Raw genomic sequence first — 144,179 nt, forward strand, 5'->3', positions numbered from 1 at the left:
TGACTTATAAAAAACATTTCTACATATTAAAACTTATAAGGTAACACCATAGTGAAAAATGTTGTTCTACATATTAGAAGATATTCCCAACTTTTTTAGTGTTCATTTGTCATTCCTTTGTTTAGAAGTATGTATACATCAATCACATGTTTTTCAGGAGAGGAGCAGGAATTTACATGGCGCCAGGGGATTAAGCGCCTGCAAATGACCCATTATAAAAGAAAGAAAGAGGAAAGTGGCTTGCCTTATCTCTCCCCAGCCTCCCCCACACCTAGCTAGGTGTTTCCCCAGTCTTCTCACAGGGGTGGGAGAAGGGGAATCTAAGTCTCCCCAGCACAAAATCTCTTTACAACACATGTTGTTGTTTATCCTGTCTTGGTGCAAATCACACACAAGTATAAAATCATATTCACAAAATCTCTCTGTATGCTTAGCCCAAATTATAAAATTCCCTTTGAGCTTCCTAGTAAAAGGGGTTTTCCTATATCGTATGTTTCTGCAAGCTAGGGCATTTTCACATTCCTTTCTTTTTATTCTCTACAGGAAGGAGAGGGCAAGAAACCTAACTATTTTATTAAAATATTAATATTAATTTTCTATTCTTTGGTACCTTACCACGACGATATCCACATGTATCTTGACCCTAGGCCTTGTGTGTGCTACATTCCCTTGAACCAGTTTCAACAGCTGGCAACTCTATGAATAAGTGATGTCCACAATGTTCTGTCCTCAGCAGCCCTGGTCAGCTCCTATAGACTTGTGCCTATGGCTTGCCTTATGGAGTTGATTCAACTCATGTTTGGTCTTTGTCTTTCCCTGTTGCCTTCTATTTTTTCTGGCATAATTATATTTTTCAAATAACCCTGCTATCACATGATGTGTTTAAGGTAGGACACAGTTTTAGTTTTATTATTTTTGCCTCCAGTGATGTTTCAGAATTCATTTGCTCTAGGACCCACTTGTTCATCTTTCTGGCAGTTCAGGGTATTCGTAGAGTTCTCCTCCAGTATCATATTTTAAATGAATAAATTTTTTCTCTATCTTCTTTGTCCAACATTCACATTCATAGAAATTGGGAATATTAGGGTGTGTGTCATGGAGACAATAATTACTTAGTGACCACATGGTGTACACCAAGGAACCTAGAGGAGACCACCTCACAATCCCCTATACAGGTTTCACAAGACGGCCCTGACCTGCAGTCCTTACAGGAATTTATTGATACACACAAAATAGAAGCAGAGACAAGATTGAGGAAGTCAGCCTGACCAGGCGGTGGCACAGTGGATAGAGCGTCAGACTGGGATGCGGAGGACCGAGGTTTGAGACCTCCAGGTTGCCAGCTTGAGCGCGGGCTCATCTGGTTTGAGCAAAGCTCACCAGCTTGGACCCAAGGTTACTGGCTTGAGCAAGGGGTTACTTGGTCTGCTGAAGGCCCCTGGTCAAGGCACATATGAGAAAGCAATCAATGAACAACTAAGATGTCGCATTGAAAACTAATGATTGATGCTTCTCATCTCTCTCCATCCCTGTCTGTCTGTCCCTATCTATCCCTCTCTCTGACTCTCTCTCTCTGTCTCTGTCAAAAAAAAAAAAAAAAAAAAAAAAAAAAAAAGAATGAGGAAGTCAGGAAGCAGAGAATGAGAAGAAAAGAATGAGGAAGCCAGGAAAGGGAACCTCTTTAGAGCAGATTAAAGGGCAAGCAAATAGTTTAAATGTCCCTACCTACTGATTAATCAGAATTGCTCATTCTATCCCTACTGTGCTGTGGTCAGTACTTTTGTTAGTAAAGTCGCTGTGGCCTTTGCCTTAGGGCACTGAACTCTGTCCCTGTTTTATTTTCCTATTCAGGGCCTCTACAGATATGGATATTTTACCCTTGGTCTCTAATCTCTCTCATCCCAATCTAACCCCTATTTCTACTCTAATTCCTGCCTCATACCATAGGTTAAAAAACTAATTCCAGATGGACTGCAGATATACAAGATAAAGATAAACTAAAAATATGTTAGAGAACAGCTAGGAAAAATTTTAGGACACTGGAATAACCAAAAATTTCTTAAATAGCATACATGGAGCACTATCCTTAAAAGAAAATAAATTGATACACTGACCACATGTAAATTATGAATTTATGGTCATTAAAAGACACCATTAAAAGAATGAAAAGCCAACCAACAGAATGGAAAAAATATAAACAAACACCTGATAATGGTATCACATGGAGAATATAAGAACTCCTGAAAATAAATAATAAAAAGAGACTACTCAATAGAACAGCAGGAAGACTTGAGCATACACTTGACAAATGCATCAACGTGGTTGGGGTGGCCAACTGCATTCACCATCAGTAAAATGCAAGTTAAAACCTCAATCCAATTCTACTACATACTTTCCAAAATGGATAAAGTGTTTTTTAATTGCAAAAGCATAATGATAAAAATATAGAGCAAATAAGACTGTTGATAAAATATAAACTAATACAACCTCTTTTAAAACTAATAAAGATGAACATTATGACCCAGCAATCCCTATATACTAATTCTCACTGGTATATAGCCAAAATAAATGCATACATATTGCATATATATGAATATACATATTCACCATAAGATACAAAGTAGAATGTTCACATTAACCAGAAACTAGAAACTCAATTGTCCATCAATTGGTGAATAGGCAAATTGTTGTATTTCTGCACAATAAAAAGAATCAAAATCTGATTTGCACAACATGGATGAATCTCAAAAATAGGATAAGCAGAGAATTCAGACCCAAAAAATGCATACATATGACTCAATTTATATCAGGGGTAGTCAACCTTTTTATACCTACCACCCACTTTTGTATCTCTGTTAGTAGTAAAATTTTCTAACCGCCCACTGGTTCCACAGTAATGGTGATTTATAAAGTAGGGAAGTAACTTTACTTTATAAAATTTATAAAGCAGAGTTATAGCAAGTTAAAGCATATAATAATAATTACTTACCAAGTATTTTATGTTGGATTTTTGCTGTTTGGCAGAATAAATCTTTATAAAACAACTTACTATAGTTAAATCTATCTTTTTATTTATACTTTGGTTGCTCCGCTACCACCCACCATGAAAGCTGGAATGCCCACTCATGGGTGTTAGGGACCAGGTTGACTACCACTGATTTATATTAAGTACAAAAACAGGCAAAAATGGATGATTCTCATAATATGACGTAGAGCAAAAGAAGCCCAACACAGGAGTATATACATATGATTCTATTTCCATAAAGTATAATGAGGCAAAACTAATTTATGCTGTTAGAAGTTACCCTTTGGGAAATAATATTTATTACAAAAGAACACAAAGGTGGCTTCTGTGGTATTAGTAACATTCTGTTTGCTGATCAGATAAAAGTTGATTGAACTGTACACTTATGTGCATATGAATGTATGTGTTATATACTTTGGTAAAAATGTAAACTATTTTTAAAAATCAAAAGAAAATGCATGAATAGAAACCAATAATAAACATTTGGCAAAAACACACATAATGAAAAGACAGTAATAGAGTGTGGAGAGACTAACGGGAAACAAAATAAAGAACCCCTTCTCTTGCTCCCATGCCTGGGTCACTCCAGTCAGCACACAGGGCAGCTCTGAATGAGAGCTGGCCTCCAGCCTGGAGATGGGAAGAGAGGCAGCCTAGCCCTCTCATTTGTGGGCCCAGGAAAAACAGTTCAAAAAGAGGGCCACAGACTATATATATCTTAAAAATTAAATGTTATAAATAAAGCTAGAAAACTGTTCAATAAAATATGTTCTATCTGCCTACTTTGACATATTTAGATACACTACATACCCCTTCATAATGATCAGGAATGCCAGGTTTAAATTTAGAATCCTCAGAAGCCCCAGCTCCCTTCTTCCCAATCCAGCTAAGTCCCCACATTGCAAGAAGTCTCATAATTGCATGTGTGGGCATCCCAGGACTTCTAAATTTCATCCAAATTCCCACAAGGAGCCATTCCTTATTTGAGGGGTGCACACCAGCATCAAGATCTGCCCCTGGGAGGATGCACCTAAGGAAAAGGAAGGCCTGGACAGACCCTGGAAACAGGCTGAGGCCATGTGGCATGGAAATAAAGCATCCCAGCAGCCAGAAGCGTAGCCTAGAACGGGCAATAGACTCTGAATAGGTATATTCCCTTGGCCCCATGGACTCCTTGCCTTGTGGGAAGGCCATAGCCAAAGGGGACCAGTGTGAAGGCCAAGGTCAGGGCCTCTCAGGGCAGATGCCCTATGTCCCACTGACCCAACCCCATCAAATGGAAATAAGAGTTGACATTTCTCCTACACTTTACAGTTTAAAAAATACCTTCACACATAATACTTTAATCATTCCTCTCAATCTTGTAAGATTATAACATAATGCCATTTGATAGATGAGAATACTGAGCCAAAGTGGCTTTCAGAAGTCACACAACAATGAATTCATGTTAACACAATAAATTAAAATTAATAAAAAAATTTTTTAAAAGTCACACAACAACAAAAAGTACTCCTAGGTCTCCAGTGGAAGGTTTTTCTTTCCAAATTTCAAATGTCGTGTTCTTTCCACTATTTAACACTACCACCCATCCCTCAGTTTTCTAAAGAACGAAGGGGGTTAAAAAAATTGTAAGTATATGGCAATTGTAAATATGAGGCAGGGAAGGAAATTTAACACCAAATATAGAATCATTTCTTAGAGAGCCTGAACCTAAAGCAAATCTCATTACTGGGACAAAGAATACTATGGAGGAGTAACAATCCTAGCTGAGTCTTGGGGTCCCCATCCCTACCTCAAACCACAAAATGAGGACTTCCAACACATTTAAGCAATCTCCACCCAAACTCCACACCAATTACATGGGGGGCATGGCTCCATAGCCTGCCTTCTCTCCACCACCCACCAAAAATACTTTATTAATAAGAGGGCAGCGTAAAGCCACGGACCTCCATCTATTCAAGGACAATCCAGAGAGCAGCCTGGCACCAGTCCCAGTTGATACCCCACCCTCCTCTAGTGAGGACCAAGTAAGCTATGCCTCCCTCTAATTACCAGGTGTTTGGTTCAGGGCCTGGCCAGTTATTTAGAAAGCCAGCGCCTGTTCCTGGCATAGATGTCCGCGAGGCTATGGTTGCAGGCACTATCTGTTCAAAGCCAGCTGCTTGAAGCCACCATCTCCTCACTCTACTATCCTGGGACCCCTCCTGCCACATCTGCACCCCAAAGCTCAGGAGCATGTCACTCGCACACACTGCTGCAGAATACATGCTGTCAGATGCCCTGCTGCCTGACCGCAGGGGCCCCCACCTCAAAGGACTGCGACTGGAACTGCCCCTGGATCGCATGGTCAAGTTCACAGCTGTGGGCTTCCCCTTGCTGTTGATGTCCCTGGCGTTTGCCCAGGAGTTCTCCTCCGGTAAGTGGCTTCCAAGACCCAGTGCCTAGGGGCCTCTACTTTGTTTCAACTCTTTAATGGGTTCTGAAGTTAGGCAGCTCCCACACTGTCTAGGTGTTATAACTAGCCTGGGCATTACCCAAAAGACTGACTATGCATGAGTTTAGAGGACCAGCAAAGCAGAGGCACCAACATTTTTGGAAAGTTATTTCTAAAAAATTGCAATAAAATATATTTAGTTTAAATTTCAGTATTCATGTACTTCATGCCACTGCAATAATTAAACTTTTAAAATTTTTATATGGATGAGGGAGATTGGGGACCCTATCATCTTTTTGGGACCTAGGACTTGTAAAGGTCTTGGTCATCCATGTTTTTGATGAGTCTCTTATCTTCTTACAGCCTTCTCCTTACTCCCCATCTCCAGGGTTACTGACTTAAGAACATATGTTAACTGTCTGACAGCCCTTGGCATGTCATAGGTTAATAAATCCATTTCCTCTCTACACACACACAAACATTAACAAACACATGTATGTAGTGTTATAGGTGATAGCTTAACTCAGAAAATCTGCCACCTCTATGAAAGAAGAGATGGACTTCCCAATAATTGGGATTTCTGTCTTTCTGACTCACTACATTTCCCAAGGAAGTGTGTCAACCTCCCACTGCTTCTTCATTTACCCTCAGATGGGGAGTACTGGTTCCCACTTCTGACTCTTTCTAGAGAATGTTGGGAAAACCAAAAACGAGAGATCTCCTTCTAAGCTCACTTTCCTTCTAGCACCAGTCGTCCACCTTTCTTCTTGATTTGAATGCAGAGGTCCAGGCAATGAATCCTCTAAATTTTGGAACCCAAGAGGTGTCAGCTCGCCCAGAAAGGAGACATCACTATGAAACTGCAAGCCTGGTGTCAAACTGCAAGAGTGCAGGAAGCGCCCCCAATGTCCCCATCCACACCCCTATCTCCCACCCTTTGACCCTCTGCTGCCTGCCTGTCTGGGAGTCCAGGGGGCGTTCAGAGACAAAACAAACAAACAAAACAAAACTGGCAGACATCAAAGGCAAGTCAGTGTATGGGCAGGCCTGAGTCAAAGAATAAAGGGCTGTCCTGTTATGTCTGTCCTACAGTGACATGGGCTTACCAAACCCAGAAACTGGGGCATGGTACAAAAATTAGAGGTGCCTCCTAGAAAGCCTGCAGCTGAATGTCCCCTGGATTCCCATTCCTCACTCCAGATCAGGGCTTTCTCAAGGCTGTATTTCTGCTCCAGGGTCTCCCATCAGCTGCTTCTCTCCCAGTAACTTCAGCGTCCGACAGGCTGCTTATGTGGACAGCTCCTGTTGGGACTCATTGGTTCACCATGAACAGGATGAGCCTGGCCAGTCCAAGACGAAATCACTCTGGCCTCACAAGGTAAGTGGGCTGGAACTCAATCAGGACAGTTGTGTGGCTGAGTGGGGTGGGACTGGATTGCATCATTACATTCTCTCTTGCCTCTTCGCCATTCCTCTCCTTTCATGTGTTGGTCATTGATTTTCACATTTCAGGCGCTCTTCAAATGTCTGGTAATCTTTGGTTTCCCACTTTTATCTGATTGGAAATTTTGTGCTGATTGATGAAGCTTGATGACTAGCAGTCTTCAGCTTAAGGCAATCCCTTGGGCCACTTCACTGGGAAAACTTCAAATATACGCCTCTGCAATCCTTATGCTTAGCTGGTCAGTTTTCTCAAGGGAATGATTGATCCTTAATTTGTGTAGAGGAGGCAGGGTGGAGCTGATGTCCACTCAGATGCAGGTCTCAGTATTCATTTAACTTCCTCCCTATTCTCAGTATGGTGTCCCTGCCCTCAATGGACCCAAGTGCAGAATCTCTCTGGTTTAATGTTTCTGAGGAGTACACCACAGCCTTCTGCCAGGGGAAGAACAGAGTAGTCACTGAGTCCATCATGTTACAGAATCTGCAGGGCTGGGTTTTCAATATTCCTGTTTCCAACTCCACCTGTACCTCCACTTTCAGATGTACATGGCATCTCTAATTCCTGAGTCTCTGGTTCTGGGGTGCAAAACACCGTGCTTGCTCTATTGTGTTCAACTCCTCACCCACCCACAGGCTGGCATCTTTTGTCACTCAACTGCTTTTGTTTTCAATAGTTTGTTACTCTTGTCTCCTCTCCTGTTTTATTTGTCCTTATAGGACAGTCTATTTTTATCCCTTTATTGTTGTTCCAATGTGGCTTTGTGAGGGAGCAAAAGTCATATACATGTCCAATTCACAATATTTAATCAGAAGTCACTCATAAACATTTTGTAGTTACGACAATTTATATGGCCTCAAAACACCGCAGTTCTAGGACTCAGACAATACCAGAGACTTAATGCAGAGTTCATAAGGTCTCTGTCACTCAAGCAGGATCTGGAAGGCAACAACTTCAAGATAGTACAGAGGGAATTCATGTCAGAAAAGAGTCAAAATCTCTAGGGGTGAAGAGTTTGTTTTAAAGAAATGTCATTTTTTTAAATAGGCATAAAAGGGCTCTAGTTTTTTCTTATAGTCTAATATACCTTTCCCAACGTGTTTCTCTTGTTTAGTTCAGGGACACACACATACACCTTTCTCCTCCTTTTAGATGTAACCAAATGTGTCCTCCCTCTTTTTTTTTACTCTCCTCTAAAATACAAATCACCCCTAGTCCAGAGAAGCTGAAGTCAAGCAGTTAATAAGCTCCAAACAGACTGCCAAGTTCCAAGTCCCGCTCACTCATCTACTAGATGTAAAACCTTGTACAGCCTGACCAGGCGGTGGCACAGTGGATAGAGTGTCGGACTAGGATGCGGAAGGACCTAGGTTTGAGACCCCGAGGTTGCCAGCTTGAGCGCGGGCTCATTTGGTTTGAGCAAAGCTCACCAGCTTGGAACCAAGGTCACTGGCTAGAGCAAGGCGTTCCTGGGTCTGCTGAAGGCCCACGGTCAAGGCACATATGAGAAAGCAATCAATGAACAACTAAGGTGTCGCCATGAAAAACTGATGATTGGTGCTTCTCATCTCTTTCTGTTCCTGTCTGTCTGTCCCTATCTATCCTTCTCTCTGACTCTCTCTCTGTCTCTGTTAAAACAACAACAACAACAAAAAAAAAACCTAAAAAACAAAAAACAAACAAACAAAAACCTTGTATAGGTTACTTAATATTTTCATGCTTCGGTTTCTTTGCCTGTAAAACAGATAATAGTAGTACCTACCTGATAGTACCCTGTGAAGATCAAATGAAGCAATGCATGTTAAGCATAGAGCACAAATATAGCTTTAAATGCCTTTACAGGTAGTTTTTATTGTGGGCAGAATAGTGGTCCCAGCCTGGTTAGGTGTGGTAAGTATAATAAGGAACATAAGGAAAAGTCCCTTACCTCAGGTAGCACATGAGAGGGGGAAGAAGAGGAAATGAGATTTGACTTCTCCTCTAGAGGATCTAAGTGAAAGTCAGCAATGTTGGGGCTCCTGGCTGGACCATAAAAGCTATGGACTCTAGATGTGTGGTGATGAGAAAGAATCTGGAACAAAGAAATGTGAAAAACTGAAAATAAAGACATTCTCCCCTGGGATGCCATGACCACTGTTGGCCATGATTTCTGGTTAGCTACTCAGGCTAACATGCATGGGAAATGGGAGCCCTCCCACTCTCTCTACCCACCCACTCCTCTGTCCTATCCACCCCCTTACCCCCTTCCTTCCTTTCTCTCTCCCCACAACTCTCCCTCTTTCTGCCTCTGCCTCTCTCCTTCCTGGGATCCTACACAGACCCCAGATCAGAAAAGCCAAGCTGGGGAGCACAGAGAGCCACCAGCCCTTCTCTCCTGGGTCTCACTATATTCAGCCAGGTCAACAGAGCCTTAGGTGCTAGGCCTGTGATAGCTCATTCCCCTTCTCAGGCAGAAGTCCCCCAATTCAGAGCTCTCTCCACTAGGTCCCAACACCCTGGACCCCCCTCCTCAGCTTATTCTCACCCTACAGGCCCTCCCCTACTCCCTCCTGGCCCTGGCCATGGTCATGTATCTGCCAGTTCTGCTGTGGCAGTATGCAGCTGTGCCGGCCCTCAGCTCAGATCTGCTGTTCATCATCAGCGAACTGGACAAATCCTATAACCGCTCCATCCGCCTGGTGCAGCACATGATGAAGATCCGGCACAAGAGCTCAGACCCCCATGTTTTCTGGGATGAGCTGGAAAAGTGAGTTGTCTCTTTCACTCCTTTTTGAAGGAATCCATCAAGCATTAAAGTGATATCCATGCAGAGTAATGCTTAAACTATCCTTCCATCCTTCTCAAGAGTGCAAAGTGGTTAACATTCTCTCATGACCTTTCTATCATTTTTTTTTGTTTTGTATTTTTCTTAAGTTGGAAATGGGGAGGCAGTCAGACAGACTCCCGCATGCGCCCGACCAGGATCCACCCAGCACACCCACCAGGGGGCGATGCTCTTCCCATCTGGGGCCTCGCTCTTCCGCAATCAGAGCCGTTCTAGCGCCTGAGGCAGAGGTCACAGAGCCATCCTCAGCGCCTGGGCAAACTTTGCTCCAATGGAGCCTCAGCTGCAGGAGGGAAAGAGAGAGACAGAGAGGAAGGAGAGGGGGAGGGGTGGAGAAGCAGATGGGTGCTTCTCCTGTGTGCCCTGGCCGAGAATCGAACCCAGGACTCCTGCACGCCAGGCCAACGCTCTACCACTGAGCCAACCAGCCAGGGCCTCTATCATTTTTGTACAGGGAGAGGAGACTCTGCCTCTGGTTTACAGATGTACAGTCACAAAGGGGTTAATCTCTCTAAAATACTACTTTCAATACCACTCCTCTGCTCAAAAACTTCCAATAGCTCACCTCATGCATACAGAAAAATATCTATACTCCTCCCAAGTGACAGTAAATTTCCATTCTACCCAGGCAGTCTCCTTCTTTTTTCCTAAATAAGTCATCCATCATTTATGAGTACCACAAACTGTTTTGGGTGCTTCAGTGATGTCTGTGTGTCTGTTGGGGGCAGTGGTGGGGAGGAGACAAAGTTGTACCACCCATATTTACCAGAGGGAAAATAGACAACGAATAATCATAACATGTAAGTAAATTATATGGGAGAAAGTAAATGGTATGAAGAAAAATAAGTAAAGCAGGATAAGGGTGGGGGTGGTCAGGAAAGCTGGAAGGTTGTGGAATGTTTTAAATAGACTAGCCAGGGTGGGCCCCACCAAGAGGATAGTTGAGCTAAGATTTGAAACCATATTCTGTCTCATATTTGTGCACACACAGTCTTTCTGAACCCTATATACCTTTGAAGGCCATCTCTAAGACAATATTCTCTATAAAGGTTTCTGACCACTCCAGGTCACATTGTTATCCTCTCTCTTCTAATTTACAATTACCATGGTTTGTATTCATCATTTTAACAACAAATTAAATGCTATTTTTATTTTAAGTTTGCATATTTTAACTGTCCCTTCACCACAAGCCAGAATGTAAGCTTCTTCAGAAGAGAGACTGGCTTACATGTACATGCACCTGAATACATGAATTGGGCCCTGACCAGGTGGCTCAGTAGACGGAGCATTATCCCAGCGCAGGGGCACATGTGAGAGGCAATCAGTGAGTGTACATCCAGGTGGTACAACTGGGTTGATGCTTTCTCTCTCTCTCACAATAATAAATTTTAAAAAATAATAATAAAATAAATGAATTGGCCTAAAAACATACAGAGTATACAGACCAAGAACTAAAATATGTTTCAACTCCCAGTCCGGTGCTAACTTAATCTGCCTTACTGCTTCCTACGCATCCTACTTCTTCTGCTGAGATGTTTATCTGCCTTGCTGAACAGAAATCCAGTGTGATCATTTATTATTCATTGATAATTCCCTAGGTTTACTGCATTGCACTCATTACCTGGAGAATTAGGATATACTTACCTCCTTTTGGGGTGAGGGGTGATTAAGCTCAGAGAAGGCAGATTTTCATGAGTTTAGGATGCCATGTTGGATACACAGATTCTGTTACTTTCCCATATGGTTCTAAATGTTCCCTTCTAACCTTGCCTCCTTTCTCCCCCTGCACAGGGCTCGAAAAGAACGATACTTTGAATTCCCCTTACTAGAGCGGTATCTGGCATGTAAGCAGCGCTCACATTCATTAGTGGCTACCTATCTCCTGAGGAACTCCCTCTTGCTCCTCTTCACCTCAGCCACCTATCTATACCTTGGCCACTTCCACCTGGATGTCTTCTTCCAAAAGGAATTCAGTTGTTCTGTCAAGACAGGGCTGATAAGTGATGAGACCCACATCCCTGATCTCATCACATGCAGATTGACCTCCCTGTCTGTTTTCCAGATTGTTAGTCTCTCCACTGTAGCAATATATACTCTACTGGTTCCAGTGATAATCTACAATCTTACACGGCTATGTCAGTGGGACAAACGACTCCTATCCATCTATGAGATGCTTCCAGCGTTTGACCTCCTCAGCAAAAAGATGTTGGGGTGCCCCATCAATGACCTCAACGTGATCCTTCTTTTCCTCCGAGCTAACATCTCTGAGCTCATCTCTTTTAGCTGGTTGAGTGTCTTATGTGTGCTGAAAGACACGACCACCCAGAAGCACAACATTGACACTGTGGTTGATTTCATGACTTTATTAGCTGGCTTAGAACCTTCAAAACCTAAACACCTCACTCACCAGATACATGATGAAAACCCATAGTTAAGAAACCATGGAGAGCCTGACCAGGCGGTGGCGCAGTAGATAGAGCGTCAGACTGGGATGCAGAAGGACCCAGGTTCGAGACCCCAAGGTGCCAGCTTGAGCGCGGGCTCATCTGGTTTGAGCAAAAAGCTCACCGGCTTGGACCCAAGGTTGCTGGCTCCAGCAATGGGTTACTCGGTCTGCTGAAGGCCCACGGTCAAGGCACATATGAGAAAGCAATCTCAATGAACAACTAAGAAGTCGTAATGCGCAAAGAGAAACTAATGATTGATGCTTCTCATCTCTCTCCATTCCTGTCTGTCTGTCCCTGTCAATCTCTGCCTCTATTAAAAAAAAAAAAAGAAACTATGGAGCAAGAAATTTTATGGGTAAAAGACTTTCTCCTTCCTCACAAGCCTTACACACTAATATACAAAAATATCCACTTTAGAAATTTTGGATTCTAAGTTTGGATTCAGCTGAATTATATAATTTGTATCATGTTATCCTAAAGGTGAGAAAATATAATCAACATATGGAAATAAATCTAAAATTTAAAAGTTGAGGAGTCAAAGGACTAAAAAATTAGATCTAGAGCATAATATGAAAGAAAAAAAACCCAACTAAAATGAAAGTCTGGATGTTTAACAAGGAAAGAAAGTTCTAAGGCTATTTATGGAGGCAGGTTTTTCTCTCTATATTTACTCTATGGCCTTTCTAGGATACATACTTCACTTACCCCAAAGAACAAGTGGATTAATCTGGTAAGAAAATAAATATATGAAATCTCTGGAAACCCTTTGGTGTGGCCTGAAATCCTAGGAATATGCCAGCTTGCTTTGTGGAAGTCATCAACCTTGCCCAGACCCTCTGTAACCTGTAGAGTGGGCAGGAAATAATGACAGGAATTTGGAATATGCTCTTGGGGTTTAAGGACAGTGTAGAACAAGGCTAGGACCACACATCAGCTATGGCTGGAGCCAAGAGGTGTGCAGATAAACCTTTCCATCATTTAAATCAGGGACTCACTTAACCAAGGGCTGGAATTATGGGCTATGGATTCCTTCACTACTCTTAATGGGCCCAGGTGTGCTTTTAATAGCCCAGGAGAGGCTATACATCCACTTTCAGTTAATCATGGAAGAGTGACCACTTAAGTAAAATGCTGGTGAACTCCTTTTCTCTCTTCTCTGACTCATCACCCCATCTTATCTGATAACTTCCTTTCCTATACCTGTAGTTAATAAAACTTTCATCTGACTCCAAAGGCCATTCTCAGCCCACAATACAACCTTTTCCTCATTCAATATTTCTTTTTAAAGGTGTACATTATTATACCCTTTTTCATATAGGTATGTAGGAAAATTATGTTGTTACTGACAAATTTGGATAAGTTTTTCTAAAACAAGCAAAGGGGATGATAAATAATCATTCATTAAAAGCTTCCTATTGTAGACAGAGGCAGAATCAAAGGGTCCAGAGGAAAAGCGGGCATAAGGAAAGGGGATGATAGGAAGGGATCAGAAAAGGGAAAGAGATTGGTGAAATTATACACACATAACACAACATTATAGAGAGCAGAAAAGCAAATCCTGGAGGAAAAGGGGAAGGGTGTTGCGGGGAGGAGGGAAAGGAAAAAAAAATCTTCCTATTGTCACTGGTAAAAGTCTAACTCTTCATATTGGTACACAAGACCCTTCGCTATCCAAATACTGCCTACTACTTTTGTCCTCTTGCCCCTCTCCACATATATCTTTCATACTTTTTTTAAAACGAGGAAGAGAAAGAGAGGGATAGACAGGGAGAGCAAGAGATGAAAATCATCAACTCATAGTTGCGGCACCTTATTGTTCGTTAATTGCATTCTCATATGTGCCTTGACTAGGGAGGTTCCAGCCAAGCCAGTGACCTTTAGGCTCAAGCCAGCGATCATGAGTCATGTCTATGATCCCACGCTCAAGACAGCAACCCCGCACTCAAGCTGGTGATCCTGTGCTCAAGCCGGATGAGCCTTCGCTCAAACCAGCAACGTTGGGGTTTCGAACCTGGATCCTCAGTGTTCCAGGCTGACACTTTATCCACTGTGCCACTATCTGGTCAATCCATCTTTCATTCTAATCGACTACTTGCAGTGATGATAAGCCTTTGCATGTGCTGTCCCAACTGTCCAAGATGCCCCCCTGTTCTTCCCTGGGATGACTACAAGCTCTCCTTCAGAGTGAGCCCACACATTCCCTTCAAGAAGCTTTTTCCTCCTCCCTCTTCCCTAAGTAGGTGCTGCCATTTCATACAATACATACCTCTAAGATGAACCTTCCTACACTGTATTAATATTGCCCCTTTACTTGTCTGGCTTGCTCTCTTAAGTAAGATTCCTAAACATTCTGCAATTATGAGCACTAAATATTAAATATTTTTCTGAATAAATAAGTGACTGAATGAGTTGCTCAGAATATCACAGTTTGGCCCTGGCCAGCTGGCTCAGTGGTAGAGCATCGGCCCAGTGTGTGGAAGTCCTGGGTTTGATTCCCTGCCAGGGCACATAGGAGAAGCGTCCATCTGCTTCTTAACCCTCCCCCCTCTACTTTCTCTCTATCTCTTCCCCTCCCACAGTCAAGACTCCATTGGGACAAAGTTGGCCTGGGCACTGAGGATGGCTCCATGGCCTCTGCCTCAGGTGCTAGAAGGCTACAGTTGCAATGGAGAAATGGCCCAGATGGGCAGAGCATCGCCCTCTAGTGGGCATGCCAGGTGGATCCTGGTCGGGCGCATGCAGGAGTCTGTCTCTCTGCCTCTCCACTTCTCACTTCAAAAAAAAAGAGAATATTGCCCTGGCCAGTTGGCTCAGTGGTACAGCATCGGCCTGGCGTGCAGGAGTCCCGGGTTCAATTCCCAGCCAGGGCACACAGGAGAAGCGCCAATCTGCTTCTCCACCCCTCCCCCTCTCCTTCCTCTCTGTCTCTCTCTTCCCCTCCTGCAGCCAAGGCTCCATTGGAGCAAAGTTGGCCCGGGCGCTGGGGATGGCTCCATGGCCTCTGCCTCAGGAGCTAGAGTGGCTCTGGTTGCAACAGAGCAACCCCTAGATGGGCAGAGCATCACCCCCTGGTGGGCATGCCAGGTGGATCCCAGTTGGGCACATGCGGGAGTCTGTCTGACTGCCTTCCCGTCCAACTTCAGAAAAAATACAAAAAAATAAGAATAATAAAAAAAAGAGAACATCACACTGTTTGGAGCACACAGACCCAGCCTCTAAATAATCCTGTATGGAGAAAGCTTTGGGCACAAAGATGTATTTTGCAGCAATTGATGACCAAAAATCCAAACAACGTAAAAACAATTATGTAAAATTATTATGCTATAACTGGAATATTAAGTAGACACTCAAAATTATGTTTATAAAGAAATCATAACATTGCAAAATGATGAGAACAATGGTAAGTGAAAAAGAAAACATTTAGTATGAGCTAACCTGAAGGTGCATAAAAATATTCAGTATTATATAATCTATATAAATATTCATGAACACACACATACCAACATGTTAAAAATGATGCACTCTGTTAAGCCAAATTCGGAGGGACCCAAAACATGAAAGACAGGAACAAGGTCCGTCATTTACACATCAAAGCTTTATTGTCTAGCTTGGCCAAGCAGCAGGAACTCCCACAGAAATCTGACGGAGAGCATGCCGGCCCTTTGTTCTACTTAGTTTTTATAGTTTTATAAGTGGGAAGTACAGAAGCAAAAATTGCAATTAGGAGCCCCTTACCGCTATTGGTTATAGTCATATGTCCTTTAACATAATAGGACCACGTTCAATTTGCAAGCCATACATCATTTTGGAGAAAACAAAATTTACAAGCCAACACAATGGTAGAAAGATGTCTCTTTACATATTAAAGGCATTCTTATATTATCTAGTGTTTATCTGCCATCTCTGTCCAGTCACACATGCATTTACATAGGAGAGGTAGTTTCGTGTGGGGACAAATGCCCGCGAATGGCTCATTGCTATAAGAAAAGGTTTATTTTGGCTTTTCTCTCCCTGTACCTGGCTAGCCATTCACCCTTTTCCCCACAGGCATGGTGGAATGTCTGGGAATCCATGTTTTCCTCCCCTTTGCATTTACAATACAATGCCAAGGGCCATCCTGGTTATGCCAATCACACAGTGCAGAGACTATTCTCACAATTTCTCTGCACACCTTAACCCAAATTAATAAAATGTTCTCCAAGCCTCCTAAAATATTAATATTAATTCTGTAGCCTTTGGTACTACTTTACAACACCTGCGGGTGAAATGGCTCAGTGGCTCCTCACACTCCATGTGGCAGCATTACAGATTCTTAAACTTTTTGTACTATATTTTCTAAATTTCTAAAATTTGTATGAAATGTTTTATATACTGTTAGGAAATTTTGTGTGTGTGTGTGACAGAGACAGAGAGAGGGACAGACAGACAGGAACAGAGAGAGATGAGAAACATCAATTCTTCATTGCAGCACCTTAGTTGTTCATTGACTGCTTTCTCATATGTGCCTTGACTGCTGGCCTTCAGCAGACCGAGTAACCCCTTGCTCGAGTCAGCGACCTTGGGTTCAAGCTGGTGAGCTTTGCTCAAACTAGATGAGCCCACGCTCAAGCTGGCTTACTTGGGGTCTTGAACCTGGGTCCTTCGCATCCCAGTCCGAAGCTCTATCCACCGCGCCACTACCTGGTCAGGCAGGAAATGTTTTTAATGCAGAACAAACAATAAACATTTTAATGAAAATTCCACTGAAATCCATTGGAATTCAGAGCAGCTTGCAAACTAAGGCAAATGATAACACATTCCCTCCCACTAGTCATGAAAAGGAATAACGGAAACATAGCCAGATTACAGAGCCTGCAATGATGAAATACAGCTGGACAGCAAGTTAACAGGCAATTAGGAAATAGGGGATTTAAAAGAGAAAAAAAAAATCTCTTCCTATCAATCAGAACTATCTATTTTCAGGTTCCAAGGTACAGTGCCAATCTAGAGTATCAAAGGCATGAGTGTGGATATTGTGTAGACTTCAAATATTGCTGGCAGTTTCCAAAAATAAATCTATGTGGCTGCCTTGAGTATGTTTGTATACTGGCTCCATAAAGAGTTGCTCTGTTAAAATCCAGTCAGATCCAACAAAGGGTAGCTTACAATATGGACAGACATGAAAGAACTTTCCTTAAAACCATTTTTGTCAAGACCCTGTCACTATTTTTACAATTTTAAGAAAGGAATGTTGTAAGGTACCAAAAGCTGAAAATTGATATTAATATTCTGGGAGGAAAGGTCAGGCTTTCCTGTCCCGTCCCTCCTTTGGGGAGGGGAGGGAGAAGAATGTAGAAGTTTCTGGCTTATAAGAACAATGGGTCATTCAGTTTTAAATCTAAAATAAAGGTTAACCTAGAAACTTCTTCTCTTTCAATAGGAGGAATCATTTACATACCACCTTGCATTGATTGTAGCTCCTCCCCCTTCCTGGAATCTTGAGGGTAAAATACCTCTAGGCTAGTGAGGGAAGAAGAACCCTGAAAGATTTGTAAACATCTTTGATTGTGTTACCTTGAGTCTTAATGTTTCTGTGTATCCCCTAAACAAATGTTGCCAGCTCATACCAAGATGTCATGCTCTCCCCCTACCCGTAAGCAGCCCCTGAACTATTTTTGGGACTGCATGGTTTGGGCTTGCAGGTTCCTCGTGTCAGCTATATGCAGCAGGCATATTAATAAATCTCCTCCTCTAATAAAACTCTTCAAAATTCATCTGGACTGGGTGTCTCTATGTGAACTCGATGAAATGAGGTACAGTGCCTTTCAGAATCTGGGCTGCGGTACTTTATAACAGGAAAACCTGGGTCAAGTCTAAACATTTTTTTTTAAACTCTCATTGTAAGTTACATTAGCATTAGATTTTTTCTAGTAATTCAATAAATTTACTATGTATATATATTCCATATACCACTCTAGAAGTCTAAATTTTTAATATATAACAGTAATTATGTTTTATATCATAATAGTAGTGTCTAACACTGATATAAACTCCATTTACCTCCATTATTCTACAGTATATTCAGTTTTCAGAGGAAAAACCTGTGGCCCAGAGATTCACTCAGCAAGCGATATTGTTGTTAAAAGAATGGATACAAGATTCTGCCTTCCAGACCCATGTATTTACCAGTATTGCATCTTAAAGAATTTTCTAGCCTCCTAATTTTATGATTATGAAGTTAGAGCCACATAAATAGATGTATAAGAACAAACATACTTTTGGTACTATCAGGCAAACTATGACTGAGGGCCTTATTTGTGCTTGCATATTATTAAAGCTGCTTGTTAAATCTTCCATCTTTCCTGCTAGAGTCTTAACCTGAGAGAAGAGGCTTTTCTTCTATTTAGCACTGTAGTCCTCACTCTTACCAAAAAAATAATAAAATTAAAAAAAAAAAATCACACAGCCTGACCAGGCGGTGGCGCAGTGGATAGAGCGTCGGAGTGGGATGCGGAAGAACCAGGTTCAAGACCCCAAGGTCGCCAGCTTGAGCGTGGGCTCATCTGGTTTGAGCAAAGCTCACCAGCTTGGACCCAAGGTCGCTGGCTCAAGCAAGCGGTTACTCGGTCTGCTGAAGGCCCATGGTCAAGGCACATATGAGAAAGCAATCAATGAACAACTAAGGTGTCGCAATGCGCAAGGAAAAACTAATGATTGATGCTTCTCATCTCTCCATTCCGGTCTGTCTGCCCCTGTCTACCACTCACTCTGACTCTCTCTCTGTCTCTGTAAAATAATAAAATAAAATAAAAATTAAAAAAAAACAAAACCATAGCAGCCTGACCAGACCGTGGCACAGTGGATAGAGGTCAGCCTAGGACCCTGAGGACCAAGGTTCAAAACCCCAAGTCACCTGCGTGAGCAAGGAGTAACTGGCTCGCTGGAGAGCCGCCTTTCCCCCCACCCCTACCCCCACCTCCTCAAGGCCCATATTAGAAAGCAATCAATGAACAACTAAGGTGTTGCAACTATGCGTTGATACTTCTCATCTATCCCCCTTTCTGTCTGTCCCTGTCTGTCTCTAAAAAAATATATGGAAACACTTGTGCGGACTGCGTAGGGTAAGGAAGCCAGGAAAGCAGCAGCAGCCCCACAGTTCCCGGAGGCCTAGGGGACCTGGGTGAAGAGCGGTGCTGACCGCGGAGGGCCCGGGAGCGTGGGAGACTCCCACTGGGGCGGTCTCTGCCGGTTGCCCAACAATCACACTCCTCCACTCAGCACTCAATAGCAGTCACTGAAGGTCACAAAAGTAGCGACTGTCACCGCGCGGCCCATCTCCCTGCTCTTGACCGCCAGGACGAAACGAGGATATGCTCACCACCCAGAAGTCACGCCAGTCGCCGCCGTGACGTAATTCCCCGCAGTGTCACTTCCTAGGTAAACGCGGAAGTACGGGGAGGTCCCGGGCTTCCGATCCACTGCGGCCCTTCTGGCCCAGCCAGGTGCGCCTTGGGAGCGTCCTGGACAGGTCGGTTCCTCAGGGCCCGGCTCCGCCAGCGCAGGCCCGCCGACACCCGGGCGCCGATGTCCGCCGCGCCCGGGAGGCCCCGCAGCGGGGCCAGGCCATGAGCCTGCTGGGCGGCCTGGACTCCTCGCCGCGGGCCGCGCCGGAGCCTACCAAGGGCAGGATGAAAAAGCTCCCGAAGCGGAGCCAGAACGAGAAATACCGGCTCAAGTACCTGCGCCTGCGCAAAGCCGCCAAAGCCACGGTGTTCGTGAGTCTGTCGCCGCTTGGCCTTTCTCCTCCTGGACACTCTGAATTCGCGAAATCCTCCCCCAACCCGCCCCCCTCCCCGGAGTGGCCGTAGTAATGTAGTGGTAGCTTTTCCAGTATACACCGCCCTCGGCAGCCTCGGACAGTTTGTCATTTCTGTAATCCGCTTTCTTATCTGTGAGTTACTAACTACCTTGCAGTTGTGAAAATTAAATTAGGAAAGTAAAGTGTTTGGTATCTAGATGTGCCAGTAAGTTTTAGTCATTCTCGTTATTACCGCAGAACTTTTGGAAATGCGTTTGCTTCTCAAGAGAACCCCGAGAATGAGACGCTGTTTTGAAAATAACACCAGAGACCATTTGCTTAAGGACACTGTGTCAGAGCCCCGCGCCAACTTCTTAGATATCCTGATTCTAGTTTCTTTATTGCTTCCACTACCCAGCCTATTTCTTAAGTACTCCGTGTACCCCTTTCTCAGATAGACATGTACATGAAACTTCCAATAATGTACCCCCTTCTGGGCCTGACCTGTGGTGGCGCAGTGGATAAAGCGTCGACCTGGAAATGCTGAGGTCGCCGGTTCAAAACCCTGGGCTTGCCTGGTCAGGCACATATGGGAGCTGATGCTCCCAGCTCCTCCCCCCTGTCTCTCTCTCTCTCTCTCTCTCTCTCCCCTCTCTAAAATGAATAAAAAAAAAAAAGAAAAAAATAATGTACCCCCTTCTAACCTCTTTTGTAGACACACTGGATTTATTTAATGAGTGAAATGGTTTGCCAGGCACACACCACCTTAACCTCTCCTTTCTACCAAAAACTTGAACATCTCTTAGCTTTTTGGAGGCATAAGGAAAGGTTTGGAAATTAGTGCATTCATTCCAAAAACATTTAGCATTTGCTGTATGCACTGGAGAGAAATACGAAGAGTAGAAGAGATTTGATACTTTTCTTTCATTCCCTACATGTCAAAGGTACATAAAGCTTGGAGCCTATGTTATTAGAAGGTTTGATTCCATTAAATACTGTACTACATAAAGGTTTTGTGAAGAAAAGAGCTATTGTTTTGAACATTAAGAGTTTGAGTCTCCACCTATGGAACATCTAGGGCAGGGGTCCCCATACTACGGACCGCGGGCAGCATGAGGCCCCCGCTGCACTTCCAGAAGGGGTACCTCTTTCATTGGTGGTCAGTGAGAGGAGCATAGTTCCCATTGAAATACTGGTCAGTTTGTTGATTTAAATTTACTTGTTCTTTACTTTAAATATTGTATTTGGTCCTGTTTTGTTTTTTTACTTTAAAATAAGGTATGTGCAGTGTGCATAGGGATTTGTTCATAGTTTTTTTGTTTGTTTATTTGTTTTGTATTTTTCTGAAGTTGGAAACGGGGAGGCAGTCAGACTCCCGCATGGGCCGGACCGGGATCCACCCGGCACGCCCACCAGGGAGCGATGCTCTGCCCATCTGGGGCGTCGCTCTGTTGCAACCAGAGCCATTATAGCACCTGAGGCAGAGGCCACAGAGCCATCCCCAGCACCGGAGCCAACTTTGCTCCAATGGAGCCCCAGCTGCTGGAGGGGAAGAGAGAGACAGAGAGGAAGGAGAGGGGGAGGGGTGGGGAAGCAGATGGGTGCTTCTCCTGTGTGCCCTGGCCAGGAATCGAACCTGGGACTCCTGCACGTCAGGCCGACGCTCTACCACTGAGCCAACCGGCCAGGGCCCATAGTTTTTTTTTATAGTCCGGCCCTCCAACAGTCTGAGGGACAGTGAACTGGCCTCCTGTGTAAAATGTTTGGGGACTCCTGATCTAGGTTAATGCTTGGGAAATGGATTACCGTATTTCCCCATGTATAAGACACCTTCATTTTAGGGCCCGAAATTTGAAAAAGAAATGAGTTACATAAAGTTATTGAACTCAAGTTTTATTCATCATAAAATTCATACAACTCATCACTATCAAAACTCCCATCCATTAGGTTGGTCTCATCTGTGTCTGATGATGAATCACTGTCTGCAACAATGAACGCACAAACAAGCAGGAAACGCAAGTAAAAAATATCTATAACCACTGTATAAGACGCACTGTTTTTAGACTCCAAATTTTTTGAAAAAAGGTGCATCTTATATACGGGGAAATATGATAAGTCATCAGGAAAGAAAAATAGTATTTGAATAAGTAGAATATGAAGTTAAAAATTTTACATAGCCCTGGCTGGTTGCTCAGATGGTAGAGCATCTGCCCAGTGTATGGACGTACTGGGTTTGATTCCCAGTCAAGATACACAGAAGCGGCCATCTGCTTCTCTCCCCCTTCTCTCCCTCTCCCTTTTCCTCTTCTGCAGCCAGTGGATCAATTGGTTTGAGTGTGCCCGCCCCCCCTCCGCGTTGATAGCTGGGTTGGTCTCAAGCGAGGTCAGCCTCAAGTGCCAAAAATAGCTCAGTACTCTTGAGCATGGGCCCCAGACCCTATTGCCAGGTGGATCCCAGTCAGAGCACATGTGGGAGTCTGTTTCACAATCTCCTCTCCTCTCACTTAACAAAAGAAAAAAGAATTTTACATACTAGAGTTGATTTTGTTCCATCCAGTTTTTCTCTTTAAGGTTCATATTGTACAGGATACTTTGGGTTAGGTTAGTTTTGTAAGCTCTTCAAGAGTCAAGGTACTTGGGAATGGATAGTCCTCATATTTATAAGGTTTGAATTTAACCATCTGCATTTAAGCAGTATACCTTTTCTCTGCCAAAGGCTATCTTAATTACGAGGACTGTGCATATTGATTTGCCTAAAACAGCCCTAGCTTACCTGATGTTCTGGTGTAATCGTTAATAGTGCCCCCTTTTTCGTCACAGGTACATCAGTTTTGATAATTCTGTAATTACCCTGCCCTTAGTAGTGTCACCCATAGGTTCTTTTATAGTTTGCAAGGTAGCCTAGTTTTTCCTTCTTATCTAGCCACAAAGATGTCTTTGGTGTGAAATATAATTCTTCCCAGCATAATACTTTGATCTTCTATTCATTTTATATGATTATATTCAAATTTTTTCTTAAAGGAAAATGCTGCTATTTGCGATGAAATTGCCCGTCTTGAGGAAAAATTTCTTAAAGCAAAAGAAGAAAGACGGTGAGCTGACTTTATTTTGTGTTCAGAATAACAGTTTGGTGATTGGTATATATATGTTATGGCTCTGGAGATTTTTCTCCAGAGGGATTTTTGTGCATTGCACAGCCCGTTGGCCACTGATTAAGTACAGAGAAACTCACAACCTGTGTAGCCGTTCCTGTTTACTCAAGTCATGTTAGACCACAGTGATGAGATAGCTCCTCTATTCATCTTTCTGATAAAGCCCTCTTGCCATAACTAATAAGTAATCTAATTACAATTCCCCAATTATAAAAGAAACTCATTTCCACAAGCATTTATTTAGTATGTATGTACTACTCTGCAAAGCACAGTGGGTATATATACATATGCAATTCAACCCTCCAGATGCAAAGAGATATGTTATCATTCTTTATCTTTGGCTTCTTGAGTATTATCCTCTGGAGATTCATTATTCTCACGGTCCAGTAAGAGTATCATTTTTTTTTTCTTTATTTTTCTGAAGTTGGAAACGGGGAGGCAGTCAGACAGACTCCCGCATGTGCCTGACAGGAATCCACCCGGCATGCCCACCAGGGGGCAATGCTCCGCCCATCTTGGGGTGTCGCTCTGTTGCAGCCAGAGCCATTCCAGCGCCTGAGGCAGAGGCCACAGAGCCATCCTCAGCACCGGGGCAAAGTTTGCCCCAATGGAGCCTTGGCTGAGGGAAGAGACAGACAGAGAGAAAGGAGAGGGGGAGGGGTAGAGAAGCAGTTGGGCGCTTCTCCTGTGTGCCCTGGCCAGGAATCGAACCTGTGACTCCTGCACGCCAGGCCGACGCTCTACCACTGAGCCAACCAGCCAGGACAAGAGTATCGTTTTTCTTTTCTTTTCTTTTTCCCTCCGAAGCTGGAAATGGGGAGAGACAGTCAGACAGACTCCCGCATGCGCCCGACCGGGATCCACCCGGCACGCCCACCAGGGGGCGACGCTCTGCCCACCAGGGGGCGATGCTCTGCCCCTCCGGGGCGTCGCTCTGCTGTGACCAGAGCCACTCCAGCACCTGGGGCAGAGGCCAAGGAGCCATCCCCAGCGCCCGGGCCATCTTTGCTCCAATGGAGCCTTGCTGCGGGAGGGGAAGAGAGAGAGAGAGAGAGAGGAAGGAGAGGGGGAGGGGTGGAGAAGCAGACGGGCGCCTCCCCCCGTGTGCCCTGGCCGGGAATCGAACCCGGGACCCCTTGCACGCCAGGCCGACGCTCTACCACTGAGCCAACCGGCCAGGGCCAAGAGTATCATTTTTATGAGTATAATCTTTGTGTACAGGTCTGACTTTTCCCAGTACTGAAGTAAAATATTGACTTGAGATAAGACGGAAGTTCATACTTCTGCTTCCTTACCTTCCCAACCTCAGGTACTTGCTAAAGAAGCTCCTCCAGCTTCAGGCTCTAACTGAAGGGGAAGTGCCGTCTGCAGCTCCTTCCCACAGCTCCAGTTTGCCCCTGACTTACAGTGTGTCCAGCTCCGTGGGAGCTCTACAGGGAGCTGGGCCCACTTCTGGGCCTAGCACTGGGGCTGAGGAACCATTTGGGAAGAAATCCAAGAAGGAGAAAAAAGAAAAAGGCAAAGAGAACAGCAAACTGGAAGGTACCTTGGAGGGGATATCAGTTGTGCCACTGGCTCAACAACTGTTGACAAAGATCTGGTACTAACTGGTAGACACACACGGCCACAGATATACTTAAACTCTTATCTAATCCTTGAGCAGGCCTAATAGCCCTTGAAAAGCAAGTGTATCAGAGCCACTTTGAATGGAGAGTTTTCAGTCAGACCTGATTAAAGACAAAGGGAGCAGGCTAAGGTTTCCATCTTCTTCCCTATCCCCAACTCTGGGTTGCCTTCAATTCAGTCTTTCCTAGAGGCAGGGAAATGAGGTAGGTGGCCTTTTGAGTGCACTGCTAGCTTGGGGAATTTCTGGTTTTAAATTTAAAAGCCTTAAAAGGCTTTTAGGTCCTTAGCAGTAATTACTAAAATTGGTTACTGCCAGGTGGGTGGGTTAGAAAGATACTCAAGGCTTTGGGGGACAGTCCCATGTGCCCATTCAGTGAGAGTGTAGAACCAGGACTGGCTTATTCTGAATATTTACATGTAAGTTTTTCCCTTCCCCTTAGCATTGGGAGGGGCCTAAAGTGGGTGACCCTAGATTTGCGTTTCAGTTCTGAAGAAAACATCCAAGAAAAAGAAAATGGAGGGAGGTGCACGCAAGCTGGTTCAGCCCATTGCCCTGGATCCCTCAGGACGGCCTGTGTTCCCCATCGGACTGGGGGGTCTAACAGTATATAGCCTGGGGGAGGTGAGTGAGACCAGCTATATATAGAGTGAGGAGAATCAGAGATATGGGAATGGGGTTGAGCCTTCCCATCCTGTTTCCATTAGCAGCAGCCCCTTCCGATCCAGACAAACCCCAGAATATCTCCAGCCCCTAGGAACCAGGTTGGTTTTTCTTGTTACACAGCCTATACTCTTACTGTGTGATTTGAGTCATTTTTTGCAGCCCCAGAGTGGTACCAAAGGCTACCTGTGGCACATGGGACTCCTAATTTCTCCAGTGACCTCATTTGCAGGTTGGTGGAATCTTTTTTATAGATTATCACCGACCGACCTGGCTTTCATGACGAGAGCACCATCTACCCTGTGGGATACTGCAGTACTCGAATATATGCCAGCATGAAGTGCCCAGACCAGAAGTGTCTATATACCTGTCAGATCAAGGATGGTGGTGTGCAACCTCAGGTATTTTACTTTGCAAAAATTTATTGAACTTTATAGAAAACTGGTCAAGGAATTAAGTTGGCTAGGTAGCACTTACTACAAAAATACTTTCTTGGCAAAAATTCCTTGGAATCAATATAATATTGATTTAACAGTTTTTTCTTTAGAAATAGTAAAGGCATTTTTCAATTCACAAAATACAGAAAATAAATTAAAATGGCAGCTTGCAATCAAAATGGCCTATACTCCTTAGACACCTAAGAATACATGGAGAATGATCTCATTTGTTTTTAAAATACTATTTGCATTTGTACTTATAAGTAAGTGGGTAGAAAGTGGTCTGGAAAGGCATGTAACCAATTATGTTTTGACCTTTGGGGAGCAGTCAAACCGGGAGTATAGAATTGAAGCAGTCAAAGGACTATTTTCTTGTATTTGTTTGACTTTCTAATGACACTGTAGGAACTTGTACCCAGTGTGGTATACATCAGCTTCAAGTTCAGAGTGAAGAACAGTTACAGGAGTAGTATGACTTTCTCCCTACTACTTCTTCCTTGAAAATTACTCTCATGGCTCCTTTATCTTTGTCAGTTTGAAATTGTTCCTGAAGATGAACCTCAGAATGCCATTGTCAGTTCTTCTGCAAATGCCTGTCATGCAGAACTGCTCAAGGCCATAAGTGCTGCTATGTAAGTTAACCAACAGCTTGAAAACAAAAAAGATCACTTTTGGTACAGTGAGATATTTTCTCTTGCTTTCAACGAGCAAAGATCCCTTATTTTATAGAATGCTTTCTTTCATCCTTCAGATGTCATAGCAACTAGAGTCTCCAGAGTATGCAAATCAAGAAAGCTTACTTTGTGTTCATACCTACATTCCATCCCTAAACCCATTCTCGTCTCCCTCTAAGCTCTCTAATTAAAATAATCCCTCTCCTATTTAGGGGGAAACTAATGTCTAACCTGCTTCCATCTGGAGCTGACTTTTTTGGGTTTTCTCATCCAACCATCCACAATCTGATCCAGAGTTGTCCAGGAGCTCGAAAATGTGTCAAGTAAGTGTGGTCAAATCCATTCCGTTGAGAGAAGCTCTGTGATCAGTGGGCCAGGAACTTAATCTGTTTTATTTATTTGTACACCTACGGAGCTGCTCCTGTGAATAAAGCACATTTGCTCCTTGACTGCTGTGCCTCAGTACTGTCTTAGCCTCTGGACAGGTGAGGAGGAGCAGTTCCCACTGTATTGTAACTGTGTCTGTGTACCCTAACAGCTAAAGGAAGTCCTGCAGGATAATGGGTCACTAAAGCCTATCTTTTTAAAGTTTTTATAAATATGTTTTTAGATATATATTGGAGAAATCTAAAGAAAATAAATACCTGATTGCTTTGGAGGTAAGAATGGAGGTAAGAGACAGCTCTCGATCATAATTCCCTTTGATCCGGCAGTTACCAGTGGGTGAAATTTGATGTGTGCAAACCTGGAGACGGGCATCTACCCCAAGGACTCCTGGAGAATGATGCAGCTGTAAGCTTTGAAGCCTTTCAGAGACAGACCTTTGATGAAGATCATAATGATTCCATTCTACAAGGTATCTTTTAATTTTACCTTTTAGGTTTGAAAATGGACTATTGTTAGGCTACTCTCCCCCTCTTCATTCATAACTCAGTACCCCAAATGTCTGGGCAGTAAGTTCCATAAGCTTTCACTGCTCCAGTCATGGAGAGTTCTGAGCCAGCAGGACCTGCTGCCCTGCACAGCTCTCAGGCAGTCTTCACGGAAGCCACAGCGCAGGGCTGTGATCCTAGGCAGGGCCCACCAAGAAACGGGGGTTTCTCCTTGCAACTGAAGTTAAGACCTAAGCAGAATTCCAGGGGACAGTTTACTGTGCAGGACTAAGATTCCAAGTGGGGTGAAGGGGATCAGGCCATGGCCTTGGTCCTGATTCTGTTCCATGGATTCCCTATCATGGATGGATGGAGCAGCCAGGGTATCAGCACTGGGGTTATTTAGGGGGAGCTCTGAACTGAAAATAAGAAAATAGAATTAAAATAATCACTCTTTGCCTGATATACTACATAACCCTAGGCAATCACTTAATCTATGTCAGTCATAGTAAAAGTAAATATCTTCATTGTAAAAGTAAATATCTGTCCTATCTTACCAAACAAGGTAAGTGAAATTGGGTTGACAGATGCAAGAGGTATAAGGATTTGAAAGAATGTACCGTATATGTATCTGATCAGTCTCCCAAGATTCCCAGGCAACACTGGAACTTTTGGAATTTTTTCCCCAGGATCCTTGGATCTCCCGGAACTTCAGCGTACAGCTTTGGTGTCCTCTTTCCAACCCATGTTCCTGACACATGAACCCTTGGTAGATGATCACCTACCGCACTTGAAGTCTCCTTCGCAGTGTAGCCCAACGCAGTCTTTAGATTGAACAAGAAGGAATCAGATACCACATCATTTTCATCATGATTATATTTTTCAATTAGCAATAATCGCGCCTCGGATAAACCTCATTGGCTACGATACTGCCACTGCGCAAAGCTATGATTATATTTTTAACTTAAACTAAAACTTAAAATATATGGAAGGAGGCATCAATTCAGAAGTGAAGAAGATATTTAATTATCACATTTTGTTGTGGTGTTTCCCATGGTGACAGTTTTCTCTGAGAAAATCTTCACCTGCTTTTATTTTTAGTAATAAATTTCTCTTGACAATTCTGCTTATTTTCATCTTATCATCAGGATATAATCTGTTTAGCTTAGCTCTACTTCAGGTAGAATAAACTTAAGTCATTCATTAACCAGACAGATGGCCACTGACTCCTGAAGTTAGTAAGATTCTGACAACCTTCTACCCTTGTGATCCTAGTTCAAGGAATATTAAGTCCCAGCCCCTGCACCCCAAGTGGCTATTTTATTTTTGTGTCAGGATCATCAAAATCAAATCCTGCTCATCCCAAAGCTGGGGAGTCCAGCCCAAGGCATATTCTGTTTCTTCACATTTCACATAGCCTTCAAGGGGATCAAAAGGTCATCTTAATACTTTCTACATCATCTTTGTGGTTTCTTACTGGAGAAGGTGCTTAACTAAGTATGTTGAAACTGCATAACAAATTTGGTGACTGGCTTCCAGCCTTCTTAAGACTCACCTGTCATTTCATTAACCATGTAATAACATAACTGCACTCAGTGCAACTGAATTGTCTGGACCCTGCTTATGGCATTAAGGTGGAAGCTTACCACATCACCTAATCACCACCACTCCATAGCAGCTGCTTGGATGGGCAGCAAGGGCATCCCAGCAAGATCCATCCAAGTATCAGGGTGGCTGGAATGGGAAAGGACAGAAGGACCTCACGAAGTAGAATATTTGGGAAGGAATGGTGAGCTAGATTGTTGCTATTCAATTCATAACTGCTAATGGGACCACACAGATGGGATTAGCAATGTATAGGAATGAATCTGGCCAGCAGAGGGAGGGGCTCAGACAGCAGCATAGAGCATGCCACACTGGTTACTATAAAAGCATCAGGAGGTAAATTAACAGTAATTTTGTGACTTTTAAGTACAAACTTTTCATAAGTTTGTATAGCTTTTACAGTACAAAAAATAATTATAATTTGAATTATGGCAGATCAAGGGTGAAAAGAATATTACTCAAAGCTGTTAAAGTTTTAGTATATTTTTATTTTCTCTTTGTAAGTTCTTAAGCAAAACACATTAAAAGAGCTTCGTTTTAAGAGAGACATTTAAAAAAATTTTAAGTAGTGTGCTGTTTACTTTTATTAAAGAGTATTTACTTTGTAGTTTTGCTTCAAAAAGCACCCATTTGCTTTTAAACTTAGGAAGTCAAGATATAAATCTTTTTAAATTAAATAATTGAATGTACTGGAATGTATTGCATGTGAAAAGGTTGAAACCTTTGTATTAACCATAGTGTGTACACATGCATTCACATATGGGGACGCATGGAATGTCAGATGTTCTTCCTATGGACCATCATTTTTAAAAACTTGAAAAATACTGCCATATTAACTGGATTGTTAAAGGTGTTTTTTTTATTATTTGACTATACAATGGGAAACAGATAAAAATAGGACTATATCTTGGTGGAAGTGTAAACTGTTGAATCCTTGGAAGGGGTAAAACCAGGCGTGGCCAACAGTTTTTGCCCCTGGGCCAGATTAGAAAGAAAACATTTTTCATGAGCCAGACAAAATATTAAAATTAAAAAATGTTAAATACAAAAACAATTCGTAAAACAAAATTTTATTATGTAATTTGTTTATGAATAAATGTAAGTAATTTAGTATGACAAATTAACAAAAAAAACTAATGTGACATGTTGAGGCGCTTTGCATTGCCTATTATTTTTTTAATATCTGGCTCTATACTTGTAGTAGCTGTTTTTAACGCAGCCTCCAAATGTAAATCATTCACTCTTGATCTTGTACTTTTATTTAGATTCATTAAAGAAAAAGTTTATTCACACATACAAGTTGAGCTGAAGATGACTAAATATTCCTTGGCAAGTTTTTTTAAATTTCCACATTTTCCAATATTCAATTGCTTATAAAAATTGCACAGATGAGTACAAAAGTTGTAAATCTTTATAATGGAATTTTTTTTAAAAATAAAGAAGTATTGCGAATCCATTTGACCAATTATTGGAAGTTAACCCTAGATTAGTCGCACGCAGGATTCTTTTCCGCATATCAGTATCTTCTTAAATATCTCGATTCCAATAATCAAAGACACTTCCGCTTCTGAGTAGCTGAGATTTTAACTTTCATTGTTGTACAATGGTTAGATATCATAGTTTATGTATAACGATTTAAAAGTACCACTTATTTCATTTCTACAGTGCGTCGTGCAGAGAATATTAAAAATTTAATCGCAGGCCACATACCTGTATGTTGGCCATGCCTGGGTAAACTATAGGTATCAAAATTTTTAACATATTTGTACTTAAATCTGTTATTCTACATTAAGAACCCTAAGGAAATTAACTGTGATATTTATAAGTAAGAGTTATCACACTATTAGTTTAATAGTGAAAAATTGGCAAAAACCTATGTCCACTAATGGGAAATTGGTTAAAAAATAGGGCTCCCACAAAATGAAATACTAAGTCTATATATATTCAACTTACATAGAAAAATTATTTTGCTAGAATAAGTGAAAAACACAAATTATAAAATAATATACAGCCTGACCAGGCAGTGGCACAGTGGATAGAGCGTCGGACCCCGAGGTTATCAGCTTGAGCATGGGCTCATCTGGTTTGAGCAAAAGCTCACCAGCTTCAACCCAATGTCGCTGGCTCAAGCAAGGGGTTAAACTCAGTCTGCTAAAGACCCGCGGTCAAGGCACATTTGAGAAAGCAATCAATGAATAACTAAGGTGTTGCAACGCGCAACGAAAAACTAATGATTGATGCTTCTCATCTCTCCATTCCTGTCTGTCCCTGTCTATCTCTCTGGCTCTCTGTGTCTCTGTAAAAAAAAACCCACAACAAAAAGAAAATTATAAAATAATATACAATGTAGTGTGCAAAGTACACCTAAACAAATCAAATGACTGTTCAACAAACTTTAAGTGATGAGTTTTGGGGTGATTTTTACTTGCTTACACCTTTTGTTTTGTTTTGTTTTGTTTTTTTATTTTTTATTCATTTTAGAAAGGAGAGAGAGAGAGAGAGAAGGGGGGAGGAGCAGGAAGCATCAACTCCCATATGTGCCTTGACCAGGCAAGCCCAGGGTTTCGAACCGGCGACCTCAGCATTTCTAGGTCGACGCTTTATCCACTGCGCCACCACAGGTCAGGCCTGCTTACACCTTTTGTTAGTGTCCAAATTATCTAGAGCAGTGGTTTTCAACCACTGGTACTCAGACCAGTCCACAGAAATTTCGTGCTGGCCCATGTAAGTTAACCACCCTGACATACAAAGATTGCAGACCCAATGATCTCAGTCGAATTTGCTTACGTTCAGGTTAATTTCTGCCTTAGCGGTCCCCAAAATAATTTTTTGTTTTCACTGGTTCCCAAGTGTAAAAATATTAAAAACCACGGATCTACAGAGTTTATAAATTTCATTTGGGAAGTAAGCTGAGTTCCCACAAAATGTTTTAAATTATTCAACCATTAAAAATAAATTAAGTTTTACAAGAATTTTTATTAATGTAGCCACTCCCTACACCTCATTTTGCATACTGTGTGCACGAGGTTAATGGGGATGAAAGGAACCTGAACTTCTTAGCTATCTCTAATTTATAAAGTAAAAAAGTCACAGAAAGCAGAGTTTTATTTATTTACTTATTTATTTTTTGTAAATGAGATGAAGGGAGATAGATTCCCACATGTGCCCTGACCGGGATTCACCAGCAACCCCTGTCTAGGGCTGATGCTTGAATCAGTATAGCTATTTTTAGTCTACGACCATACCACCCTGAACGTGCACGATCTTGTCTGATCTCAGAAGCTAAGCAAGGTCGGGCCTGGTTAGTACTTGGATGGGAGTATAGCTATTTTTAGTGCCTGAGGCTGATGCACTCAACCCAATCAAGCTATCCTCAGTGCCTGGGGCCAACACTCGAACCAATCAAGCCACTGGCTATGGGAGAGGAAGAAGGAGATAGAGGGGGATAGGAGGGGGAGAGAAGCAGATGGTCACTTCTTTTGTGTGCCCTGAGTGGGAATTGAACCCAGACATCCATACACCAGGCCAATGCTCTACCACTGAGCAAACCAGCCAGGGCTTTAACTTATTATTAAAGAAAAATATCAATATTTTTATATGAATTTATAGAGTACCCAAGTATACAGTGTTTATAAAGCCTATAGTTGTACAGTAATATCCCAGGCCTTCACATTAACTCACCATTTACTTCACTGATTCACCCAGAGCAACTTCCAATCCCGCAAGCTCCACTCATGGTAAGTGCGCTGGTACAAATGGACCATTTTTTTATCTTTTATATCATATTTTTACTGTACCTCTTGTATGTTTAGATATAGTTAGATACACAAATAACACTGTGTTATGATGTAAAGCCAGGAGCCAAGGCCAGGGCCACTATCACAGCAGCCTTCTGGCCCATGCAGGTTCGCATTGGATTCGGACAGTCGGTAAAGAAACAACGGAGCCACAAACTGGTGGGCCATAGTCTTTAATCCTAGCTTGCACCCGGCAGGCAAGTAAAAACACACACTGGGCTCCAAAACCCAATCACATTCAGTGCTCACAAAGCCATTGACTTATCTGAGTTTCTTAGAATCAAAGGTTTCTAGCTCACCAGCCTTATTCTCCTCAGTTCCCCATCTTCCTTATTCCAGATACAAACTCTCCACAAACTGGCATCTCACTCAGCACTCCACCATCTTGGCTGCTTTTCCTGGCCTCCACGTGGCCTCCTTCCGCTGCTGGCTCTACTCTCTCTTCTAAATCATCCCAGGAACCAAGAGGGTAAACTCTCGTTCCGTCCCCATTTTATAGTGTAGAAATCCAAACCCTTAATCCAATATACAAAATAGGAAAGTCTCTAATACAAAGTCACTTTCTGAGGCATGATTGGATTGTACCACCCCACATCAAAAAAGGGTAGGAAAGGCTTAATCCCAAAACCAAGCCCCAGGCTACAAGGATTCTGCCTGCCTTTTAGCCCACCCCAACACACATTAATATCACCTGGGCTACGGCCTCCTCGTGTTATCTTTAACAAAGTGAGCATAATACATTTTATCTGCCCAACATATGATAACATGCTATATGGGCTTGTAGCTCAGGTGCCATAGATTATACCATCTAGGTTTGTGTAAGTGCACTCTGTGATGTTCACGTGATGAAATAATCTAATGACGCATTTCTTACACTATCCCTGTCAAGAAATGAATAACTGTATACTTTTATTTCTAACTTCTAATAGACAACACACAATTATCAAGTGCCATTAGCTGGTTTTAACCAAAAACCATGATTTTTTTTTCTAAAACCATGATTTTTAATAGTATACACAAAAGCCCTCTTTGACATTTGTCTCATAAGGATTATTTTTCTAAATGCTTATCATGTAGCTTTACTTTTAGCTTTTTTTTTTCTCCTACCTGGGTTATTCTTTTTATAGTTAAAACTCTTACCTTTATAGAGCCTAATATTTATATTTAACTCTAATGGCCTGTTTGCCTCTCAGTGACCTCCAGTATCACATTTTTCTAAGCTTGTGATCCCCTGGACATCTTGTCACTGGCAACCTGAGTGACTTCTTTACCACCACCTTGCCTTTCCTATTCACTCCTAAGCTGGCACTTCGGGCCTCCCCAAATGCCTGCACATGGGTTGGTTTTGTTAGCTTTCAACATTCACATTATCATTATTTAAAATGAAAGAGTAGAATTGTTTTTGGATTAGAGCAGAGGTCCCCAAACTACGGCCCACGGGCCACACGCGCCCCCCCCCCCAGACCATTTATCTGGCCCCTGCCACACTTCCGGAAGGGGCACCTCTTTCATTGGTGGTCAGTGAGAGGAGAATAGTTCCCATTGAAATACTGGTCAATTTTGTTGATTTAAATTTACTTGTTCTTTATTTTAAATATTGTATTTGTTTCCATTTTGGGTTTTTTTACTTTAAGATATGTGCAGTGTGCATAGGGATTTGTTCATAGTTGTTTTTTTTTTCTAGTCCAGCCCTCCAACGGTCTGAGGGACAGTGAACTGGCCCCCTGTGTAAAAAGTTTGGGGACCCCTGGATTAGAGTAAACATCTAACGCAGTCCCCTTACACTAGAATTGTGGAATCTAGGAATGGAACAACTTTCAAGGCCATGTGACCAGCTAGATGCTTCACTCCCAAATATGAGGAAGTAAATGACATTGAGGTTTAATTTGCTTATAGTTTGGCATGAGATCAAAAAAGACACCAGCCTACCTATAAGACAAAAGGCAGGCATTTCACTGTCTACCAGCCTGGCTCATCTGAGAATATAGCTGGGAACTGTCTAATGAGGTTTTTCTGTTAATTTCCTTTAAAAGCAACAGTTGTCATTTAAACTCTTAAATACCCAAATCTAAGGAATCCACACTTAACGTCTTAAAGTATGATCATACTGCAACTAAGTCATTTAGCAACCCTGTTTTGATATCCAGGCATCTGGTTTGCAATGACGGCAGTGAAGGGAGGAGCTGGCAGGGTACTGCTGGGGTGGTATAGAGGACACTGTTTATATTCACAAGGCCATGTGGTCCAGGCATAGCGGAGAGCAACTAAAGCACCATAACAAGAACTGATATTCAGGGCCAGAGTCTGCGTGGAGAAAGTGCTCATGGGAGCTGGAAGCCACTTGCACCGATGGTCACCACAGCATGAGATCTAATAAGAGAGTCATAAATAGGAAGGGTCAGGTCAGGTAGAAGGATATTCCTGCAGGTTAGAAACTGCCCTTTCAGACAGACTATAAGGGAGAGATAGAGCTACTTTTAGCCAAGAATCCACTTCTTACAGTAACCAGAGCCACCTGAGTCTGGGTCTCGCCAACACAGCCACAGGTGGATAGTAAGTGTTCATGCAATGAAATAAATAAATCAGTAAAGCATAAATTACTGAGGGAAATCAGGAAGCACAATCACGTCGAGCATGTGGGAAGGTTCCACCAACATCCATGCTGTCAATGTCACAACAGATGGCAAAGTAGGAATCTGAGTGAGCAGAGCAGTCCAGCTGCTGGTCCCCTTCGGCATTCCCAAGGAGTTGAGGAATGAAAAAGGGGAATAAAGAAACATTGGATAATAAGCCCTTCTAAAGTCAGAAAATAATCCAGGGAAGGGAACATAAATGATCCAGTACCCCCAGGTTAAGTTCTGACCTGATCGCAACTGTGATTCTGGGTCCAGCTGATGGACAGACTGCCAGCAATTGACTAAAATGGAGAACACAGAATGCAGTAACTTCTTGGAGGCTAGAATTCATCTAAAACCCAGTGTCCAGAAGCTAAATGGCATAACTGCTGACCAAACACCTGAGGCAAGTAAAAACTGTAGTCAGGATTCCAGAGGAGAAGCTGCCTTAGATAAACTCCTGTATGATTCAAGTTTTGTTTTAAATGTTTTTTCTTCTCCAGTGCCCCTTTTCACACTAATGGCCAGTCCCATACTAATGGCTTCTTGATTTCCAGACACTCATGTAAATGGTTCATCTAGGAATTCCTCCACCCTCAACTATAGAAGACCCTTAAAAGAACCTCTTTAATCAATAGCCCCAGCTCCACAGTGGAATATAAAAAAACAGTAGTTTCATTATATAAATTCACACTAAGCTACAAATAAATCGCCAAAGCTTAAGTCTCTTAAAGGAGACACAAAACTCAAAAGAATATCAGAATTTAGGATAAAAGAGTGAAATATTCTAGAATATAAAGTAACCTACAAATAAAACCTGCAGACCCTGCCTAGAGCAAATATGGTTGCTTTGGAAGGGAAAATACAAAAGGAATATTTTAATATGGACGCATTTTATCTTCCTTTGATTGTCCTATCAAAATCGCTTGTAAGCCAGCAATTTTCAACCAGTGTGCCACAAAAATTTTTTAAATGTGCAATACCTATTTTAGTCAGGGGCACTGAACTCTTTTCCCTTAGATTGTCAAATAAAATGACAACAGCCAATACAACAATAGCTGTCCAGTGTGACGGGATCAATATTATACCTATTGGGTTTTAGAGGGGTTTTTTTTTGGTCATATGGGCAAAAATATTTTTTGGTGTGTCACAGAATTTTAGTAATTTATGTGCATCATGTGATGAAAAATGCAAATCGCTGCTCTAAGCAAATGAATTAACAGAGGGGTCTATTTGCCCCTCTGAGACAAACTCAGCCCCCCACCAATCAAGTCCTGCTTCATAGTTATGTTAAAGAGATGGGCCTCACTGTTAAGGAAATGCTGACTCCCAAAACATGAGGAACCACTATTCTCACCTCAAATATCTTGTCATCCTGCCTCTGTACCAGGATTTGCTGAGAATATGTCAGGTTGAGCAGCCCCTTGTCAGCCAAGAGTACCATCTTCTCAGGCAGTGGTCCTTGAAAGATCAGCTTCTCACCATAAGCCACAGCACGGGCCCCCAAGTGCAGCCGGTAGGCCACAGTCTGTTTATCTCGAGGGTGAATGCTACAGGATAAGCAACAAAAAGAGAATTTTGGCTTTAAGCTAAATAATAACCATATTAAAAAATAATAATAATATACAAAACACCCTTTAAGAAGGTGAGAATAAAGTTGACTGAATCTAATCAAGTGATCACTGGCTAGTCAGCTTAAGAGAAAAGGTGAATGATAATCATAGATGGTGCTCTAGGCCTTCTATGGGTTGGAAACCTTGAAATAATAGGTGATTTGGAAGGAAGAAACAAAGGGAGGGGGGAGAGAAGGAGGAAGAGAGGAGGGAGAATGGGTATTAGAACTAACCTAGGAGAGCTAACTCATAAGACTGTTCCAACCAACATATCCCGTGTTTCACCTGAATCAGCTGTTCATTACTTGGTCCCCTCTAGGTTTTATTTGTTCATTCAGTAAATATTCATTCATTCCAAACTAAGTAAATATTAGGTTCAAGCTCCTACTATAATCCAGATACTGTGTATTGGGTTGCATTGAAACCCCCTCGTGTCCTACAGCTAGCATGTAGTCAGGGGCCACTCACAAATACTCCATTGCTCCTCCTCTGAGTCCATGGTAGAATCACCTTACCAGCTCTCCCCTGAAGCTGGGCTTGGCCACATGACTGCTTTGGCCAATGCTATGTGGGCAGAAGTAACTGATGTTACTTCCAAGTTAATTGCCAGTGTGGGACTTTAAGGTGACTGGAAGTGCAGATCAACTCGGTGCCTCTATCTCTCTGGATCTGTGAATGACTATGATGCAAAGACTCTCTGTTGACCTTTGGGTACATAGTGTAAACAAGAAATAAATTTCTGTTGTGTCAAAGCACTGAGATGTTGAGGGTTCTCTTTTATTTCTATAGCACACCCCAGTGTAAATGGTTGTAGATAATGCTTCTAAGGTCCAATCCTTAGACCATCTGCTCTCTCCCCATCACAACGAACAGTGAAGACCACAGGCAAGGAACATATATTATTATTCAAACAAAGCCCAAGAAGCACCCATACCTGCCAAAAGGTGAGTTCCTGTCACAGAGATCCATAGCTACAGCCATGAAAGTGTTAGGCATCCTTAGGTTGGGGACATGTCCAAAGTCAGCTGTTTGATGCCAGCGGATCTGGGTAAATCCATCATCTGAGGTTGCACCAGACAAAACTGAAGACAACTAGAAAGTAGATACGGTTGCATCAGGATTTTATTTATTTATTTATTCATTCATTCATTTTAGAGAGGAGAGAGAGAGGGAGGGAGGGAGAGAGAGAGAGAGAAGAGAGAGACGGGGGGAGGAGCTGGAAGCATCAACTCCCATATGTGCCTTGACCAGGCAAGCTCAGGGTTTCGAACCAGCGACTCAGCATTTCCAGGTCGACGCTTTATCCACTGCACCACCACAGGTCAGGCTGCATCAGGATTTTATTGCATCACAATCTTATATTGGAGTCTTTCTCACAAGCAAACCCTGGTTCTGCTTCACTCATTTGTTCAAATGTTCATTCAATAAGTATCTATTTACTGAGCTCACTGTTGTAGCAGAATCCTTCTCATCCCACCTGCAATAAAGTAATTCTGCCACCCCTCTCATCATGTGGTGGAGTCTATGTCTCCTCCCATGGAATCAAGGATACATTTGTGATGTTCTCTGACCAACAATACTCAGAAGTGATGTGCAGCTTCCAAGGTTTTGCCTCAAGATCCCCTGCTTTCTGATTTCACTCTCCTAGAACCCTGAGATGACCAGGTAAAAAGTGTCCAGCCAGCCTGCTGGAGGAATGATACAGAGAAGGGGGCCTTGGAAAGTGGAGTATCTTGAAGAAGATAGGCATTCATGTCCCAGCAATCTCAACAGAAGGGCCAGTCGTGTGAATTCTAGATCCTTCAGTTCAAACTGCAGCCACATGAGCAAGCCCACTGATATCACACAGAGCAGAAAGCCATTCCAGTTGAGACTACCTGGCCAACATATGGAATCATGAACAAAAACAATGGTTGATATTTTAAGACACTTAAGTTTTGGGGTAGTTTGTTGGAAAGCAATAGGCAAAGGACACATCTATATACAACACAGGGCTAGGCACTGTATGTAGGAAAGCAAAAACAAATTTGCCCTTGAGCATGTGGGCAAATTGCACCCAATACTTTACACCTTCCTATATCCACACCCTTTTGTCATGTGGCTTTATGGTTTCTTCTATTAAGAGACACCACTTAGGCGTGACTGGGCAGTGGTGCAGTGTATAGAGCGTCAGACTGGTCACACAGGACCCAGGTTCAAAACTCCGAGGTCGCTGGCTTGAGTGCAGGCTCATCTGGTTTGAGCAAGGCTCACCAGCTTGAGCCCAAGGTCGCTGGCTTGAGCAAGGGGTCACTTGGTCTGCTGTAGTCCCCTAGTCAAGGCACATATGAGAAAGCAATCAATGAACAACTAAGGTGCTGCAATGAAGAACTGATGCTTCTCATCTCTCTCCCTTCCTTGCTGTCTGTCCCTATCTGTCTCTCTCTCTGTCTCTGTCACAAAAAATAAAAAAAATAAGAGACACCACTTAATTCTGAGCTCAGCTGTGTGGTTTCCTTTGGCCAGTTTGGGAGGATGAAACAAAAGTAATAGTGTGTGTCAATTTCTAGCATAGGCCTCAAGAGACCTTGCATGATTCCAGTCACTCTCTTGCATTTCTGCTATCACCATGAGCATAATATGCCTGGGCCAGCTCACTACTCTTGAGAGAAGGATGACAGCTGTGGAACTGAGCTGCCTCACCTAATTCAGTTCAGCCAAGTCTGGTCTGGAGCAGAGCCGCTCAGCTGACCCACAGATAATATGAAAGTACCCAGTAAAGCTCAGTCAAGATCAATCAATCCCCAGCTACCCAGACAGGAGAGCTATAATAATAAGTGTTATTTTTTTTTAATTTTTTTAATTTTTATTTATTTATTCATTTTAGAAAAGAGAGGCAGAGAGAGAGAGAGAGAGAGAGAGAGAGAGAGAGAAGGGGGGAGGAGCAGGAAGCATCAACTCCCAAATGTGCCTTGACCGGGCATGCCCAGGGTTTTGAACTGGCGACCTCAGCATTCCAGGTCGACGCTTGATTCACTGCGCCACCACAGGTCAGGCAATAAGTGTTATTTTAAGTCATGGAGTTTTGAGGTGGTTTCTTGCCTAGCAGTAGCTCACTAGTATAAGTACTTCACAGTTTTGTGGAGGGGGGGCAGACCTGCACATAAGAAATGTTAATAAGCCTGACCACTGGTGGCACAGGGATGAAGTGTCAACCTGGGACACTGATCTCATGTTCAAACCCCGGGGTCACTGTCTTGAGCATGGGCACATCCAGCTTGAGCCCAAAGGTCACTCGCTTGAGCAAGGGGTCACAGGCTCAGCTAGAGCCCCCTGATCAAGGAACACATGAGAAGCAATCAATGTACAACTAAAAAGTGCCGCGACTTTGAGTTGATACTTCTCATCTCTCCCTTTTTCTGTCTCTCTCACTAAAAAAATAAATAAAAATAAAAAAAGTCTATAAAATAGAATGGATTAAATGTTATATTCATAGCACAAACAGCAAGTGCTCTACATTTAGAACAGTTTACTATTATAAGAAACCATAAACTCAGAATTGATAGATAAAATGGCTACTCAGCCACAACCTTTCTTTTTTTTTTTTTTCTGAAGCTAGAAACGGGGAGAGACGGTCAGACAGACTCCCGCATGCGCCCGACCGGGATCCACCTGGCATGCCCACCAGGGGGCGACTCTCTGCCCCTCTGGGGCGTCGCTCTGTTGTGACCAGAGCCACTCTAATGCCTGGGGCAGAGGCCAAAGAGCTATCCCCAGCGCCCGGGCCATCATTGCTCCAATGGAGCCTCGGCTGCGGGAGGAGAAGAGAGAGACAAAGAGGAAGAGAGAGACAGAGAGGAAGGAGAGGGGGAGGGGTGGAGAAGCAGATGGGCGCTTCTCCTGTGTGCCCTGGCCAGGAATCAAACCCGGGACTTCTGCACGCCAGGCCGACGCTCTACCACTGAGCCAGCTGGCCAGGGCCCTTTCTTAAGAACAATGCAGGCCTGAAGCAGGAAGAAGGACTTGCCTGCTCAGTAACCCAGCTCAGGCCTCCCTTGCAGCTGGATGCTGGTAAGGGAGGATTGGATTAGGGTGCAGACAATTTTGAGGAACTGTGGTACCACTCCCAACCACAAACAAGACATTATCTTTTTTTTTTTTTTTTTTTTTTAGATTTTATTTATTCATTTTTATAGAGAGGAGAGAGAGAGAGAGAAAGAAAGAGAGTGGAGGGGGGAGGAGCAGGAAGCATCAACTCCCATATGTGCCTTGACCAGGCAAGCCCAGGGTTTTGAACTGGCGACCTCAGCATTCCAGGTCGAAGCTTTATCCACTGCGCCACCACAGGTCAGGCCTCAAGACATTATCTTGCGGCTGCCTTTGCCCAAGGCCCTTTGATGAATCTATATAACTCCTGCCCCATCCCTCCCTTGGGGCTGACACCCTTTGCTGGTCTCAGCCCACCTGCACCCAGGCGTTTTTAAAATAAATTTTCCCTTTTGCCTGACCAGGTGGTGGCACAGTGGATAGAGCGTCGGACTGGGATGCAGAGGACCCAGGTTCGAGACCCCAAGGTTGCCAGCTTGAGTGCGGGCTCATCTGGTTTGAGCAAAAGCCCACCAGCTTGAACCCAAGGTCACTAGTTCCAGCAAGGGGTTACTCGGTCTGCTGAAGGCCCACGGTCAAGGCACATATGAGAAAGCAATCAATGAACAACTAAGGTGTTGCAATGTGCAACGAAAAACTAATGACTGATGCTTCTCATCTCTCTCCGTTCCTGTCTGTCTGTCCCTGTCTATCCCTCTCTCTGACTCACTGTCTCTGTAAAAAATAAATAAATAAATAAATAAAATTTAAAAAATAAATAAATGAAATAAATCTTCCCTTTGGAACACACATACTAGCCTTATGTTTTTGGTTCGGCCCATAGTTTCTGCATGCACCTGACCAGGATCCACCCAGCATGCCCACCAGGGGGCGATGCTCTCCCCATCTGGGGTGTTGCTCTGTTGCGGTCAGAACCATTCTAGTGCCTGAGGCGGAGGCCATGAAACCATCCTCAGCACCTGGGCCAACTTTGCTCCAATGGAGCCTTGGCTGTGGGAGGGGAAGAGAGAGGAAGAGAGGAAAGGGAAAAGGGTGGAGAAGCAGATGAGCATTTCTCCTGTGTGCCCTGGCTGCAAATCAAACCCAGGACCTCCACACGCTGGTATGATAATCTACTGCTTAGCTAGCTGGCCAGGGCCAGTTTCTGCCTTTCAAGAACATGCGGAAGTCTGTCTCTCTGCCTCCCCACTTCTCACTTCAGAAAAAATAATAAATAAATAAATAAGTTTAAAAAACTGAATGAGCACAGAAAATATGAGAAGTCACTATAGTTAAGAATGCTCATAAGTCACATGTTAGAAAACCTTATCAGATACAGAAGTAGAAGTATAAATGCAGTGTTGAGAGAGCAATCAATTGGAGTGGAGAATGTATGTGGGGAAGACAAGTTTGGAAAGACAGTAAGGCAAGTATTTGGATAGAGTTTATATTTTATTCTATAAACAACAGGGAACCACTGTAGAGATGATGGTTGCAGAACACTGTGCATATACTAAATGTCCCTGAACTGAACACTTTCAAATGGTTATGTGAATTTCACAATTTAATAATTAAAGAGCCACTGAAATAATATGATAAAAAGACTATTTCAAAAGATTAATCTAGTGATCATACAAATGATCTGTGAAGAAAAACAAAGCAGAGAGATTGATTAGTTCAGAAGCTACTGTAATATTCTAGACCCAAAAGAGAAAAGCCTAGCCAAGAAGGGTAGTAGTGGCCATGGGATTGTTAGAAATAAGGCAATCTAAAAGACAAACAGGACCAGGCATCGAATTAAATACAGGGGCACAAGAGAAAGGGTATCCATCAGGCAGAGTTTGTAACATCTGAATAATCTGCTCAGGATTTTGCAAATATAAGTAAGGTCCCTTATCAGTTGACTTCAGATAATCAAAAGGAAGAGTATTGTGGCTAAGCCAACCCAGTCAGGCTAGAGGGCCTAGGAGTCAGAGATTCTCTCCTACTGACCTTCAAGACATTAGCTGCCATGTCTTCTACAGCTAATTCATTTCCAGAATTCTTCAAGGAAATAAATTCTGCCACATGAGCTTGGAAGAAAACTCTAGGTCTGAGATGAGACCCCAGTTCCATTCAACACCTTCACTGCAGCCCTGAACAAAGGACTCAGCTAAGCTACGCATATCCAGACACCTCACCCATGGAAACTGTGAGATAGTAAGTGTGTGTGGCCTTGTTTTAAGCTGCTAAGTGTGCAATAATTTGTTACGCAGCAATGGAAAACTAATATACTGGGGAATTACATACTGTCTAGGCAGAAAAAGGAAAATGGTTGACCCTGGGGTGGGAGTATACTTAGTGTGATTAAAGGCAGTAAGGCAGCCAGTATGGCTAAAGTGGCATAAGCGAGGCAAAGAAAATAAGGAAATCCAATCAGAAGGTAATGGAAGTAGGAGCAGATCATGTATGGTTGGTTGACCTCAGTCATATGAAGGACTCAATGGAGACTTCTGGTATGACATACATTTCAAAGGATCACTTTAACTGATATATTGAGAACATCCTAACAGGGCAGAAAAGGTAGAAGCAGGAAGACCAATAAGGAGCAATATTCAAGGAAGAGATGATGGTGACTTGGCATAATTCAGGGATAGTCAGGTTCTAAATATATACATGCTGATTACATAGGATTTGCTTCTATTTAGATTAAAAGTTGATAGACTCTAGTCCTGCAAAGGACAGAGGCTCCCAAAAAGTTCTTTAATATTACTATGATGCACGTGGTCCCACTATTGTGGTAAGGTACCAAAAAATTGCAAAACTTAATATTAATATTTTAGGAGGAAAAGTCAGGCTTCTTGCCCGTCCTTTCTTTAGAGAATGGAGGGAGAAGAATGCAGAAGCTTTCTGGCTTGCAAGGATGATTGGGTCATTTAGTTTAACTATAGAATAAAGATTATCTGAAGAACTTCCTTTCCCTTTCAATAAGAAACAATATTTACATACCCTGCACTGATTTTAACTCTCCCTCCCTTCCTGGAATCCTGAGAGTAACATATACTCTAGGCCAGGGGTCTCAAACTCACGGCCCGCCCACCAATTTTGTGCGATCCGCAGACTGGCCCGCAGATTAATCCACGAAGTTTGATTAGTCTGCGGGACGCACAAAATTGGTGGGCGGGCCGCACAGCCGCGAGTTTGAGACCCCTGCTCTAGGCAAAGGAGGGGAGATAGACACTAAAAGATTTGTGAATGTCTTTGATATGTAAAACAACATCACTATTGTGTTACCTTGAAAGTTTGAATGTTTTTTATAGATCTTCTAGACAAATGTTAATAAGCTTGTTAATGACTGTGTCATGCTCCCCCTCCTTTATATAACCAGCCTCAGAGCTATATTCAACACTGCACAATTTGGGACACAGCTATACCCTGTGTACGTATATGCAGCCGGCTTAATCAATAAATCTCCTCAAAAATTCATTTGGACTTGGTGTCTCTATGTAACCCATGGATTAAGGTACGGTACTTTACAACACTATTTCTTCCTTCCTACTTCTTTGATGTTTGTATCATTCTGTTCTCTGCTTTAGATAGCACCTTATGCTTTTTTTTTTTTTTTAACAGAGACAGAGAGTCAGAGATTGGGATAGATAGGGATAGACAGACAGGAACAGAGAGAGATGAGAAGCATCAATCATCAGTTTTTTGTTGCCACACCTTAGTTGTTCATTGACTGCTTTCTCACACGTGCCTTGACCATGGCCCTTCAGCAAACTGAGTAACCCCTTGCTCAAGCCAGCAACCTTGGGTCCAAGCTGGTGAGCTTTGGCTCAAACCAGATGATCCCACACTCAAGCTGGCAACCTCGGAGTCTTGAACCTGGGTCCTCCGCATCCCAGTCCGACACTCTATCCACTGTGCCACAGCCTGGTCAGGCAGCACCTTATTCTTAACCCTAGTTTCAGCCAATGAGAGGCATCAAACTATTACTCTCTTCACAAATCCTGATCTAACAGTAGGTCAAACCACATACTGGCAAACAATCTGGGTTAGCAACCATATTGTCTTTGGATTCCACTATAAAATGTCTGTCCCCATCAGAGGACCTGCATTAGTACTAGATTATTCCTCCTAGTCTTGTTCCTCACATAGTTTAGGAAATTCCTGAGATCATCCCTACAAATGTAGCCAAATGAAGCTTTGAATAGAGGACATTATCCTGCTCCTTGAGTTGTTACAGAATGACCAGAAAATCATCAGCAAAATCCTGGAGGGCTACAACAGTAGCAGAAAGGATATGGAATGAAGGGTCCGTAGTCATAAAAGGGTCACATACTAAACCTGACAAGCCTAGGGAGGCCAGGATGGAGGGGCCTATGAACCTAAGAATTCAGACTGAAAGTAACCACACAGGATGGTCTGAACATAAAATTCCTAATTAAATGCAGGTAGTGGTGGATGGTCTAGCTTCCTTGACAAAGGCTAATCTTTACCTGAAGTGAGCCTATTTTCTTTTTGCATATAAGATAACAGATCTGAAATGTTGGGAGTACTCTCCCTTTTCCAGACCTCTCAGGGCACAAGTGCTGCACCAGAGCAGGAGACTACAGAACCCCTTATTGTTTTGTTTGTTTTCTTTTTGTGACAAAGACAGAGAGAGAGGGACAGATAGGGACAGACAGACAGGAAGGGAGAGAGATGAGAAGCATCAATTCTTTGTTGCGGCACCTTAGTTGTTCATTGATTGCTTTCTCATACGTGCCTTGACTAGGGGGCTACAGCAGACCGAGTGACCCCTTGGTTGAGCCAGAGACCTTGGGCTTCAAGCTGGTGAGCCTTGCTCAAACCAGATAAGCCTGCGCTCAAGCCAGTGACCTCGAGGTCCTCCGCGTCCCAGTCCGATGCTTTATCCACTGTGCCACGTCCTGGTCAGGCCAGAACCCCTTATTGTTATTTTGTTCCCCAAATACCATCTCTCTGTGCTCTTAATGTTAATTATTAACGATCCTGTACCCACCAAGGTAAAAGAAGTATGTATCTTTCTATTTTACTCATTATCTAATCCCAGAAATTTCCTGCTTTTCTTTCTCCCACTCCCTTAATCATGTAACTCCCCTTAAATCTCCTCTTTTGATTCTAATGTATAAAACAAACTGCAAAACTGCCATTCTATGACACAAATCTTGATCTGTTGAGATTTTGCTTCCCCGCAATTGTCTTCAGTTTTGCTCAAATAAACTTATAAAATTCTCTACAGGTTTGTATGCTTCTTACATTAACAGGTATAATATAGAATGTAGGGGATATTTCCAATTCTCTTATATCTTACGCAACTTGACTTTAATCTATGAAATGATAAAAGGTGCTGAAGCTTCACAATGGAATCTCATAACACTAGAAAATGGGATACAGCCTGACCAGGTGCTGGCACAGTGGATAAAGCGTCGACCTGAGACAGAGGACCCAGGTTCGAAACCCCGAGGTCGCTGGCTTGCATGGGACTATAGACATGACTCCATGGGCCGCTGGCTTGAGCCAAAGGTTGCTGGCTTGAGCCCAAGGTTGCTGGCTTGAGCAAGGGGTCACTGGCTCAGCTGGCACATATGAGAAGCAGTCAATGAACAACTAAAAGTGCCACAACTATGAGCTGATGCTTCTCATCTCTCTCCCTTCCCGTCTCTACCGTGTGCACTAAAATAAAATGGGGTAGAAAGATCCATGCGTCACCCAACTTCTTTCCACATGACACTCAGAAGACTGAAAGTGGAACCATGTCCATTAGTCAGTGTCATGATGGGGATCACAGTAAGGTCTAGGGTAAGTCCAGCTGGAAGCACAACAGGGAGAAATGCTAACTACAGTCACTCATGTCAAGGAAGTTTTCTCAAAATGGCAGTTTTGCTGAGAATCCCTGCAGCAATTCTCCACTCGTTTCATTGACTGCACTAGTACATACTGGCCACATGGGGACACCAGCATACTCCACAACCAAACTCTTTACTAATCTGAGATATAGCAGGATGCTTGCTGTTCATTCTCACTTGGTGATTGATAAAAATACTGCTGCTTACAAAGGCATGTAATAGCCAAAGAATACAAAGGCATTAACATTCAGAGGACTTTACAACAATATACTGTATTTTGCAGTCTGTTCTTGTTCTCCAAACCCCTTTTAAGAAAGCAGAGTCCGAGGGTCTCTAGTCACTAGCCTATTGTTCTCTCTCCCTCCCTTGCTTCAGGTCCCCGCTCTATGAATAACTGACACATGGGTCTGGCCCTGGCCTATCCACTGACCTTGAGTCCTTCATCTCTAACCGTGCTCCAGTTACTGCAGCCATCATCTAAACTCAACACTTCATCATCTTTCCTTACAGACCAACTCTCTCTCCAGATTTTGAGTTCTCTCATTACTAAAAACAAACACTAACATTATCTGGCATGTGTCAGGCTTTACACGGGTCAACTCATTACTTAAAATAACAAAGAAGTTTGATATATTGTTCAAAATCACATAGCTAAAGAAGTATCAGAGCTGGGACTGGGACTTGAATCCAGGCAGACTAACTTCTAGAATCTAGACCGGGGGTAGTCAACCTTTTTATACCTACCACCCACTTTTGTATCTCTCTTAGTGGTAAAATGTTCTAACCGCCCACCGGTTCCACAGTAATGGTGATTTATAAAGTAGGGAAGTAACTTTACTTTATAAAATTTATAAAGCAAGTTAAAGCATATAATAAGAATTGCTTACCAAGTACTTTATGTCGGATTTTCACTAAGTTTGGCAGAATAAATCTTTAGAAAACAACTTACTATAGTTAAATCTATCTTTTTATTTATACTTTGGTTGCTCCGCTACCGCCCACCATGAAAGCTGGAATGCCCACTAGTGGGCGGTAGGGACCAGGTTGACTGCCACTGGTCTAGACCATCATATAGCCATGTTTGAGATTTTCCTTTGCAGGTATATGTTTATAGACTCAGTTTTCCACAAGTAATGGACATTATTTTTGTTCATGATGTAAAGTGAAAGCCCAAACGCTAAGGGAATTCTACTAAACTGTAAGGCCTAAGTGCAAGGACAGAGGTTCTCCAGTTCACACCGTTTATAGCACCTTACACAGTTCAAAGCATATCATAAGCATTCAACATAAACTTTTGATTTGAATTGGCTGAAGTCACATTTAAATCATCGTCTACACAGGCTAAGAGACACGGTACTTCAATATCCAAGTGTAGTTTCCACCAACAGTATCACAGAGCTGGTGACAGGAATTGCTATTTTGATAATAATGAGCAGAATAATGTTTCAAAGTAAAAATATATGTAAGAAAGAAAATGATTGTAGAGTAATTATACGAACAGAGTGTCTATAATAAGCGTCTACGGCCATACCACCCTGAACGCGCCCGATCTCGTCAGAGTGTCTATAAAAATCTTTATCCAAAAAAGTATACTGAAGTAGGACAAGGTAGAGGAGGTTGACAGATGGCTAGAAGAAGGAATCTGTGGAAATATAGAGGCAGCTCTCTGAAAGTATTCTGTCCAATTCAAATATCTAACCCAGTCCATCATTTATGTTGTGAATTGGGCCTTGCTTTTATAACATCTTACTTGTTTAATTTCCTATGTTCCAGCAAAGTCACAATTACCACGCTACTAAAAGTCTAGGTCTTAGAGGGGTCATATGAGCAAGTGAGGCAAAGCAATTATGAATTTTGTTAAATATGTTTATTGCTTTAGGACAGGCTGAGACCATTTTGGCTGAGACTCTTTTTGATTAGTTACCACTAATTAAAAGTATGTTTTCTCTTTATGTATTTTTTTATTCATGTGTTAGGCCATATTTACTTTTTTTTTTTTTTTGTATTTTTCTGAAGTTGGAAACGGGGAGGCAGTCAGACAGACTCCCGCATGCGCCCAACCAGGATCCACCCAGCATGCCCCCCAGGGGGCGGTGCTCTGCCCATCTTGGGGCATCGCTCTGCCACAATCAGAGTCATTCTAGCGCCTGAGGCAGAGGCCACAGAGCCATCCTCAGCGCCAGGGCAAACTCCGCTCCAATGGAGCCTCGGCTGCAGGAGGGGAAGAGAGAGACAGAGAGGAAGGAGAGGGAGAGGGGTGGAGAAGCAGATGGGCACTTCTCCTGTGTGCCCTGGCTGGGAATCGAACCTGGGACTCCTGCACACCAGGCCAACGCTCTAACATTGAGCCAACCGGCCAGGGCCTGTGTTAGGCCATATTTAGTAAGTGTCAACCAATTAGGTAGTGGGGATATAAAAGTGATCCACAAAAATATGGTCATGTTTATAATACACATGTAAGTAAAAAGGGAAGTGGTGAGTGCTACAAAATCACCTATTTGGGGAAAGGGAGTATCTAACCCAGACTTTGGATGGTCAGAGAAGGCTTCCTAATATCCAGGCTGAGACCTTTGGGATAATCAAAAGTTAGCTAGAAAAGTATGGGAGAGAAAGATTATTTCAGACAAAGAGCATGTGCAATGAACTGGGAGTGAAAAAAAAAGGTTCATTCTTAGGAGTGGCAGGGATAACACCAACTTAGGGAGGGCGTGAGGAAGTGAACATTATCACACATTGTTGCTAAGGGTATATATTTATACAAATTCATAAATTTTTACAGAGAAATTTGTAAACATGTTTAAAGCCTTAAAAGTATTCAATTTAACCTAGCAATTTCATTTCTGGGAATTTATCTTATGGAAATAATTAAGCCTGTATATAAGGATTTAGCTACAAGAAATATAAACATGCTGTTTATAAAAGCAAAATGTTTAAAGACACCTAAGTGCCCTTCTATTGAGGACTAGGAAAATAAAGTATAAAGCAACCATATTTTAGAATACTCTGTAATAATTATAAATTGTACCAAAATTAACATTTATTGACAAGAAAAAATATTTGCAATATGACATTATGAGAAAGAAAAAGCAAGATATAGTACAGTATTATAGTATGGATCCTATTTTTAAAATGATGAGTAAAAAAGTCTGCTTATTTCTGAACTGTGGAATTATAAATGTTTTTAGTATTTCTTTAACAAACAAGTAATGATTTTTTTGTTGTTGTTGTTGCGCATTGCAACACCTTAGTTGTTCATTGATTGCTTTCTCATATGTGCCTTGACCGTGGGCCTTCAGTAGACAGAGTAACCCCTTGCTCAAGCCAGCAACTTTAGGTCCAAGCTAGTGAGCTTTTGCTCAAACCAGATGAGCTCACGCTCAAGCTGGCAACCTCGGGGTCTTGAACCTGGGTCCTCAGCATCACAGTCTGACGCTCCATCCACTGCGCCACCACCTGGTCAGGTCATGTAATGATTTTTAATAGGAAGAAATATTAGTTACTTATTAACTTTTTAAAAAAAGATTTAATGGTCAAATCAGTGAACAGAGATGAATTAAGTCATACATTAATTATAATACACATGTAAGTGTATTGACCAGTGGCCATGAGGTTGAAAAAAGAAATATGGATTCCAGAAAAGAAATTTCAACCACACATCCCCACAGCAAGGCCTATAAACCCTCCTCCCTCAACACGCACCTGAACAAATCCAAATGGAAAGAGACGATCTGTCTGCCCCTGAGAGCCACGGTGGAAGGTTTGGCGCCAGTCTTCAATGAGTGCAGGGAATGTGCAATTGTACAGGTCCCTGTTAAAATTTACATTGGCCTCCCCTAAAAACAGTCCAAGTTGTGAGAGCAGTTTGGGGTAGATGCAAAAATGGCCACACAATTACTCCCCAACCTCTATCCATGCCCTTAGGAAGTGGGCCTTCCTGCAGTCTCTCTGGACTGGCCTTGTGACTTGCTCAGGTCAACAGGGCACCAGTAAATATGATGCAAGGAGAGACTTTAAAAGTGCTCAATTTGAGGGTTTGTTCTCTTTTGATATTTTTGATATTTTGAGACTGCTATGTAAACAATAAATAAATCTGAGCTAGCTTTCTGAAGGATGGGAGATCATATGAGAACCACACGGCCCAGCAGACAGTACCCAATCAACTCACACGAGGGACAGGCCATTCCAAGTCACCCAGCCATCAGACTACCTGTCAGGTGGCCAAAGACACATAAAAGATCCCAGCAGCCCAGACAGAAAAACTACCCTGCTAGCCCATAGAATAGTGAGCTAAATAAAATTATTTTTGTTCTAAGTCACTAAATTCTAGGATGGTTTGGTATGCAGCAAAACTAACTGATACAATGGAGAAATAGCAAACTGAACACTCACCCTGGTACCATATCACACCTTTCAGAGTCATATTATGTAGTGGATGGATCATGGCATTCCAGAGAACAGAGTATTCACTGGGACCAGTTACAGAATCAGATGGAATAAACCTGAAATCAGTAAGATGCACAAGTGTCATGAGAGAACTGGGCTTTCACTTCTGATGAAAGCAACACAGAATTAAAATGAACCACTCTGTTTGATGTGTAAACATGTGAACAGTCTCTGAATTTCACCTCCAGGTTTCTCCCAGGATAAGTGTGTCAAACAGTTTTTTTTGAGTTTCATTCGAGTAATCAGATAAGGTCATTAAAAACAGAGAGAAGAAATGGTATATTATGAGTCTCACACACATGCAATACATTTATTTAACTAGTACTCAGTAAATAAGACACTTAGATTGTTTTAAGCTTTTTGCTTTTGTACATGATGCCATAATTCTTTCTTATAGTTTAATCATTGCATCCAGACATAAGTATTTGCTTAAGGTAATTTCCCAGAAATAAAGTTACTGGGTCAAAAGGCACATTTTTTTAAGGCTTTCAACATGTTCCTAAATTTCTCTGTGAAATAACTGAATGAATTTACACTTGCAGCAGCTGCATATGAGAATGCCCACTTCCCCACACCCTTGGGATTGCCCCTTCCATGTCCTCAGAGCACTGGGAAGCCTGGCTTCAGATTCCTTTTACTTTACCACAGGTAATTCTTTCTGCTCCAAAACTGAATGTCTTTACTCCCTGATAGGTATGCCTTTACCAAAGCTATACCAAGAGCTCAAGTCCACCCTCTTTCTAGAGGCCTTTCCAGAATTGATGAGACAATGTCTGTAAAAGCAGTTCATGTATTGTTAATCTCTAGTTTAGTATGAGTATCAAGATTTTATTAACTAGCCCATTCTCCAACCCCCCACCCCCGTCACCAAGTGATCTTCCTGATCCAGCTTTTCCTAAGTATGCTTTCATAATCAGTATACATTTCTTTGATTACATTTATATTTGTTCTTCCAGTTACACTGTTTATTCTGATAGGCAATATAGCACAGTGGTTAGGAGCACAGACACTGAAGCCAGACTTTGACATTTGGTTATTTTGTTCATGAGCAAGTTACTAAAGCCCTTTCAGACTTAGTATCTTTATCCACAATATATATGTTAATAGTATCTACATTTCAAGAGGCTGTTGTATTAAATGTGTTACTATATATATAAACTATAACAATTTGAGCATAGTTTTCAGTACCTATTAGCTATAGTTAAGAAAAAGAGGCCCTGGCCAGTTGGCTCAGCAGTAGAGCATTGGCCTGGCATGTGGAAGTCCCTGGTTCAATTCCCAGCCAGGGCACATAGGAGAAGCGCCCATCTACTTCTCCATCCTTTCCCCTCACCTTTCTCTCGGTCTCTCTTCCCCTCTCGCACCCAAGGCTCCACTGGAGTAAAGCTGGCCTGGGCTCTAAGGATGGCTCCATGGCCTCCGCCTCAGGCGCTAGAATGGCTCCAGGTTGCAACGGAGCAACGGCCCAGATGGGCAGAGCATCGCCCCCTGGCGGGCATGCCTGGTGGATCCTGGTCAGGCACATGCAGGGGTCTGTCTCTCTGCCTCCCTCTGTTTTAGGGGTTTTTTTTTGTGGCAGAGGCAGAGAGAATCAGAGAGAGGGACAGATAGGGACAGACAGGAAGGGAGAGAGATGAGAAAAATCAATTTTTTGTTGCGGCTCCTTAGTTGTTCATTGCTTGATTTCTCATATGTGCCTTGACCGGGGGGCTACAGCAGACCGAGTGACCCCTTGCTCGAGCCAGTGACCTTGGGCTTCAAGCTGGTGAGCCTTGCTCAAACCAGATGAGCCCGCACTCAAGCTGGCGACCTCAGGGTCTTGACCCTGAGTCCTTCACAGCCCAGTCCAATGCTCTATCCACTGCGCTACTGCCTGGTCAGGCCCCCCGCTTCTCACTTCAGAAAAATACTAATAATATAATAATTAATATAATAAAAAAATATAATAATATAATAAAAAATACTAAGAAATAATAATAATTAAGAAAAAGAATCATAATTGCTTTCTGTCATAATCTCAGATGACTGTGGTTGTGATGACAGTAAAAATAATACCTTACCTGTGCATGGAATAAGTTAACACATACTGGACATTCAACACATACCTGACTTCCCAAAGGAAACCATGATCCTTTCCCTTATATAATCTCCTGGTAGGTTCTTTCCAAGACTGAAGGATGATTTCTTACCTTTGCTTAGGGACCCCACAGGCTTTCAGTGACCTTCCAGACGACCAGGCTTCAATGGGTGTCCCACCCCATGAGGAGGCTATCAGTCCGATAGGATACTGCAGAGTGTCATACAGGTAACGCCCAAAGAGCCAGCACACTGCTGACATGTACTTGAAATTTCCATGGCCTAGGTTTTCTGTTCAGAGAAACAGTTAAAGAGTCAGGGAATAAGTAGATGGATACAAACTGCAGGTACAAGATGGGTCTAGGTGAGAAGAATGAGTGTGGGTCAGCCCTTGCATTCCTTTCTAAGAATTTACAAAAGGTAGGTACGATTAAAAGGCAATTAGCTCATTAGTAGAGAGCAAAACTTCCTAGCCAGGCAAGCAAACCCCCCTCCATGCTCCCCTATCACTTACAGGTTCCGAGAACCCAGGAACACTAACAGTCCTCCCATTAGTATCAGTGAGGGAAGAACCCAGGAACACTAATAGTCCTCCCATTAGTATCAGTGACGGAAGAACCCAGGAACACTAACAGTCCTCCCATTAGTATCAGCGAGGGAAGAACCCAGGAATACTAACAGTCCTCCCATTAGTATCAGCGAGGGGAAGAACCCAGGAATACTAACAGTCCTCCCATTAGTATCAGTGAGGGAAGAACCCAGGAATACTAATAGTCCTCCCATTAGTATCAGTGAGGGGAAGAACCCAGGAATACTAACAGTCCTCCCATTAGTATCAGTGAGGGAAGAACCCAGGAATACTAATAGTCCTCCCATTAGTATTAGTGAGGGGAAGAACCCAGGAATACTAACAGTCCTCCCATTAGTATCAGCGAGGGAAGAACCCAGGAATACTAACAGTCCTCCCATTAGTATCAGCGAGGGGAAGAACCCAGGAATACTAACAGTCCTCCCATTAGTATCAGTGAGGGAAGAACCCAGGAATACTAATAGTCCTCCCATTAGTATCAGTGAGGGGAAGAACCCAGGAATACTAATAGTCCTCCCATTAGTATCAGCAAGGGAAGAACCCAGGAATACTAATAGTCCTCCCATTAGTATCAGTGAGGGAAGAACCCAGGAATACTAATAGTCCTCCCATTAGTATTAGTGAGGGGAAGAACCCAGGAATACTAACAGTCCTCCCATTAGTATCAGTGAGGGAAGAACCCAGGAATACTAATAGTCCTCCCATTAGTATCAGCGAGGGGAAGAACCCAGGAATACTAACAGTCCTCCCATTAGTATCAGTGAGGGAAGAACCCAGGAATACTAATAGTCCTCCCATTAGTATCAGCGAGGGGAAGAACCCAGGAATACTAACAGTCCTCCCATTAGTATCAGCGAGGGAAGAACCCAGGAATACTAACAGTCCTCCCATTAGTATCAGCAAGGGGAAGAAAGGCACTGGGCCCCTCTACTGCCTACCTCACCATTTGTTCTCACTTCGCCCTATGGAAGGGAATAAGCAAGCAGGGAGCATATCAAGAAGAAATATTTTTTTCTGGGTAGTTTTATACCCAATTTTATAGTTATGGTAATAAAAACATGAAGTAAATGATGATAAGTTTGGCTAAAAGGGAAAGCAACAAAAAACAAAACTGGTATATAAATTTTCAGCATAGTCTAGCTCATGTGTCCATACAGCCCAGTAACCAACACACACCAGGGCAGTACATTTCCATGTTAGAAGAAAGCGGATGAAGAGGGGAACATGCTCACATTGGGTGGAGTGCAGAGCACATTCCTAGCAGCTGTGGCTGATGCAATGCTGTGAGAATACTCCGGCTCCCAGAAGCCTCCTGGGCACACCCAGGAAGGAAGCTCACCCACTATAAGGAAGTGACTTAGCGCCAACCACGCAGCTCCCTGATCTTTTCAGCCATTAGCTATGAAGGACACGTTGTAACACCCTATAGGCTGAACCCATGTGTATAAGCTAGCTTACTTCCTGAATAAAGTGGTTCTGCGTCACTGATCCTGGTCCCCAGAGTCGGGTCTTTGCGTCTCCGTCGTCCTCACCCCCGGCAGGACTTGTTCACACACACATAAACTAAACTGTCAGGATCATTCAACCTAATAAATGTATTATACATTATATTATACTCATTATTATTATTTTTTGTTTATTTTTTTAAATTTATTTATTCATTTTAGAGAAGAGATAGAGAGTGAGAGAGGGAAGGAGCAGAAAGCATCAACTCCCATATGTGCCTTGACCCGACAAGTGCAGGGTTTTAAACTGGCGATCTCAGCATTCCAGGTCGATGCTTTATCCACTGCAAAACCACAGGTCAGGCTATTATTATTATTTTTAGAGAGAGAGGCAGGGAGAGAGAGAGCGACAGAACCTTGAGCTGTTCATATATGTGCCCTGACCAGGTATTGAACAAGCAACCTCTGTGCTTCGGGATGATGCTCCAACCAACTGAGCTGTATGGCCAGGGCTTCAACCTAATAGTTATTGAAGAACCACTATGTATAAGTCACTGGTTTGGAACTATTAAAGATCCAAATTCAGTATAGTTCTGGTACTCAAAAAGTTGATAGTGTGATAGTGGGAATTCAAATCAATTTCCAGTCAATTAAAACTGATAGAGCCTGACCAGGTGGTGGCGCAGTGGATAGAGCATTGGACTGGGACGTGGAAGGACCCAGGTTCGAGACCCCGAGGTCGCCAGCTTGAGTGCGGGCTCATCTGGCTTCAGCAAAAAGCCCACCAGCTTGGACCCAGGGTCACTGGCTCCAGCAAGGGGTTACTCAGTCTGCTGAAGGCTCGCGGTCAAGGCACATATGAGAAAGCAATCAATGAACAACTAAGAAGTCGCAACGCGCAATGAAAAACTAATGATTGATGCTTCTCGTCTCTCCGTTCCTGTCTGTCTATCCCTCTCTCTGACTCTCTCTGTCTCTAAAAAAAATAATAAATAAATAAAATAATAAAATAATAATAAAAAAACCAAAAAACAAAAGAAAAAAAACTGATAGAGCACCTACTAGGTGCCAGGCATTTCTAGATGGTGGGAGTACTATAAATAAAAAGAAAGACAGAAACATGGAACCTCTCCTCTTACATTCTACAAAATAAAACATCTATTCAGCTTAATAAAATATAAGACAAAATATGGTTATGTGCCTCAAGAGCTATTAACATATATACTAAGGGGTTTTAACAGAAAAATAACAAATATGAAATGAAAGGTAGTGGCACAGTGGATAGAGTGTCGACCTGGGATGCTGAAGACCTAGGTTCAAAACCCCAAGGTAGTTGGCGTGATCACAGGCTCATCCAACTTGAGTGCGGGGTCACCATCTTGAGCATGGGATCATAGATATGGCCCATGGTCGCTGGCTTGAGCCCAAAATCACTGGTTTGAGACCAGGGTCACTGGCCTTAGCAAGGGGTTACTGGTTTAGCTGGAGCCCCCTGTCAAGGCACATATGAGAAAGCAATCAATGAACAACTGAGGTGATGCAACTCTGAGTTTATGCTTCTCTCTCTCTTCCTGTCTGCTTGTCCCTGTCTGTTCCTTTTCCTCTCTCTCCAAAAAAAAAAAATATATATATGAAAGAAAGAAAGAAAGAAAGAGAGAGAGAGAGAGAGGGGAAGGGAGGGAGGGGGGAAGGAGGGAGGGAGGGAGGGAGGGAGGGAGGGAGGGAGAGAGGGAGGGAGAGAGGGAGGAAAGGAAGGAAAGGAAAGGAAAGGGAAGGGAAGGGAAGGAAAGAGAAGAGAAGAAAAGAGAAAAGAAGAGAAGAGAAGAGAAGAGAAGAGAAGAGAAGAGAAGAGAAGAGAAGAGAAGGGAAGGGAAGGAAGAAATGAAAGGCATAAAAAGTCTAATAAAGACTGACCTCCTCTTGGTGTTTCCATAATACTCTAAACCAGTGGTCCCCAACCCCCAGGCCACAGACTGGTACCGGTCCGTGGGCCATTTGGTACCGGTCTGCAGAGAAAGAATAAATAACTTACATTATTTCCGTTTTATTTATATTTAAGTCTGAACGATGTTTTATTTTTAAAAATGACCAGATTCTCTCTGTTATATCCGTCTAAGACTCACTCTTGACGCTTGTGTCGGTCACGTGATACATTTATCCGTCCCACCCTAAAGGCCGGTCGGTGAAAATATTTTGACATTAAATCGGTTCGTGGCCCAAAAAAGGTTGGGGACCACTGCTCTAAACTATAAGTTTAGTTCACCCTATTCGGTGTCTGGACCTAACAAAATGTCAGAGATGTTTGTTGGCTGGTGCTGGGTGCCTATGGGTGGCTGGTATAAACCTGGACGCACTGATGCACAAGTCGAGTGGAAGGTAATTAAGAGGGATGGGGAGAGAGGTGGGGAATCCTTGAAGGATAGACAGAAGTTTAATAAGCAGAGTTGGCATTCTAGGCAGAAAACAATATATAAGCCAAATAAAACAGGAAAAATTTTTGAAAGTGTTTGGAACACAGGTTACAAAAGGAAAATAAGACTGCAGGGAAAGGTGGAGTCATATCCAAGAGTAAAAAAGATAAAAAGCTACTTGAAAACATTTGAAAATGAGATTGTGGACAGGCAGAATAGTCCCCCAAAGATATCCACACGCTAATGCCAATAATCTGTTACCTTTTGTGGCTAAAGGGACTTTGTAAATATGATTGGGGTTAAGGGCCTTGAGATGGGAGATGGTCCTGAATTACACTCTAATTACATGAGTCCTTAAAGTCAGGAAACCTTCCCCACTACAGACAGAGACATGTGACAACGGAAGAGGCAGGAGAGACTTGATATGTGAGAAGGACTTGGCCTACTGTGCTCTCCCTGAGGTATCGGCATTGCTCACCTCTTTCAGGTTATTACTGAGATGTGGCCTTTCTCATTGGGACTTCCATGGCCATTCTAAACTAGAAACCACTACCCGTCCTAGCCCCAAGAGTCCCTATTGCTCCCCGCTTCCTTGATGTATTTTATTTATTTTGTCTCACTAGCACACATCACCATTAACCTATCCCTGATACCCCAGAATTTATCTGGTTCTGAGTTCAGAGAGTGAAAGGGAAGTGACAGCAAGGTATAAACACATTATCCAAATCTAAGTGATAGCTCAATTAGTGCGAGTTCACAGACCAAAAGATTCATCCAAAAATTTACCAAAATAAATTTAGTTCCTAAATTCATATAGGGAGAGTTCAGATAGTGTCATACTGAATAATGTCAGATACTTCCTGTAAAATGTATTAATTTTGTCACTCATTTTCTATATTCTCTTGCTCCAGAATGCAAGCTCCATGAGGCCAACTGTTCTTGCCTGTTTTATTCACTGCTATACCCCCAGCACCAAGGCCATGCTTCAAACATCGTGGGCACTCAAATATGTATTAAATTAATTAATACTTGAACATGTAGGAGCATTCAAGTCTACCAAGGCAAAGCATGTACAGACAAAAAAAGGGGGGACTAGAAAGAGCACAGGGGACCACATTTTGCGGAAGGCATTGAAGAAAGCAAAGACAGGCAGGGAGAAGACAGAGGAGACGACTAGGGAAAGGAAGTAAGTAGCATGCAAGCTAAGAGAAATGTGCTGTTCCTAAAGGGGGTGGTATGCAGTGTCAAATGCTGCAGAGGTATCCAGAGTGTATAATTAGAAGAACAGCAGTCACTTTGAGGTGAATAAGCTGTTGAGATGGAAGCAGAAGACAGATTATAAAGGGTTAAAGAGTGAATACATGGAAAGGCAACGAAAAGGAAGAAAAAGTAAAAGATGTTCTAAAAAGGTTTAACAAAGAGGCAAGGCATTGTGTGAGGGTGTTTGTTACATTCAGTTTTGATTCGTTTTGTTATAATAAAAGCTAAGCTTTGAGAATAGGGGCTGTGTCTGTCTTGCTCACTGCTTCCGCCTTGTGGCCTAGCACAGAGCCACAGGGAGTAGTAGGAAATAAAGATTTCCTGCTGCAGGGACAATGGTGTGAAACAACAGAGCCTGATGGGTAAAGAAGGCCCTGAAGATGTAAGAGCCCACATCAGAGGTGGCCATGGGAGGACACCAATCAGTTGTGTTCAGACCCAGAAACAAAGGAAGAAAAAAAAGAAGAGAACAGAGCATTAAAGCTGTATGTCCTGGCTGGTTGGCTCAGTGGTAGAGCGTCGGCCCGCATGTGGAAGTTCGGGGTTCGATTCCCAGCCAGGGCATACAGGAGAAGCACCCATCTGCTTCTCCACCCCTCCCCCTCTCCTTTCTCTCTGTCTCTCTCTTCCCCTTCCACAGCCAAGGCTCCATGGGAGCAAGGTTGGCCCAGGCACTGAGGATGGCTCCATGGCCTCTGCCTCAGCAGAGCAACACCCCAGATAGGCCAAACATCGTCCCCTGGTGGGCATGCCAGGTGGGTCCCAGTTGGGCACATGCAGGAGTCTGTCTGTCTGCCGCCCCCCACTTCTCACTTTGGAAAAATACACACACAAAAAAAGGCTGTGAAGAGAGATGCTGGTAGAGGTCATACTGAATGGCCTCAATGTATTCAGCAAAGCTGCAAGTAGTCATCTGCTTATAGGAAGGACGAAGACTCACCGGTGGTCTTGGGAGTAAACTTACAGAATGGCTACCATCAGGAACAGGTGGAGAATCAATAAGAAATGAAGAAAGGATAGTTGAATCATAATAAATAGAAAACCAAATAATAAGTAGATAAGAACCAAATTCAGGATTACAGATTCTACCCAGGGCACTGACTTTCTATATAAGAGATGGCACAATTCTAGCAGTCACTTACCTGAGGTGGGCTGAGACCACTGCAAGTCAACCTCAGCAAGATCCTCTAGCTCCTGCTCTGCCTGAGTGAGCGACACGGAGAGAAGGCGGACAGACTGATAGGCAGCAGTGTTAGATAGCTCTCTTGTAGCATTAAATATCTAGAAAAGAAATAGGAACATCATTTCTTATACCAGCCTACTTACCGGGTGGTCACCTATTCAATTGCCTCTTAAATACTACCAACTATGGACAAAAAAGGGGTCACAAATAAAACCTGACAAGCTCAGCAGCAGAAGCCAGCATGAAGGGCCCTACAAACTCAGAGACAAAAAGTAATGACACAGATGGTCTGAACATAAAAAATCCCTAACAAAAGCAAGTCAAGGCAGGTAGTCTAGTCCTGACCTGCAGCTTCTTGACAAAAGTCAATCTTTACCTGAAGTGAGCCTGTCTGTTGTGTTTGTGCATCTAAGATAACAGACCTTTGAAATATCAGCATAATCTCCTTTTCCAGACACCTCTGTACCATAGCAGGAGACTACAGAACCCCCTCATTGTTATCTTTTTTCCCCTCATACTATATCTCTGTGCTATAACTGTTAATTATTAACTATCCTGTTCCCATAGATGTAAAAAAAAGCATGTGTCTTTTCTTTTTTGTTGTTATCCAACTCCAGGTATTTCCTCACTATGCTTTCTCTTGCCCCCTTAGTCTACCATCAGTGGATTTCACATATCTTCATTACATCTCCTTCAATTCTAATGTACAAAACAAACTAAAACTGCCATTCTCCAGAGCATTTTCTCAATCTATTGAAATTTTGCTTCCTGACAATTGTTCTGAGTTTGGCTCAAATAAATTCATAAAAATTCTCTATGCTCTGGCCGGTTGGCTCAGTGGTAGAGCATCGGCCTAGCGTGCAGGAGTCCTGGGTTCAATTCCCGGCCAGGGCACACAGGAGAAGCGCCCATCTGCTTCTCCACCCCTCCCCCTCTCCTTCCTCTCTGTTTCTCTCTTTCCCTCCTGCAGCCAAGGCTCCATTGGAGCAAAGTTGGCTCGGGCGCTGAGGATGGCTCTGTGGCCTCTGCCTCAGGCGCTAGAATGGCTCAGGTTGCAGCAGAGCGACACCCCAGATGGGCAGAGCATCACCCCCTGGTGGGCATGCCTGGTGGATCCCAGTTGGGTGCATGCGGGAGTCTGTCTGACTGCCTCCCCATTTCCAGCTTCAGAAAAATACAACAACAAAAAAAATTCTCTATAGGTTTGGATGTTTCTTATGTCAACACAGCCCTTTGAGCTCTTTCTGAGCCCTCAATTTATCAGATGATTTGCTAGTGTGTCACCTTGATCCACGTTGACCAAAAGAAATCATGAGGAATCATGTCCCCAAAGAGGGTAGGGAGGCAATAAAACCTGAAATCTCAAGGAATAAGTACATATTAGATAAGAGGAAAAATGGAGCCTGGTCTGCGGTGGTGCAGTGGATAAAGGGTCGATCTGGAATGCTGAGGTTGCCGGTTCAAAGCCCTGGGCTTGTCCGGTCAAGGCACATACGGGAAGCAACTATGAGTTGATGCTTCCCTCACCTCTCTTCCCCTCCTTTCTCTCTTTCTAAAATCAATAAATAAAATCTTAAAAAATAAATAAAAGTGGCCCTGGCCAGTTGGCTCAGTGGTAGAGCGTTGGCCTGGCATGCAGAAGTCCCGGGTTCGATTCCCGGCCAGGGCACACAGGAGAAGTGCCCATCTGCTTCTCCACCCCTCCCCCTCTCCTTCCTCTCTGTCTCTCTCTTCCCCTTCCTCAGCCAAGACTCCATTGGAGCAGGGGTGGCCCGGGCGCTGGGGATGGCTCCTTGGCCTCTGCCCCAGGCGCTAGAGTGGCTCTGGTCGCAACAGAGCGACCCCCCGGAGGGGCAGAGCATCGCCTCCTGGTGGGCGTGCCGGGTGGATCCCGGTCAGGCGCATGCAGGAGTCTGTCTGACTGTCTCTCCCCGTTTCTAGCTTCAGAAAAATACAAAAAAAAAAAAAAATTAAAAGTAAAAATAGAGCCAAAAAGGCCTTGAGGAGGTAGAATTGTGTGACCCATACCATATAAGAGATGTGTTTTCAAAAGATATACAGGCTTTGGCCAGTTGGCTTAGAGGTGGAGCATCCGCCCGGCATGTGGAAGTCCAGGGTTCGATTGCCACCCAGGGCACACAGGAGAAGCGTCCATCTGCTCCTCCACCCTTCCCCCTCTCCTTCCTCTCTATCTCTCTTCCCCTCCGGCAGCCAAAGTTCCATTGGAGCAAAGTTGGCCCAGGCGCTGAGGATGGCTCCATGGCCTTTGCCTCAGGTGCTAGAATAGCTCCGACTGCAGTGGAGCAACACCCCAGAGGGTCAGAGCATCACCCCCTGGTGGCATGCCAGATCCAGTTGGCGCATGCGGGAGTCTGCCTCCTTCCCCTTCTCACTTTGGAAAAGTACAAAAACAAACAAACAAATAAATAAATAAACACACAAAGTGATCATTGAACTACTGAAACATACTGAAATCAGTCTCAAAATGCTTGTTCCCATCTGGATCTCAGCAAATCACCAAAGAAATGTTTAGGAGACATGGCAATTTGCACAGTAGTATTCAGAGTGACTGCTGAGAACAGTCCAAAGAAACTAAACAAAGACAAGCATCCATCCACAGGCATATCTGTTTCCCAAGTCACTTTTGTGAACCCTCACTCACAGGAAAGTCTTGGGGTGTTTCTGGACAAGAATGTGTATGGTCTGTACTGTGTAAATTCATTGTTGATCCTATTGGGCATCATTCCTGTATAAGCTTATGCATATGTGCTTTTCCTCTAATCCTATTTTTTTTTAGCTTTTTAAATTTTTAAATAAATACATTATTTTGCTCTATTTGTGTTTGTTCTTTTTTATCTGCTCTCTATCCCCCTGGACTAGTCTGGTTTTCCCAAAACAAAGAGCTAACAGGAATGTCAGGAGGCCCAGTTATCACTGGCCTCAGGGAGCAAGTGCTCCAGCTGAGCAGGGCTGCACAGCGAGCTGCACAGGGGGCTGGGTACCTTCCATTGGCTGCTAGCCGCAGAGAGCGCAGCTGGCTGCTTTCGCTCCCGCCCACCGCAGAGAATACAGCTGGCCCTCCAGCCCACACCGTAAGAGAAATGATAGAGCTGCCAGATTGCCCCCACAGAGCATTTCACTGAAATATGCTGCCCCCTGAATCGCCTCCTGACTTGCCACTGAGCCTGCTGTGGCCAATATGGCCAGACACAAATGGCTCTTTCAGACATGATGGACGCCACAGCCTGAAATGCTCCCTGGGCAGCAGCAGTCCTCGCCTGTCAGGGTTACTGGTCTTCCCACTATCAGATCACAGATTACATACAGTCTCAGGAAAATTCCACAGGCAATCCAGATCTGTTTGTTCAGGATCTTGCCTGGCAAGTTAATGTAAAATAAACGTTAAAGAGTGAGGACAGGCTAATGCACTCACAGTATATTCTGGCAGGGAAATTATTTTTCAGCAGCAAGTACCTGTAAAGAGTCACCTCCCTTGAAATCCTGTTCTTCACTAAGTGCTAAGGATCTTCTGTTGCTTCCATGGAAACAGTGGATGGAACTGCTTCCATTCTCTCCACCCACGCTAGCTTCGGCAGAAACTCAAGTGCCTCATCAGCTTAGGGAGGCAGCCTGGTGAACATGCTACTACTTGTCCTTTAGACCCCTTGCTAAAGCTGTGGCGTAGTACAAGGCCAAAAAAGTCAGGATGGTTGGCATTCTGTATTATTACCAGCACACAGAACTGGATCTAAAACATTGGCTGAAACACTTCCATTTCCAAACTCACATTTGTGTATTACTTCAAGTCAAAACTTAAAAGCCACAGAAAATGGTAACAAAAATGGGGGTGGGAGAAAAATTCTTGCTGTTCCTGATGACAATTAATTCTGCAATTGGTATCCTTTCCCAGTATCACCATGCCTGCCTTTTTTATGGATGCACTTCCTTAGAGATACCAGCAACAAACAGAAATAAAGAGATTTCAGAAGATTTTCATTTAAATGACACTTGGTTTCCCTGCTGATGAAAGGGGAAGCCTTCCTCCATCTGCTGAGATCAAATTTCATCTCATCAAACACCTCGGTGTAATTATTTTTTTTACCAAGTATTTAAATAAGGATGTAAATGAAAACCAAGGTATCTGAAGTCATTAAGGCTCATGTGGCTGAGAGGGAGCAACACTGCCTCTCTAGGGACCAGCAGTTCACCATCAAAGCAGCTGCTCACGGGTGTTCAATTTGTGACCTTTCCACCGCATTCTTGAATTAATGAAGAAACGTCAAGAATCTATTTCCCAGAGACTCTCGGCACGGGATCTGCATGGGGAGCAAGGCATATGTGCAGATGGGTCTGTGTGTGTGAGAGAGAGCATGTGAGTGCATGCTGCATCTCACCTTCTACTATAGTATAATACAGCAGTTTTAAAGTTGAGGGAATAACTACAAATAAGCCATCCATCATTACTTCTGTGAATCTTTTATTGTGATGTGCTATTAAACCTTCTCTTCTGGATTTTAATTTCTCTATTTGTAAAGTAAAAATGCGGGGATTGCCAAGATATTGAAAAATGGATTTCCTGTCTAATATTGGCCATCTTCTTCTGAGCTTAACTAGAAATACTCAAATCTTAAGACCTACCCTGTTTTAGTAGGCAACAGATGAACATTTAGACTTTTCTCCATTTATAAACATCACACTCAGTGTTATAAATAACATTCAATGTAAAAATTCACTTTACCCTAAAACAAGATGAGCACACAATCTGCCATGTCCTTCATTTAAATATGAAGAGTGGTAGGTTAGAGTAGAAATCTTACCTCCTCAGAAAAGTCACAGGGAGGAGGGAAGGAAAAGGAAAGAGACAGACACCCTGTTTTTGTGGGAGGTAAGGTTGGGGGGAGACCCTGGAGAGAATAGAGCAAAAGGAATAAAGAAAGACTACAGATACAGTATCCTTTTGATCAAAAACAAAGTCCTACAGAATGTTAAGAGACTAGAAAACTTGGCTTTCGGTACTGTTAGCACATACAATGTTGCCATGCAAATAAAGTGCATAATTTAAAACCAAAAAATAAAAAATGAACACTTGGCTGTGTCAGGTGGAATCTTTTATCAAGTTTTGTACATCTCAGAGCTTGTAGCCTTCATTTAATACAGAAGAGGCTAAAGAGTCAATTCTAGGCAGAAAAAAAGATGTTCATTCTTACCAATCAAAATCTCATTTAGCTCACCAGAAAATGGATGAGATCCCCTGGCATTGACTGTTATTGAGAACTCAACTGTATAAATAAAAATACATCTGGTCCATGCCTTTCTTTGCAAACAGAGAACTGCAATTAAAAGCATTAGAAAAGTACTGTTTTCCTTAACGAGTTAGCAGCAATTCTACTTCTATATAAAATCCTGCTTTCTATCAAGAGTTAAAACTTCAATTTTGCTTCCATTCACTTATGTTAAAAGGGAGTCCAGTTAAAGTTCATTTTAATAAACATTTACATTCAAAGGGTTCCAAATATTTAAGTAGGACAGGAAGCAGGAGGAAATAAAATACTGGTTAGGAAGACATAAATGCAAGAATTTAGATTCTGAATTAGAACACTAATAATGAAATAATGAAGTAGAGAGGTCTAGAGTAGAATCTTTTTAGTAGCATTATTTAGTAACTCATCAAAAAAAAAAGAAAAAGAGAGAGAGAGAGAGAGGAAGGAAGGAAGGAAGGAAGGAAGAGAGAGGAAAGGAGGGAGGAAGGAAGGAACTACAAGGGGTAGAAACAACAGAAGCAAAATAAGAAATCATAAAGTATGTGAAAACTCAATTTTATAATTTTTTTATAAAATAAATTAATTGAGATCATGGTCTCATTGTAGAGATTTTTTTTTTTATAAATTTTATTTATTTATTTATTTTTTAGAGACAGAGAGTGAGTCAGAGAGAGGGATAGACAGGGACAGACAGACAAGAACGGAGAGAGATGAGAAGCATCAATCATTAGTTTTTCATTGCACGTTGCAACACCTCAGTTGTTCATTGATTGCTTTCTCACATGTGCCTTGACCACGGGCCTTCAGCAGACCAAGCAACCCCTTGCTGGAGCCAGCGACCTTGGGTCCAAGCTGGTGAGCTTTGCCCAAACCAGATGAGCCCGCACTCAAGCTGGTGACCTCGGGGTCTCAAACCTGGGTCCTTCCGTATCCCAGTCCGACGCTCTATCCACTGCGCCACTGCCTGGTCAGGCAGAGATTTTTAAATCTCAAAGTTAAGTATTTCTCAAAGGTAAAAATAGATAATAAAAGGCAGGAAAATAAAAATCAACTTGAGAAGAAACTGAGTTTTAGAGAAACGCTAGGGAAGACAATAACCTTTTTAAATTCTTAATCTATTAATAAGGAAACAAGAATACAGAACATATTAATGACAATCAATAATGCAAATTTTTATTTCTAAGATTATTTTTGTAACATTCCTCTTTATTGTAAACTAAGCCTTTTTAAAATTTTTTTTACTTATTTACTTTTTTTAGATTTTATTTATTTACTTTTATTAGAGAGAGAGGGGAGAGAGAGAGAGAAAGGGGGAGGAGCAGGAAGCATCAACTCCCATATGTGCCTTGACCAGGCAAGCCCAGGGCTTTGAACCGACAACCTCAGCATTTCCAGGTCGACGCTTTATCCACTGCGCCACCACAGGTCAGGCCGTAAACTGAGCCTTTAATAGATATTTAAGAGATTAGTTAAGTCAATACCAATTTGTTTTTTCTTTTCCTTTCTTTTTTTTTTTTTTTTTTTGCAGAGACAGAGAGACAGAAAGGGAGAGAGATGAGAAGTATCAACTTACAGTTGTGTCACGTTAATTGTTCATTGATTGCTTCTCATATGTGACTTGACGGGGGACAGGGGTTACTCAAGCCAAGCCAGCAACCTTGGGATCATGTTGATGATCCCATACTCAAGGTGGCAACCCCACACTCAAGCTGGTGAGCCTGTGCTCAAGCCAGATGAGCCCACACTCAAGCACATGTCATCGGGTTTTGAACCTGGGACCTCAGCATCAATGCTCTATCTTCTGTGCCACCACCAGTCAGGCAATACCAACTTCTTATTTTTAAAACTTTCTTTTGAAACTATTGTCATTTCATGCTTGTTTTTTTAAAAATCAGAAAATAAAGATAAGCAAAATAAAAAAATCACAATTTCAAATGTGTCAAAGAACTTAACTCATGCTAATTTCTCTGGAGTGCTGATACTGAGTAAAAAATATTTATTACTCTTTCACCAATATTTTAAGCTGATACAGTTTTAATATACTGTATTTATTATAAACCTGTTATTACACTGTCTATTCCAGATCCTAATTTAAATGAAAAAACAATGGTCTTCCTTATTTATTTATTGAGACAGGAAGGGAGAGAAAGAGAGAGAGAGAAACATCAACTCACCGTTCCACTTAGTTGAGCATCCACTGGTTGCTTCTCATACATGCCCTTACTGTGGCTCGAACTGGTGATTTTAGGGTTGAGTCAGTCACCCCAAGATCCAGCCAGCAGCCTTGGCACTCCAGGACAAAGCTCTATCCTCTGAGTTGCCACTGGTCAGGGCCTTACTTTTATTTTTAAATCAGATAGCTACCACTAAATAAATAAAGCAATGACAATTGATGCTCAAAGCACTAACACCATCACACCCTAAGCAGAAATCCATTCTCTTTATTCTAGACTGTTTTTGTGTTTAATTAGAAAGTAGAGTTGATCCCAAAAAAGAAATCTGAGTACTAAAGACATACATTGCTAAGACTTTTGTTCTACTATGGCTGCCTTGCTAAAAACCAGTAAAACTATTAAGAGGCTTGATTCCCTTGATAACTTTTTCAATGTCCTATTTTTCCAGCTTTACTTGAGACCTTACTCATAATTTACCAGAGGGTCCCTATTCTCTAATAGCAATGGAAATAGGAACACTTCAAGGTGAGTTTCATCACTGACCAACATATTGGCAAGTCAGCATTCTCCTGATAGGTCCCACCTGACCCTTCATGTACTCTGTATGTACCATCCCTACTTGGGAGTCTACACAGGGCTCTTGCTCCCAACACTCTAGCAGGGTACAATGAGTCCAGTGATGCCTCTGTACATTTATAATTAAGGAGGAAAAATACTAGGTCTCAAAACATAAGAATAGTTCATCTTCAAAGGTAGTAACTGAAACAGAGAAAAAATAGTTTATACTAACAAAAGAATCATAGGCTATGAAAGAGTTAATCAAAAAAGTCATCACTGGTCTATTATTACTTATTTCTGTGTAAAGAAATATTAATATATATGTATATAAACAAATTAATTTTATATATGAATATATATATCAATTTGATATATGACATCTAATTGAAGTATTAAGATGTCTGCAACTTTACTTTGAAACTGTTCACCAAAGGAAAAGAAAAAGATAGATAAACCAAATATGGAAAAATATTTACTGTCAATCCAGATAAATGGGAATATAGATTTTTATAAGTCTCTTAATTTTTGTGTGTTTAAAACTTTACAATTAAAAGTTAAAAAATAATGACATCTTATATTTAGATAGCAGTATTCAATTTATAAAGGCCTTTTAGAGACAAACATAATTAACTCTTTCATAAAGATCCTGTGAATTGATTAGGTCAAACATAATCACTGTGTCATAAAAACTAAGCCTCAGGTATTTAACAAAATTCAACATACTTGCATGATAAAACCTCTCAGACAACTAGGACTAGAGGGAAAATCCCTCAACATGATAAAGGACAATTATGAAAAGCCCACTGAGATACTCAGTGGTAAGGAACTGAAAGCTTTCCCCCTAAGACCAGGAACATGACAAGAATCTCTACTCTCACTACGGCCATTTAACATCACACTGCAAGTTCAAGCCAGAGCTATTAGATTTTTAAAAAAAGAAGAAGCATTTAATTTGGAAAGGAAAAAAAGATAAAACTATATCTGTAGATGATATACTTCTTCTATACATTGGGAAAATCCCAGAGTCTACAAAAAACAACAACAACAAAAAAAAACCCTACTAGAGCTAATAAGTAAATTCAGCAAAGTTTCAGGATACAGGGTCAACATGCAAAAAATCATTTGTTTCTATAAACCAACTAGTAAGGAACAATCCTAAAAAGAAATTAAGAAAGAAATTCAAGTTATAAAAGCAGCTAAAGAATTAAATACTTGGGAATAAATCTAGTCAAGGAGGTAGAAGATACCAAAAACTATAAAACATTGCTTAAAATAATTAAAAACATTAATAGAAATATATCCCATGTTTATAACAGAAGTTAAAATGCCAGTATTACCCAAAGAAATCTACAAATTCAAACACAATACCTATCAAAATTCAATGGCCTTTTTTTTTCAGAAATGGGAAAGCACATCCTCACAGTCATATGGAACTGCATGAGACCACGACTAACCAAAACAATCTTGAAAAAGAAGGCAGCAGTCAGAAGACTCGCACTTCCCAACTTTGAAATTTACTACAAAGCTACAATAATTAAAACCATATAGTCCTGGGATAAGGAGGGATCTATATACCAATGGAATAAGAAAGAAAGCTAAGAAATAAACCATCATATATATTGTTAATTATTGGCAAGCATGCCAAGATCACTCAATGGGGAAAGGTCAGTCTTTCAACAAATGGTGCTGGGAGAACTGGATATCTACCTGCAAAAGAATGAAGTTAAACATTCACCTTACACCCTATAGGAAAACTGACTCAAAAAGAAAGACCTAAACCTAATAGCTAAAACAATACAACTCTTAGAGAACATTGGAGAAAATGTCCATAACGTTGGATTTGGCAACAATTTAATGAATATGACACCAAAAACTTATACAACAAAAGAAAAAGAAAAAAAAAACAGTCCTAGCTAAGTATCTCAATTGGTTACAGCATTGTCCCAAATACACCAAGGTTGCGGGACTTATCAACCAATGGATGTATAAGTAAGTAGAACAACAAATCAATGTTTCTCTCTCCCTTCCTTTCTCTCTAAAATCATTAAGTAAAAAAATTTTTAAAACATAAATTGAACTTTACCAAAATAAAGAATGTTTGGCCTGACCAGGCGGTGGTGCAGTGGATAGAGCATTGGACTGGGATGTGGAGGACCCAGGTTCAAGACCTCAAGGTCGCCAGCTTGAATGCCCGGGCCAACTTTGCTCCAATGGAGCCTTGGCTGTGGGAGGGGAAGAGAGAGACAGAGAGGAAGGAGAGGGGGAGGGGTGGAGAAGCAGATGGGCGCTTCTCCTGTGTGCCCTGGCTGGGAATCGAACCAGGGACTCCTGCATGCCAGGCCGACGCTCCACCACTGAGCCAACCGGCTAGGGCCAAAAACTGATGATTGGTGCTTCTCATCTCTCTCTGTTCCTATCTGTCTGTCTCTATCTATCCCTCTCTCTGACTCTCTCTCTGTCCCTGTAAAAAAAAGTTAAAAAAAAGAATGTTTGTATATCAAAGGACACCCTCAAGAAAGTGAGATAACAACCTTAAGAATGGATAAAATATTTTCAAGTCATATGCCTGACATTTAGGCATATTAATACCTAGCATATAAAGAATTCCTACAATTCAACAAACAACACAATTCAAAAATGAACAAAGGACTTGAACAAACATTTCTCCAAAGAAGTTTTACAAATGGCCAATAAGTACTCAATATCATTAGTCACTAGGGAAATGTAAATCAAAACCACAGTGTGATAGGCCTTGGCCGGTTGGCTCAGTGGTAGAGCGTTGGCCTGGCGTGCAGGAGTCCCGGGTTCGATTCCCAGCCAAGGCACACAGGAGAAGCACCCATCTGCTTCTCCACCCTTCCCCCTCTTCTTCCTCTCTGTCTCTCTCTTCCCCTCCCGCAGTCGAGGCTCCATTGGAGCGGAGTTTGCCCGGGCGCTGAGGATCGCTCTGTGGCCTCTGCCTCAGGTGCTAGAATGGCTCTGATTGCGGCAGAGCGATGCCCCAAGATGGGCAGAGCACCGCTCCCTGGTGGGCATGCCGGGTGGATCCCGGTTGGGGGCATGCAGGAGTCTGTCTGACTGCCTCCCCGTTTCCAGCTTCGGAAAGATACAAAAAAAACAAAAACAAAAAAAAAAACCCCACAGTGTGATACCACTGCACATCTACTAATATGGCTATATAAAAAAAAGAGGTAAGTAGCACGTGTTAGAGAGGATGTAGAGACACTGGAACCTTTGCATATTGCTGGTAAGAATGTTAAATGGTATAGCTACTGTGGAAAATGGTTTGGTGGTTTCTCAAAAGTTAAATGTTGAACTGACAGATGACTCAGCAATTCTATTCACAGGTATATATCTAAAAGAATTGAAAGCAGGGACTGGATAGATATCTGCACAGCAATGTTCATAACAGCACTACTCACAATAGCCAAGAGGTAAAAACCCAGGTGGCCATCAACAGACGAATGGATAAACAAAAGGTGGCATATACATTAGAATATAATTCAGCCATAAAAAGGGATAAAATTTTGATTTATGCTACAACATGGATGGACCATGAAAACTTTATGCTTAATGAGTCAGACACAGGTCAACTATTATATGATTCTACTTATACAAGGTAACTAGAATAGGCAAATTCATAGAAAGTAGAACAGAGATGACCAGGGCTTGGAGGAAGGAGAAAAGAAGGAATTATTGCTTATCAGGTACAAAGTTTATGCTGAGCATGATAAAATCGTTTTGTGCATAGATAGGGTAATGGGTACACATAGCATTGTGAATACAAGATGGGAAAAAGTAGGTTTACAGTTGTTTGCATGGAAAATAATATAATAAATAACAATACAAGAATAAATTGTGTTTCGCATACTCACAACTGTAAATCTACTTTTGCCCCACCCTATATACTTAATGCTACTGAATTATATACTTACCAATGGTCAAAAGGGTGTAATATTCATTGAAGCACATTTTTTTTAATGTTTATTGATTTTATAGAGAGAGGAACAGGAGAGAGAGAGAGAGAGGAATATCAATCTGTTCCTGTGTGTGCACTGACTGGGGATCAAACAGGCAACCCCTGCACTTTGCGATGATGCTAACCAACCAAGCTATCCGGCCTGGGCTCAGTTAGGGATATTTTTTGAAAGTATGTTTTAAAAAGAAGTCTCAAAAATACCAAGTGAACTGCTCTAAGCCATTCCCTAGTAAAAGGCAAAGCCAACATTCAATCTTAATTTTTCAATCTCCATGACAACGAAAGATACATATTATATTAGCTGCTCAGCATTAAAACAAAATCTAATTGTTTTGATTTCCTAGGTTTTCTCCAGAAGCTCATCTTCTAAGACCAATCAAAAAGAAAAATAGCCTGACCTGTGGTGGCGCAGTGGATAAAGCGTCGACCTGGAAATGCTGAGGTCGCTGGTTCGAAACCCTGGGCTTGCCTGGTCAAGGCACATATGGGAGTTGATGCTTCCAGCTCCTCCCCCCTGTCTCTCTCTCTCTCTCTCTCTCTCTCTCTCTCTCTCTCTCTCCCCCTCTCTCTCCTCTTTAAAATGAATAAATAATAATAATAAAAAAAAGAAAAATAACTTATTTTGTCTTCAATTTGTTATGAAATCTCCATTACCTTCAGATACAGTCTAGCTTCTCTCTGCCTTTAGCCCAGCAAGGTGGGAAAAGAGTGCCTGGCACACTGACCGAACACTTGCTGTGACTAAGAAAGCCAGCTCTGAAGTTGCATTACCCCCTCATATTCTGGCTCCACTATTAACTGTGACCTTAGGCAGGTAATTTACCCTCAGTGGTCCATTTTCCTAGTCTGTGAGAACTGAATAAAGTACTTACCTCCTAAAATCAAACGTGGAAAACACTTAGAATAGATCTTGGCACATGCTAAAAGAGGTCTCGACCCCTTTCTCCTTCTTGCCCCTTCCGTCTCCTTCTTTTTTCTTTAACATCAACATTATTTATTATCACTGACTGCAAATTACCTGTGAAACGGTCATCTGCATGTTACTTTGCCCACTGCAAAGCCAGACATCTCCAAATAAGACATCATGAACTCTCAGGGTTAAGTTCTTTCCCCCAAAAGTTTGCTGTGCCATCACTTCATAAGGTCCACCAGGCTTCAAAGGATCCAGTACCACCAACCAGCTATTAGAGTGTGCTGAAATAACAAGAGTCCAAGGAATAATCAATCAATTAATTAAAATAAAATTGTAACCCAATCCTGTCATGCATTATACTCATTTGTGGCCATTCCCAGCCAGCTTCAGCAATCAAATAAATTGAAAGTTATGAAAATTGGCCAAATTTAAGATAAAAGCAAATACAAATAACAACAGTGGCATTTCTATCCTTAACCTGGGCCAATCCCTCCTTAGTTTTAACTGAAGCATTTACAAGAGAAATAAATTAGCCAGTTATAATCCTAAATGAGGAGAGGCAAAAATATACAGAAAATTAAAAATCAAGGGAGTTTAATGAAAACAGAAATTCCAACTGTCAATATTAAGATAATCATAATCTGCCCTGGCCGGTTGGCTCAGCAGTAGAGCATCGACCCGGTGTGTGTAAGTCCTGGGTTTGATTCCCGGCCAGAGCACACAGGAAAAGTGCCCATCTGCTTCTCCACCCCTCCCCCTCTCCTTTCTTTCCTTCTCTTTCTCTTTCTCTCTCTCCCTCTTTTCCCCTCCCACAGCGAAGGTTCCACTGCAGCAAAGTTGGCCCAGGCGCTGAGGATGGCTCCATGGCCTCCGCCCCAGGCACTAGAATGGCTCTGGTTGCAACCAAGCAACAGTCCAGATGGGTGGAGCATTGCCCCCTGGTGGGCATGCTGGGTAGATCCTGGTTGGGCGCTTATGGGAGTCTGTCTTTCTGCCTCCCTGCTTCTCACTTCAGAAAAATACAAAAAAAAAAAAACCAACGATAATCATAACCTACTATATTTACACAGTGCCACAAATGTGAGCACAGGTAATTAGAGAAAATTATTTTTAATCTGAAACTTTCCCTTGCCTGATGGTATCATCTTTGTCATCAATCTCACACCTCCTCCCCATGTTGCCACCTGGGATTAATACTAGCAGTAGTTCTGGGTTCTCCTTCAACAGTTAAACAGGTGAGTGGAGAACATGTCACATGAAGTAGTAGGAGGCATATAATTTAACCTCTCTGTGAATAAGGTATCACTGCTATTAATTTGATATTTACACTTCACCTCAATTCAGGCAATGTGGCTGGCCTGAATTAATTATTTTCACAGAGTTATTTACCAGACTTACGGTTTTCAGACTCAATTAAGGAGATGAAAAGCTATCCAAGGCCCTATTTCAGAAATTCATAGCATATTCCTTAGGAACCTCCTCCCTACCATCTTCCTACCTCTCACCCACTCACACCACCACCCCTGAAACCATCATACTGAGAAACTTAAGAAGAATGTCTTCAAAGTGGCAAGAGTATACCTATGAAATCCAAACATGAGCAAGGTTGATAAAATGAGAGTGAGAAAATAGATGAATAATTATTTTAAAAGAAATAGTCTTAGAATGCAGAAGAATAGGAACTAATTTATAATTTGTGCCCATCAAATTAATGTAAATTCAAAGGAAAAGAATGGTAAAACCTGGGCCCTGGTCGGTTGGCTCAGCAGTAGAGCGTCGGCCCAGCCTGTGAAAGTCCCAGGTTCGATTTCCAGTCAGGGCACACAGGAGAAGTGCCCATGTACTTCTCCATCCTTCCCCATCTACTATCTCTCTCTCTCTCTTTTCCCCTCCTGCAACCAAGGCTCCATTGAAGCAAAGTTGGCCTGGGCCCTGAGGACTTCACCTCATGTGCTAGAATGGCTCCAGCCACAACAGAGCAACAGCCCAGATGGGCAGAGCATCACCCCCTGGTGAGCACGCCGGGTCAATCCCGGTCGGGCACATGCAAGAGTCTGTCTTATTGCCTCCCCGCTTCTAACTTCAGAAAAATACAAAAAGTAAAGAATGGTAAAATCTGGAAATGAAATTTTTATACCAACGTGTAAAAAATAATAATAATAATTATGAAAATACTACCCAGTGACTATTGTGTGCTAGACAGTGTGATAAGTTCTTTCTAATCAGCAAAGGCTTGGCAGAAGCATGAGAAATCTGGATGTATGACAGGAGATTAGTAAAAGTTCAAACCGTAAAGTACTGCTCAGTTTTAGGGAAAATGTCCAAAACCCACAAGGCATCAGTGAACAGGTACATGTTTGCTCCTCTAAAAAGCACAACTAGGCCCTGGCTGGTTGTCTCAGTGGTAGAGTGTTGGAATGGCAGGTGGATGTCCCAGGTTCAATTCTCAGTCAGGGCACACAAGAGAAGCGCCCATCTGCTTCTCTATCCCTCCCCCTCTTGATTCTCTCTCTTTTCTCCAGGTGCTGAGGATGGCTCCAGGCCTCTGCCTCAGGCACTAAGAAAGCTTGGTTGCTGAGCAACAGAGCAAGCCCCAGATGTGCAGAGCATCACCCTGTAGTGGGCTTGCCAGTCGGGCGCAAGCGGAAGTCTGGCTCGGCCTCCCCTCCTCTCACTGAATAAAAAATAAAATAAAAAGTAAAAAGCTCAGCTGACTTAGTTTGCTCCTCCCAGCCCTAAGAGGTCAATTAAGCCCAGGACCAAATGTCCGCTACTGTTTTCATACCACTGATAGCCAGACATCAACATATTAAATGTATAATTCACGTAAAGAAGAAACATCACTGTTTTGGAAACAGTGGGCAGCCAGTACAGATTGTATCCCACAGGTGCATGTGCTCCATGTGGCTCACACTTCTGAACAGGCAGACAATCCAATCTGCCCCAGCGCAGTGTTGCCAAGGTCCTTCCAGGCTTCTTGCACTGACATGTCTTACTGCAGCTCTGTCCTTCTGCCACCAGCTTGACTCATTTATAATGATAAGGTCAACCCCCAGAAAATCTAGCACAGGGCTATTTTTTAGCTTTCTATGCCTGTATGATTCATTCTTCATCACTGCTGTTAATCTGATATTTACACTTCACCTCAATTTAGGCAATGCGGCTGGTGAAGAAAAATGCCTTCAACAGAGCTTCTGAAAGTTCTGCTTCCCAGCAATAAAAAAATAAGAGAAGGGGGACATTAAGGCAAAACAAACACCACCATCCTACTTCAGCCACAAGATGAGCCCTCCCCAGGAATGAAGAGAACTACAAATCAAGGCCTAAGCCCTATTCCCAAGAACTGTTGAGGAAACCTCAACTCACTTGAAGATCTCAGAGAAATTCCTTCTGTTCTAGTCCTCAAGTTCCTTTAGTTTCTAACTTTTCCCCTCTCCCACATGATAGAAAAATAAACTCTGATATGGTGATGAGTGTTAAGTACAGTTAACTACTAGGTAAGGCAGGGGAAATCAGATCTACTGAAGACAGGTTACTAATGGCTGAAGTAACTCAAAAACAATTCATTTAAAACAATGAGGATTTACTCCCATGTAAGTATATACAAAGAAGAGCAGCCCCTGTGTAGACTGTTAGATTAAAAGCAAGGGTGGATTATAAAGGCAGAGCATCCGAATTTCACAAGGATGATTGATTAGTCCTTGGCCTGTTGGTTTAGGACTAAAGTGGAGCTCACCACAGGATGATGAAGTCCAGTTATAGTTTTTAGAAACTACCGTATTTTGCCATGTATAAGATGTACCCTTTTCCAAAAATTTGGGGTCTAAGAACTGGGTGAGTCTTATACAGTGATTGTGGATTTTTTTACTTGCATATCCCGCTTTTTTGCACTTGTTTTTGTGCTCATTGTTGAAGACAGTGATTCGTCATCAGACACAGATGAGGACAAGCTAATGGATGGGAGTTTTGACAGTGATGAGGAGTTGTATGAATTTTATGATGAATAAAACTTGAGTTCAATAACTTTATGTAATACATTTTCTTTTCAAATTTCGGGCCCCAAAATTAAGGTGCGTATTATACATGGGAGCGTGTTATACATGGGGAAATATGATATGTTAACCCATTAAGTTCAATAGGTTCCGTCCAAATAATAAAACTGAGTTCACCATCCAACTGGCTTCCTACTGATTCTGATGGGTTTTCAGGGCCACAGTGGCTCTGGTTCCTTCTTCTGGGCTCTAATCACTTGCTATTTTGTAACCTCTTTTCCCAGTCAGTTTCACATTCAAATCTCTGCTTCCTCATATTTTCTTCTCCCATCTAGAAAGATTATCCTCCTTCCTTCATAATACAGCTACTGACAGTGTGCCAGGCACTCCATCATGTAAATGACAAATAAACTCCCACCCTGGGTTATACTGACAAGAAAGCCTTGCAAATTAACTAGGGCTTTGTGTTGTCATGTCTAAGAGTTAGCATCTCTGGTGGCCTATTTACTGTTTCTATTTTCTTCACCTTCCAAAGATGTATGTGAAGAACTCTCTCCATTTCCTCTTCATCTCCCTGACCAACCCCATCTAAAACTGGCAAGAACAATCAAAGGGAAAAAATTAAAATAATTTGTCTAAACACATGATTAGTCATAAAGTGCTTTCTTTTTTCTTTCTTCTATTCACATTAGACTGTTAATTAGTTTTCAGGTTGTTGTGCCAAGTCTCAGATGCCAAGAACAGAAAAAGGAAAATTATCAACAACCTTTCCCTTCCCACAAGGAAAAACCTAGAGCTGGAAGAAACCATCCTATTCACTTCTTCCCACACAGAACCCTGGCACTTCACCAGCTGCAAATTGGTTCAGTGATTTGTAGAAGTTACTTGGAGGTAAAGAAAGTTTTACAGGCCAAACTGCTCATTTCTGACATGAACTTATTCTGTATAAAGTCCATCTCCACTACCACCAAATATAAATGTAAAAAAAAAAGCTTAAGGTGTTTTTTTTTAGTTTTTTTTTCTTTACAGAGAGAGAGAGAGAGAGAGAGAGGGATAGATAGGGACAGACAGACAGGAACGGAGAGAGATGAGAAGCATCAATTCTATTTATTCATTTTATTTTATTATTATTTTTTTATTACTTATTCATTTTAGAGGAGAGAGAGAAAAGGGGGGAGGAGCAGGAAGCTTCAACTCCCATATGTGCCTTTACCGGGTAAGCCCAGGGTTTTGAACCAGCAATCTCAGCATCCCAGGTCGATGCTTTATCCACTGCACCACCACAGGTCAGGTGTGAGAAGCATCAATTCTTTGTTGTGGCACCTTAGTTGTTCATTGATTGCTTTCTCATATGTGCCTTGACTGCAGGCCTTCAGCAGATCAAGTAACCCCTTGCTTGAGCCAGTGACCTTGGGTCTAAGCTGGTGAGCATTTTTTATTTTGCTCATGCCAGATGAGCCCGCGCTCAAGCTGGCGACCTCGGGTCTCGAACCTGGGTCCTCGGCATCCCAGTCCAACACTCTATCCACTGCACCACCACCTGGTCAGGCTGAAGCTTAAGTTTTTATTAGTCAATAAGACTGTTTCAGTAAGTAACTGCTATGGCAGACACACCCTGAGGTGACTCCCGATAAGTCACACCGTTAAATAATTTCCTCCCCATCAAGTGCAGGCAGAATCTGTGATTTGCTTCCAGCCAACAGAAAATGGTAAAGGGGATCAGATGTCATTCTCATGGTTAGGTTACATTATATGGAAAAGATAAAGGGGGTTTTGCAGCTGTGATTAAAGTCTCGAATAAGTTGACTTTAAGTTGATAAAAAGGGATATTATCCTGTGTGGGCCTAACCTAATAAGATAAGCCCTTTAAAAGAGTGTGTAGAGGTCAGAGGTGGGAAAACCCAAGATGCAACTATGAATCCCAAAGGCAAAGGAAATGAATCTGCCAGCAGCCTGAGGGAGCTTAGAAATGGATCATTCCCCAGATGAGCCTCTGGATGAGAACACAGCCTTGCTGATGCCTGTATTTCATTAAGCTTGTGACACCCTAAGAAGAGCATCCAGCTAAACAATAGTCAGGCTTTAGATCTACAGGAATTGTAAAATAGTAAAAATGAGTCATTTTAAGCTCCTAAATTTGTGGTAATTTATTATGTAGCATAGAAAACTAGCATGCATGCTAACATTGCAATTGTGAACTTTTAATTTTCTAAATTAGAAATAATACATGTTTATGTCAATCATGATGACAAATTAGGCAAATACACCCTCATTTTATCATCCACATATGCATCCCCATTTGTGTCACAGTGAGAGGATATACGCTATTCTCCTTCATTTTATTCTTTGTGTCTGAACTACCACGCATCATCTGACAACCTGGTTTGAACAGGCCCAGTACCTGCCATATTCCCAACCATCCATCAGGTTTTAATTTTCCCAATACTTAAGTGTCAGTCTGCCAGACAAAAATCTTTATGTTGTTAAATTCCACTCTGTTGCGGGCACCTAGGGAATTACAGGTAAACAAGTTAAATATCAATATTAACAAAGATAGAGTGGTGAACTAAGGTAGTCTGTCTGGCTGAAAAATCCCAGAGTTTTCAATGATATTTAAATAGAAATCAACCCTTAAAATATACCCTGTAGTGTCTCCTTTGAGAAACATTTTTTCTGCCCTGTGAAGTTTCCTACATATCTATCTACCTTCTTCATTCCAAATAACACTTTATTCATTTTGTTTCATGGGCAGAACAGAACAGAGCAAGATGCCCACTAAAGTAAGCTTGTGGATCTACAAAAACAAAAACATACCTTTGTTCTACACCATGCAAATGTGGAAAGCCTAACCAATAAATCTACCCCCCACTACCACCAAATTAATCTCTTCTAGACAGAGGCTCCTTTGTAAGGCTAATTCTCACCTTCGTGACCATCCTCACAGCAACTACTTTGGGTCAAGCCTTCACTGTCTATTGCCTGAATATCATAATAGCCTGGTAACAGATCCCATCAATTCTAGTCTGATTGATCTCTATCAATCTTCCACAGTCCTGCTAGAGTAACTTTTCTAAAATGCAAATCTGATTATATTTTTTTGTTCTTAAAAATCCATCCATCCAAAATAGAGTACCCATCCCTAATAATGACAAACAAGCCTCCCTACATTTCCACCCTTATCTCCTGTCATCTACCAGTTACTTATCCCAGTGTTCCAGACAAACCCACCTACTTGCCATTCCTCTACATGTCTCCATGCCTTTGCCCAGGCTATTCCCTATACCTGTTTGCCTTACCTGTCGTTCAAGATGAAAGTTAAACTAAGTTCGTTATTCCTACTAAGCACCCCCATAGCCCACTGTGGCACTTACCACACTTAACAGTAGTTGCTTATTATTTTTCTAGTGCCTCACCTAAACTATTAGCTTCTTTAGGAGGGAGACCACATCTGTTTTTCTCATCACTGTATCAACAGTATGTAACACAGTATCTGGAATATAGTAGCCACTCAATAAGTATTTTAGGAACTGACTAAAGTAATAATAATAATAACAATACCTAACATTGATTCAGTACTTATTATGTACCAGATACTGTTCTAAATATTTTTATATGTGTTAATTCATTTAAAACCCATATAATCCCAAATACTATAATTATCTCATTTTAAAAATAAATTGTGACACAGAGATATTAAATAACATGTCCAAGGTTATACAGCCATTAAGTGACAGAGTCAGAACCTGAACCTAGACAGTGAATTCAGAGCCTAGGTTCTTAGCCAGTCCTCCATCCTGCCTTCTTTATCTATAATTCAACTCATATGCCACCTCCTGTGTAAACTTCCCCTCACCATCCAATCTGAGGCAGATGTTTCTCCTCTGTACGCTACGACACCCATATACACCTTCATCATAGCAGTTATCACTCTGCCCCTGTATGACTTGGTGTCTATTCCCAGTATTCCCTGAGCTCCTTGATGACAGGCACTTTGACTTAGTCTTCATTTTCTTTGTATCCGTGCCTAGCACATGACAAATACTCAAATAACTGTGCTGGATGGCTAGCTAGCTGGATGAATAACCTGAGCTGGAGAGTAAGCTTTCATATTCAGATAATTCAGCAGGTGGCAGAAGAAGACAAAAGCTGAAGAGAGAATGAAAACTGCCTTACCTTTCACATGAGTCATTTTCTTCATGATTGTTTCCTGATCTTGACATAGAGTCACTGTCACAGTGGCTCCAGATACGCCATAGCCCCAAATCACTGCCCCTGCAGGCTCCTTCTGTAGCACCATGTAATTATCAATGAACGAAGCAAATCGAAAATCAACATCTAAAAAATTAGTAAACAGAAGAGCATCACCAGCAAGATTCATCACTGATTAAATCTGGTTATAGAGCAAGAAACATACAAGAATATTTGAATATACTCACTACTTTAATCTTCTAAAACTAGATAGATCTCATTCCTCTTAATTAGATAAGCAACATAACAAGAACAGTTTCCAACAATATGCATGATGGTAAAGACCAGAAAGGAAAACTCCAAGAACCATGAGCAACCGATGTGTCACAGACCTCTTTCCCTTCAGAGCTCTTGATTCGCCTTTGCTCTCAGGCTTGGCCCTAAGGCTTAACTCTCTTTCCTAAGATGCTCCTTTTATGTACCCTTCAAATGGTGTTTATGAGAAAACTTAACCATTCCCTTCCCCTACTTTCCATTGTCATGCCCACTTCCAAGTAGCTGAGAATTAAGAAGCTTGTCTCTCTCTCAACACAGCCCTTTCTAAACTTTTTTCCCCTTTCCACCCTACCGGTGTGAATTTCCCTCAGATAATTCCCCTTATCGTGGTTGTTTGACAACCCACCTAAAATTCATTTCTACCAGCATATGAGACAGTACAAAGCATTTGTGAGTCTCTACAACAAGTTTGCTTCCTTCTAGAGTAAATTCAGACAAATTAAGAGGCAAAACATAAGGTCAGTGAGAATTAGAAGGTCAAATGTCTGAACAAAGCTCTTTTGTCATAATTTTACCCATTTCATAAGCTAAATTATGCACAAAGAGGAAGAGCACTTCAAACTGTGGATTCTATTCTAGAGTCACTAACAAGACTGAATAAAAACTCACTTTAACAAGATCGTTCCTATTTTTAACACCAGCCTATATTTTATTAATAAGCATCTATCCAAATTATCTCAGTGAGTTCTTCATCACAACTTAAAAGAGAAAGAAAAAACTTAACTTCCATCTTTGTCTGAACAAAACAGACAAGAAACCCCTAGAAGAAAATAATTAACACAGTTAAAATTTTAAAGAATACTTTTAAATAAAAATGATAGACAGGAAAGAGAACAAGACCTAACAAGGTTGACATTTTCCTCCCTAGAAGCTACAAATGATGATGGCCCCTTAGGCTATACCTTACGGAGCAGTACAGCTAATGGGGCCTCCTATACAGACTCAGTGGCCTAATTGTCCTGCACTTCAAATAACAACGCCAGTCCCTAAACAACCTCAGCCCTCTCTTATGAGTTAGTTCCATCACAAAACCTACATGACAATCAAAGTTCATCCAGAATGTCCACTGGGCTGGAGATGCGTGGCTTCCAGGAGCAAAATGCTCTGAGACTATTGCACTAGGGGTAATTGCATAAGCACTGGCAGTCTGCTGTAGGAAAGGGTGGAAGCACGTGTGTGGGAGGGCCTTGTCTTGGGTAGGTTCTTCTTATAGAACAATACTGAAAACTAAAAGCTTAAGAGCTAAGCAGAGAGGGTAAGGGTGAGGGAATGAAGAAATCTGGCTGCATATGAGCTGGTGCAAATGGAGGGCTGTAGATGTGTACAGCCGTCTCAGAGGCTAGGGCAAACACCTTTCCAAATCAGTCTGTTTTCTCCAATGCATACATATTGAACTTCTTTGTGCAGGCCTCTATTCTGAGTTAAAGAACTTTCGAGGTAGAAAGGATCTTTCACACCCTGGGGTACAATCATGTTATTTACTGATCAACAGACTGAGACCCAAGTAAATTAGGTAATTTTTAAAAATAGCTTGCATATTAATTAACTAATTTAACACATATTTATTGATGCCTATTATGTGCCAGGAACCATTTTAAGCATTGAGGACAAAAGAGTGAAATGAAAACACACACACACACACACACACACACACACAACCCCAGACAAAGTCCTTGCCCGTAGGGAGATGTGCTTCCTTATGGCAGGCCTTATACTCAACACAATGCAGACATTAAGTCTCTTTGGCCTCAAACCACAAAGATAATTCATGACAGGATTAGAAACAAAGCCGCTTGATTCCAATGTTACTTCAATTCCCACTCTGCCAGTTTGAAACTGGTGGTAAGTCAAAGATATTTCCTCTCCTAAAGCTCACATTCCAAACAGTAAACAGTGCAAATACTTCAAAGGAATGGAGCAATGAACAAACCAGAAGACTAAGAAAGGAGGCAGGAGTGGTAAATTTTTGTCAAACTCAAGAAACTTGGGCTTAAGGTTTGATTTTTTTTTTTTTGTCTTCAATATTTTCTTCATTTGGGTATTGTAATAAAAAAGAGGAATTGGGTTCTGGGGAAGAGACCATCAATAAAAGTAGACTGACAAAAGGAGGACAGTGGTTACCTCTGGTGAGAAACTGGGGAGGAACACTCAGGGAACCTCAATAAAACTGGCAATGTTCTAGATCTTAAGTTGGGTGGAGCACCCATGGGTATTCATTTCACTGTTTCATGGTTCCATATACTTTTGTACATCTCAAATCTTACATGATAAACATGAACACAGGGGAATGATTTGGAGAACTCTTGTTCAGCATATGCAACCAAATAAAGAAGAAAACTTTAGAGCATTAATCAATGAAAAATTTATCCAATGTTAATGAAGGTGATGTAACAATGCAACCCAAAAGCAAAGATAAAATGCTAATATCAAAGTTAACAGCCTTTAACAGAGAAAATAAAACAAGAGTCCTACTCTCCTCTATCTTCTCTCCACCTCATATGCTACACTCAAAGGTCACTGTGTGAAGATGAGAGAAAAAGATGTTTACACTTTGGTTGAACCCAGAACCAGCTATATGCTGCAGTTTCTCTGAATCTGAGTACTTACTGGGTTCTTACGCAAAGCAGCATTTTTTTTGCTCTCCAACTGTTCCCCCACCTCAACTTTCATTTCTTTCTTTATTAAGTGAAAAGCAGAGAGGCAGAGAGCCAGACCCCCACCTGTGCCCCAACAGGGATCCACCTGGCAAGCACCTATCCTGGGATGCTCTACCCATTTGGGACGTTGCTCCATTGTTCAGCAACCAAGCTACTTTAGCACCTGAGGCAGAGGCCATGGAGCCACCCTCAGTGCCAGGGGGCCAACTTACTCAAATCATTCAAACTATGGCTGTGGGTAGGAGAGAGAGAGAGAGAGAGAGAGAGAGAGAGAGAGAGAGAGAGAAAGGAAGAGGAGGAGGGGTGGAGAAGCAGACGGTCACTTCTCCTGTGTGCCCTAACCAGAGTGGAACAGGGACTTCCACACACTGGGCTGACGGTCTACTACTGAGCCTACCGGCCAGGGCCAACTTCATTTCTTAACAGAGATCTTTGTGGTCTACTATTTGAGTGTCTGAGGGAATAAATAGGTTCAGCACTATCATGTTAACTTTGCATTAGAAGACAGATCTGGTTTTTCCATAGTTGTGACCCAACGTCCAGCCTTGTGTAGTAACATGATCAGATCTGACTGGGACAAGGTCAGTGAGTCACCCTCCTCCCCAGTGCCTTGCAATTTATCCCACTACCACTATCTGTAAGCTGCACCAGAAACCAAAGCTGAGCCTTAACTATTCTGAGCTAGTGAGGGGGTTGTACTTCTTAGCCCTATTACCACTTAAACTAGTAAAATTTAATTTCTTGCCTGAAGCAAACCCTCCCTCAGGGTACCACTGAGGGGGCAGCACTGAACTGTTTTGGATGATTCAGGCACCTGTTTCCAAATATTATCTTACTGGTTTCACCCCTCCCCTTCAAGCTCCCCAGCAGTTACTCAAAGACCCTCAGGGCCAACCCCACTCAGATAACCCAACTCTCCGTCTGCCCCACGCGCTGCACCATAACCTAACGGGAGGGAGGAAGCGGAAGGGTAGGGGCTCTCGCCCAACAGAACCAGCAACGCAGGCCTCGGTTGGAGACCCCTTCCTGGACCTTGAGAGGGGTTGCGCAGAGGGCTCCTGTGAGCAATCGCGGGATGTAGGAGCCGGCGTAGGCCGATGGCGGGGTCGGGCGAGCCGGCTGCCTCACCTGCACTCGTGTGGGCCCGCAGGATAACTGGCAGCAACAGCCCCACTACAAATCCGCGCGCCACCATCTTTGCGGAACCCCCTTTCCCCGCACGGGCCTCGGGACCCCGAGCCAGGGGCGGGGCTGTGGGCGGGGCCGTTGGCGGCCAGACCTCGCCCCTCCGGGCCGTTCAGTCCCCGAAGCCCTGTGCAGCCGCCCGCAGGCCAGTGCCTCTCCCCTTCTCGGTCGCCGTAGTTGCGTCAAAAAAACAAACAAACAAAAAAAAACAACAAAACGGTTGCTCAGCAACGGGAAAAAGCCACTAGACTCGGTACCAGATCTGGGAGATCCGAGAGGTGAGGCGCTTTACCCCGTTTCCTCTCCGAAACCGAGACCGTGCCTTCCCCTTCACCTCTCGCCCTTTCTCGGGATCCTAACACGTTCCGCGACCCTGGGGCACTGTTGGGAGCGCGGGCAGCCCGTTCTCAAGCCCCGGTCCACGGCGGCCCGCCCCTGCGACCGCCCTGCGCGCCTCAGTCGGGCTCGCAGTCCCTCAGGCGGTGCACCTCCCTGAAAGGATCCCGTTCCTCAGCTCCTGTCCCCTCGACAAAGGGGAAACCGGTCTGGGCCCTCAGAAACCGCCTGGCCCCGCGCCGAGACCCCGCCCGGCCCGGCCTGGGGGCGCCCTCCCAGCGGCCGGGCCCTGAGTATGTCTGGCTGCTGCGTGGCCCAGCCCGGCCGGCAGCCGCCCTGCATCCAGCCCTTGTGTTCCAAAATGGGGAAACAAGACCTGATCAAGACAACCACAAAATGTAACAATCCCAGAACTTTGGCGGCTGCGATTACAAAGTCCTGATCGTCCCTTCCAGAATATATAGGTGTTTCAAGGCCTTGTAAATCATGCTTCAGAAGTGAAAGCTATAAATTAATTCCTAGAACCAGGACGAGTTCTGACTTAAGTTTTGTTGTTTTGTCTTTTTAAATTTTAGGCCCTAAACAAGGTTGTCAGCAATTTATGGTGAAGTTTTAACAATCGTTCTCTAAATTCCTGTGAGAGAGCAAAAATTACCTTGACCTTTTACTGTTTTAATTTTTTTTTTTTTTTAACAGAGATAGAGAGAGGGATAGATGGGGACAGACAGGAACGGAGAGAGATGGGAAGCATCAATCATCAATTTTTCGTTGTGGCATTTTAGCTGTTCATTGACTGCTTTCTCATATGTGCCTTGACCGTGGGCCTTCAGCAGATGGAGTAACCCCTTGCTCAAGCCAGCGACCTTGGTTCCAAGCTGGTGAGCTTTGCTCAAACCAGATGAGCCCGCGCTCAAGCTGGCAACCTTGGGGTCTCGCACCTGGATCCTCCACATCCCAGTCGGATGCTCTCCGCTGCGCCACCGCCTGGTCAGGCTGTTTTAATTTTCATTGATTGATTTTCAGAGAGGAGAAAGGAACTGTCAACCTGTTCCACCATTTATTTACACAGTCATTGGTTGATTCCTTTTTTCTTTTTAATTTTAGAGAGAGATAGGGAGGAAGAGAGATGAGAAACATCAACTCAGTTGTGTCACTTTAGTTGTTCATTGATTGCTTCTCATACGTGCCTTGAGGGAGGAGGGAGAGCCAGTGACCCCTTGCTCAAGTCAGAGGCCTCAACCTCAGGGTTTCCCTGCGCCACCACCGTTCAGGCTCATTGGTTGATTCTTGTTTGTACCTTGACCAGGACTGAACCATAACAGTAAATCCAGAAGATGCTCCCAATAACCGAGGACCTGGCCAGGGCTACCCTCACCATTTAAATATATACAAAAAGACATTGAGGTAGAAGGAAAAAGTTCTTAGTGTTATATTGAAAAATCTGTGATTCTTGTGATCAAGAGAACGACTTGACCTATAGCTCTGTATTTGTAATATTCTAATCAATAATGGAGAGTCTAAAACTCCAGAACAAATGGATGGTCTTGGGTTGTAGTGGGTTAAAAATATTGAAGTCCAGGAATTGGTACTCAATTTGTTGCCATAGTTGTGATTATATAAGTAAAATCAGACAAATTTAAAGACAGTACTCTTTAATGAATCTCTAGGTACTGTAGGCAGTTCCTTCCAAGGCGATGTCGGTTCCATTCTCCAACACCCACTACCGAATTCCACAAGGATTTGGAAATCTTCTTGAAGGGCTGACACGTGAGATTCTGAGGGAACAACCGGACAATATACCGTCTTTTGCAGCAGCATATTTTGAGAATCTTCTAGAGAATAGAGAGAGTAAGCTTTTTAAAAATAGATACTGGAGACTAAGCACTCGGTATTATGATGAAACTTGTTTAAGACCATTCGTATTTCACAGAAAGCCTTTATGAGGCAGGTAGCTTCAAATGACAGTTCATGCTGTTTTGTTATGTTTGAAACCTGCCTTTTTGGCAGGTCCTCTTAAATCACATGACTTCACATTATTGAAGATGATCCGTTTATTACCCAGACCTTGGTTGTATTTCTCATGGACACACTGGGTGGAAAGTAGCCTTGAGATTGTCCAGTATAGCTCTCCATTTTCCAGCAGGCTATTCCTATGCGTCCAAAGCAGTTGACTGTCTATTCTTACTAGGAGGAGAGTTTGTACTTTTCTTTACATTCTTTGCTCTTTTTACTTGAAAATATTATAAGTATAGTAAAAAGTAATTTTATACACCTTAGATTAAATAAATTGGTATTTGCTGGGGGTGTGTGAAACTGTTCTACAGTCAAGTTACAGGGAGAAACTTCTTTAAAAAGTGAACTTCTAGCTTGGGAAGGTAATTTATATTATTTTTTCTTTACTTCCAAGGTGCCATCCTGCCCAGACACTAAGATTCAAGCTAACAGCGACTCTTTAGTTGAGAGACAGAGCAGTTTCTTTACTTTCATAAATAAAATTTTAAAATTCTCAGCCTTGAAGGTTCATGACTATCACGACTGAGCCTAATGGTCAGAATGGGAATCATTACAGCTATAAATTTCTGTAAAGAACTTATAACTAGAGCAACCATTTTAATATAAGCTTATATAATTACTTTTGATTACAGTATTCCAACAGAGTGGTAAGGGTACCTAGAAGTAGCCACAATTAGATAAACATTCCATTTTAAGTCATTTGAGAGGGAGAAACCCTACCACAAAGCTTGAATTGAAACAACTCCCATACACACTGTAGAGCTCTGGATCCCCTTGTTGTCTCTGCTCTACCCTGGCAGAGCTCAAAATCCCTGCCAGTTTCCTGAATGTTGCTGATCTTTTCCAGTCACAGAATATTTGTTGCACAATCTGAAACTCAAGTGACACTAAAAAGCTATTAAGAGAAGTCCTTCAGGATAAGAAGTGAATTGTAATGAACGTTAATTTAATTTTGTTATAACTTTGTTTTACAGATTCATGAGTAAAATACCTTTAGTCTAATTTTAAACCTCAGAAACATCCCATTACAAAAACATTTGAGTCATTGTTACTGGATCATGGTAATTAAAGCAATTGGTGATTCAGAGTAATTGTCTTAGAATACTAGCTAACTAATGAAAAATGGGAAAAACTGTTTGAAAAAGATGTTAAGCATCATACCTATTTCATTCATGTAACCAAAGATGAGTTATCCAACTGATACAAGTATAAGAATTTACTCTCCAAAAGGAAAGAACAAAGTTCTCTAGGCCAGTCTCTTATACAATCCAAGTATTCCCTTACCAGCATTTCTCATAGGTAATTCTAGTCTTAATTTTGATTTTTGTGACAGGAAACATGTTAGTAAATGAAATAAGTGGTATCTCAGAATCACTAGGGAAAAGGTGAGCTTTTATTAAATGATATAATAAAGATGAAAAAAAGATAAAATTTGATCTATTCCTTACACGATACGCCAGGATAAGTTCCAAAAAGAGGGTAAAAAAATGCTAACTGGTGGGTGGAAAGTGGCCTAGAGATTATCCAGTATAGCTATAATTACTTTAAGAATCCAAGAGCGGCCCTGGCCGGTTGGCTCAGTGGTAGAGCGTCGGCCTGGCGTGCAGAAGTCCTGGTTCGATTCCCGGCCAGGGCACACAGGAGAAGCGCCCATCTGCTTCTCCACCCCTCCCCCTCTCCTTCCTCTCTGTCTCTCTCTTCCCCTCCCGCAGCGAGGCTCCATTGGAGCAGGGATGGCCCGGGCGCTGGGAATGGCTCCTTGGCCTCTGCCCCAGGCGCCTAGAGTGGCTCTGGTCGCAACAGAGCAACCCCCCAGAGGGGCAGAGCGTCGCCCCCTGGTGGGCATGCCGGGTGAATCCCGGTCGGGCGCATGCGGGAGTCTGACTGTCTCTCCCGTTTCCAGCTTCAGAAAAAAAAAAAAAAAAAAAAAGAATCCAAGAGCAATTAAGAAAAAGATGGATAAAATTGACTATATTGTGTGACAAAAAATGCGCTAAGGAAAATGAAACTACAAATGACAAACTGAGAAAAAAAGTGTTTGCAGTTTATATTACAACTGGTTAATCAACCTAATAAATAAAGAGCTTTAAAAAAAACAGTGGAAAAAAACCCAACAATGCTTTATTAAAAAAATGCCAAGTGATATGAGCTAACAATCACACAAACATAAAAGCAAATGGCACTTAACATATTAAAACACTCAAACTAACTCAAATAGAAGTCCATATGAAAACCATTAAGGTGGCACCAGCCACCACCAGCAACCCAACCATCAAATTGGCAAAAAGCCAAAAGTTTACCAGTTTATTCAAGGCAGGGCTAGAGGGAAATAAGTATTCATATATATTGCTGGAGAAATATAAAATTATATAATCCCAAAGAGAGGAAAATGGCAATATCTACCAAAATTATATATATACATATTTAACCTTTCAGGAACTCTACTTCTTCACTCTTCATTGCATTGTTATTTGAGGAAGCAACCCAAATATTCATAATAGGGATCTATTGAATAAACTAGAGTACATCTATACAATGAATAATAATCAGTGGTAAATATAGAATGAGACTGACAACAGTGTGGTGATTGCTGGTGGGAAGAGGGAGGGGAGTAGAGGAGGATGGGAGGGCATAAATGGTGATAGATGAAGATGACTTGGGTGAGGGGGTCGGTGAACACACAATATGGTGTATAGAGATGAGTTGTGGAGTTAGGCACCTGAAACCTGTAAAATTATGTTAACTAGTACCCTAATAAATTCAATTTTTAAAAAATCTAAAAAAAGAAAAATTAAGGAAGAGCTCTATAATGTAATCCTGAATTTGTAGTGAAAAATTCAAATTTAAAATATAAAAATAATGTTATATAAATATAATTGCTATATAGAAATAAACTTAATAAAATATTGTAATCCCAAATTTGAAGGAAACATTTCTGTATGACCTCATGATATATTTGCTCTTTAAAACAACAGAAGTATTTTCTAGCTCTATACATTTTCTTAAAAGTCCTCAAAACAAAGACCAACCCACTACCAGTAAGCATCTAGCTAGACCATGGACTCTCCCTTTTCTAGGAACCAGGGTTTTTGGAGAATTAGGTGATTCTTTGAACTGGGCAGGACATACAAATATGAGCCTGAACATCTTGTCATACCAGAAAATAAGGAAACTATCAAAGATTACTAGAGTTGTTTCCCAAGGACTCAAGAGCATCTGAGCACCCAAATAAGCCCTTACTGGCCAATTCTGGACAATTAGAGTATCAGTAAGAGTAATAAATGCAATGGATTGAAATTCATCAAATTTGTTAATTATTCATGAATCTATAATGATAAAAAGAAGAAGAAGCTCCTTGAGAGGATCCTAAGGAAGCAACTGATTATTCTAAAAACTGCCATGTGAAGGGAAAGAATCAAACTTGCCCAGCAGGTTGTCTCAGTGGTAGAGCATTGGCCTGGAGTGTGGAAGTTTCTGGTTTGATTTCTGGTCAGGGCACACAGGAGAAGCAACCATCTGCTTCTCTACCACTCCCCCTTCTCTCTCTTTCTCTCTTCCTCTCTCCCCTTCCTGCAGCCATGTCTCATTCTAGTAACTGGGTGCTGAGGATGGCTCCATGGCCTTGCCTCAGGCACTAAAATAGCTCAGTTGCTGAGCAATGACCCTAGATGGACAGAGCACCACCCATAGGGGGCTTGCTGGGTGGATCCTAGTTGTGGCGCATGCAGGAGTCTGTCTCTCTGCCTCCCTGCCTCTCAATTAAAATCAAACAAAAACCTTTAATCCATTTATGTAAGAACCATATTTCAGGGTAACCAAATAGTTGAGGGTTTTTCTTTATTGAGTCTTCCAGAATTGAAATAATGCTAAAATTAGAACACTGACGTATGCAACACCTGAAAAAATTATATGACCAATCATCAATTGGCCCATAAAAATTATAAAGAGAGACAACAAGGTATTATTGAATACATATCTCCTGACAGAATTACGCTGCGCTAGCTATAATATTCTTGCCAAATACAATCAAAATCAGATGGAACCATAGATCTATCCAGCAGTATACAGGAAACTCAAAAGTAGAGAGAGGAACTTGTTTAAAATCATTATGGGAATGGAATAAAAAATATCTGAACTATGGAAAAATCCAAAGAAAAATGACCAAATTTCATCAATAAATAAATTCATTTTTTTATTGAATTAATAAAATTACAAGGAAAAAATATGGTAGGAGGTAGGGAACTTTCAATGAAAAGATATTTGGAAGGCATAGTAAAAGGCTGTGAATGCCTATTGTTTGGGTCCTGATTTGAACAAACAAAAAGATAAACAAAAGCCATATTAGGCAATGGAAATTTGGATAGTTGATGATATTAAGGAATTATTAGTATTTTTAGGTATGTTAATGATATTTTAGCTTTATATCTTAGAAATGCAAACTAAAATATTTATAGATTGGCTTGAAAATAATCTTAAGTTTATAATTGTTGAATTTAAGTAATATACACATGGGAGCTTATAAGTCTAAAAGTCTTTATAATTAGAAGGTTAAAGAAAAAATTGTTTAAATATAAATACTTCTTCCTGTCTGTGTCAGCTGACTATATAATATGGCTCAATTAAAAAACAACAACAACAATGTTCCCTTCACTTTTCCAAACATTCATACTATTTAGCATTTATTTTTATATATTTTCCTGTGTTTACTAATTCATGCTTATAAGTTTCTATACTTATATTTAAGTATTGGCATTTGTTCTCTCCTATTTTGTTATAAATTTTATGAAGGCAGCAATTACAGTTTTTTACTGCCTTTCTAAATATACCCAATGGCTCATCTAATGTTTAATTCATCAGCATATATTTAATGATCACTGGTCGTATCTGCAGTGCTAGGCTATGTACAGTAGCAATAAGATTTTCAATTGGCAGTAATAAACCTGTGGTTTTGGGGAAAAGACCAACAACTTGTGTTGTTATTCTAGATTTATTTTAATGAACCCAAAATAAGTCTAAAATTATTAAATTTTTATTATTTAGAAACCAACTTTGATCCAGCAGAATGGGGCACTAAGGTAGACGACCGCTTCTATAATAACCATGCATTCAAGGTATGGTTCTGTGAAACTAAGGGATTTGGTTATTTCTTCTTCCTTTCTCCAAAACAGATTGTTGGGATCTCCTTTCAATCATGAAAATTGTGAGAGGTGTTAGAAATATCTTATTAAATTTTCTTAATTGTAATGTTCTTTCTGATGAGGAATTATTTTCTAAAGTATCTGAATCACAGGTATATAGTTTAAATGTAAAGATGATCAAAAAGAGGAATGTAATTGAAAGTTATATTCAAATTTTATTGGGCATTACAGTGTTTAGCAGTAGCAGATAAATATTTGTTGAATTAATGAATAATATTTTATAAAATAAAATACTATTCATCCAATTATTTTGTTATCGTTGACATTTTAGAGAAGACTGAGTAAAATTAAAGATGGTGATGGTAGAGTTTTCTCTCTAAAGCTAAACTGTTCAGAGATTGACCCTATCTTCTCTTTAGTGGCATTCTTTCAACCAGTCTTTCTCAACCAAGGTTTCTCAGAATAATTAAGCCTTAAGCAGAAGGCGCCCTTTGCATGTAAGGAATCAATGTCTCTCCTTTATATCTAGAATGTGTCTAGTAATGTATCATGCTGGGGAGAATTGAGACAGTAGTTACTCAAAATATTCTGTGTTCATTGATCCAGATAAGAAATACTGGTTGAGAAAGTTTGTGTAGGATCCAACATCATTGGCATCAACTGGGACCTTGGTGGGAACTCAGTCTCAGGCCCTAACCCTGATCTACAAATCAGAAGTTGAAATTTAACAAGATCTCCAAAGTAAAAATATTAAAGTTTAAGAAAGCACTACTCTAGACAACTGGATAAAACATTAGCCACAAAGTACCCTCAAATATTTGAATTAAAAGGAATTAACAAAGTTCAAGTTTTGATGGTGTTCCACAGTAGATTTGGGGAAATATCTGTCACTTATTCTATTAGTTCAAAAGTGAATTTCCATTCATTTGTGCCTAGCAGAAAAGAAAATGTTCTGTTTGTTTTCATTTAACTAGATTCTCTGTGTTCATACTTTATTGAAATCAAAGGAAAATGTTGAAAATTTAAAAGTGTTTGTGTCATTATCAGCTGTTTCTTTCTTTTTTGAATTCTAAAGATTTGTTAGCTTATATATCCTTTCTGTTTTATGGATTAAGGAAGCTCTTTCCATAAGTTATGAATTAGCAATGTCTCTATTTGGGAGGAAGATTTTAATAGCCATAATTAAACAGGCAGAATTGGTTTCCCATTTTCTATTTAAAATACTCCTAACAACAAAACTTACTTTTTTTTACTTAGTTTTTAATATAAAAACTTCATCAAAAAGACAACTTGATTTTACACTATGCGACACAATGACATTTATTTTATTTCTATCTTAGAAACTATTGGCACCTCTTTATACTTTGTTCAGGATTCATCACAACATCTTATCAACTTTTAGTATAAAACAATGGTTTGTTTTTAATATGCATAAAACAATGTCACATACATTCCAAAAGCAAACCTTTTTTTACCAGTTCCTTGGTCTTTAATATTTGTTTATTCAAATTCCCTTGAGAGTTTTTATTTCTTCTTTTTCCACCCATTATTCTTGTTAAAAAAAATCAGTATGTGTTTAATTCTCACTTCTTCTCAATAACTTAAATTAATATTTAATGACCTTTAAGCAGTTTGATTCAAGACTTTGAAATTTACTACTTTTGAAACATTGGCTATTTGGTCCTCTCCCTTCCAGGAACAGGAACCACCTGAGAAAGAAAAGTCTCAGACATCTGTGGAAGAGGAGACACCAGTCCAAGCCTTAGTAAGTTATGTTTTCCATGTACTATTGATTCACAGAAAGAATATCAGTCAATTTAAAATTATACTCTAAATATGAATCTAATCTGTAACACAAATCTGTTGTTAAAATTGTGATTTTGCATTTTCTGGATAATTAACATCAGTGATAAACTAATTGGTGGGTCATTTTTAGCCATGCCTCTTATAAAGTAAAACTCATTCTTCCCTTTAAAAAAAAAAATCTTATTTCCCAAGGTTGTCAACAGATGGAAAAAAGCTCCTTAAGGGGAAGAACAGGTAGAACTCACCAGCCCCATTCTTCATTCTTCAGATCCACTTTCCAATTTGGGAACTTTTCAGGAATTGATCCTGTTACCAGCACACAGTGAAAGACTTAGAGATAACAAAAGGAAACTCACAGGGAATTACACACAACACATAAAATCCCTTTATACAATGTGTCCTTCCATGCATTGCCCTCCACAAAACTGACTTAACTTCCTGAGAGCCTACATCTAAGTAGTAAAGACCTGGATAAACACCTTTATGCATCCTGTATTTTGTAGTGGGCTAGAGACAGCGTTCAGCTCTCAAGAGAGCATTGTATACATCTCTACACAGCCCTGTACCCAGTAATCTCACTTTGGTAGCTTGAAATCAGCCACAGAAGAAATATTAAGACCATAGCAAATACTGTACATCAGGACTTTTTTTTCCTGGAAAGCCAATTTTTAAGCATTTATCAGCATATCACTATCTATATTTTGTGTTTTCTTTTTTTTTTTTTATAGTCCAAACTCAAGAGGACCAAGCCTAGTGAGAAACAACTTACTCTCCATAATATTGTAGGCCAAGCTTTTGAGTTCCTTTTAATGTCCCAGTTAGTTACCCAATAATCAACACCCAAAATGGACATCCCCCTCAAGGAATGCCTTAGCTTCTACCTAGTATGGCTAATTTTTCCATAACCTTTATAAATCATTCCACAATTCTATCTATCAGTACAACTCAGCCTCACATTGGCATAAGATACAGTGGGAGATAAGGGAAGGAGTAAGGGAGTATTAGTATTCTTTCCTTAAATCTCTAATAGGTGCCCTTACATAGGTTTTCATGAGTTTGAGGTCAGATCCCATTGGTTTCCAACTTCAGAATAATTTATTTGTCCATATTGAAGCATCATCTCAGAGGATTTTATACCATTTTGTTCACATTTAAAAGTTTAAAACCCTGGCTAGTTGGCTCAGTGGATAGAGCATCAGCCTGGTGTGTGGAAGTCCCAGGTTCAATACCAAGTCAGGGAACACATGTGAAGTGACCATCTGCTTTTCTTTCCAAAGTAAAATGTTCTCTCCCTTCTCTCTCTCTTCTCCTCTCACAGCCAGTGCCTTGATTGGTTGGAGTATGGGCCCCAGATATGGGTTTCTGGGTGGATCCCAGTTGAGGAACATATGAGAGTCTGTCTCTCTATCGCCCTTCCTCTCACTTAAAAGAAAAAAAAGTTTAAAATGGTGGCCCTGGCTGGTTAGTCAATTAGAGCATCATCCTGAAACACCAGGTTGCAGGTTCTATCCCCGGTCATGGCACATACAGGAAGTGACCAAACAATGCACAGCTAAGTGGAACAACAAATGAATGCTTCTCTATATCTCTGTGTGTGTGTCTCAAGTCAATCAATTTAAAAAAAATGTTTAAAAAGGCATAGATGCTTGACCAGGCAGTGGCAAAATGGATGGAGGCATCAGCGTGAGATATTAAGGACCCAGGTTTGAAATCCCAAGATTGCTGGCTTGAGCATGGTTCATCCAGCTTGAGTATGGGGTTGCCGGCTTGAGCATGGGATCATAGATAAAACTTCATGGTTGCTGGCTTGAGCAATGGGTCACTGGCTCAGTTGGAACCCCCCAGTCAAGGCACATATGAGAAAGCAATCAATGAACAGCTAAGGTGCCATAACTGTGGGTTGATGCTTCTCATCTGTCTCCCTTCCTGTCTGTCTGAGCCTCTCTCTCACTAAAAAATAAAAAATAAAAAGGTATGTAGATACCCATATACCCATATAAATACTTTGTCTATTGAGAAATTTTGAGAGAATATGTACACTCAACCCATAATAATAGTGACCTCTTAAGAGCAGGATTTATTTATTTATTTATTATTTTTTACAGAGACAGAGAGAGAGTCAGAGAGAGGGATAGATAGGGACAGACAGACAGGAACGGAGAGAGATGAGAAGCATCAATCATCAGTTTTTCATTGTGGCACTTTAGTTGTTCATTGATTGCTTTCTCATATGTACCTTGACCGTGGGCCTTCAGCAGACCGAGTAACCCCTTGCTCAAGCCAGCGACCTTGGGTCCAAGCTGGTGAGCTTTGAGCCTGGACTCAAGCTGACGACCTCGGGGTCTAAAACCTGGGTCCTCCGCATCCCAGTCTGACGCTCTATCTGCTGCGCCACTGCCTGGTCAGGCTTAAGAGCAGGATTTAGAAAGAGGAGAACTACCAGTGATATTTTAAGTTCTTAGATTTGTATGTATTACTTTTATAATTTAAAATATTAAAAGCTATATACCTATTAAATTATACACTTAAGAGCTGTGCATTTCACTGCCTATAAATTATACCTAAATTTTTTTTTTCTCTGAAGTTGGAAACGGTGAGGCAGTCAGACAGACTCCCGCATGCGCCCGACCAGGATCCACCCGGCACGCCCACCAAGGGGTGATGCTCTGCCCATTTGGGGCAACTCTCTGCTGCAACCAGAGCCACTCTAGCGCCTAAGGCAGAGGCCATGGAGCCATCCTCAGCGCCCGGGCCAACTTTTTGCTCCAATGGAGCCTTGGCTGCGGGAGGGGAAGAGAGAGACAGAGAGGAAGGAGAAGGGGAGGGGTAGAGAAGCAGATGGGTGCCTCTCCTGTGTGCCCTGTCCGGGAATTAAACCCGGGACTCCTGCACGCCAGGCCGACGCTCTACCACTGAGCCAACCGGCCAGGGCCTATACCTAAATTTAAAAAACAAAAAACAGAAGCTAGATACAAAAGTTAAACCAAGCATATTAAAACTGATATTATTGGACTTAGTGGGTTTCTCTCTGGCACTCTACTTTAATTGTGTGCCTTTGGTTAGCTAGTTATTGAGAAATTAAGAAGTTAACGTTTTATTTTATATAATCAGGATTATTTTGACACAGGTATTATTCTCAAGATTTTACCGTACTTCAAAGATTCTTACTTATTCCCTCTCCCCCAAAATGTTATGCTCAGGAAACTGTTAAGTAGGAGCTATTTTGGAGGAAGAAAGTTGGCAATGATGATTTATTGCAGAGATGTATTAAAGAATGAAAAATAAAATGCCTGCTATTTTGGCATTTACCATTTGGTACATAGACAACATGACAATATATAAAATTCCCTTAGGAAAAAACAGATCTCAGTTGTTACATTCTAAATTGATTAAATTTATACACTATTTCTGTGACATCAAAATGCTGTATAGGATGTTTATGACGTCTCTTTTTCTCCCTTCCGTGAAGGAATCTTCTGAAGAAGATAAGGAAAAAGAAGAGAATGCTGCTGTCAAAATCCAAGCAGTCTTCCGGGGACACTTAGCCAGAGAGGAGATGAAGAAAATGAAAACAGATGATCTTCAAAAAGAGGAAACACAGGAAAACAACTGAGTAGACTGGTTTTGCCCCCCAGAAAACATGAAAAAATAATTCAAATCCATCAACCTTGTGACTGTTTTTTTTTTCTTAGTAAGGAAGATTTGATGTAGCAGAATAACATTTGTTGCTGTTGTGAAAATCTGTCATGAGCATTTGTTTAATAAACATGCCATTGAACACATGCCTCTTGAAGATTTCTCTGAGATAAGTATTATTTATACTTCTCCCAAGTCTGTGTATAGACACACTTGGATTTAGGGTTGTAGAACTGGAATATCCAAGTTTTCAGAGATCTCAGAGGTTATGTGGTCTAGCCATTATCTAATGAATCAATCTTCTCTATAATATCCCTAAAGAATGGTCTTTTAGCTCCTGTTTCACTCATAGTGATAGAGAATTTTACTCCCTTTCAAGGGCAGTCCATTTAATTTTTAGAGTAACTTGAATTATTAGAAAGCTAAAATGAGTCAAAAGTCTACCCCCTTAGAAGTTTTTATTTCATGCCTGCATTCAATCATATATTGAAAAATGTATTGAGCAGAATTCATGTGCTAGGGTTTAGTGGTGAATATCTGATCTTACACTTATGCAACTAAAAGTTTTTATTGTCTTGCTCTCCAGAACAACACAGAGTAAGACTAATACATCATATTTGAAAAAACTGAAAGCTATCATAAAAGCACTCTTCTTCAGCCAAAACTTCCCATGTTTCTTTAATGTATAAATGGTAATACCTTCATCATAAACTCAAACTTTTTCCAGTAAGCCATTCAAGTCCTAGTGCCTTATTTTTTGAAAGTTCACTCTCTCCTTTTTGAGGCCTCCCCATCCTTGAATATTCAAAAAACCACAGGGTTCACATTTTACACCAAAAGATGCAGTTCTCTTCCCAAGGGAAAATGGGAAGTAGATTCTTACCATTTAACACTTGCCTTCTACCACAATGATGCAGCCTAGTCCAGCAGACTGAGCTAATGTCCTGATGGGTTCAGATTCCTGTGGGCACTACATTGGATGCCCCAGGCTTTGGTTCTAGCATTACACCTCTCTCACACAGCCATTGTTACCCATAGCTCAAAAACAGGCCTGGGTGGCTGGTCTTAAGGAGCTTTTAAAACCAGTCATAGGTAGCGGTGGGATTCAAATAATTTAACCAGTTCTCTGCCCTAATGACCATTTTAAGTGTAAAAAAAGAGATATACTGAAAGGCAGTCATTATTTCATGCATTTAATACTTAAGAACAATTAAAAAGAGGTACATAAAATGAGATTTATAAGAGTTTTAAAATATTAATGAAAAGATATTAAATAATGCCTGACAAAAAATAATAAAACTTATTTAAGATATTTCTATATTGCTTCTTCTTTTTATTGATTTTAATTTGTTATGTTACATAGTTACAACTGTTACCCCGAATATATCTCCCCCAACCCGTGTTCTCCTTGATACCCCCCTTTCCCCCTCCCCCCACCGCCTTCCCCTTCCCTCCATGCTGCTCTCTATCATGCTCTCTATCTCTCTGTGTTATGTGTATATATTTTCCCTAATGTCTTTCCTTTCTTTGATCCACTCCTCTCATCCCCTTTTCTTCTGACCGCTATTTGTTGGACTCTTTGACCCCTTCTCTGCCTCTCTTCTGTTCCTCAGTTCACATTGTTCATTGGATTTCTCATATGAGTGCAGTCATATGATATTTTTCTTTCTCTACCTGGCTTATTTCGCTTAGCATAATAGACTCCAGGTCCATCCATGTTCTTACAAAGGGTAAGATTTCCTTCTTTTTCATGGCTGCATAGTATTCCATTGTGTATATGTACCACCACTTTTTTTTATGATTTTAATTTATTGTATTTATATAGATTCAAGTATCCCACTGAATATATCTCCCCCCACCCCCGTGTTCCCTCGGCCCCCCCTTTGCCCTTCCCCCCAGTGCCTTCCTTTCTTCCCTCTAGGATTTGCTGTCCTGTTCTCTATAATGCTGTGTTATGTATATATATATATGTATATATGTATAATCTCTTTCCCTCTCTGATCCCATCTTCTCTTCCACTTTCCCTCTGCTCCCTTTGATCCCATCTCTGCCTCTGTACTGTTCCTCAGTTCACATTGTTCATTAGATTCCTCAAATGAGTGAGGTCATATGGTATTTTTCTTTCTCTGCCTGGCTTATTTCACTTAGCATGATAGTTTCCAGGTCCATCCATGTTGTCACAAAAGGTAAGATTTCCTTCTTCCTCATGGCTGCATAGTATTCCATTGAGTATATGTACCACAGCTTTTTAATCCACTCATCCACTGAAGGGTTGTTTTCAGATCTTGGCTATTATAAATAATGCTGCAATAAATATGGGGATACATTTCTTCTTTTGAATCAGTGATTTGGTACTCATAGGATATATTCCTAAAAATGGGATTGCTGGGTCAAAGGGCAGTTCCATTTTTAATTTTTTGAGGAATCTCCATACTGTTTTCCACAGCAGTTGCACCAGTCTGCATTCCCACCAGCAGTGCAGGAGGGTTACCTTTTCTCCACATCCTCACCAGCACTTATTATGTTGTTTTGTTAATGAGCACCATTCTGACAGGTGTGAGGTGATATCTCATTGTGGTTTTAATTTACGTTTCTCTAATGATTAGTGATGTTGAATTTTTTTTTTCATATGTCCATTGGCCATCTGTATGTCCTCTTTGGAGAAGTGTCTATTCAGTTCTTTTGCCCAATTTTTGATTGGATTGTTTACTTTCCTAGTGTTGAGTTTTACAAATTCTTTATAGATTTTGGTTATTAACCCCTTATCAAATGTGTTGGTGAATATGTTCTCCCATTGTATGGGTTGTCCTTTTATTTTGTTCATGTCTTTTGCTATGCAAAAGCTTTTTAATTTGATATAGTCCCATTTGTTCATCCTGTCCTTTATTTCATTTGCCCATGGAGATATATCAGCAAATATATTGCTGCGAGAGATATCAGAGAGCTTACTGCCTATGTTTTCTTCCAAGGTTATCATGGTTTCACGACTTATATTCAAGTCTTTTATCCATTTTAAGTTTATTTTTGTGAATGCTGTAAGTTGGTGGTCTAGTTTCATTTTTTTGCATGTACTTGTCCAATTTTCCCAGCACCATTTGTTAAAGAAACTGTCTTTACCCCATTGTATGCTCTTACCTCCTTTATCAATTGACCATAAAGATGCAGGTTTATTTCTGGGTTCTCTGTTCTGTTCCATTGATCTATATGCCTGTTCTTATGCCAGTACCAAGCTGTTTTGAGTACAGTGGCCTTGTAGTATAACTTGATATCAGGAAGTGTGGTACCCCCTGCTTTATTTCTTTTTCAAGATTGCTGAGGCTATTCATGTTCTTTTTTAGTTCTATATAAATTTTTAGAATATTTGTTTTATATCTTTGAAGTATGACATTGGTATTTTAATAGGAATTACATTGAATTTATAGATTGCTTTGGGTAGTATAGACATTTTAATGATATTTCTTCTTCCTATCCATGAACACGGTATATCCTTCCACTTGTTTGTCTCTTCCTTGATTTCTTTTATCAATGTTTTATAATTTTCTGAGTACAGCTTTTTAACTTCCTTGGTTAAATTTACTCCTGGGTACTTTTTTATTGCAATATTGAAGGGGATTGTTTCCTTAATTTCTCTTTCAGACAGTTCATTGTTGGTGTATATAAATGCCACTGATTTCTGAATATTGATATCCTGTCACCTTACTGAATTCATTTATCAGTTCTAGCAGTTTTTTGACTGAGACTTTAGGGTTTTCTATGTACAGTATCAAGTCATCAGCAAATAATGATAGTTTTTCCTCTTCTTTTCCAATTTGGATGCCTTTTATTTCTTCTTCTCGTCTGATTGCTGTGGCTAGGACTTCCAGAACTATGTTGAATAAGAGTGGTTAGTGAAAGGGGACACCCTTTCCTTGTTCCTGTTCTTAAGGGAATTGCTTTTTAATTTTTACCCATTAAGTATGATGTTGGCTGTGGGTTTGTCATAGATGGCCTTCATCATGGTGAGGTATGTTCCCTGTATTCCCACTTTGCTGAGAATTTTGATCATAAATGAGTGTTGGATTTTATCAAATGCTTTTTCTGCATCTATTGATATTATCATGTGGTTTTTACCCTTCCTTTTGTTTATGTGATAAATCATATTGATTGATTTGTGAATATTGTAGCAGCCTTGCCTCCCCAGAATAAATCCCACTTGATCATGATGTATGATTTTTTTCATGTATTTCTGGATCTGATTTGCTAATATTTTGTTGAGAATTTTAGCATCTAAGTTCATCAGGGACATTGGCCTATAGTTTTCTTTCTTTGTAGTGTCTTTGCCTGGTTTTGGAATGAGGATTATGTTCGCCTCATAAAAGGAATTTGAAAGTTTTCCCTCCTCTTAAATTTTTGAAATAGCTTGAGAAGGATAGGATTAGTTCTTTGAATATTTGGTAAAATTTGCCTGTGAAGCCATTGGGCCAAGGACTTTTGTTTGTTGGGAGTTTTTGATAACTGTTTCAATCTCATTTGTTGTAATCAATCTGTTTAGGTTTTCTGATTCTTCCAGATTGATTTTTTTTACAGAGACAGAGAGTGAGTCAGAGAGAGGGATAGACAGGGACAGACAGACAGGAATGGAGAGATGAGAAGTATCCATCATTAGTTTTTCGTTGCGCGTTGCAACACCTTAGTTGTTCATTGATTGCTTTCTCATATGTGCCTTGACCGTGGGCATTCAGCAGACCAAGTAACCCCTTGCTCAAGCCAGCGACCTTGGGTCCAAGCTGGTGAGCTTTCGCTCAAGCCAGATGAGCCCATGCTCAAGCTGGTGACCTCAGAGTCTCGAACCTGGGTCCTTCCGCATCCCAGTCTGATGCTCTATCTACTGCACCACCACCTGCTCAGGCCAGATTGATTTTTGAATGATTATATGTTTCAAGGAATTTATACATTTCATCTAGGTTGTCCAATTTTTTGGCATACAGTTCTTCATAGTATTTTCTTACAATCCTTTGTATTTCTGTTGTGTTAGTTGTTACTTCTCTACTCTAATTTCTAATTTTATTTCTTTGAGCCCTCTCTCCCTTTTTCTTGGTGAGTCTGATTAAAGGTTCATCAATTTTGTTTACCTTTTCAAAGAAGCAGCTCTTGGTTTCATTGATCTTATGTATTATTATTATTATTTTTTGTCTCTATGTCATGTAGTTTCACTCTGATCTTTATTATTTCCTTCCTTCTACTTCCTCTGGGCTTTACTTGCTGTTCATTTCCTGTTGCTTTTAGGTGCAGGGTTAAGTTGTTAATATGAGATTTTTTTTTGCTTCTTAAGGTATGCCTGTAATGCTATGAACTTCCCTCTTAGAACTGCTTTTGCTGTGTCCCATAAATTTTGAGTAGTTTTATGTTCATTTTTATTTGTTTCAAGGAAGTTTTTTATTTTTTCTTGATCTCATTGTTAATCCATTTATTATTTAATAGCATGCTATTTAGTCTCTAAGTATTTGAATGCTTTTCAGTTTTTGTATTGTAGTTGATTTCTAGTTTCATGCCATTGTGATCAGAAAAGATGCTTGATATGATTTCAATCTTCTTAAATTTACTGAGACTCATTTTGTGTCCTAACATGTGGTTGGTCTATCCTAAAGAATGTACCATGAGCACTTGAAAAGAATGTATATTCTGCTGCTTTGGGGTGAAAAGTTCTGAAGATATTTATTAAATCCAGTTGATCTAATGTGTCATTTAAGGCTGCTATTTCTTTGTTAATTTTCTATCTAGAGGTTCTATCCATTGATGTTAGTGGGGTATTAAAATCCCCTACTATTATAGTATTGCTGTTGATCTCGCCTTTTTGTCCATCAAAATCTGTTTTATATATTTAGGTGCTCCTATATTAGTCACATATGTATTTATAATAGTTATATCTTCTTGTTGAAATGCTCCTTTTATTATTATGTAGTGACCTTCTTTATTTCTTACTTTGTTTCAAAGTTTATTTTGTCAGATATTAGTATTGGTACCCCAGCTCTTTTTTCCTTTCCAATTGCATGAAATATTTTTTTCCATCCCTTTACTCTCAGTCTATGTGTATCTTTTGTTCTGAGGTGGGTCTCTTGTAGATAGCATATATATAGGTCCTATTTTCTTATCCATGCAGCTACCTTATGTCTTTTGATTGGAGCATTTAATCCATTTACATTTAAGGTTATTATTGATATGTAGTTTTTTATTGCCATTTTATTCTTTAAATCTATAATCCTCTTTTTCTTGATTTCTTTTTTCCTTTACTCTTTTTACAGCAAGCCCCTTAGCATTTCCTGCAGTACTGGTTAGGTTGTAATGAATTCCTTTAGGGTTTTTTTTGTTTTGTTTTGTTTTTTTGTCTGGGAAGCTTTTTATTTCTCCTTCAATTTTAAACAATAATCTTGCTGGATAAAGAAGTCTTGGTTGTAGGCTCTTGTTTTGCATTACTTTGAATATTTCTTGCCATTCCCTTCTGGCCTCAAGTGTTTCTAATTGAAAAGTTGGATGTCATCCTTATGGGGGCTCCTCTATAAGTAATTGACTTCTTTTCTCTTGCTGCTTTTAGTATTTTTTTCTTTATCTCTAACTTTGGTATTTTAATTATGATGGGTCTTAATGTAGGCCTCATTGGGTTCCTCTTTACCAGGACTCTCTATGCTTCTTAAACTTGTGTGACTTTTTCTTTCATCAATATAGGAAAAATTTCAGATATGATTTCTTCAAACAGGTTCTCTATCCCTTCCTTGTTCTTTCTTTTCTCCTTTAGGAACCCCTATGATGCAGGTGTTATTTTTCTTCATATTGTCATAAAATTCTCTTATAGTTTCCTCAAACTTTTTGAGCCTGTTTTTGTTTTTTTTTTTTGTTATTATTCATTTTTAGAGAGGAGAGAGAGAGAGAGACAGGGGGGAGGAGGTGGAAGCATCAACTCCCATATGTGCCTTGACCAGGCAAGCCCAGGGTTTCAAACTGGTGACCTCAGCATTTCCAGGTCAATGCATTATCCACTGCGCCACCACAGGTCAAGCCTGTTTTCTTTATGCTGCTCTGTTTCTGTTTTCATGTATCTTGTCCTCTAAGTCACTGATTTGATCCTCTGCTTCATTCAGCCTGCTGTTGATTCCTTCTAGTGTAGTCTTCATTTCTGATATTGTAATGGTCATTTCTGATTGATTCTTTTTTATTATTTCAATGTCTTTTTGATGCTTGCTATTATTTAGTTGCTCATTATGTCCATCTATTGTAGCTCTAAGATCCTTAAGCATCCTAACAATCATTATTTTAAACTCTACATCTGGTAATTTGGTTACTTCCATCTCATTCAGTTCTTTTTCTGGGGATTTCTCTTGTTGATTCATTTAGATTACATTTCTCTGTCTTCTCATTTTTTCTGTATGCGGTTTGCAGGCTTGTTGGGGTAGGGCAGCTGAGGTTGGTACATGGAATGCAGCCCCTTTTCCAGGGCTTAATCCCTCAGCCTCTGCTGGTTGCTCAGATTTTAATTCTGCCTAACAAGTTGAGCTACATAAAAGTCTTAATTTCCCTGCTGTTTCTTTGCTGAGCCTAGCAAAGATCTTCTGTGATTAGGACGCGGGTAATAGGCATATCTTGCTCTTTGGCCCCAGTTGAAACTCTATCCAGGCCTTTTTTCTTTTTTCTTTTCTGTATGGTAAATCCACAGGGATGCAGTGGGTGTGACCTCTGAGAACCATAAGGTGTGGTCTGCCCAGGTACTCTCTGGGGTTGGGGTGCATTCTCCATATCAGAAGGGGAAAGTGTAGCTCAGGTCTTCCTGGAAACCTGAATCACGGCCCCTCCCCTTTACTTCCTCCTTTCCAAATGGACTTTTGGGCTGATTGGAGCTGGAGAGCTTTCTGGAGGTGGGTCAATTGGCCTTATGCTAGACTTGTGCTGGACAGAGGAAGTGCCCCTTCCCCTGCCTATGGCCACCTCAGTATCGGAGAATGATTCAGCCCAGGTATTCTTCTCCCTGTCACTGTTTGTGTCCCTGTGCCTCCATCCAACCACTCTCCTCACGAAAGACCAGTCCTCTCAGCTCTCCTCATCCCTGGAGCCCCAGGCAAGTGGCTGTGAGCAAGACTTTCTGTGCTGGCCCTTTAAGGCAGCTGCAACTTCTTTGCAAGCTGTTTTCTGCAGACAGAAATCCTGCTCTCCTCCCCACTCAATGTTGTCAGGCTATCTCCTTCAGTCTCTGGGTCTCTAGGCTGGGGCTCCTGTCATGGGACTGAAGACCCCCACCTCTCAGTGTTTCTCTCCCTGCTATGAGAATCTCTCTGGACCTTCAGCTGACCCTCGTTCCTGGGAGTGGGGGAGCCCCCCACCATGTTTCCACATTTCCTACCAGTCTTGGTATGGTTTCTTCTGTGCTCCTTGGTTTTTGAGTCCTGTTCTTTTAGTCCAAAGTTGGTTTTTCACAATAAGTGTTCTTAAATTAATTTGTAATCTAGTTTGGTCCTGGGAAATGGCAGTTTGTATGTCTGCCTACTCTGCTACCATCTTGGAATCCCCATATTGCTTCCTGATTGGTGTCCTCACTTGCAATTTTTTTCAGCTATGGACAGAATGAACATTACTACAGGTGCTTAGAATATGCTGTTGTGCAGATGAATGTTAAATAAGAGTAAGGAATGTAAATTTGTGATTTCCGCATTGAGCAGCTGCCCAGGCGCCCACCTTAGAGAGAACCCTGATTACAAGTGTCATTTTAACAACTAGTTTGTCAAACTCAACAAAAAATTAGGTATTTGTTCTGCTGAACTGGTGGGAACTAGCTGAATCCCACCACTGGAGGTTATGTATAACAAGAGCTCTACTCAAACACTTAGATCTCTGTCTTAAGCTTGACTTTCTACAAAGTGGTGTTATTTCAGGTTCCCCATAGCCCTTCCCCATCACTGATCCCTTATCAGGCTCCACAACAGAAGTTTACCCAAGTGACCTCTGCTGAAATGCAGACACTGGTTTTATAACAATGCTTTTGAAATTGTGGAGCTCATTCTCTAATCTCCACTCACCTCTGGACAGCCATCCCCCTCCCAAGGTCTTACTGGCAGTAGAGAGCAGCATGCTAGCTAAGAATAATTCTCTAATATCCACTGGACCCTTTCCTCCCATCCTTAACCCCCCTTTCAAGGCTTGGAAAGAAAAAAAATCAACCCTCCTCTAGTATCCCAGCTGCTCATCTCCAATTGCATTCAAAGCACCTGCTTCCAACCCTCTTTCTCCTCAAAGCCATCCTGCTTGAGGGATTATCAACGTGACCCAGAATTAATGCAAAGACTTAGCTTCCCAGTCCTGAAAAGCAGACCAGAAGAAAAAAGACACAGCAGGGGGGAAAATAGATACTAGTTAATCTTTACAATAATTCTGTTATACATGTAAAGTGATTAATACTGTGCATTCCAGTACACACAACACACGCACGCACGCACACACGCATATACTCTTGTGATCTAGTGGCAGTGGTGTTTTTGGTGAAGGAGGAAAAGGAAGAGGAGAAATTAGGGAAGAATGAATGTGGTATTATAACAACACAGAAATAAAATTTTATTAGCACTTACTGGTTTTCATCTTATCTAGCTTCTCCTCAATCTCCTCTACTAGTAACTCTTCAGCTCCCTAACCACTACATGCTAAGTTGATCCCAGGTGCCGTCCTTGAGCCCTTCTCAAATGAGCACACTTAATTTGTTGATTGTATCCAATATAATGGCTTTAAAGGCCATCATCTACGCACTGATTACTCCCAGATGTATACTGATACATTGGACCTTTTCTCCACTCCAACTCCAAACTTATGTATTCAACTGTCGACTTAATCCTTATTTGGATGCTTACAGGCAACTCAAACTTAACATTTCCAGTAACATATTATTGCTTCTGATAACAGCTCCTGATAATATACCCCAAATCTTAAATTTCCTCATTTTCCCATCTAAGAAAATGACCATTGTATTCTTCTATTTACTTCAGACAGAAATACAAAATTCACATCCTCAACTCCTCTCTTTCTCTCAAATCTCATTTACAATTTATCAGTATGACCTGTGGGCTCTATTTACATTATATTCTGACAATCTAACCACTGCCATTGTTACTAGCCTGGTCCTAGTTCCCATCATCTTTCTCATGAATTACTGCAGTTACCTTTATATTGGTCAGTTAGTCATTGCCACAATAGTGCTGCACAACCTATGTTAAAGTCAGTGATTTATTTTGCTCATGGGTCTACGGATCAGAATCACTTCTGCTGGAGCTAAACTGGACTCCAGGCTTGAGATTAGGTTCAGTCTCCTCTAAGCTGAGAGTTTGTGAGTTGGCTGAGAAAGGTCTGATTCAGTAAATTGTAAATTGTAAATGAGCCCAAATGTAAATTGTAGTACCTCTGTTCCATGTGTCCTATTCAGAGCCCATACCAAAAGAGCTACCTAAGGCATGCTCTTCTCATGGTGGTCACAGAAGCACAAGCAGGAAAAGCCAAAATTGAAGAACATTTCAAGCTTTTGTTCATAATACTTCTACTGACTTCTCATTCACCAAACAAAAGTCATTTGACCAATCCCAAAGTCAAGAGGTGAGGAAATACACTCCTCACCAGCAAACATAGCAAAGACCTCATGTATTGTGCGCATAATGTTATACAGGGTAGTGAAAATTTGTGAAGAACTAATAATTCAATCAACCACAGTCTGCTCCCTTGGTTATAATTATTCCCACCCTTTTCACATGCAAAGTACATTCACTCCTATCCCAAGACCCCTAAAAGATTCACCAAATCCTTGAAATTCAGGATCAACATTAGGTCCCTATATGGCTGTTCTTGATATAGAGACCTATAAATTAAAAGAGCAAGTATCTTCTCATATGCCCAACATATGACATATAATGGATAGGGTCAATATAACCACAGCAAATAACTCTCCCATTCAAAAAGGTGAATAATGAAAGCAAAAAACAGTTACTAGTTCCCACACTGAGCAAAGATTGTCAAGTTTTGCTATTTGTGGAGCAGGGATGATGTTCCATGATTAGGTATTGGTTCTGCTCCCTTTGAATAATTATCCAGTCTATTCTTCATAACTTTTGGTCCTACAGTCTAGAAAATAATTTTTTCCATTACCTTCTTTAATCATTTGGAAAGGGTATTGGATAATATGCCCTTCTTGGTGGATAAGTGAGTTTCTCAATCTGATTCATGCCTACAGAAAATTGAAAGTCCACAGATCTGTTTACATCTTGCACATCATCAGTCTCTTTTAGTTGCTGGTAACACTTTTGCCCATAGACTTTTCTTAAAAACTTTGTGAGTTTTATATATGTTTGACTCCAGTCAACTCCTTGTGCCAAAAGTTATACCCACAATGTCTTTCAAGATATGTCACCCTCATCCTGACTAGATAGCCCAGCTGGTTAGCATGTCATCCCAATAGGCAAAGGTTGCCAGTTCAGGGTATAGAGAGAACAAACAATGTTTCTGTCTCTGTCTCTGCCTATCTCTCTCTCTCTCTCCCTGCTTATCTCTAAAATCAATAAAGAATTTCTTTTTAAGGGAGAGAGACAGATAGGAAGGGAGAGAGATGAGAAGCATCAACTCATACTTGTGGCACCTTAGTTGTTCATTGATTGCTTTATCATATGTGCCTTGACCAAAGGACTCCAGCTGAGTCAGTGACCTCTTGCTCAAGCCAGAAACCTTGGGCTTAATCCAACAACCTTAGGCTCAAACCAACAACCTTTGGGCTCAAACCAGCAACCATAAGGTTCATGTCTATGATCCCACACTCAAGCCAGCAACCCTGGGGTTTTGAACTTGGATCCTCAGTATCCCAGGCCAACACTCTATCCACTGCACTACAACCTGGTCAGGCAATAAATAAAAAAATTTTTAAGATATACCTCCTTCTCTCTCTCTCTCGATTTAATTCTATTAAGAGAAATGACAAATTGTATAGTAAAACTTCATAGCTGTCATAACTAGTCTCCCTGATTCCACCCTTTCCTCCTTTCAGTGCAGCAGTCAATAGTGTCCTATTATAGTTTGTCATATGATGCCATTCTGCTTAAAACCCCCAATGGCTTCTTATCTCATACAGAGTAAAAGCTAAAGTCTTCATAATGGTCTAAAATTTTTTATGCAGATCTTGGCCTCCCATTATCTTTCTAACCCCTGTCCTGTATCTTTTTTATTTCTATACTTAGTTCTAAACATCAGCTAATATATATGTCTTATTTACTGCCTACTTCCTCCTAAGAGAATGTATGTTCCAAAAGGATAGAGATTTGCTATTTTTTTCACTGCCTACTGCCTTTTTTACATGCAGCAGGAAACAATGAATCATTTCTAGTGGCTCCTACAGGAGTAGGAGAAGCCCTAACAATACCTTCTTCCATAAAATGAGCTTTAATTGGGTTATACATTCATTGCTTAGAGAATCACTGAGACCAGCCCTTGGCCAGATAGCTCAGTTGGTTAGAGCATCATCTGAAAGCATAGAGGTTGTCGGTTCAATCCCCAGTTAGGGCACATGCAGGAACAGATTGATGTTTCTGTCTCTCCCTCTCTCTCCTTTCTCCTCCCTAAAATCAATAAAATGAACATCTAAAAAGAAAATAATCATTAAGTGTGACCTTTGGTGGTTCAGTGGATCAAGAATTGACCTGGGCCTGACCTGTGGTGGCGCAGTGGATAAACCGTCGATCTGGAATGCTCAAGTCACCAGTTCAGGGTCCTGGGTTTGCTTGGTCAAGGCACATATGAAAGTTGATGCTTCCTGCACCTCCCCCTGTTCTCTCTTCTCTCTGTCTCTTTCCTCTCTCTCTCTAAAAATGAATGAATAAAATTAAAAAAAATTTTTTTTAAATGAGTGGCAAGACTTTTCTAAAAAAAAAAAAAAAAAAAGGAATTGACCTGAAATACTGAGGAAGCTTGTTCAAAACCCAGCCTTGCCTGGTCAAGGCACATATGAGAAGAAAAAAATTATTTAGACCAAGAGGGAAGAATATGCACGTTAGCTTATAACTATGACCGTCAGAACCCACCTCTGGAGTAGAGAGTCAGTTCTGTCCAAAAAAACTGGCTGAATCAATGAAGAAGAAATCAATTACCATGGCTACACAAGACAGAGACACAGTTCAGAAAGAAAATGAAAAATCTCCAGAAAAAAATCTCAATCACATGGAGATCTTGGAATTAAATGATAGAGAATTCAAAATTAAAGTTCTGAAAATACTCAATGAGATGCAATAAAACAGCAATAGGGAACTTAATGAGCTCTCTAAGGAGATTGAAACTTTATAAACAAAGGTGAAGAACTCAATACATGAATTAAAAACTGAGGTAGCAAGTTTAGATAATAGAACAAGCCAAATAGAGGAAAGAATCAGTGACATCGAAGATAGCTAACTAGAGATGCTACAGACAGAAGAGGAGAGAGACTCACAAATTAATAAAGACAGAGAGAGCTCTACAAGAATTTTTTGACTCCATCAGAAAAAGCAATATAAGAATAATGGGTATATCAGAAGAATAGAAGAAGGGAATGGAGAGCCTATTCAAGCAAATAATTGATGAGAAGTTCCCAAGCCTATGGAAAGAGTTAAAGCTTCAAATCCAAGAAGCAAACAGAAAACCAACTTACCTCAACCCAAGGCATATAATAATAAAATTGTGAAAAATCAATGACAAAGAAAGAATTCTCAAAGCAGCTAGAAAAAAGAACATAACATATAAAGGAAAGCCAATTAGGTTATCATCAGACTTCTCAGTAGAAACTCTACAAACCAGAAGAGAGTGAATCCAAACATTTAAAGTACTGAAAGAGAGGAGTTACCACCCAAGAATACTATATCCATCAAAGTTATCCTTCAAATATGAAAGAGAAATAAAAACTTTTGCAGAGATACAGAAGTTGAGAGAATTTATCACCAGAAAACCCTCACTTCAGGAGATACTCAAAGAGGTTCTTCAACCAGACACAAAGAACAAAACAAATCAAAACTACAAGAAAAAGCTTCAACAAGTTCACAATAAAAACAAGGATAATCTGTGACAACAATAACATAAAAGATGAGAGGATAAAGATCTACCATAGCAAAGAAGGATGGAGTGCAGAAGCACTCATAAGACAAAGGACTCTAGTACATACGAATATTTTTCTCTTAATAATCTAATGGTAACCACCCACAAAAAATCCATTACTGAAACACACAGCTTAAAAAAAGAAGAAACAGGGGAAAGGAGTATGGAATACCACCAAACAAAAACAACCAACAGAAAGAAAAAACAGAAGAACCAAACAAGACACAGAGCTACCAGAAAACAAAACATAAAATGGCTATAGGAAATCCTCAAGTGTCAATAATTACCCTAAATGTAAATGGATTAAACTCACCAATAAAGAGGCCTACAGTATCATATTGGTTCAAAAAGCAAAACCTAACCGTATGCTGCCTTCAAGAGTTACATCTAAGCTCCAAGGACAAAAGTAGATTTAAAGTGAAAGGTTGGAAAATAACTCTCCAGCAAATAATATCCAAAGAAAAGCAGGTGTAGCCATAGTCACATCTAAGTTGGCTTCAAGACAATAAAGGTAACCAGAGACAAAGATGGACATTTCATAATGATAAAGGGAATATTGTATCAAGAAGACATAGCACTTCTTAATATATATGCACTGAACCAGGGAGTGCCAAAATATATAAGACATCTACTATCTGATCTAAAAAAAGAAGCAGACAAAAACACAATCACACTTGGGGATTTCAACACACCATTGATGGCTTTATTGATTTCCTGGAAACCAATAAAGAAATATTGGCCTTAAATGACACACTAGACCAAACGGACACAATAGACGTTTATAGGACATTCATTCTAAATTATTAGGTTATACATTCTTCTCCAGGGTGCATGGAACATTCTCAAAGATAAATCACATGTTGGGCCACAAAACTAATATCAACAAATTCAAGAAGATTGAAATTATACCAAGCATATTTTTTTTACTATAAGGCTTTGAAATTAGAATTCAACTGCAAAAAGGCAGTAAAGAAACTCACAGAAACATGGAAATTAAACAACATACTTCTAAAAAATGACTGGGTCAAAGAAGGAATAAGCAGATATCAAAAGACATATACAGACAAATGAAAATGACAGTGTGATATATCAAAATTTCTGGAATGCAGTGAAAGCAATAATAAGAGGGAGGTTTATATCATTATAAGCTTATATCAAGAAACAAGAGAGATCGCAAGTAAACAACCTAACATCACATCTTAAGGAACAAGAAAAAGAAAAACAAAGGCAACCCAGAGTGAGCAGAAGAGAGAAAATAGTAAAAATGAGAGCAGAACTAAATAAAATAGAGAACAAAAACAACAAAATAATTTATAGAAAAAATTAATATAACCAAGAGCTGGTTCTTGAAAAGATCAATAAAACTGACAAACCCCTGGCTAGACTCACTAAGGAAAAAGTAGAAAGGACTCATATAAACATAATCTGAAATAAAAGAGGAGAAATTATCACAGATATCATGGATATACAAAGTATCGTAGTAGAATACTATGAAAGATTATATGCCACCAAATTCAACAACCTGGAGGAAATGTATAAATTTCTAGAACTATACAATCTTTCCAGACTGAGTCACACAGTACAACACCTAAATAGGTCTATGAGCTGGGAGGAAATAGAAATAGATATCAAAAACCTCCCTCCAAAAAAAGTTTAGGACCAGATGGCTACACTAGTGAATTCTACCAAACAGTCAAAGAAGATTTGGTACCTATCCTCTGAAAGTCTTCCAAAAAATAGAAGAAGCAACACTCTGTAACACATTTTATGGGGCTGACATAACCCTGATACCAAACCTGGCAAGGACAACACACACAAAAAAGAAAACTACAGACCAATATCTCTAATAAATACTGATGCAAAAATCCTAAACAAAATACTAGCAAATTGAATACAACAACACATTAAAAAAATAATACAGCCTAACCGGGCAGTGGCGCAATGGATAGAGCATCGAACTGGGATGTGGAGGATGCAGGTTTGAGACCCCGAGGTCACCAGCTTGAGTGCGGGCTCATCTGGTTTGAGCAAAGCTCACCAGCTTGGACCCAAGGTCGCTGGCTTGAGCAAGGGTTTACTCAGTCTGATGTAGCCCCATGGTCAAAACACATATGAGAAAGCAATCAATGAACAACTAAGGTGTCACAACAAAAATCTAATGATTGATGCTTCTCATCTCTCTCTGTTCCTGTCTGTCTGTCCCTATCTATCCCTCTCTCTGACTCTCTCTCTCTCTGTCAATGTAAAAAAAAACAAAAACATCATGATCAAGTGGGATTCATTCCAGGAGCACAAGGATGGTTCAACATATGGAAATTGATCAATGTAATACAGCACATCAACAAAACAAGAAAAAATATCATATGATCTTATTAATAGATACAGAAAAGGCATTTGATAAGTTACAACATCCTTTTATGTTTAAAACAATCAAGAAAATCGAAATAGAAGGAAAGTTCCTCAACATAATAAAGGCCATATATGATAAACCATCAGCTAATCTCATATTAAATGGTTAAAAAAAAAAGGCATTTCCTCTAAAATCAGGTACAAGACAAGACTGTCCACTCTCTCCACTCTTACTCAACATAGTTCCAGAAGTTTTAGCCAGAGCAATCAGAGAAGAGAAAGAAATAAAAGGCATCCATATCAGGAAAGAAAAAGTAAAGGTGTTACTTTTTGCAGATAATATAATCTTGTATATAGAAAACCCCAAAATATCCACCAAAAAGCTATTAGAAACAATAAGCCAATACAGTAAAGTTATAGGATACAAAATCAATATATGCCAATGATGAAATTTCAGAAAATGAACTCAAAAAAATAATTCCTTTTACAATTACAACAACAACAAAAATTTCCTAGGAATAAACATAACAAAGAATGTGAAGGCTCTATATACTATAAACTACAAAAAATTATTGAAAGAAATTGAAAGACACAATTAAATGGAAAAATAGTCCATGCTCATACATTAGAAGAATCAACATAGTTAAAATGGCCATTTTACACAAAGCAATATACAAATGTAATGCAATCTTCATCAAAATCCCAATGTCAATTTTTAAATAAATAGAAGAAAACATCACCAAGTTTGTATGGAACCATAAAAAACCCTGAACAGCCAAAGCAATCCTGAGGAAAAAGAATGAAGCTGGAGATATCACACTACCAGACTCAAATTAAACTTTAGAGCCATGATAATCAAAACACTATGGTATTGGCAGAAGAACAGACATACAGACCAATGAAACAGAATCAAGAGACCATATATAAAATCGCATATATATGGACAAATAATCTTTGACAACAGAGCCAAAAACACACAATGGAGTAAAGAAACCCTCATCAATAGATGGTGCTAGGAAAATTGGAAAGCCACATGCAAAAGAATGAAACTTGACTACAGTTTGTCCCCTAGCACAAAAATTAATTCAAAATAGAACAAAGACCTAAATATAAGATCTGAAACAATAAATTACATAGGAGAAAACATAGGTACTAAACTTATGGATGTTGGCTGTAGAGAATAATTTATGAATTTGACCCCAAAGGCAAAGGAAGTAAAGGCAAAAATAAATGAATGGGCCCTGGCCGGTTGGCTCAGCGGTAGAGCATAGGCCTAGAGTGCAGAGGACCCGGGTTCGATTCCGGGACAGGGCACACAGGAGAAGCGCCCATTTGCTTCTCCACCCCTCCGCCGCGCTTTCTTCTCTGTCCCTCTCTTCCCCTCCCGCAGCTAAGGCTCCATTAGAGCAAAGATGGCCCGGGCGCTGGGGATGGCTCTGTGGCCTTTGCCTCAGGCGCTAGAGTGGCTCTGGTCGCAATATGGCAACGCCCAGGATGGGCAGATCATTGCCCCCTGGTGGGCAGAGCGTCGCCCCTGGTGGGCGTGCCGGGTGGATCCCGGTCGGGCGCATGCGGGAGTCTGTCTGACTGTCTCTCCCTGTTTCCAGCTTCAGAAAAATGAAAAAAAATAAAAATTAAATAAATAAATAAATAAATGGGACTATATCAAACTCACAAGCTTCTGCACAGCAAAAAACAACAAAAAACAAACAGACAAACAAAAACCCCAACAAACTGACAACAAAACAAATAGGCAGCCAACTAAATGGGAGAGGATATTTGCAAACAACAGCTCTGATAAGGGGTTAATATCCAAAATATATAAAGAACTCACAAAGCTCAGCCCCAAACAAGCAAACAATCCAATTAAAAAATGGGGAGAATACCTGAACAGATACTTCTCCCAAGAGGTCATACAAATAGCCAACTGATATATGAAAAGATGCTCATCTTCACTAGCTATTCGAGAATGCAAATCGAAACTACAATGAGATATCACCTCACACCTGTTAGATTGGCTATTATAAACAAGACAGGTAATAGCAAGTGTTGGAGAGGCTGTGGAGAAAAAGGAACACTCATTCACTACTGGTGGGAATGCAAATTAGTACAACCATTATGGAAGAAAGTATGGTGGTTCCTCAAAAAATTAAAATAGCAATACCATATGACCCAGCAATCCCTCTACTGGGTATATACTCCAAAACTCAAAAATATTGGTACGTAAGGATACATGCACTCCCATGTTCATTGCAGCATTATTCATAGTGGCCAAGACATAGAAACAACTAAAGTTTCCCCCAATAGAGGACTGGCTAAAGAAGATGTGGTACATATATGCAATGAAATAGTACTCAGCCATAAGAAATGATGACAGTGCCATTTATGACAACATGGGTGGATCTTGAGAACATTATACTGAGTAAAATAAGTAAATCAAAAGAAGCTAAGAACTCTGTGGTTTCACACATATGTGGAATATAAAAAACTGGGACTCGTGGACATAGATAAATGTGCAGTGGTTACCAGAGGGAGGAGGATATGGGGGAGGGGTAGAGGGAAAGGTGTAAAGAGTGACAAATATACGGTGATGGAAAATGATTTGACTTTGGGTGATGGGCACACAACATAATTAACAGTTTAAATGCTATAGAAATGTTTACCTGAAACCTATGTACTCTTATTAATCAATGTCACCCTGTTATATTGAATTTTTTTTAGATTTTATTTATTGATTTTTAGAGAGAGGAGAGAGGGAGAACGGGGGGGGGGAGCAGAAAGCAACAACTTGTAGTAGTTGCTTCCTGCATGTGCCTTGACTGGGCAAGCCCGGGGTTTCAAACTGGCAACCTCAGCGTTCTAGTTCGACTCTTTTTCCACTGTGCCACCACAGATCAGGCAAATTTAATTTTATAAATAAAAAATTTAAAATATCTGATTGAAAGTCAAGAAAGTTGGAAGTCTCTATATACCAAAAAGCCCGTCAATAGATGACTGGATAAAGAAGATGTGGCACATATTCACTATGGAATACTACTCAGCCATAAGAAATGATGACATTGGATCATTTACAGCAAAATGGTGGGATCTTGATAACATTATACGAAGTGAAAGAAGTAAATCTGAAAAAACCAGGAACTGCATTATTCCATATATAGATGGGACATAAAAGTGAGACCAAGAGACATTGATAAGAGTGTGGTGGTTACGGGGGGAGGGGGGAGAGGGAGAGGGAAGGGGGGAGGGGGAGGGGCACAAAGAAAACTAGATAGAAGGTGACAGAGGACAATCTGACTTTGGGTGATGGGTATGCAACATAATTGAACAACAAGATAAACTGAACATGTTATCTTTGAATATATGTATCCTGATTTACTGATGTCACCCCATTAAAAATAAATAAATAAAAAAGAAAGTTGGAAGTCTCTTATAGGAAATCAAATAATATTGTTAGGAGGAAGAAATAGTGGATGCTGGACAAGTAAGCAACAAATACCCACTACAATTCTTTAATCACCACATGGTTTCTCACTATACTGTACTGATTACTAAATTACTTATCAAAACCAAAGGCTAGGAAAGTATCAATAATGAAGGGAAAAACTTAAAACAGCTAATGCGAGATTAACAAATCTGAGAATGTAGAAATTTGAGTAGCCAGCCACATAAGTTGCAATGTGTGGAGTTGTGAAATGCAAACAGGGAATCCAAAGAAAGAGCTCTGGATGCTAGGGGAATATGAAAAATTATGGGACAAAGAACTTAAACTCTTAAAATATATGCAAAATTTACTCTATGGGAAGCTAAATGTGAGAGTTTTTAAACATGAATTTCCTGTAAAGTATTCTATGAACACTTGCTATAGAAAAGGAGCCTTCTGTCAAAATCATCAATTGGTCCTTTTTAGTAAATATAAGTCTAACATAATCTGGAGGGACTTGCTCTTGGTTGCACCATAATACCAATTCAGTCAGTGCCTCTGAGTGAGAGATGAACCCAAGGATGAATATAAATTTTTTGCTGTCTTTCTGCCTTTAAACATATGACATCATTTACTTCTGTTGCTCCCAAACCAACTAAACAGTGACTTCCTTGATTTCTCAATAAAATTAGCCCAGTAGTTTCTCTCTATTCCTAAAATCAACCTGAGTTTTCTTACTTTTGGGAACATTTTACCGGGCACCATACTTTCTTATTTATAGTGTGGATAAACTCATTTTCAATTGAAGTGCTTTTAACACATATATCTACTGTGATTGATAATTATTTATGCCTTGCAGCTCTAAGAAGAGACAGAACATACAAAATACAATACTTCAAAATATGAACTTATTTTTTGCGAGTAAGCAGTGTTTGTTGTATAGAACCAAAAAAGAAAAGCCTGCTGTGATGTTATTGTAACTAAAATCTCAAGAGTCACCACACTCATTACTAGTTACCTTAGCCAAGATTCGTCAACTCTACAAGACCAAGATATCACCACAGGAAGTGTATAAACACACTATCCCCAAAGGTATGATATAATGGCAAAGGTGTGAAGTCTTCCATTATTCTACCCCTGAAGACCTGTCTCAGAGGTTTCTGACCAAGACCCAAACATATTTTTACTATAAAGTATGGCTCAGTTTGATAAACCAAGCATTAAAACAATTTTGAAAGTTATCAGATAAAAACGTTTTTGAAATTCTGAGACAATAGAAAATATATTTGCCTTGAGACTTAATAAGCAATTGGTAGGGAAACATGATCACTACAGTGCTATCCCAATAATGAGTTTAGAATCCTTTGTTTTTCTAAGGGTTTAAGTCACAGAATTCTTGTAAGATGGATGTCACTGTGGATAGCTAGAAACTTAGTTCAAAGACCTCAACCTTTACTTTGATGCATAAAGAACACAGGGACTTCTTTTGCAGATAGCTCCCAGAGGCATCACAACCCCAGCTGTTCTGGAGATAACAGCAAGGGCGCCAGATAGACCTGAGCTGGCGTCAGGAAGACATTCCAGGAAGGCACTTCAGCAGATCCATCTCACACCTCCCATGCACTGCTATGTGACTAACTGCGTGCTCTATGATAAATCACTAACCTCCTGAAAATACATATACAGGTCAGTCAGCAAAGACTGTTAAGGCAGGCTTTGGGTGCGATGAGGCCCCTTGCTTTCTTAGGTTGCTTGCAATTTGATTCAAGACACTCATATTCTACTTGGTACTCATCTCTGTGATTGGCTTTGTGGCAATGGGCAACTTGAACCCCAACTTGTTCCAGTAACCCTTTCATATTGCTTGGGCAATGTAGTAGCCCTGCCCCTCAATGTGATAGTATTTGGATGAGATCTTTGGGACATAATTAGGTTTAGATGAGGTAATGAGGGTGGTGTTCTCATGATGGAATTAGTGCCTTTATAAAAAGACACACCAGAGATTCTCTTTTTCCCCATCATCTCATCTCATCTCATCTCTCCTCTCCTCTCCTCTCCTCTCCTCCCCTCCCCTCCCCTCCCTTCCTCTCTCTCTCTCATTCTCTCTCCACTAGAACGAAAGAGTTAATGGTAAAGGCTAAGGGTTAATTCGGGGGTTGGGAAACTTTTTGGCTGAGAAAGCCATGAATGCCACATATTTTAAAATGTAATTCCGTGAGAGCCATACAATGACCCGTGTATGTTATGCATTATCCAATAAAAATTTGGTGTTGTCCTGGAGGACAGCTGTGATTGGCTCCAGCCACCTGCAGCCATGAACATGAGCGGTAAGAAATGAATGGATTGTAATACATGAGAATTTTTATATTTTTAATGTTATTATTTTTTTTAATTAAAGATTCGTCTGCGAACCAGATGCAGCCATCAAAAGAGCCACATTTGGCTCGCGAGCCGTAGGTTCCTGACCCCTGGGTTAATTATTTATCTGGTATTAAAATGGAAGAGGCAATGGTCATTTAGCTGCCATTTTGGGTCTCATATCAGATTTTTCTGGAGTGGCCATTTCTTGACTATCCAGTATACTTCCAGATCTAGAGATAAGTCCAAATTAGATTGAGCCAATCAGCACTTTCCAACCTTCAGCAGGTCCTCATTGTTTCAGGACCAGACATATGATGTGAGCTCATCTAATTAAAATAAAAGCTCTCAACCAGTGGTGATTTTACCCCACCCCTACCCCAGAACACATTTGGCAATGTCTGGTGATAATTTTGATTATCACAGCTCAGGGAGAAAAGGAGGAGTGTTATTGCTCTCTAATGGGTAGAGGCCAGGGATGCTTCTTAACATACTGCAAGGCTCAGGACAAACTCTACTCCCCAAGAAAGAATTATTCAGCCCAAGTGTCACTAATGTCAAGTTGAGAAACTCAACTTAGGAATCAAAAATCATGTGGCTGCAAGGGAGAGCAAGCTTTCAAATAAAGCCGAGGAAGCAGGGCTAAAAGGCAAAGGCAGTGGCACCATAGCTGTTCCTTTAGAGATCATGTCAGTGACCTTCTGAATCAAAGCTAAAGTCCAAGGGCATTCCACTTGCATGAACCAATTAACCTTCCCTTAATTTTCAATAGTTCCCAGCTGTCACAGATATTCTTCTAAACTTGTGAGTCCTGCATAAGAGAATGGTAAGGGGGAAATACAGATATGAAGAAACAGGAGAAGAGAGGAAAGAACACAAGATAGTGACTACAAGGAGCAGCAGCCAGAGCTGGAGATTCAGAGAAAGACAAGGTGCTGTCCACCAGTTTGGTACTTTAAAACCTACCACTTGGAAGCTAATGGAATTAACATTATAGAGGATGTAAGAAGTACATAAATCATGACCCTTTCCTCAAGGGAACATAGACTTTCATCAATAAGATAAGACATACATTTACAAAAGGAGTGCAGAAAAGATAGAAAATGGATTTTAAAAATATTACACAGCCTGACCTGTGCAGTGGATAAAGCGTCGACCTGGAATGCTGAGGTCACTGGTTTGAAACCCTGGGCATGCCTGGTCAAGGCACGTACAACAAGCAATCAATAAACACCTAAAGTGAAGCAACTATGAGTTGATACTTCTTGCTTCCCTGCCTCTCTCTGTAAAATAAATTTTAAAAATCTTAATATATATATGTAAAACACAAAAAACAAGAACTATAAAAGAAACATCAGATAAGTATGATCACATTAAAATTTAAAACTTTCATATATTAAAAAACACCAAAAGCAAAGTGAAAAACACAGCACAGAAGGAGAGGAGGTATTTGCAATTCAAAATGCATAAAATTAACAAAGGATTAGTATTCAGAATATAACTCCTATTTAGTATAAAAACTTTTCATGGGAGTGATAAACACTAAATTCATGATAGTGATTATTGTGGGAGGAATGGAAGAGAAATAGAATTGGAGACGAGGGCTAAAAGAAGATATCAAGTATATATATATATTTTAAATTTCTTTTTAAAATTCTGAAGCAAACAAGGCAATGAACGAATATAAGACACTTTAATGAGGCTGGGTGGTAGGAACATGAATATTTTTATTTTTATTGTCCTCCATTCTTATCTCTATGTTTCAAAAGCGTTTTATGAAAAATTTTAAATGGGCCCTGGCCAGTTGGCTCAGTGGATAAGAGTGTTGGCCCAGCATGCAGATGTCCTGGGTTTGATCCCCAGTCAAGGCACACATAAGAAGGCACACACAAGGGACACCATCTACTTCTCTTCCTCTCTCTCTCTTCCTCTTCCACAGCCAGTGGCTTGATTGGTTCCAGCACAGGCCCCAGGTGCTGAGGATAGCTCAGTTGATTACGGGGGTTGCTGGGTGGATCTTGGTCAGGGTGCATGCAGTAGTCTGTTTCACTATCTCTCCTCGTCTCAATTTAAAAAAATTTTTAAATGAATTACAGCAAATTATTAAGAAGAAAAAAATTTTAGGCAAAAATGTGAGCAGAAGGAGAAACCTGAGTCCAATAGACATATGTAAAAAAGTTGTTCAGCCTCTCTCAGAAAAATGTAAATTAAACAATAGTAAGACACAATTCCTCATTTGTAGATTGACAAAATTTAAAGGTTTGACAATACTAAGTGGATGATGTGCAACAACTAGAACTCATTTATACTGCCCTTGGGAATGGATGTAAATTTACACAAAAGCTAATAAACTTGTTGACAATAAGCATACCTGTAAATGTTTAAGAACGTCAATGTATAATACCCCTCTCTTTCCAACCCAAATTCTGAAACAACTGAGGGAAACTAAGGAGAAAAATTAGGGTCAAAAGGTAGTGTTTTGGTCCTTGTTGGGTAGTTCAGCTGGTTAGAGCATTGTCCTGAGACACCAAAGTTGCAGGTTTGATCCCCGGTCAGAACACATACAAGAATCAACCAATGAATGCATAAATAAGTAAAACAACAAATTGACCTCTTTCTCTTTCTCTCTCTCTCAAATCAATAAAAAATTTAAAGACATTTTAAAAAAGTGTTTAGAAATAATATTTAGATGGGACTACTAACTGGATCAGTAATTAATATAGCTCAGAAATAGTGAGACTATCTCCCACATATGAATACAGTTACTATTTGGACCTTGCATCTCCTCATTTTTGGAGGGTGAGGATGATTTTGTAAGAAGGTAATAACATAGAGTTGATTTTGTTGATGTATGGAAGTTCAAATATGCTGGGTAGGGTACACATGAATCTGAGTAGCCAAAAAGATAGGCTATACTAATTAAGCTGTTGTCCCTTAGCCTAAAGCCGCACCTTCTAGTTGACTTTGTCATCCTGGGATTGGGCTCTGAATATCACATTTCTCCTTTGCCAACTGGATCTCTTTGGAACTCTGACAACAAGGGCCATAGGGAGGAATTTCAAGACTGGAGAAAGAGGATGGCACATGCTCCTTTCTGTTTGACTTCATGTTGGCTTTCTATGCCTGTAGATACTACTACTCAACATTGCTTCTTCTTCACTACAGAGCAGTTCAGTCCAGAAGCAGCTATCCAGTATAGTTTTCAATACTCATGGCTAGCATTCTCATGTTCCCTCAGAAACACCAGCCTAACCAGGCACTGCTCCTTTTCAGAGGGCTGAGTTTCAGTTCTCTGAGGCTCTTTCACTAAGTTTCTATGTTTTAGTAATTCCAAATTCTCTTTGTTCCTCCAGGCATGGGAATAGTAGCTGCCTCCTGCCATGTCTATCTCTGTAATAGCTGAGTTTTCTGTTTTAGCTTTTTTACTCACCATGTTAATAATTCTTTATACCTGGTTAATAATTCTTTATAATAAATTCTATGTATTAAAATAAGTGTTCTATCTCCTGATTAGATGGTGACTAATTCAGATGGGAATAAAAATAGTTTATTTTCTTATTTTTGGGTTGGTTTTTGTTGTTGTTTTTACTTAGAAGAATGGATTAGAGAATTCTGGAGTAAGATGAAAGACGGAACATGTCCATCTAATTCTGTATCCTTCAGAAACTTCATTAAAACAACAACAACAAAAAATGAATTTTCAAAATTAAGACATAGTCAGGGCATCAGGAAATGAGACAAAATCAACAAGTTTTGGAAGCTGTTAACCAGATTTAGCAGAACTCAGAGAGCCAAATCCCAAACCCAAAAGGAGGTGCTGGAATAGGCAAGATCAGTATTGTTAGCACTGGAAGTAGAGATATAAGGGGAAAGGCTGAATAAAAGAAAGCTGAGTAAAAGCTGTTTGAGAAGCACTGAGATCCTGAAATTTATTTTTTCACCTCTTACCATTGGGAACATGCCCTGCATCCCCAGCCTAGCATAATTCTGGAGGTTAAAGTCTAGAGCAAATAGAATAACCTCTAGAACGGGAGTTAGTAGGCCCATGGGAGTGCAGAAGCACCATCCCAAAAAAGAGTATGAGTGATCATGTGCCTACTGAATCACGAGTCCAGAGACTTCAGGCCTCTTTACCTGGGTCATCCCTCAAGCTCAGGTAAAGATTCTAACCTTCTAAATGAGAGATCAGAGAGTTCTTCTCTGAAGAATCTGACCTACATAAGTGGCATTGGGGGTCCTCAACAAATAGCCCATCACGTCACTTTGATACTCAAAGTCATCAGACTACCCACATGATAGAGAGCATGATCCAATCAGCTTTCTGGTTCTTTGTTCTTGAATAAAATCACTTTTGAACAGCCAAGGATTTTAAGACATAAACATTTGGACAAAGCCTCTGACAAAGAAAACACAGTTTTTCAAATAATTTATTTAAATTAACTTTGTGAGACTGACGATGGAGGGAGAAGAAATCTTCAAAAAAAGTATCACTGATATCGTCAGAGACGAAAGATATTACATTCAATATTTAAAAAGAAGAAACAGTCAGAAAATGAAAAGAGCCCTTAGAAATGTCAAACTTGATAGCAGAATTTTAACTCAATGGAGTCTGGCAATTCCTCAAAAAAGTTAAACGTAAAATTGCTATATGATCTAGCAACTCCACTTATAGGTGTATGCCCAAAGGGACTGAAAAATGTTTACACAAAAACTTGTACTTGAATATTATAATAGCATTATTCATAATAGCCAAAAATTAGAAACAACTCAAATGTTCATCATTTGATTAATGTATAAACAAAATGTGGTATAGCCATACTATAGAATATTATTCTGTCATAAAAAGGAATGAAATATTGTTACATGCTGGAACATGGATGAACCTTAAAAACACTATGCTAAGGCCCTGGCCGGTTGGCTAGTGGTAGAGCGTCGGCCTGGCATGCAGAAGTTCCGGGTTCGATTCCCGGCCAGGGCACACAGGGGAGGCGCCCATCTGCTTCTCCACCCCTCCCCCTCTCCTTCCTCTCTATCTCTCTCTTCCCCTCCCGCAGCCGAGGCTCCATTGGAGCAAAGATGGCCCCGGGCGCTGGGGATGGCTCCTTGGCCTCTGCCCCAGGCGCTGGAGTGGCTCTGGTCGCGACAGAGCTACGCCCCTGAGGGGCAGAGCATCGCCCACCACGTGCCGGGTGGATCCGGTCGGGTGCATGCGGGAGTCTGTCTGACTGTCTCTCCCCGTTTCCAGCTTCAGAGAAATACAAAAAAACAACAACACAACACTATGCTAAATTACAAAAAACAGACATAGTAGAACATATACTGTATGATCCCACTTATATTAAATGTTTAGAATAGGTAAATCCGTGGAGACAGAAGATAGATTATTGAGTCCAGGATGTGGAAGTAGGAGGGAATTGGGACTAACTGATAATGTTTCTTTTTTTTCTTTTCTTTTTTTCATTCAGTGAGAGGAGGGGAGGCAGAGAGACAGACTCCCACATGCACCCTGACCAGGAACCACCTGGAAAGCCCACTAGGGGGCGATGCTCTGCCCATCTGGGGCTGTTGCTCAGTTGCTCAGCAACTTAGCTCTTTAAGCACCTGAGGCAGAGGCCATGGAGCCATCCTCAGTGCCTGGGGCCAACTCACTCCAAAAGATCCTTGTGCAGGAGGTAAAGAGAAAGAGAGAGAAAGAGAATTGAGAGGGGGAGGGGTGGTGAAGCTGATAGGTGTTTCTTATGTGTGATCTGACCAGAAATTGAACCTGGGACATCTACATGCCCGGCCAATGCTTTTCTACTGAGCCAACTGGCCAGGGCCTGAACAGGGTTTCTTTTTAGGATGCTACAAATGTTCTGGAATTTGATAGTGGTGATGATTGCCCAACATAGTGAGTATACTAAATATCACTGAAATGTTCACTTTAAAGTGGTGAATAGTATGTTATATAAGGCATATCTAAATTTTAAAATACTTTTTAAATAAAAGTCAATAGAAGGATTGAAGGAAAAAGTTGAGGAAATCATCTAGGAAGAAGAGTAAAAACACAAAAAATAGAAAATAGGAGAGAAAAAATAGAAATTTAGGGAAAAAAAGATCAGAAAAACAGGATAAGGCAAATTATTAATATACTTCTAGAAGCATTTTCAGAATTGAAGGACACAGATTAGCAGATTGAAAAGGACCTTATGAATGTCTATGACAATAAATGGAAGTGATTCCACTGCAAGGTACATGGAGAAACTTTGTGAATATTTGGGGACCAGAAGATTCTACTGATTAAAGGAGAGTGGGATACATAGAGAAAAACAACAGGTCACACATAAAGGATAAGAGCAGAAGAATTGCAAATCTCTCATTAGCTACATTGAACTGGAATTTCTTTGAACTTCTAAAAGAATTTCAAACCTAGAATTCTCTGTTCCAACAAACTATCTTATAGAAGTATTAGAGTAAAACAAAGACATTTTCTGACATGCAAAATGTATTGGCTATTTTCCATTTCCCTTCCAGACCTTCATCTTACTTTGTGCACTAGAACTTTTAATAGCCGGCATCAGTGGGCTTCCTTGCCTTCTAGATTTGATAAAAAGAGAGCAAAAGGACGTTATTTATTCCCTTTGCCATCCCCTTGGATTCTATGGATTATCTATCCCTCTACCAAAGGCCATAACTCTTGTCAAATATCCTTTCTTATAGCTACTCAATCTCAGTTCTAGTAAATTCTTACTCCCCTTGATCCTGTAACCTACCACCAACATCTCCAAGGTTCTGTCCTATCTCTTACTGGTTTTTATTTATGCTGGTGTACATACCAGCTAGTTATTGAAACACTACTGGTGCATATCTACCACTCCAAGGTGTAATATCTTAAAGCAACCACTTGTTTACCTAGACCTGCAGGTCAGCTAGAACTTGGCTGATTTAGGCTGGGCTCAGTTAGGCATCTTTACTTCATGGGGTGATCTATGGGGTGGTTGGAGCAACTCGGTTCTACATGTCTCTCATCTTTCCTGGACCAGTGAGTAGGTTTCTCTTGTAGTGGTGGCAGAGGCTCACAAGAGCAAACAAAAACATGTGGTTCCTCTTTAGGCCTAAGCTTAGAACTGGCATATTTTCACTTCTATCCACATGACATTGACCAAAAGTCATGTGACCTAGCCCAAAGATGAGAGGCAAGGAAGTCTACTTCACCTATAATAAAAACATAAAAGGGTATGGATAAAGGTAAGTATTAAGAATTCAACTCTGGCCTGACCAGGTGGTGGTGCAGTGGCTAGAGCATCGGACTGGGATGCAGAGGACCCAGGTTTGAGACTCCGAGGTTGCCAGCTTGAGCGCAGGCTCATCTGGTTTGAGCAAAAGCTCACCAGCTTGGACTCAAGGTCACTGGCTCAAGCAAGGGATTACTCAGTCTGCTGCAGCCCCATGGTCAAGGCACATATGAGAAAGCAATCAATGAACAACTATGGTGTTGCAACGAAAAACTAATGATTGATGCTTCTCATCTCTCTCCGTTCCTGTCTGTCTGTCCCTATCTATCCCTCTCTCTGACTCTCTCTCTCTCTCTCTCTCTCTCTCTCTGTCACTGTAAAAAAAAAAATTTAACTCTGTCTCACCAGGTGGTTGCACAGTGGATAGAGCATCGGCCTGGGATGCAGAAGAGCCAGGTTCAAAAGTCCAAGGTTCCCAGCTTGGGCACAGGCTCACCAGCTTGAGCACAGGGTTGCTGGCTTCAGCGTGGGATCACAGACATGACCCTATGGTCGCTGGTTTGAGCCCAAGGATGCTGGCTTGAGCAAGAGGTCACTGGTTTGGCTGGAGCTCCCCAGTCAAGGCACATATGAGAAAGCAATCAATGAACAACTAAGGTGCCGCAATGAAGAACTGATGCTCCTCATCTCTCACCCTTCCTATCTGTCCCCCTTTCTACCTCTCTCGATTAAAAAAAAATTTATTTAACTAAATTATTTAGTCTACCATCCCTGCCTTCATCTTTATAAGTAGTTCCTTTATTAAATCCATTACATTATTTGAGCATGTTATGTGTTGTCTTCGACTGATGTAATAATAGATACTAGAAAGGGCCAAGTAAACAGCCCCCCCAAACAGAATTTTGATATTCTGTTGATCTCATATTTAAAACACAACTAACCTTCTTATGAGGAGAAAATGAGATACTGGTAATCCATGGCATTCACTGGCATCACGGTGACTCAACTTATTATTGATGCTAGCAAGAAGTAGTGGCAAGGAATAAAGACTGTGGACTCACCTGGCTGCTTGTGATGGCTCCAAAGAGAGCAAACAAGGAAAAGACATATTGAAAGCCTTGAACACCCAACTCAGAACCAGGTAGAAAATCAGAAAGCTTCTATAGTAACTCTAAAGATTCCTTCTCCTGTAGTCTCTGGACTGCTATGGATATGGAACAAGTCCAGAAAATGACTTTAATGGTTGCAGAGCTGAAAACCTAATTAAATACTCAAATCCTTCAACTTCAGTCTTTTAAAATAAGCTGAGGGTACTGATGGGAAAAAAATTGTGATCCCAAGATATGGGATGGAGACATTTGTGTGAACACAAAGGAGACCAAGAACTTGAATGCTCAAATCTTCTTAAACTTTTCTGAATATCCTGCAATCTTATTTTCATTGAATGAAAATCTTTCAATAACTGCACCAAAGAAATTCTATTTTCCTCATAACCTAGTTCACTACCCTCATTTCTTCCAGATCCTCAAGAAGAGTTAAATGGCAGCATAGTACAGATTGTAAATATAAGACCCGAGTTTAGAAGATATGGTAGACTATATGTCAAAAGAGTTGCAAAACTTTATTAACTTGTATCAAAAGGAGTATGGGGATCATTAATTAAGTGGATACTTAGGTTGTTATACCAAGAATAATATAATTTAAGACTTGATTAGATAATTTTTTAATGGGTGTACAACTGTGAACTGGGTTTTTTTAAAATTTTTTATTTATTCATTTTAGAGAGGAGAGGGAGATACAGAGAGAGAGAGAGAGAAGAGACAGAGAGAGAGAAGGGGGGAGGAGCTGGAAGCATCAACTCCCATATGTGCCTTGACCAGGAAAGCCCAGGGTTTTGAACCGGCGACCTCAGCATTTCCAGGGCGACGCTTTATCCACTGCGCCACCACAGGTCAGGCGCTGAACTGGGTTTTAATGTCATGGTTCAAGCACTTGGGAAGTGGCATTGTCAGCTAGGTTGGTCAACATCAAGAGTAGCTATAGCCACTAAGACCAAAATGCCATAACTTCCCTAGAATACTATAGAAAGAGAAGACTAAATGCTAAAGAACATGAATGCCAAATGAATCTGTTACAAGCAACCTGCACAACCAACCCCTAGCCATATTCCTTCAGAAGGTCCCAGAGGATGCTCTATTATTCAGGGGATTAAGAAATGAATGGAACTGATGCTTATCCTAAAACTTGAAATGTCACTTTAGTTCACTAGTCAGAGTGTGAAAATCAAGTAAAAGATGGAGTTTTCATCCAAGTCCAGTGGGACCATGGTCTATTTCATATGTTTGGAATAAATATACTTAGTAACTGGAAGAATCTTCATGTTGGTTCCCTGATCCACAAAGTGAGGTCTATTATGGCTTAGACTGCCTTATCCCAACACTGCTCCCCCTGCCCCCTGCCAAACTGGTAATTCAAAAGCAAACAAACCCACTAACCTGGAGGAATTACAGGATTAGTACCACCATTAAAGACTTGAAAGAGGCAGAGATGTGATTCCAACCACATCCCCATTTAACTTTCTTCCTGGCTCTTGCAAAACCATATGGTCTTGGAGAATGGATGTATTTTCACACAATCAGTGGTGCCATTTGCAGCTGATTGTGGATGTAGCAACTTTGCTGGAGCAAAATAAGAGGAGACCTTGGAAGCTGGTATATAGATATTAGCCTAAGAAATTCTCTCTAACTCCCCATTCTTATCACAAAATATAATCAAAATCAGAAGCAATTTATCTTCACTGGCAGGGACAACAGTATTCCTTCACTATTAATGCTCCAACTCTTTGTCATACCCTTGGAGAAACCTTGATTGTCTTTATATCCCATAGAACATCCTAGTAATCCATTACATTGGTACCAGGATAGAAAGCTCAAAGGCTTGCCACATTAATGAAGTTCCTAAGGACCTAAGGGTCTAGTTTATGTCAGGATATCTCTGCAGTAAAAGACAATTACTACCCACAAAAAAAGAGGCACAATGCTTGGCAGTACTCTTTGGATTTAAAGGAAACATATACCACATAAGAGTGAGTGTATTGCTTCTACCCATTTATTAAGAAATTCATAAGGTTGTCAGTTTTGAGTGAGGTCTAAATAAGAAAAGACTTTGCAACAGGTTGCTGAGTGAGCAACACTGTCACTTTTAATATAGGACAACGCTAATTAATAGTAAGTGAATGAAAGAGGGAGTGCATTCTCGACGAAGGTTATTTTGCACAGCTATGGTCAAAGAGAGCTTTCTAGGGGAGAAAGAGATATGGTGGTCATATATTGGAAACGAGTGAATTTGTTCTAGTCAGGGAAACAGCTCATGTGTTTCGATTTAGCTTTGTTTCAAAAACCCCAGTTTCAAGAAGAAGTTATCATTCTGTGTGTGTGTGTGTGTGTGTGTGTGTGTGTGTGTGTGAGAGAGAGAGAGAGAGAGAGAGAGAGAGAGAGAGAGAGGAACAGACTGGAAGGGAGAGAAATGAGAAACATCAATTATTTGTTGCAGCATCTTAGTTTCTCAGCGATTGCTTTCTTATATGTGCCTTGACCAGGGAGCTACAGCAGACCGAGTGACCTTTGCTTAAGGGTTTCGAACCTGGGTCCTCTTCATCCCAGTCCGACGCTCTATCCACTGCGCCACCGCCGGATATCATTCTTAAATTAGAGAGGTCACATAAGGCTCAAAGTTTCTTGTCCTCTAGTGATGCAACTATCTGGTGATGTCCCTCTGGTGATTAGGGACCATGGGTTTCTGCTACCCAAGTTCTTCCAAACCCTAATGTAAGTCTTTATACCAGCAGCGCCACCTCTGGGCAAATGATATCAAGCAGTGAGGAAAAAGTGATGAAAAAAACGTGATGTCCTACGTATAAATCTACACAGTGCAGTGGCTGTAGCCACTCTTAATTAATACATCCAAGAATAGTGTTAAATGGTTTTTATGTCTGTTTTATTGACTTTAGAGAGAGAGAAAGGGAGAGAGAAACAGGAACATTAATCTGTACCTGTATGTACCCTAACCGGAATCGAATCCGCGACCTCTAGCTTCGCACAGTGTTCTACCAAGCAATTCGACCAGGGCTAAAAATTGTTTTTCATTCTATAACAACAGACTCCTTCCTAGGAGCAGAGTTCGGCTACCTTAGAAGTGGTTTCTCTCTTGACTCGTCCCTAACGTCGGCACTCAGAAGCCAGAGGGGGGGAGCGTGGGAAGGGCGCCCTGTCCAGCTTCGCCTCCCCTCTGGCTGCGGCGATGCCCGTTGCCTCCATCTCCCTGGCACCTGGGAGCGTCCAGCGAACAGTTTGTGTATCCCAGGTTTCATTTTGGGATCAGCAGAAAGGAACTAAGACACAAGCTGCAATCCACCCCAACACCGCCCCTGCACTTGCCGGGATCTCTCGGGGGAGAAACTGATCAGAGCCCTGTCCGCCAGTCGGTGCTGCGGCGGCGCCGGAGGCGGGAGCGCAGAGAATCCCGGCAGAACGCCCGGCGTGGTGGGGGCGGGCTGGGCGGCTGAGCCCCGACCCAGCTCCAGCTCCCAGGAAGAAGGGCAGGTTTTCCAACGCCGCCTGCCGACAGGGCAGCATCTCCTTCCCTGAGGGCTCTCGGTCTCTGGAAGCGGGGCCGCCGCCCTGGAGGAAGAGCCGGCGTGGGAACTGCAGGGACAGCGGGCTACAAAGGGGACAGACAGTTGGGACTGTGGAGCTAGCTGGGTGACAGCGAGGGACAGCGGGGACAGAGCGGTGGCTGCGCGTCACGGGTCAGGCCGGAGGGGAGCGAGGGCCGCGCCCTTTGTGCGGGCTATTCTAGACGGAGACGTTGCGGTAGGGGGAGAGTATCATGGCTGGTTTCTTCTCGACCACACAGGTGTTGGCGGCAGCGTTTTTATTGTTGTGATTAGTACGTGGCAGCCCTCACCTCTTTTGCTGTACCCTGGACAGCCCTCCCACGACCTGGCCCGCAGGGACCTGGGTCCCCAGCAAGCTTTTGCTCTGTCCCCCTTCTCCTACTCATTACAGAGACTACTACTGGGGATGGGCAGGCAATGCTAAGGTATTAATTGTATTAATGAAAATGGCAAACACATCCTTTCCATCTGGCAGCACAAAAGGAGAGGCTGTTGGAAATGCAATTACTCATAAGAAATAGTAAAATATTTGCTAGGTTTAGCAATAAAACTAATATCCCCAAATTGCTAGAACCTCACTAATACAAATTGCCTTTCCTGGTTACAAAAGGAAGAATCTGTGATAGAAAACCCGCGTTGACATGTTTCACAGGAATCTCTGCCACCGAGACAGGCATTTCCCATGTTTGAGGACTTAGGGCAGCAAAGCTGATGACTATGTTCGATTGGTTGGTCATGCACATGCCCTGACACTACAAACTAAGGTTGCTTATGTGAGAATGTCCATCTAAAGCCTGTGGTTCCAGGACCCCAGAAGGCTTTGAATAATCCCCAGATTTGCATGATCAGCTGTCCAAGGACCCCACACACCTGGTGCCACCTGGTCACTTTTTCCACACCATCTGTACAGCCTTCCTTGTCTCCTGTAGCAAGTGGTTGTAGCCCACTTATGGCTAGATAGTTCTGTAATTTTCAACATTTTTCCTTCATGAAATTTGTATATAGCCTAAGCCAGGCTTCCTTTAGGAAGAGCATATGCTTCATATTTATTGGAATAAGGTTTTTAGTTCCTTAGCATTCTGTTAAATGATATTCCTTAGGTTAAAAATATCTCAGCGTTCTCCCCTGATACTTAGTAGTAGACAGTTGCAGTTTTCCTCTGCAGTTTTTTCTTTTCTTTTCTTTTTTTAAAGGGTGGTGGGTAGAAACCAGAACCTGCTCTCCACAGCCCAGGGGAGTATTCTGTACCTTTAGAACGGGTGACCTGATTTCCCACTCATGAAGAGAAATAAGATTTTCTTAGTCTCCACCATTTCATGGATAATGATATCAGGCAACCTGATTCCAGGGAGTGAAGGCTCTTGTTTTAAAATGAAAAAAGCTAAGGCCAAACACTTTGTCACTTAGGGATTCTGAATATTGATTCCTCTTGCAGGTCTATATGTGTTCAGTGTAAGAAGCAAAAGATCTGGACACTGCAATGAGCCTGGGACTCAAAGATTGCGAATAAGTTCAGTGGGTACACTCTCCCAGGAGTGAGCTATAATCCCCTGAGGACCTCACAGACTGAGCCCACAGTTATAACAGTCTCAATAATTTCCCAGGGGCTCAATGGGGAGGCCACTGTCCCTGCCAAGCCCTTTAGAGTCTCAGACAACCATTGTCTCAGCAATGAGGAACTGACTTTTATGACAACTCCAGCTACAAAAGAAGGTAAATAAGCCAGAACTATCCATATTTTAAAAACAGAAATTAGAATTAAAATGGTAGAATTAATATCTAAATTCATATGTATATGCATGCTGCTATGTGTGTGTGAGAGAGAAATTGAGATGGTAGGGTGGGGTGATGGGTACAACTAAGAGGCAAGAACAAATCACTCTTTGGAGGAAACTTCAATTGAATATGCCCTCATCTGCTGGGAAAGTGGGATAGAGATTAAGTTGCCAAGGTTAGAGCTGACTCTCCACTTTACTGGCCCCAACAGTTCCTCAGAGTTCTCTTGGAAAGGCCTTCCCCTGAAAACCCATTTCTATAAATGACTTCAGCTTGTCTGTCTTGTCTGAGCCAGGAATCTGTTCAGAGCTAGGATACAGGTCATGCATGGCTGGGTAGACCCACTAGCAGATCAGGTACCCACCCTAGCCTCTGACATGTCTTCTCTTGGCCTGGCCTCAAAGAGATTCTATAAGAAGACCAAACTTAAGAACTCCTTATATTTCAAATATTCTTTTGTAAGCTGGTTATCTTTTATTGAAAATGCCTTGGTCCTGGCTGGCTGGCTCAGTGGTAGAGCATCAGCTTGGTGTGTGGATGTCCCAGGTTTGATTCCTAGTCAGGGCATACAGGAGGGGCACCCATCTGCTTCTCTACCCCTCCCTTTCTTGCTTCTCTCTCTCTCTCTTTTCCCCTCCTGCAGCCATGGCTGTATTGTAGTGAGTTGGCCCTGAGCGCTGAGGATGGCTCCATGGCCTCCACCTTGGGCGCTAGGAAGAGCTCAGCTGCTGAGCAACAGAGCAACCCTCCAGATGGGCAGAACATTGCCCCTAGGGGGCTTGCTGGGTGGATCCCTGTTGGGGTGCATGCGTGAGTCTGTCTCCCTGCCTCCCCTCCTCTCACTGAATAAAAGAAAGAAGAAAGAAAGAAAGAAAGAAAGAAGAGAAGGAGGGAGGGAGGGAGGGAGGGAGAGAGAGAGAGAGAGAGAGAGAGAGAAAGAAAGAAAGAAAATGCCTTTTCTCACATAAACAACATGAATTTGTTCATGCACCCAAAAATTGTTTATTGAGTACCTACTACAGCAGGTGCTGGGGACACAATGGTAAAAAATGGACCTAGAGGTTACATTCCCAATCAGTTTATTAAAAAGCTATTTAACCAATAATAAAGGCAAACTAATTTTTGTGCGTGGGTGAATTATATTCTGAGCTCCATCTTGGGCTCCCTGGAAAATAGCATTCTCTATCTTGGCAATAGCAATTGAAATTCCCACCTGGTCCCCAAGCAACTGCAACCACAAATAAGAAGCACAGAAAGCACTATGTGTTCAACGCCTGCAGTGTATCTGACTGTGCTCTCACCTTACATACATCTATGAGCTATGACACCATGAGACAGACACAATTGTTCTCAGGTCACAGATTAAGTTGCTTAAGATTTCCAGACTGCTGACACCAAAGCCCATGTTCTTTCTTCTAGTCATCAACTAATTGCCTTAGTTGGAGTTTTGGCCTAGAAGGGTGGGGCAGCTAAGGGCCCCTTTCCAGGGCTTTGGCCATGGTGTGCCACTGGGCCACAGGGAAGTGATGCATGCAGGTGTGCAAATCCTTTGTAATCAATGGTTCTGAAATAAAGCTCTGAGGACAGCAGCTTTGCCCCGACTTGGCTTGTGGCTGTAATCCAGTCTGCTACCTATCCTGGAATCCTTACAATTGACCATGTACTCGAGTCGCCAAGATTCTACTGTGTTTTTTGGGTGAGATGTTATAGGAGATTTGCAGGAGGAAGCAGAGTGTGAGTAATAAAAGAGTTGCTTCTGTAATAGGAAATCACACTGTCTAGGGCATAGATTTTTCTGGAAGCCAAGGAGCCAGGCTTGGTACAGGGTGCTATATACCAAGATCTACACTTGGACCTATCTGTTTGAGCGAGTCACCATCTTCTCCAATTTCCTCCCATGTAATCTTGACAGGGTGGTACTCTTCCTCTTCTTTCCCACTGAGAGACTCCACAGAATAACTGTGCATAGTGACCACCAGAAGCTTTGTGCACCTTGAGTGATATCTTTCTATTTCTACCCCCTCTTATCTTCAGGTGCTCACTTTCCACACCATAGAATGACTTCCATTTGTGTCTCAATGTCTTTTTTTTTATTCAGTGAGAGGAGGGGAGGCAGAAAGCAGACTCCCACATGCACCCGGACTGGGATCCACCCGACAAGCCCACTAGGGGGTGATGCTCTGCTCATCTGGGGCGTTGCTCTGTTGCTTAGCAGCCAAGTTCTTCTTAGCGCCCAAGGCAGAGGCCATGGAACCATCCTCAGTGCCCAGGACCAACTCATTCCAATAGAGCCATGGCTACAGAAGGGGAAGAGAGAGAGAGAGAGAGAGAGAGAGAGAGAGAGATGAGAGGGGGAGGTGTGGAGAAGCAGATGGACACCCTTTCTGTGTGCCCTGATCAGATATCGAACCTGGGACATCCACATGCCAGGCTGACGCTCTACCACTGAGCCAACTGGCCAGGGCCTCTTTAGACTCATTTGATGTGCCTAAGATGAAAATTTTTTTCCCAGGGGCCCAACAAGGTTATCATGGCTTCTAATTGCCTAGCAATGTGCAGAGCAGGGCCAACAGCAGCTTCAACTTAAAATGGAGTGTGTCTTGGCTTGGATACCTGTTTCTGGTTTCACCTCTACCACTAATCAGATCTGTGTCCTGAGGAAGTCACTTACCTCTCTGGACCTGTCTCTTCATTTGTAACAGAAGGGGACTAAACCAGGTTTATCTGAGAGTCTTTGAAGTTTCCCAATTTTGATCCCTTGGGAAAAAAGCTGTGTTAGGCTTGCTCACTTGCACTTTGCCTGATTAGTGTGTGAGCACGTGGCAGCAGCACGTGTGTAGAGTCTGTGTAAGGCTACTTGGTGCTTGCCCTCAGGGCAGATGGAGGATTGTGGATTACCTGCCTGCCACTGTGAGGGGCCATTTTTGCTGTTTCTTTGCCTGAGAGGTGGTTTCCCCTGCCTGTCTGCTTGTCTGCCATTGTGAGACTCTATTAAATGGGAATGGCCCCAATGCTTTCTGGCTTGCAGTTTGTCTACGGTCTGCCCAAATCTAATGTAGACTCGCCTGTCCTCGGCCACCAACATGAAATCCCCTTACCTAGGAATCTGAGCATTTTTTATACTTCCTTTTATTTTATAACCTTAGGAATTACAAGTCTCCATGGGTTGATTCAAAGGACATATAGAGATAGGTGTATAAATCCAGGCCCTTCCCAAACATGCACCTGATTACACCCCTAGTACCAGGTTCTGAGAGGCACCATTCCAACCATTTCTGTCAGGAGATCTCTTAAACTAGGATGGCTGCTGTCACCTCTACACTCTACCTTCCCCCCACACCTTTGCCCAGTCCAGTTCATTAAGGGTTTCTTCTGGTGGCTGCCCACCAGACAGTCTTTCTCTGGAGTTAGAAGGCTAAAGCTGTAACAGAAGACTTTCTCGCCCAAACCACCCGCATCTCAGCCCCAGGACAGTTTTGCTTTGCTCTACATGCCTTGCCCTGCGTGGGCTGGCTCCTGTTGCTAGGAGAATCTGACCATTTGCATTTCCGCTGCTTTTATTTAGATCAGCTGCTACTGCTGCAGAAGCACAGAGTGTTTAAAAAAAAAAGCAGAAAAGGGAAGGATGAGGGGAGCACTTAGCATGAGATCTCCTTCCCAAAGGCCTCCAAAACACTCAGACAAAGGTAGTGCCCAACCCGGACCCCCACCCTACTCAGGCCTCTTGCCTCCTCTTCCCCAAACAGCACCGTCTCCAGTCCTGACACCTTCACAAGCACCTTCAAGTACAGGAACAAAACAACGCAGTCTTCTTCCGGAAAATGGTCAGGCCTGTGCTCAGCCTGACAACACAGATCATCAGCTTCCCCACGTGAAAACAAACAAAACACACTTCTAGATTCCACAGCAATTCCCCAATCATTCAAAACACCAGGTCTCCACCAACAGTTCATGTTTTCTCTTTTCTCTTTGCCCCTTCTCTCCAATCACTGCCCTGAAGATGGGGCTTTGACTTTTCCTGAAGGTCTCACACCAGTCAGTTGCCTTTCCAGACCCTCTCCTCGATTAATCTCTCCCTGTTCCAAAATGCTTGCCCTTTACCCCCATTACCTTTGTTTCAGATCAGTGGGCTATTCTTTTGTTTCCCCCACTATATTATGAACTCTTAGATGCCAGTATTTATTTTACATAATTTTAATTTTTAAATCCACTTCTTACCTCTAATATTTTTCCCACAATAGTTGCCTCATGAACACTTCTTAAAATTTGTTTATCTGCATCAAACTTGTATTGCGCCTACTAAGAACTGTCTATGATATGTAATCACAAAACAGTCTCTATCACTAAGGAGCTCTTAGCCCAGTGGAGGAAGACCAGTAAACAGCGTTAAACAATGTGATGCATGTTGTGATGAGAATATGATCAGAAAATTAAGAAGTTTCCTAAGGCAGGGATGGGAGTGGGATGGAGTATGAGCAGGAGAAATCAGGAATGGGTTCATGGAGCTAACTTATGAAGAGGATTAAAAGTCCACTATGGGGTGATCACTTCAATGAGATGCAAGAGCTTATGCAAAAGAGCATAATGACCACAGAGAAATGGATTGAACTGAACTTACCACCAGGTCCTTAACCAGTGGACTCTCATTCAGGCTCAGTATACCTCTCTGACACCCACACCCCAGATCCATTCCCAGTTGCCTCTTTCCTTCAGAAGTAAAAATGCCTTCCCTCTCTTTAGCCACCTATTCCAGGCTGTGGGGAACAAAGTGCTACCAGGAAGTGCTACCAGGAGAGACCGAAAAAAGCCACTCCTAAACACACACCACAAAACCCATCAAGCTATATTCCTCAATGGAATAAGAATCCATTTATTTAGCCTTCTTTCCAATAGCCACCCTTGTCAGAAGCTAAGCCTGCCAACCTCAGTTGGGAGGACCAGGCTCTGAGGACCAGTCGTGAACTCAAGAGTGCCTGATGGGACTCAGTTCAAAGTAGGCACTTGAGTGCTGAGCCTTTTTTCTTTAGTCAGTTTTGTCTGGGCAGTGGACAAGAAAACCTGGAGAGATGGTAACATCCTTCCACCCCCCCAGTTAGGGATTCTTGACCTCTAATGAGACAAAGACTTCAGCAGAAATCTTTATCTGCCATTCTCTTCTTCTCCCATGAACAGAAACATTGATTTTATAGTTGGCTGAAGGACTGTATTACCCACCCTCTCTTACAGGTGGGTGTGAACAGGAAGAGAGAACTGGATTTCTGGGATAGCTTATTAACAGGGGGACAGAAAACTGGAGGGGAGCTATTTTGCTCCACTCTCCCACCACCCTTTGCTCTTGCTTCCTACCTAGAAAATGAAAGTTCAGTTAAGACTCCAGCCATTATCTTGAACCATGAGGTGACCTCAAAGATGGGTACCACATGCTGATGGTGACACTGTAGGGCATCATACCATCTCTGATGGAAATTTATGGCTCTCTGCAAATGCTGTTTATGTGCACACACACAGTTTTGCAAACAATTTCCAGGGTTTCAAGGAGCACTGAAACCAATGGACGCACCCCAGGTTAAGAATTCTGCCTTAGAGATATAGGGAAAGCCAGCTCCACCCAACTTCTTAGATCACTCTTGTCAGCGTGGAGAGGGAGGAGGATTGAGTTGTGATAATCCTCTATAACAGGGGTCTGGAATCTTTTTGGCTGAGAGAGCCATGAACGCCACATATTTTAAAATGTAATTCTGTGAGAACCATACAACGACCTGTGTATGTTACGCATTATCCGATAAAAATTGGGTGTTGTCCCAGAGGACAGCTGTGATTGGCTCCAGCCACCTGCAACCATGAACATAAGCAGTAGGAAATGAATGGATTGTAATACATGAGAATGTTTTATATTTTTAATGTTATTATTTTTTATTAAAGATTTGTCTGCATGCCAGCTGCAGCTATCAAAAGAGCCACATCTGGCTCACGAGCCATAGGTTCCCGACCCCTACTCTATAACCTGATGAACCTTTTTTTCCCTCTTGATTTCCAGCATCAATACCTCCCTTGCCTCATTGCTCAGACTGGTTCCGGAGCAAGGCTGCCCATCTCATCTCATCCCCTTTCCTGACTACTCTCCAGCTGTTCTTCCTGGGCTGCTAATCCTACTCCAAAGTCACTTTATACCAGGAAGGAAATTCACATTTGTGTTGGAACAAAAAGTGACACTGTTCAGCTCTCACTGTCATTCTGCTCTTAATTAATATTTAACCTCAGAGAAATTGTGTAGTAGACGGAAGTGGCTGATGGGAGAACAAAGCCTGAGCTGGCTCCCTTTTTCAACACTGCCTCCCCCACTTCCAGCTTCTCTCCCTGTACCTTTGGGCTCCAAAGGACCTAGCCAGCCCAACAGGAAGTGAGGAGGAATGACAGGGGACAGCCTTGAGGACCCTAGATTGTCCTTTATCAATTTGCTCCCTTAGATCTCTTGTCTGGAGAACCCCAGGGCAACAAAATGAAAGCAGCTGGAGCCCAGTGCTCAGAACGAGGCCAAGGCCTGGCCTGCCCAGAAGGATGAAGAGGGTGGGGGCAATGCAAATGTGCCCCTCAACAGATTAAATATAATGCACTATTTTTAGTTAACTTCAATCCCTCGGGGCTGTCAGGGCGGTTGCAGCCCCACTTCCCCGGAGAGGAAATGACAGGCATTATTACCCAGCCCAGAACACTGGTGCAGTGCGTGGTGGGTGGGGGAGGTGCTGCCTTGCCAGCTCCAAAAGTTGGGAACTTAACTTCCAAGGGGAAATTGAGGACACCAAAAAAGATCAGGTTACATACAGGAGGAGGCCCATAGGACCCCTCCTCCGTTCCCAGCTGGCCTGCCAGACCATCCCCATATACACATCTACTGGGCCCAGACCAGGAGTGTGGGAGTCTCCTCAGTCCCCAAGCGGCTCTGAAAGTAGGTTATACAACACCCCTCACTGCCAAGTTCTTCTTTCTCTCTAATCTTAGTTCTGCCTTCGGTCTAAGCCCATTTCCCCTTGCATGCAGAGGCATAGGAGGACAGCTGGTCACCATCCCCCTTCTTTTCCTCTGGGCCTTCTCTTCTCCAACCTGAGTCATTCCAATTCCTTTAACCTTTCCACAGTGTCATGTTTTTAGCTCATCTCCTTGTCACTCTTCTAACCTTGCTCTAAATATATATATCCCCAGGTTCCTCCTTGGAAGCTGAACAGACATGGACCTTCTTCAGGGAGCTCCTGAGCATCAATTTAAATGGAAGAACTTACCACATACTGTCGTGAAGAGGTTTCCTAGTTGTCTTAGTTATCTTGCCTCACCACAAGACAAAACTCTCCTTCCATGTCATGTCCTCTATTTCTATGTCTTCCCTTACCTTCCTCTATACCTAACTAAGTACAAGGATTATAAGAAGTGCTGCATACATTTTCTTATGTTTAGGTTTAAATGAGATGCATGTATAGCATGACCTGTGGTGACACAGTGAATAAAGCATCAACCTGGAATGCTCAGGTCACCGGTTCAAAACCCTGGTCTTGCATGGTCCAGGCAGATATGAGAAGCAACTACCATGAGTTGATGCTTCCTGCTCCTCCCTCCACTTTGCTCTCTATCCTCTCTCTAAAATCAATAAATAAAGTTTTAAAAAGTAAAAATAAAAATAGCCTCACCAGGCAGTGGTGCAGTGGATAGAGCATCGGACTGGGATGTGGAGGACCCAGGTTCAAGATCCCAAGGTCACCAGCTTGAGTGCGGGCTCATCTGGTTTGAGCAAGGCTCACCGGCTTGAGCCCAAGGCCGCTGGCTCAAGCAAGGGGTCACTGGGTCTGCTGTAGCCCCAAGGTCAAGGCACATATGAGAAAGCAATCAATGAACAACTAAGGAGACGCAACAAAAAATTGATGTTTCTCATCTCTCATCTCTCTCCTTTCCTGTCTGTCTGTCCCTATCTGTCCTTCTCTCTGACTCTCTCTGTCTCTGCCACACACACACACAAAAAAAAAATTAATAAAAAGTAAAAATAAAAATAAATGAGATGCATATACAAAAATTTTCAACAAAGTTGTTATCATTTACTTTGTAAATCACACAGTAGCATCTAAGTGATAACTTTTATTATTGTGATACATGTCAGACCTCTGGACAATGCTGGTTTTCTCAACCATAGCATTGCAAACCACAGCATTCTATTCTATTCATTCACTTGATAAATATTTATGGCATTCCTACCATATGTCAGGTACTATGCTAGATGCTGAAATGTCAAAATAAAAAACCAGATTCCAGTTCTACAGGTGTTCATAGCCTAGTGAGAAAGATGAGATGTAAACAATTATTAGACGGTGTGGTAATTGCTAAGAAAGTACATACAATGTGCCAGGGGATATGGATAATAAAGGGACTGACTGCAACTCTTTACAGTCATAATTCCACTTATTAGACATTGATGTGGACCTGTATATGACTGCTAGCGTCTCATCTGAGGGTTGGCCCAGCCCATTGTCCTGGAGTGCTCATCAGTTAAGTGGACATGTAGCCAGGAAGGGCATTGCAAACCTCTTCTTCTTAACATTTGATAAAGGGATACATAAAGATAGCCTCTTTTTCTTCAGTAGTTTTTGCCTGTCTGCAAGCTTTTCACCTGTCCGATGGTCAACCTAACACAAAGAGACACTGGGGGAAGCACTGCTGAAAGATGAGAAGAGAAACAGAGACCTGACAGCCCCATTCTAAACCCCTAGAGCCAGCCTTTTTTGTTGTTTATGTTAGTAACTCCAGAAGAAAACAGAAGCCTAAAAAGAGTTCTCAATACCAAGATGGACTTTCCTGAAGGGGAGAAGGGGGATAGAAGGTGGTTGCCTAATGGTTTCATGACTCTAATATACATAAAGTGAGGAGACTTCTTCTAGGCAGGAAAAGCAGCCAGATAATGGAGTAGCTATGAAGTTAAACAGATTCAAGTGGAATCCCAGCTTTGTTGCTTATTGGCTGTGTGACCTTGTTCAAATTCCTGAACCTGTCTGTTTCCCCACATGTTTTTTGCTTGTAAAACGTAGGTAACAGTATTTGCTTCATTGGACTAGCACGAGCATTACATGACATATAGTACTGAGATGGACATACATTACTCAATCAACCTGGTCTGAAACAACTCCCTTTCTTTTGTGGAACCGCTCTTCTGCCACTCTAACCAAATGGTTCTGGAGGGCATTACCAATCATATAATCCAGCTGGCCACACAGTGTATCACAGGTTGGGTCAGTTACAATACCTCCTCATTCTCAAAGTCACAGGTATTGCTGCAGGGATGGGCATGCTGCCCAAGTCTGGTTTATCAGAGACCTCACCCAAGAATTTTGAAATTATTATTAATAAAGTTGGGATTGAAGGATATTTTCTCTTTGGTCTCAAAGCTATAACTATTTAAGTTCAGGGTTGCCTGAGGCCACAGTTCTTGTATTATGGGGATGGTCATATTATGCAGAAGGAAGCAATGACAAAAGATAAAAAGAGGAGAAGAGTGTTGGTAAGATTTTATACTACTGACTCTGGTTGTTCCTGAAGCTTCATGTCTGCCCCTGTAGTGAATTATGCTTACGTTCATGCATGTTTGGTTTCTATTCCTTGCAACCAAGAGAGTCTTATCAATACAGCATATAGTATAAAGTAAATAGCACAAAATAATGCTAATAATAAGTATTTGGCATAGAAAGTGCTCCCAGGAAAATAGTTTAAGGCCTTATAGACTTATGAAATGTCTAATTTCAGGTAAATTCAGAAG

The 144,179-nt window shown here is 41.4% G+C and overlaps 4 protein-coding genes, 1 non-coding gene and 1 pseudogene across 6 annotated transcripts; 3 read left to right on the top strand and 3 right to left on the bottom strand.

Moving 5' to 3' along the window:
• The first annotated feature begins 5,260 nt into the window (after positions 1–5,260).
• Positions 5,261–12,225, top strand: PANX3 (pannexin 3). Its single transcript, XM_066259596.1, has 4 exons — positions 5,261–5,441; positions 6,695–6,837; positions 9,432–9,646; positions 11,516–12,225. The coding sequence occupies exons 1-4, from the start codon at positions 5,261–5,263 to the stop codon at positions 12,153–12,155; spliced, it is 1,179 nt and encodes a 392-aa protein (XP_066115693.1). The 3' UTR covers positions 12,156–12,225.
• Positions 12,226–19,613: 7,388 nt separating this feature from the next.
• TBRG1 (transforming growth factor beta regulator 1) lies at positions 19,614–28,491 on the top strand. The gene is made up of 9 exons (XM_066259595.1): positions 19,614–19,925; positions 22,970–23,040; positions 24,410–24,642; positions 25,212–25,348; positions 25,642–25,788; positions 26,359–26,456; positions 26,711–26,821; positions 27,212–27,354; positions 28,060–28,491. Exons 1-9 carry the CDS (start codon positions 19,776–19,778, stop codon positions 28,203–28,205), a joined length of 1,236 nt encoding a protein of 411 aa, XP_066115692.1. The 5' UTR covers positions 19,614–19,775; the 3' UTR covers positions 28,206–28,491.
• Positions 21,564–21,639, bottom strand: TRNAV-GAC (transfer RNA valine (anticodon GAC)). The gene has a single exon. It is a non-coding gene; the product is annotated as a tRNA-Val (tRNA).
• On the bottom strand, positions 28,237–28,317 carry LOC136327801 (U4 spliceosomal RNA; annotated as a pseudogene).
• A 3,573-nt stretch (positions 28,492–32,064) lies between the features above and the next one.
• SIAE (sialic acid acetylesterase) lies at positions 32,065–85,720 on the bottom strand. 2 transcript variants are annotated; one of them, XM_066259598.1, is made up of 11 exons: positions 85,508–85,720; positions 81,372–81,533; positions 73,312–73,487; positions 60,281–60,419; positions 53,547–53,724; positions 51,304–51,413; positions 50,614–50,747; positions 37,935–38,092; positions 36,745–36,937; positions 35,636–35,689; positions 32,065–35,142 (listed from the first exon to the last, which is right to left on the bottom strand). In XM_066259598.1, the coding sequence occupies exons 1-11, from the start codon at positions 85,572–85,574 to the stop codon at positions 34,891–34,893; spliced, it is 1,623 nt and encodes a 540-aa protein (XP_066115695.1). In that variant the 5' UTR covers positions 85,575–85,720; the 3' UTR covers positions 32,065–34,890. The 2 variants fall into 2 exon arrangements, with proteins under 2 accessions (XP_066115695.1, XP_066115696.1); XM_066259599.1 differs by lacking the exon at positions 35,636–35,689.
• A 57-nt stretch (positions 85,721–85,777) lies between these two features.
• On the top strand, positions 85,778–99,204 carry SPA17 (sperm autoantigenic protein 17). The gene is made up of 5 exons (XM_066259600.1): positions 85,778–85,842; positions 87,568–87,748; positions 92,954–93,024; positions 94,748–94,816; positions 98,327–99,204. The coding sequence occupies exons 2-5, from the start codon at positions 87,595–87,597 to the stop codon at positions 98,468–98,470; spliced, it is 438 nt and encodes a 145-aa protein (XP_066115697.1). The 5' UTR covers positions 85,778–85,842; positions 87,568–87,594; the 3' UTR covers positions 98,471–99,204.
• Positions 99,205–144,179: the final 44,975 nt, after the last annotated feature.

Source organism: Saccopteryx bilineata, chromosome 2 (assembly GCF_036850765.1).
Source record: "Saccopteryx bilineata isolate mSacBil1 chromosome 2, mSacBil1_pri_phased_curated, whole genome shotgun sequence".
In the NCBI taxonomy this organism is placed as follows: Eukaryota; Metazoa; Chordata; class Mammalia; order Chiroptera; family Emballonuridae; genus Saccopteryx; species Saccopteryx bilineata.

Excerpts from the sequence above, each read along its gene's own strand:
- PANX3 (XM_066259596.1), top strand. The coding sequence starts at position 5,261 with ATGTCACTCGCACACACTGCTGCAGAATACATGCTGTCAGATGCCCTG. Across the intron at positions 5,442-6,694 it reads TGCCCAGGAGTTCTCCTCCG|GGTCTCCCATCAGCTGCTTC; the intron begins GTAAGTGGCTTC and ends TTTCTGCTCCAG. Across the intron at positions 6,838-9,431 it reads AATCACTCTGGCCTCACAAG|GCCCTCCCCTACTCCCTCCT; the intron begins GTAAGTGGGCTG and ends CTCACCCTACAG.
- TBRG1 (XM_066259595.1), top strand. The coding sequence starts at position 19,776 with ATGAGCCTGCTGGGCGGCCTGGACTCCTCGCCGCGGGCCGCGCCGGAG. Across the intron at positions 23,041-24,409 it reads AAAGCAAAAGAAGAAAGACG|GTACTTGCTAAAGAAGCTCC; the intron begins GTGAGCTGACTT and ends TCCCAACCTCAG. Across the intron at positions 26,457-26,710 it reads AAGGCCATAAGTGCTGCTAT|GGGGAAACTAATGTCTAACC; the intron begins GTAAGTTAACCA and ends TCTCCTATTTAG.
- SIAE (XM_066259598.1), bottom strand. The coding sequence starts at position 85,574 with ATGGTGGCGCGCGGATTTGTAGTGGGGCTGTTGCTGCCAGTTATCCTG. Across the intron at positions 36,938-37,934 it reads AGGAACTCACCTTTTGGCAG|CATTCACCCTCGAGATAAAC; the intron begins GTATGGGTGCTT and ends CTTATCCTGTAG. Across the intron at positions 35,143-35,635 it reads AGAATCACAGTTGCGATCAG|ATCTCATGCTGTGGTGACCA; the intron begins GTCAGAACTTAA and ends CTCTCTTATTAG.
- SPA17 (XM_066259600.1), top strand. The coding sequence starts at position 87,595 with ATGTCGGTTCCATTCTCCAACACCCACTACCGAATTCCACAAGGATTT. Across the intron at positions 87,749-92,953 it reads TCTTCTAGAGAATAGAGAGA|AAACCAACTTTGATCCAGCA; the intron begins GTAAGCTTTTTA and ends TTTATTATTTAG. Across the intron at positions 93,025-94,747 it reads ATAATAACCATGCATTCAAG|GAACAGGAACCACCTGAGAA; the intron begins GTATGGTTCTGT and ends TCTCCCTTCCAG.